We start from the raw sequence: 112,893 nt of genomic DNA on the forward strand, positions 1-112,893 counted from the left end.
GGTTTGGAGGACAAGGCACATAAAAGCAGTTTTTGCTATTTCGAGAAATACGTCTTTGAAGTTTCGAAATTACATGGATCGTTATGGCGGAAAGAAAGTTCAAACTGACTTTTTGATGCTTAGAAATTGGAATTTGGGGGCGAATTTTTCACAGAATATGCATTAGATTAGTTTTACCTGAACTCATTGATATCTCAATTTTTTCCAAAACTGCACTTGTGCGCCTTGTCCTCCAAGCCCTCGTGTGATACTACGGAAGTAAACTTGCGTAAAATTGGTTTTTGACGTTGCCAAGAGTTTAACATTGCATTGAGAGAAAACTTGAGAGGTAATTAAATAGATATCGACAAGTTTTTTTGGTGTTATGAGGAGTACACGCATAGATCAATTGCTTAAAATTTTAATTGGTTTCCCATTAAAAAAAAAAAAAGAAAAAAAAAAAAAATTAACCAAAAAACTTAAATAAGTGTGAGAGTAAAGTCTTGAATGTAACCAAGATGCGTGTGAATTCAAGAATCTACCATTCAATTATAACTTCACTGCTCGGTGTTACGGGAAAATCACTACTTTGTCTTGCTACTCAAATCCTAATCCAGGGCATGTTTCCAATTGAAGAGAGAAATACGCTGCAAGTTTCAACATTTTAACATATATTTAACATAGATATTAAGGAAACACTATAATTCAGATATTTTACAATTAAATAAAAATAAAACAAATTGTCAAGAGAGTTTCAATAAAGTCAACTACAACCAATTCTTTGAGAGCTGCCATGAAATACCATGTAAATGCCCATATGAATTACGTGTTTGGTAATCTGACAATCAAAGAAACTAGAAATTTAAGTATCAACATAATATTTACATAAACCTAGAGCATCAATCAATGAATTCTGATTTCATCTTACGTCATCCCTAATTTTGTTTTGCTCTAATTAGCATTCCACTTTCTTAGTGGGAAAAAATTAATTTGCTGCTAATAATGAGCTCTTTACGCAAAATTAAACATTTACTATTCTGCATAGATTTTTGTTTACCATGTAACATTTGCCGGTCATCAAACGCATTGTCAAAATTGAACAACAGAAAAATAAAGATAAAGTCAATGCCAATGGGTCAGTTTTACTGTAGTTGCAGAATCGTGTTTTTTTGGTTACAGCATATAGATTAAAAATGCAAAATTTACGTTTAATATTTACAGCGATATCACCTACCGAATGTACGGCGTATGACATTATCCAAAGCCTCAGTGCATACCGTGGCACTTAATTAGTTTCAACCCTGGTTTACATCGAGCTACCAGTGCACATCGTCGCTTCTCTGACGTAAGGGCGTATCTCTTTACCCATTTGAGCTCCAGAAAACATAGACTTATACGGAGAATAGGGCTCACGTGGGAATCGAGATACGCCCTTATGTCACAGGAGCGGCGGCATGAGTGCATCATCGATTGATTAAAATAAGGTGGAAGAAACAATGGTATGCACTACTGCGGTGGGTGACTGCATACACCATATTTTGTGAAGGGCGATATCTCTGATAAAATTGGAAACAGGAACGTGGCTTCTGAACAGATCTGATAATTTTATGCAAATCTTTAAGGTGATTTAATGGATGCCATATTTTGTGTCAGAACGGCATGCGTTATGTCGCATCGATTGGTTCCATTTTTTCAGCCACTCGTCATTTATCTCGAATTTTGAGATCGCAATTCTGTTGTCCGGAGACTAAAGAATTCACTGACCGATTGTGACAAACAATATCAACGTGAAAAATGGGTGGTTTTGAAGAAGAAAAATATCGCATTCAATACTGATATCGAATGCAATATTTCTCCTCTAAAAAACTACGCCTCTATTACGTCAAATTTGTTTGTCAAAATTGGTCAGCAAATTCTTTAGTAACCTGACAACAGAATTGCGACCTCAAAATTCGAGAAAAATGACAAGTAGTTGAAATTATGGAGCCAATCGATGCGATACATCACATGTCGTTCTGACCCAAAATAAAGCGTCTATCGAATCACCTTAAGCTTAAATCATCAGAACGCGAGTCTGAGATTAGTGTAACTGGCCCATTACATTGAATATATTGTTCCCATTGATTTTTTGCTCTCTAAAGAACACATAATTTTATTCGTAATTGAACTGGTAATTTTTCTTCTCTCAGTAAACTTCGATAATTAAATCCATTTTTCCTTATTAAATCCTACTATTTATGAAATCAAAACAGTCAAAAATAAAGAAAATGCAAAACAAAAAAGAACATCAATCATTCTTGTAAAAATAACCTGGATCTGCTCACATTCATACCACCGGATTCGCTTAACACGGAACATCCGAACACCTAGCCTCAAAAAACCCCTTCAATGTAATAGATAGGCATCAAGCCGCGTTCATCGCATGCACTTCAAGCGTTGTCATCGCGTGGTCCATCCTCACACCGAGAATGTCGAGTCGCTCAAGATCGAGATGCTGCGGTCACTGCCAACGTCCTTTTTGTGCAAAAGGCCTGCTGCAAGTCTTTCTGCGGGGGTCCTCGGTTTGTCCAGCATTTCCTGAGAGCGCCATCCGAGGTAAGGTTGTTTGTAGCTGAACGAGGAGCGAACGCTGCGAGGAGATGTTGTGCTAGAATTACAGCTACTATCCGGATGTTTCGTCTCGAAAATTTCAGGGAACTCTTTGTAACGCTGAACTTCCAGAGCATCCAGCAACCCGTTTGTGCTCCATCGTGCCTTCGGAGCTACTTTCTGCAATCCTCCTGTAAAACAAACAAAAAAAAAATGGTAGAGATGATTTTTTATCTTAAAATTTACAGAGAAAATTGTGGATGGGGGCTATATTTTTCTGCATAAGCCACTACCAGTTTAAGTAGAGAGGGAGGGGGAAGAAAACCCTAGCACGAGAGAGCCTCCGCAAAAATAGACCCTTTTTGGATCCTCGGCGAGTCAATAAAATATGGCTAAAATGAAACAAATGCAGCGGTAAACTTCCAGGAAATTTTTCAGCTTATAATAGCTTCCGATTTAGATGGTGAGTCAGGCAGTCACTTAAGTGTGAAAACACACAATTTTGCTGCTTTCAACTTTGGAGCTAGGGAAAGTATTTTCTGGTGAAAGCATGCATTAGAAAATGAGGAAATCATCTTTATTAAAAAAAAAAAAAAAAAAAAAAAAAAAAAAAACATCATAAATTAATCACCCCGTATTTTCAAGGAAGGTGAACATTCAAACGAACAAACTCTGGAAAATGGGCCGTTCTTCAAGTTCTTCAGTGCTGGACAATTAGGTCGTCCGTTAAATGGGCCCTATTTGTCTCTGCTCTGCAGTGGTATGGAACTCTCTGGCACACCACACCCAAAATTTAAAGGAGACTGTGTGCCTCTAACTAGCGGAAGCTGCTTCCTTCTGATAACCTTATCGTGTAGCTTCCATTGCTAAATTGGCTCATCTCTTAAATGGAGCATATTTGTCTCTGCTCTGCAGTGATGTAGAACTCTGTGGCACATCACTTTCAAAAATTCAAGATGGCTACATGTGCCTCTAACTAGCGAAAGCTGCTCCCTTCCGATAGCTTTATCGTGTAGCTCCCAGTGCTGGACAATTAGGTCGTCCGCTAGGCACTCGGGGATAGGGATCTGAAGTTGCCTGCCTGCGGAGGACGGGATTCAAGTCATACCTTACGCTGCTTAAATAGGGAAAATAACCTTTGCGAATGAATTCCTCCTGAAAATTGACAAACAGTTATTTTTAATCCTCCTTTTTTCCCTTGTCATTTTATGTTTTCTTTTTCTTCTTTTAATCACCTGTATCTGTTTACAATAAGGGCTCATTCAAATTTTCATAAATTACGATTGGACTACATTTTACAATTCGAAACTACAATTTCTAACTCAGTTTAGAAACGGCGTGATTTACTATTAGTTTCCTCATGCCTATGAGTGTTTTCACGGTTGAGCTCGAGATTGTAGCTTCTAATCGCAAAATGAAGTCCAATTGATGCTTCAAATGGCACCGACTGTTTTCAACACTATTCCACGCTTTATGCAGCGCCCATTCCCCCATTTAAGGTGTTAGGGGGGGAGTTAGGCTATTCCTGTGTAATATACATATGGAAAGCTCCATGTTTCAAAAATATTTTAAATCACGCCAGCCAAAATCTGATTTCAGATTCGAATTCCTCGTTGAAAACCACCGGAAAACCATGACTCAGACCAAAATCGCACGAGAAGGCGCATGCCCACTGGTTCCGCACTTCCGCCAGCTCGACCTGGGTGGTCACTTTGTGCACCCGAAAAAGTGAGCCAGGAAAGGCAGAAACAGATAACGGAGAAATCAAATCTCGAGAACCAAAATAAAGTCCCAAGGCACCGGCGCTTCCACAGAGTGCGGCTCGGCACAAAAGAACTGGAGATATCACAAGACAGACTGGCAATTTCCTTGCCCCGGGAGATTATTCAAATATGACTTCGAAGAATACGGTACATCAAGGAAATGGTCGGACACTTGCTAATCGGTTGAATATACCTCGATTTTCAAAATAATTGAACTTAACGTGCCTTGAATTAAAATGGCAACAGTTTATTGGTTACAAATATAAGATTAGCAGAGAGTATATGGAGTATATACAGGGTGTTCGTAAAGTCCCCTCCCCCCCCTCTAACTTTTGACCTAATTGAGGTAGAGATTTGAAACTTGGAGGGTGTTCCTAGATCAAAGGGAGCTACTTTTTGACCCCCCCCCAAAATTTTGGGGGGCCCCATTTTGGGGGGGTTACGGACCCTAACTTTTAATTTTCAAATGAGAAGACCCCCTTTGTGATACCTCGTTCGAAAGAGCATAAAAAAAGAAAATTTTTCGCGCAAACCGGAAGTCATTATCTCAAACCGTTTCAAAATGGCGGCCGGTCAAAGTTCCAAATGGCCGAAAATTGGCACCTCTGCTATTTGCACATGGATTTGCTTGAAACTCGGTATCTGGGGGTATTTTGGCACGAGAAAAACGAATTTAACGTTAGATTTTCAAAAAAAACCCTAATTTTTCAAAATGGCGACCCGTTTAGGCTCAAAAAGGCCGAAAATTTGACAAACTCGATTTTTTTGCCAATGGATTCACCTGAAATTCGGTATCTGGGGGTATTTTGACCCGAGAATAACGAATTCAACGTTAGATTTTTAAACAAACCCTAATTTTTCAAAATGGCCGCCGATTAAAGTTCAAAATGGTCAACAATTGGCAACCTCGACTTTTTGCCGATATATTCGCCTGAAACTCGGTGAAATAACGTCGAATTCGTTTGTTTCCCACCCAGATACCCTCAAACACCGAGTTTGAGGCGAATCTATCGGCAAAAAGTCGAGGTTGCCAATTGTTGACCATTTTGAACTTTAATCGGCGGCCATTTTGAAAAATTAGGGTTTTTTGAAAATCTAACGTTAAATTCGTTATTTCTCAATCGTGAATCCGGCAAAATACGGTTGCAATTTCGCCTTAGATACCGCATTGAAATAGGGTTTTTGAACACGTAATCGTTTCTGGCAAAATCCCAGTACGATGCAAATCATGCAAAGCAGAGGTGCCAATTTTCGGCCATTTGGAACTTTGACCGGCCGCCATTTTGAAACGGTTTGAGATAATGACTTCCGGTTTGCGCGAAAAATTTTCTTTTTTTATGCTCTTTCGAACGAGGTATCACAAAGGGGGTCTTCTCATTTGAAAATTAAAAGTTAGGGTCCGTAACCCCCCAAAATGGGGCCCCCCAAAATTTTGGGGGGGTCAAAAAGTAGCTCCCTTTGATCTAGGAACACCCTCCAAGTTTCAAATCTCTACCTCAATTAGGTCAAAAGTTAGAGGGGGGGGGAGGGGACTTTACGAACACCCTGTATGATACTCTCTGGTGTGTGGCTGGCGGTAGAGGGAGGGAGCGTTGGTGGATCCAGACACTTGGAACGAGGGAAGGGGGTGCAAGGAGAGTCCTGCCCCCCCCCCCCCATTCTCAAAATTACAAGGCGTATAATATGTAGTAGGAGTCAATTTCGTTATGAATAATCACCAGATATACATCCCCCCTCTTTTTTTCAGGCGAACGAGGGGGGGGGGGCGTGCTCCCCATGCCTGAAACCGCCTATGAGGGAGTGTACGTCCCCTGCGCCCCCTGGATCCACCTATGAGAGGGAAGGGGTTAGGAAAGTGACCATCTATTCTTGACCGGAATTAAGTGACGTGATATAAGCACACGTTTTTTGACAGATCATGGTAAGGTCCTCATGTTGCAAACTGTACAGAAACGGAATCTGTCACACTTAAGTTAACAGTAGAAATGTTACTTTTAAAAAACGCCTTTACGGTTAGTAAAATTGCATTGCTGCCACTGACTCCTTCCTCCGCGCGAACAAGAGCTAGATTTTGGGCACGGCCCCAGGTCTGGGGCGCTATTGTTTTCCGGCGACCAATTCATATGGACACCAGATGGATCCCCGGCATCGTGGGACCGAACCCTGGATTGCAGAGATTCTTTTAAAATCAAGGGATCCCGATTCTGAAGACTGTACTGCCGTGCTAAGGAAAAACGCCCTATGAACCTTCAGGCGTTGCGAACTTTCTTTGATAAAACCCGTATTCCCTGGTAATCTTGTGAATATTTTTCTTTAAATTTAGTAGAGAATTTTGTTTATTTGATATAGAGTTCCTAAACATTTCAAGGAAGAATATTAATAATTTTTCTCAAAAATAAACATTTCATTAAAGGAAATTTGGCAACTCTCAAATGTTCATACGGCGTTCTTCCATAGCACGGCGGTGTAGAGAGTATCCTTCTCCTACTCCAAAATCTCTGTGCTTCTAGCTTTTTATACGTTTGAATCCTGTCCGTTGCTGAATAAATTTCACGTTGTCACCTTTTCATGACTTGGAATGTATTTTGCAATGAAAGTCCTCTAAAATTTCATTATTTTACCGTATAATTCTCACAATTCTAGTTCATTTTAGGAACGACATATAGATTCCTTAAGTACAAATTTACAAACCTCCCTTATGAATATTGCGTGGGAGCTCCGAAAGGCAAATCAAGTTACTTCTCCTCCCTCCCCAAGACCGTAAAAATTAAATAAATGTCTATTGTAGAGTTGTTGAATAAATTTGCAGCGGTAACATTTTTTTTAAGGAGTACGCGCACTTGAGTGCATGTGTATGCATCGAAAAATAATTTTTTGTACCCTGGGGATACTTTACTTTTGCGACCGAGGTGACATCTTACAATCAGTCTTGTAATTAAATTACAGAACCTTAGAGTATATTTTTGGTAAGTATTTACTGAGTCAGGCAGGGTAAACTGTAAACTGCGCTAAGAAAGAACGCTGTAAGAGCCTTCAAACGCTTCCACATTTCTGTCAATAAAAGTAGAATTAACAGGAAATTTTTTAAATAAATGTTACCTTTTTCAGACAATTTCGCCTTTAGTTTAATTTGAATGTCTGAAAGTTTTATGGAAAAATTCGCATAATTGATGCTGCTGGGTGCAGGTAGGGCATTTTTTGGTTGCAGTGCCTCAAAATCTCCGCTTTTAACGTCTCATCCATTATAATTAAAGCAAACGTATGTAATTCCTTGTAACTTTTACTGAATATCCTTTATGACTTACAGTGCTAAAAACGTAAAATTTCAGAAAATTCACCAGATAATTTCCTCTCTAAAATAATAATCAGCGCTAGAGATTCTGAAACACCGCAACCAAAAAACGCCCTTTCGGCACCCATCCTTTCAATTTTCCTAAAAAATAGTGTTTTATCCAGGGAAATTTGGCAACTCTCGAATGTCCGTACGGCGTTCTTCTTAAGCATGGCAGTATAATTGATGTGCAAAATGGCAAAAATGATATTTTCGTAGATGATTTTGAAAACACTTACGACGTCTGCCGGTGGTTGACATTTTATTGTTCAGGCAGGATTGCGGCTCGTTCTGATGCTTCAAACTGACGCTGAAGGAGCGATTTCGGTTCAGGAACCATTCTGGCACGTTCAGCTGTTGGGTGGCTTTTTGCACTCGGTCTTCGTGCTCTGACAACCTTCGAGTGCATTCTTGTTTCAAGGGATGATTATCCGGGAGCTGTAACATCAAATCAAACACATCAAAGAATGATCATTGAGGAAACTCTGAACGGGTTTTGTCATATTTTTCAAAAGGAATATGTCGTCATTTCCCTCTTGAAAGAACGTAACTACATTTCAATGTTGCCGAACTCCCCTTCGCAAACTGCATTTTTACCAGGAGAAACTTCGGCATTTTTAATTGGAATCAGGTGATTCGACGGTTGCCATTTTTTTGTGTCAGAGCGACGTGCGATATATCGCACCAATTCTCTCCATAATTTCAGCTAACTTGTCATTTTTGTCGAATTTTGAGATCGCACTTCAGTTGTCATGAAACTAAAGAATTCATGTACCAAAGACAAAGAAATTCAACGTATTAAAGGCAGGGTCTTTTCAGAGGAAAAATATAGCATTTGATACTCATATCAAAACTGCACTCGAATGCGACATTTTTCCTCTGAAAAACCCCTGCCTTTAATACGTTGAATTTCTTTGTCAAATTTGGTACATGAATTTTTTTTCTCAAATGAAGACTTTAAAAACTATGGAGGGGCTTTTTAATTATATTAATTTTTGAAACCAAAATATCCTTTTTAAGATCCAGAGAGTGTAAGAAATAGAGATAGGAAACGGATTTCGTTAATTATTAAAATTTCAATTCAGCCTTTCGGAACATTTTTCTAGAATAAAAATGTTTGTACTCGTAATAGTATCGAGAATTGTGCAGTTTTTGAACTTTCATTAGTGTAAGAGAAATTTTCTCCCCAGATTTTGAGCATTTTTCTCCAATTTCAGCGGCGTTTAATGCTTTCGTTACATTTTTACATGATAAAAATGAACGTAAACGTCAGCTTTCAAATCTGCTTTGTTCCTCTCGTCACGAGATAGTGACGGTTTATTCAAATTTCAAAATTACAAATCTGAATTCATTTAAAAAGCACCGGTTGAGAATTGAGAAAATATCGCATATGTGACAAAACTTCGGAATATTACAATGCAATATTAAATGGGATGGACACATTCGTAATGACACATTGACCAAATAACCGAGGGGCTCGGAGGACAAGTGAGACAAGTGCGGTTTTTGCTTTTTCAAGTTTCAAAATTTCATGGCGGAAAGAAAGTTCAGACCCACTTTTTGATGCTTAAAAATTAAATCACAATGAATTTTCTTGAAAACATAATTTAGGACTAGTCTTAGTTGAGATAATTAATATCTCAATCTGTTCAAAAACTGCACTTACCCTACTTGTCTTCTAAGCCCCTCAATTGGACTACATTTTGCAATTTGGAACCATAAATTCTAGCATCAGTTTAAAAACAACGTATGTGCGATTAGTTTCCCTAAGCACATAAGTGTTTTTCCAGAAGAGCCAGAATTTGTAGTTCCGAATTGCAAAATGCAGTCCAATTCTAATCGTTTGATGCTTACCTTGGCTCTGATAGTATCCGCAAGGGCTGACAAAGTTTTCCGCCTCTCCTTCAATTTTCGCACGTCCATATCTGCCACGACCTGCTTTTGCACGAAAGCGTACATTTGATCCAAAATAACTTGCTCCATTGCGAGAAACACGGGCTTTTAATCGATGACACTCTTTAGAAACGAGGCACAGCACTTGATTTCACGATCGAACTTGAGAGTATTTCCGGAGGATCAACGACAACGCACCCACGACGAAATTACCTTTGAGCCTTTGAAGAACGTCGACAACTGACTCATTGACTGCCGCCGAAGGGGAAATCTGTTCGGTCACCGGATACGGAGTCAATAGGGTGGAGGGGAGGGGGATGATTCCATTCATCGGGCCATCACTATCGTCGCCGTCGCCTTGGTAGAGAGCTGGGCAGAGATCGATGTTGCCTGATTTCACTCAAAATTCGTGTTATTATAATTAGGAGTGGATGACCGATGCGGGAGGATTCAGAATGCTTTGCAGGAATTGGCAGCACTGTTGGCAGGGTTGAAATTCGGGAGATCCCGCTCAATCTCTAATGAAGATTTGCTCGCAAAATTGTTATTGCTATACTTGAGAGGGTGTAATGAGCCGAGTATGCAGTGTTTTTTTTATATTTTTTTCGTTGCGGGAATAGAGAGGCAGGTGCTTGCAACTAGATTATTATTATTATTTCTTTGTTTTTTCTTTTTTTTTTTTTTTTTTTTTACAAAGTGAGCTACTGACAATGAGTGAACCGAACACGGGGATATCTTTGGTTCATGAATTGAACAAGTATTGGAGGAGATATGACAAAATGATATAGTCTTTTAAAAAACACGCGGTTTAATGGGAAATGCCGTCAGATGACGTCACTAGGCGGTATATTTTCTCAATTTTAAATCTTTTTTTTTACTTTTCCCCGAATCAGAAGAAAATTGTAAAAAATACTGCGAAATCAGCTCTTTAATCACCCTTAGGTGAAGTAATGACAAATTTGAGTGCAAATCCTTCATTTGTAGGAAAAGAGATTTATTAAAGTGAAATAATATTCGAATTTGTGGCGTCATCAGGTGGCATTTACCATTTTAGCGGATTAATTAATTTGGTAATAACTTATCCAACAATGGTTCAATCAGTTCAGCCAGTAGTTTTCACTTAAACATGAAATTAATCAAAGTTCAAACACCCACAAACTCCTCTACCATGATATTACCGAGTTGACTCTATCTCTTAATCGCATAGAAAAAAATGACAGTATCAGAATATCACACTCGGATTCGATTCATTAAATTTACATGTACCATAACCAAAAATAATTCTTTCATTTCGTCGCATAGGCTGATCTCCGGAGAGTTAAAATAGTTGCTCGAAGCTTAAGCATATCTCTAACAAAGGCGCGACGCGACAGTGCGGCGCTGCGAGATGCCCTCTCAAAATATTTAACTTCTGCGCTATGAATTGGCTGGCTCGATACCTCAATTAAGAAAATCAAGGAAAAAACAATGATTAATGTTACCAATTATCGTGGAAATATATGTCATAGTTTTTCCTTTTTCATTTTATCGCGATGTGTAGGAGGAGCAATCATTTTAAATGTGCGCATAAATGACCGATTAATCCAGGGTAAAAGGAACCAATCGTATCAAACTTAAAATCTTTGAACAATCTGCATATTAGAGAGTAGTGGACCAGCGATCATTCGATAGCTAAATATTATCAGAAGAAGAGGAAGAAAACTCTGCTGAACAGGTATGCGAGTTTCTTATAGCTTTAGCCGTTCGATAAGTCGACCATTAGTTCGATCACGAAGGTAAAGTAACTTACAAGTAAACCTAATGTTAGGCCAATGAAAGCCGGCTGCAAATCATTAATACCAAATGGCTTAGGAGCATTCTCGTCTAAATTATCCGATACAGTTGAAAGTCCAAAAAGATTGTCTCTTGATATTATATTATTTTCAACCCATAATTGCACGTAACCGGTCTCAAATAACTGTGCGAGTTTTTCATTGAGAGAATCGAAGAAGAACAAGTTTTTTTGAACATGGAATGATAACGGGTAAGTCATCAAACACTCCTCCAAACGATGGTACTCAGTCTTCCCTCCCATGAAACTGTCCGTGACGATGTAATTTTCCTTTAACGTGAAAGGGTATGGGATATTCATTACAAACGCATCACCCTCCAAAGCTGCGATTGCGTTACTTCTTAGCGCAAAAGAGTTCGGTGGCTCGGTGCTGCTTTCGTTGTCGTATTCACCGTAACCCATAAAATTCAATCTATACCACTCGCTGTTGTTAAATTGCTCATCGATGAAGTCAATGTACGCGAAGTGACTGCCCGTTAATCTCTCAGCCAGCTCTTCGTATTGAGGTTTCTCTTTGAAAAGCTCCGAATGTGAACTGATGTCAGACGATTGAATCGACATCCCTGACTCCTTCAATTCTGCCGGTGTGTTGATGTCTGCATATCGCACATCCGCACTAAGAAATGTCACCATTTTACTCTGGAATAGCGTGCCGAGTATGAGCGAGGAAAAACTGAAAATGACAAACAAAATCTTCCCGGTGTACTTGTGGCCGAGCAGTACTCGAGCAGTGGTACCGGTCAGAAAATAAGAATACACAGTTAGCAATGCGGAGTTCTGCTCGTATAAAGTTTGTTCTCTTTCTGAGTAGATGTGGCCGAATGTGTTGAGTTCCATGCGTTGAAAAAAATACTGCACGAAAAATAGGGTTGCAACTGTACAGAAGCACAGAGACCAGCCAAAGGGAGTGAAACACTTGGCAAGTGTCAAATATTTCGGCAGCAGACCCAGCCCGAGGAGTGACCAAACAAATTGTGCATGACTCAACACTGAATGTTTGACTACTGACGGCAAATTCAGCCTCTGTCATGCTAAGAAATCCTCTGAATATCATTGTTTCTGACCCATACTTTTGGCAGTCTTCGTTCACAAAATCATCTTTCGCAGTTGCTTGTAAAAAAGTGCAGTTTGATGACTCCTCGTACTCTCCCAAAAGATTAAGGATCAAGTACCACCATATGTCCCACGTCAAAAGCTTTTCCGACCTATCTCTTTTTTCTGGCTCCACATGAATGATTATTTTTTTTTTGTGCATATTGGTGTAGGAAAAGTCGAAATAGTTCTCATTACCTTGTGTGTACATCCGAAGATCTTCGACAAACGGATCGTAGTTATAGCACGAACTGATACAGATGACCACTTTTCGGCCTCTAAAAAATCGCCAGGTAAATGAAAGAACGAAATAGAGTTCTGCTCTAAACGTAAGTGAATCCTCGTTATAATGGTAGCTTAAATAGGTTTTACTAATTCCGTGATCAGTATTATTCATCACTGGACTGTCAATAACCGGAAGTACTCGAACGTCTGACGGTACGGTTGGTTTAGAAACCATGAAGATTAAATTGTTTTTTGAGTTCCAAATATCGTGAATTTGAAGTCTCCGTGTGAAGCTGAAAACGTGATCTGACAAAGATGAGCCATCCTCAAGTTCTTCCACAGTGATGTTCACTTCAAAATCACACTTTTTTGATTGATGCATACTTTGGTCAAGAAGCAAAGGGTTTTTAACGCAGTAATTTGGTAATTTTTCTCTTGAATCTTGGTCATATCTCTGTGGTTTCCGCAGCATCTCAGATGTTAAAGTCATGTTTTGTGCAGCCGATGTTAAAATTAAATTTAGGATATCGCGCATTTTGGAAACAAAAAACATAAAATTTTTAGTTCCTAGTTTTTTGAAATTAGCATTTAAACCGCGCTGATGGTTTATCACATGGGTGGAAATAGAATCGTCGTGCAATTTTTTGAGAAGGGCGCCGATTTCAAGGTTTGGAACCAAATTAACAATGCATATTTCTCGGAGTTCTGAAGAAGCAATCGAATGTTGGCACATTTCGAAAGCCATATTGATCAAGTTTTCCCGTTCGTAATGGTATTGCACAGTGATGACTTTTTGAAGGAAGATACACGATATTATAAGTATCTTGTAAGACATGTCTTCAATAGACTGTTTGACACCGTCAAAATACATGTATTCAGTCTGTGGTAAATTATAAGGTAAATACTTGCTATGAGTCCTTTTAAAATATTGTTAAAATGCTAAAGGAGAGGTGTATTATTGTTGGGGAGGAACGAAGGTTGCTAATGACATTATATAATGAGAGTTGGAATCAACGAATTAGAAAAGTAATGTCTGTTTTGAGCCTCTAAGCCCAAAAATACTTTGGAAAATTTTTGGAAAAGCTATATTGGTTCCTTGGACACTTCATTTCACTGAGTGATTTTAACTATTGATGTCAGTCCATCCCAATTTCAATTATTATGGGAATCACGAAAAAAACCTCATGGGTGCTTAACTTCATGAGTGCAAAACTTCATACGTGCAAAACTTCAAGGGTGCAAAACTTCATGGGTCGGAAACTTTACACAGCAAAATATATGAGTAGTACCTACCGGAAATGTGCAACAGCGAAATATTCTAAGGAAAACTAAAGTTTTGTCATTCGTATTTGTCCTGCTTTTAAAAAACTAGACGAAGAGATATATTCAATGTATTCATTGTTTTAATGGTTGAGCGTTTGTAATTGAAGTTATTGATTTTATGTTCATTTGAAGGAAACTAAAAATTGACTCCTTAAATCTACAAATTGGAATTCGACTTCGCGATTTTTTCACAATTATTACACCATCGTTAAAAAGAAAATATATGCCGTGTAAGCGACAGGATGACTGCTCCAAAAAAAGAAAGACGTACGACAGATCTAACCAGGAACAATTTTATCTTTAGTTTTTCTATATTTGAAATACCTTTTGCTATTTATCTTTTATCATTCACGTGAGAAAATTTCCGTTTTCATTGGCATGACATTATGATAAACACTTTAAGTATACTTTCAGACGCACATCGAGAGATATGCGGAATTTGATATCAAAAATTTATTTTCCTCAATGAACTTGTCATGTCTATTTTCCTGATTCCCATTATATTCCTTTAGAAGGATTGAAAAAATCAATACCTACGCATACGTTTACCTCACTGATAGCTCAAAATTGTCTGAAGTACACTTTCTCCGCCCTATTTTTGGGTTTTCGTTATCAAAATTCAAACCGGCTAGGGACTTCTATAAAGACGAATTTACCTCTCAAAGAGTTTACGAGGCGAAGTTGAGAAGGGAGTAAGAATGAGATATTTTGGTGGAAAAAACAAATCGACGACAACGCTGATGGAGACCACTCTAAGAAGAAGACACTTTGAAAAAGTGTTTACTGTAAACATGGAAGGGAAGTAGGTCACCGGAACTTTTTTATCGGTCTTCTTTCGTTGGCAAACAGAAACATTTGCAAGTTTTCCTGAGAATTCGTATTTTATCAAAAGATTTTTGGCAAAGTATATGACGGCTCCTACGACGTCCTTTCTTAGCACGGCCGAGTGACACTCGGCAATCGTAGATACTTTTCTTACTCTTTTCGCACCAATTGCTACCTCCATCGAAATAGAATCGGTTTCTATTGGACGGGCGAAAGTCCAAAAACTCATGAGCCCTGGCTTTTGTTGATCACGCAGGACGCTAGGACTCATGAGATTTTGGACTTACACCTGTTTAACAGAAACCGAAGTACAAGTCGATGGTTACGGTGCGAAACCACGCATCTCCGTTTGAGACGTTGTAGATTTCCTGCTAAACTTATACTGTTTTATTGGCAAACTATTCAACTTAATGTCTTGGAAACTTTCTTGATTTTTCGTATCTATTAGCAGAATATTCCATAGAAATTTCAAGCGTTAGAGTTGACTTGTTCCTCCTCGAAATAATAAAATAGGAGCAGAGATTTTAATACACCGCAATGGAGATACGTGGTTTTGCACTTAAGCCAACGAAGTCTTACGTGAGGACGACTGGAACCAATATCGATATCATTAGTATCAGATTTATACGGGTCATTTTTAGAAAATTTCATGAGCATGCAGCTAGAGTTTTAAAGCGAAATAGTTGCCCACATATTTCAAGAGATTCTAACGATCACCGATTTCCTCCCGGTGTCAGATTTTGGGCTCCTATTCAGATCATTCCACTGTCTTGTAGAACATCTTGACAGTAATTACAGCAGTACAATTACAGCCCTAATTTCAGGTACTATAGAGGGCCAAAGTCTATTCGTCTGAATTTGGCCCCAAGCGCGAGCTGCCGCGACGCGCCCAAGCTTTGGGAATTTCCTGATGTTTCCCCGACATTCCCGTGACGCCCGACCATTTCGCATCGGGAAGTTTTAGAATCCTCACTTCTCGGTCGAAGCCGGCTTGCTGCTATAAGACAGTGTTGTAAGTGAGCCGAGCGTTGTCAAAGGCGGATCCAGCAATTTGGCAACACCGGATTTTTCCATTTAAACCTATGCTAAAAAATCGATTCATATCGGAGCATCTGGCCCCTCCAAGAATCGATACATTTTCGCAGGTTTAAACGGAGAAAAGACAATGTTGCCAATTTGGTGGATCCGCCAATGAACGTTGTCAACTTTGTGAGAATATTCGATTAATTCTAAATACGTATATATTTTGATATCGTACATCATGTTCGTCACTGAAGTTGGTTCTACGGGACTCTCTAGAACGGTTCGATAGTCGATGTTAGACCATGATGCCTTGAGTATTAAAACCAGCCGGGGTAGTCTGTAATTTGAAAACATATTCAAAGCAAAAGAAAGTATCTCCACTGTGGCGTGAACCTTGAGGCGCATAAAAATACATGCATGCTAGGACCCATGTCATATAGTTGAGATAATTTATTTTGATGTAAATAGCCCATTTCTGTTCAGCCAATGAGTAATAAATTGTTTCAATAAGCATTGAATGGAAAATATTTCAGAGCTTTGCACAGTTTTCTTAGAAGTTGCGCTCTGTCAATAGTTTATTTCATGGCAGTAACCGCACATATTTATAAAGAAAGAAAAAAAAGAGGAAGAGGGCGAGAGTTTTAAAATTGTGACAGTTATTTATTCCTTGGTGCTATTTCTCAGTAAAACCAATTTTTGAAGCATATTTTTTCGAAACTGGAGGTTCGCGAAAAAAGGGATGGCGGTGGTTGTGTCCTTAAGTATCGAGACGTCTCTGATTGAAACATTCAACGCGCACATAGTGAATCAATTTTTTACTGTATCATAATTTACCGGATTTGATTGATGAAGCGGTATGTTTTTCCTTCAACCTTGGAGATAGGCAACAAATGTTACTTCTTCAGAAACTTATGGTAGAGATGCTGCTGCTGGTATACCGGCATTTCCCTAATGGAAACGTCTAATTCTCAATGTTTGATCGTCGTCTATGAGGTGCACATTTCTTGATTTTGCATCGTATATAGACGCGAGGAAAGATTGCTATTTCATGCACAACACATAAGATAGAAGAAGAAGCTTTTATTTCAAAATTGATATTTTATGTAGAAACAAATAATTTGAAAATAGTTTTGTAAATTTAAGAACTGTTGATGTTGTCAGTAAAATCATCCTAAATGCTGAAAACATGTCTATAATGGAAACCCATGAAGAAAAAAAATGACGTAGGGTACAGAATCTACACGCTAGGTTAACGGCGGACGGTTGTTCAAAGGATCTACCGAGCTTATTTTCAGGATTTTTGCGTCTGTTGACAAGTGACAGTTTCTAGATGAGCTAGTTTCATTTAGATTTACTCGGTGCGCGCGATGCGGGCTTTAGAGGGCGCCCTCTGGGGGATACCCGCATGGCCTCCTAGAAACTCCTAGTTTGTCAGAAATCTGACAACATCTTGGTGGATCTTCCCGGCTCATCGGACGGTCCTCCAGGCGACGGGGTCAACGGTGACGAGTTCGCCGAAGATGGCGTCGATGGAGGGGTCGCGGCGACCGCGGTTGACGGCGAACTTGAGGGGCGGCGCCCGGGGCTGGGCTTCCCCGGTGTCGGGCCGTCTGCTCGGGGGCGCCGCCAAGGGCTGGACGAAGGGCCGCAGTTGACCCGACCAGGCGCGTTCCTCCACCGCCAACGCCGCCGGCACGAGCAGGACGCAGACCACGCTGACCACCAACAATGCCCAGTTGACCAAACGGAACCAGTTCAATGCGAATTGTAACGCATGCAGCGGCGTTAGAACTATGTCGTTCGGATCGGCTCCCTGAAACATCATTGACCATTATAAAGGTCATTCAGCAATCACTGAAAATGTTTTTTCTTGGGATTATATATGGACGTATTTATGCTAATAAGAACTATATGGAAGTGGAAAGATGGGGTGTGCTCGTGGAAGCAGCATGAGAAACGATGTAAAAGTGAATATAGTTCCTCTTGAGAAAATGGAACAGCGGGATTTGACATTAATTCAAAAGGAACTAAGCGCTAACCAACAATATAGAAACTATAGATTGATGGTGGCCTACGGAAAAACGTAACACACATGGAGCGGTCGTTCGATAGGCGGGCGGGGAGTGGACATGGCCGATTGCTATCTTCGTCATAACCTCAAATACATGGAATCTTACGGGAGTTTTTAGAATAAATGATTTAGCGTTGAAATATTCATCGTAAACGCACTTGATGAATGGCTAAGTTCCATATCCGGACACAGATTTTCAAATATATGTAGTTGGTTCTAAATTTGATACAAGTCCGTATTCAGCAACAGTCCCATAAGGAGCCATAGAAACCGACTATCTTCGTCCTAACCTAATTGTTGCTCCTGGTGTGTTACGAATTTCACTGTTGGCGTAGCATAGGATCCCCCTATCTATAGTTTCTAGATCGTTGGCGCTAACTCGTCAGCCGTGGGCATCTGACAAGAGCGTTGTGGACAGGGCTCATGCGTTAAAGACTGAGGACCTCAGTCTTCGTCGAGCCCGGTTCTCATACAGCTGACGTCACTGGTGCTTTTTTAAGTCCCATTCATTTTTATGCCCCGAGTACTAACGAGCACAGCACACCCCATCTTTCCACTTGCACATAGTTCCATTTCGCAAAAATATGTCCATATTATACTAGGTTGCTACTGGTCTGGAATAGAAACTGATGAAAAGACCAGAAAGCAAGGTAGTACTTTATGCTTTTTAATACGTGTTTCTTGATCAGGATTTTACGTAGAACACGGTTAGCGCAACGAAAATTGCTGAAATCAATTCCTAACTGAGATATTAACGTTTTTAATTTACATTAATGACGGGAAATTTAAGTAGCCCGGTCAAAAAAAAAAAAAAAAAAAAAAAAAACAACAACAACAACAACAATATTCTCCTTGAGTCATATCACGTACTACAACGGATGTTGCAGGCCTCTAAATTAAGCAGAGTTCCTTCTTTACGAATTCCCGCTCGTACCCTGTGTTTTTAAGATTCAAACAACTTGCAACGATTGAGCCATTTTCATGCCGCAAAAACTATTTCCTCAACATTAAGTGCGCGATTTGACGCTCGTAGAGTTTTGTTACCTCATGAGTTGAGAGATTTTGATTAACGCATCCAAAAACAGAAGATATCTCGGTAAGAAGTTGATTTCAGTAATTTTTGATGCGTAAATCGTGTTTTGTGTAAAATTTGGGCCAGGATGCATGCATCAGAATGCTTAAATTCGTGCCATTCTGACTGGTCCGTTGTGAAAACTGCGCGCTATGATAAGGGGACTTTAACGCGGAAATAGAAAAGTTAGAGAATTTTAAATCTCAAAGATCATCTCGCGTGTGCTTGGTAATTGAACAAGGGTAGGAGGAGGGATGTTTGTAGATCTTTGGAACATAGTATTGATTAATTTTATGCGGCCATGAAACAAACTAGATCGTGAACACACTTTATGTTAGGTCTTTAACGTCTGTATGCGGTTTTAGCAAAAATTGATATAAACATATATCAGAATACATAAAGTTGTATCTTGTCTAATAGTTAATTTGACAAATCGTTTCGTTTGCGAATAGCTATGAAATCACGATAAAAGTATAGGAAAGGCCAGAAATATACTTCTAACTGCACAATCTGTGTTAGAAATATGCGCATTTTTGAGCTTTACTTACTTTCATATAACAAGGGGGAGAAATGGTGCTGGGTCCACACCATTTCATACCTTATTACATACAGTTCGGGCCAATTCTTAGTGCTTTTTTTCACTTACTTTCATACACGCTACCAATACTACATTAATTTCAACGTATTTTTGACTTACGTCATCAATCCAAAGCACAGGAAAAATCCCCCGCGTTGTATTTCCCAGAGCAGAGATTTTCGTAATTGGTCCAAATGGCATGTTAAACTGTATTCGTTTAGCTCCATTCAACGGAATACCCGTAACCTGAAAAAATAAATATTGCTCTTACTAATACTGCAAATCAATTGTTGAATCGATATCGAACGACCATGATCGATAAAAAGCATTGCTAAGATAGGTATTTATCGATCAAAATCATTCGATAAATGGTTCAACAATCGACCCGCTGCTTTGACCACTGAAATCGATCATATTGAATCCAACCGCTCCTGACAGCGATTTTGCGAAAAAAGTGATGGGATCTACTTACGAAGTAACAGTTCCTCGATGACAATCACTTTTTGGAACTTTTTTTGCCAAATACAAGGACACAGCAAAGTGTTATGTAAAACATCTAAAGTTTTGATTACTATATAACAACGTGGAAAAATGTTAAAAGAGAGAACAATAATTGTAATTAGTAGCGAGGCATGAATAGTCGATTACTGATATTTCCCCACTTTAGGCCATGGTAAAGAATCGACCACCAAGGTGTTCGTATGTATTTTTATGCATACAATTAATTTCAAGTACTCTCATTAAAAAATCACAATACTCACCGGTTCAATATTGACAAATGTCTCATGAAGCTCTTTTTGAGGGCTCAACCCTTCCACGAAACTGATATATTCACAGTCACCACCGTAAAAATGAGGAAACGATATAACAGTCGGCTGGTCTGGAACCATATGCATGAATGACAAATTCAGAATTTTAGGTGCATTTAAAGAAGTAGAGTTGTAAGAGTCACTTTTCAAGCAGCGTTATCCACTTTTATTATTGGGAAATATTTGAAACTCTAATGTAAGTAAGTTCCTAACATTTAAATACGTTAAGCCTATTACAGTATCCGTCGAATATTCAAACTGATGTGGTATGGCGGTCGCCAGGTTAGGTAGGTAATTTGTCCATACCAAGATCACGCAAAAAAAGAGCTCAAATTCAGGGTTCACTAGAAAATGTATGAACATTTAAAATTTCAAATAAATCGGTTTAAACATAACAATTTGCAATGCCTCAATGAACTTAATACATTCACCACGGACGAGGCAAAGCTCTAAAAAGGCTGAGACATATCTTCAAAGCTAACGTACTGAGAAAATTGATATGATTAAGCAATCAAATCATTCTTGAATTTGCCGCCGATCAGATTTTCTTCCGATTCAAAAATAAAAATGCTCTCATCAAGAAAAGAATAGGTTTACATGAAGATAAAAGGGATTTATGTTAAGAAGCCACTTTATCTTTGATTCAAAAAGAAAACTCCAAAATTCAAGAACATTTAGCTCAAATCAGGTAACCTATTCTCAGTATAGTAACGATGACTATCTTTATGAAGATGCCACAATGTAAGATGTTGTTTTGATGGCAAAAATTTTGACCAAACACTTTAGCAATTCACTTCAAAGACACAGCATACAGCTTAATCAACTTCCGAGTAGTGGAATTTGCCTGCGACAGGAATTGAAGGCGAACGGAGTGCCCTTTCATAACATGAAGAAACGAACAGATAACAAAAAGGAATCGATATCTACCTACTTGTGCAAGGTGCTGGGTTAAATACACCTTTCTTGAAGCACCTCGGTTTCTTCGGATCTTTCCCTTGCGAACAGTAACACTTATTTTCTGCCACTGTCTTGAAATCTGCTACATTTTCTACTGGAAGAACAAATTTGTAGGCGGGGAGAGATTTAACCTCGGTGTCGCGCTCAAATTCGATGAACATAGTTCTGCCAACAAAAATGAAGAAATTAGATGAAAATTGTGCGTCACAATATAAAGTCTGATTCAATAAAAAATGGGAGCAAATGATCCGTTGTACTTTTTATTAATATTTTCCTCTTGAAGAATTACCCGCGGATCAAACGCCTCTTTTTCTTCCGAATATGGTCAGCAGAAGCAGACATGATTTTACGGGGTATACAGTAAAAGTTTGTCATGTTTGATGAATTTGTTGGGCATTTTGGAGAGAATTTTCAGGAACTCTGGTGTTGAAATTCAATGATGTGTTATCATGCTGATATTCCTGAGTATAAAAGCTCGCACTGACATTGTAATTTTTAAGTAAGAATTAGAGAACAGTAAAAGACAACCTGATTACTCAATTATGTATGCATGTATAAAATTGATTGAATGAGTTCGGTGCGTTAGTTTTAGGTGCGTTATTTATAATTTTTCATATCTAATATTTATTTTGTAAGTCTATCTTCGTGCGAGTATTTGCATTCGTGGTACGGTTAACATTAAACGGAATGAAATCATCTGTTCTCTAAAGAGGGAAATGAGCCCACTGTTTCATTGAAGAATCCAACATTCGATTGACGGTTCTTGAGTTGCACATACATTTTTTTTGTAATAAACATAGAGTCTTTGTTTACATCACGAAACTACTCTGGGAAACAAGTGGAAGAAAGTATACATTGTAAATTTTGCGTAATGCCATCCTTAATTGCAGATTCGATATTTCACAAAAAATGCCTTCCTCAGATACCTTTTGTTCCTCCGTGCCTTCTTTCTACTCGGTCGTAGCTAATGAGAAGAATTTTCTTGTGAAGGTGTTTGCTTTTTGAAAAAAAAGAGATTATTTTACGTACAAACCTGCACATATCGGGATCATAAACAAATAAGTGTTCGTCTCTGGAAACAAGGGAGTGGAAGATGTTTGTGTCAGTTCCGTGAATTTTGTTACAATTTTCACTGAGCCAAACAGAATTGCTGTCCTTGTCGTCGTATGAGAGAATTTGGCCAATGTTCTTGAAATTTTCCAAACCGCTACTCACATTGTAACGACGGGAGAGGGTTGCATTTTTCTGCAAAAACAAGACGATTATAATAAACAAGTTACCTACATAACTTCTGGCCATGCATACCAGAGCTAATTTTAAGTTTAGCTGTCAAGACTATGCCACTTTGTCATCCTCTACATAATCGTCGGCGAATTTGTTGTAGGCATGTTAACTTTTGTTAGAATTACGTCAACTCTTTCACAGTTTTTCGGACTTCGAATTCACTCGGAACACACCCAAAAATGTCTCTTCACCAAACGGGGAAATATTGAATTAGCGTCAAGCTAGTTTGCCTTCAATTTTTAATACAGGCAACCCAAGCTCCCACGAGGTCAAATAGTGATATCATAGAAAAATGGCACATTCACTCGGGAGATACACAAATTTGAGCATTTTACCTTTTATCGATTACTTTATCAAACTATGAGTAGTATTTGGAAATGCTCGCAGTCTGCAATTTTAGTAAGTACAGCTAAAATAAAAGGAAAAAAACATATTATTGATAATCTGCTCGCAGATTAAATATTTTTGTCAACATTATGCCTCTATGTAATATCTAAATAATAAATACTGTTTTTATGTTTATGAAAAAAAAAACTATGAGCTTTGCTGAAACTTTTAAAATTCAGTTCATAGGCTACTTAAGATATTCAACTTTTTTCGAACCCTGATTTCTTGTAATATTTTCAACTTTCGGAGCAACTTCCAGCTGCTTCTTTCGGGCGCTTTTTGCATGGAAATCAACTCAAAAACTGATGAGAAGTAACTTACATGATGCAAAAAAGAGAACAACATGTCGCTTGAGTTTTCTGCCTGTCTAATGGTAGCCGGTCTGATGGCTTTGAGTCCGTTGCAAATCATAACTGCAGGTCCATTCGAAAGGGAGCAGTTTATCGGGACGCCCTCGAACAAGAACTGCTTGACGGTGGATGTTCGGAATAGTACCTCGTTCTCCGGGAACATCTTCGGCGCAGCGTCGCTCAGGATAGACAGGGCCATTGGCATCTTGCTTTCCAAGTGCAGAGCTGTCCCCTTCAAAAATGCAATTAACCCTCATGATCAGAACATTCTCTCGATTACTTTTAGAGCTAAACGGGCATTCTGATTTCGAGACTAATTGCGAAACACTTGGATTGCATTTTGCAAAAAGGAACCAGGAGCATTCCACTGTTGCTAAGATTGTGCAACTTTATTTACCTTGCAAACATAAACTGATCATCCAAACAAGTTTTATCTTTACTCTAAACTATAAATTCATGAAAAAAATTACCCTTGTAAATTTGATCTTTGGCATGATTTCAGTAATGGCATATTACCAAAAATGTAAGTTGCATACAATCCTAGCAGCATTGGAATCAAAGACATAAAGACGGAGCGCTCGTATCTAAAAGCACGGGGAAAAAGTGAAGCTAGGTTCGGCGCTGCGCGCTTGTGTGAGTGTGTAAATGAGCGCGGGAATCCATGGCGGCAAACGGAAATTTGATTTGAACTTGTCCTCTTGATTTTGCACATTTCTTCTTTCGAAACGTATTTTAAATTCCTAAAACGAATATACTAAGAAAGTTCGGTCTGCGTCCTAATATATTACACCTACTTTTGCTCGGTAACAGGCAGTAATCTCAGATAAAGTTAGTTTTTCTTCTGCTCATGGTGGTTCTGCAGGTTCAAACAGGCCGTTACAGTTCTAGATCTACGTTACTTCCAAATGAAATCAGTCGGTCGACGACGGACCGAAACTAACCTAAAGTTAATAAAATATGAGTGTGTACCTGAATTTGGGCAAAAATCAACCTAAAATACTTTGTTTCCGCAATTTTATTTATTAGTTCCCGCCCTACATTTGAATTCAAACTTGTCCCGATTTCGCCGCCAATCCTCTAGCCAATAGTAGAGGTGATTGAAAAGAAGCTCTAGAAGCTTCATTTTTTGCTTTTAGTGCTCCGTCTTTATGTCTTTGATTGGAATGCTTATGGTTCCTTTTTGCAAAATGCAATCCACTTAATCTCCGATTTGCCGAATTGGCCGCAGGCAGGTCATAAAGTAGTGTAAGGTAAGATCGATTTCTTGAATAAACACTTTTTAATGGTGATTATTAAAAGAGATAAAATACTTCAAGATACTGGTTTTATGAAATCACTCATGGTGCATCTAACAGTCTCTTTAAGGTTTATTTTTTGTCAAATATATCGATTACGATGGCCAAAATGTGAAACCGCGTATTTCAATATTGTGATGTTTCAAAGTTCCTTTCCGTCCTCAATTGATTTTTTAAGAGAAACAAGCCATTTTTGAAGTTTGAAATTTATACAGAATATTCTGCTGACTGAGAAGAGAAGTCAAGAAAAAATAAAATATGACTGGAGTCTATAACGTCACAAATGGAGATACGTGGTTCCGCTTTTTGGCCACCGATATGTGCTTATGATAAGCACCTGAATGATAATTAATCACACATATGACACTGTCCATATTGTTAAACAAAGCTAAGATCTCATCAAGACTCCCATTAGTTTTGAACAAAAGTTTAAGTTTGTTAATTACTTTTTAAGTACGTCACTTGACGTTACGTTACGGACGACAATGAAACAGGTATCATATCTCATGAATTACCAATAAAGCTAAATTGATCGTTGTGATGATATCGTCCTCAGTCCTTTCCGGCCCAGATTCAGCTTGGTTGAATTTCAGTATACGCTCCATATTGTACGATATGGTATCTCCTTCCACTGTCACATTGTGTTTTTTCAGATACTGACTATATTTGAAAGAAAGATTGAAATGAGGAAAACGCAATTATGTTACCGACTTATTTACAGAGGAGATAGTTCAATTATTGAACCATTGAACAGTGTATGCACTTGTCTACTTTCGGCGAAGATGTAGTTTTGATGGCATAGTAATCTAAGAAATTTTACTTGTCTTGCAAATCATGATTTGAAATTTTCAAAGAATATTCTCAGCATAGAAACATGAGTTGAATTTAGGTTATCCGGATTTGATTTTTCCCGAAAGAAATAACATGATCACAGGATGATCTTTTTACTGTTAAATCTTGAAAACAAAGCATGAAATAAAGATGCAGAACCAACGCGAAAGGTTTCTTTTTAAGCAGTAAAGAATGTCTAAAAAGAGCCAATTCAAATTAGAACACTAATGCACGTAGATCCCCCCCCCCCTTCAGAATCCCTTTCCCCAGGTTCTCCCAGTGCGAGCGAAATACGTTGCCATTAATGAAAGTGAAACAAGCTTTGCTTTTATTCCTAAATTGGCAGACCAAAAGCGCCCCAGTTCAAATGGACCTCACACCACAAGCATTAACTCTTCCTCTCAGACCGCGACTATCATCATTTTCATTGCCCATGGGGAAATGCTGTGAATGAAGGCTGACTATCCCACGAGGAAAGCTCTATGTTGGGTCATTTCGGCTTCCGTTCTGTGTACTCGCAAACGCGCATGGCCAATGAAGGCAGCGCTCTCCGCAAGAACCGCGCATCTGAAACGGAAACCCTATGGAGATGAGAGGTTTTCGGCTAGGACGGCCGTGCACTTGTCCCGGCCTCATAGTAATTGATAGAGGCCCCCTTTCTCGGGCGGGGAGTGCATTACAGTGCAGAATCCATTCACTCGGGATCATCGTCGGCGTCGGCGTTTTAGGTTGCAGTGAACTTTAGACCACTCACTCGTAGACGTACGGCCCCATTTCGGCGAGCACCGGCTTGGCCCCCTGCTCCACCTCGCCCGGGTTCGTGACATTGAAAATGTACACCTTGAAATGGAGAGGAAATGGAATTGTGACCCACTTCTCCCATCGCGTCGTCCCCTCAGTCAGCAGCGTCGCCTGAAATTAATTTTTCGCCCGAGCTTTAGTGCTTTGAGTGCGGTAATCAAAAATCATACACTGGAAAAAAAAAAAAAAAAACACATTTGATCTGGATTCCAGTCTCTTAAAAACATCGACAAGAAAAAATACTCTTGATTCAATCAGATTTAAGCTTAAATCAAGAACAAAGCCTCTTAATTTGAGCGGATTTCCTTTTGATTTAAACTTAAATCTGATTGAATCAAGAGTCCTTTTTCTTGTCAACGTTTTCAAGAGTCTGGACTGTAGATCCAATGTGTTTTTTCCCCCAGTGATAGCTTAAAGAAAAATGCAACTAAAATAGGCCATTATCTATTTTAAGCAGATGAAAACAAAATTATTATTTATTAGCATTTTAAGTAAGTTCTGAATTGTAATTAATGTTGTTTAGCAATTTTTTATCTGAGTTGGTTTTGTTTCTAGTTCAGCTCACTATAACTGATAAAAAGAAGAAAGCACACAATTAGAAAAAAAAGAGTGAAGCGCCGTGGCGTCCCCTAGCATATTTTTAAAAAAACGTCCTTCCCTAGAATGCAGTTTTTAAGTGACAAATCTCTTTCATAACAAGCAGCATGATTGTACGTGTAAAGATAAGAAATTGGAAAACAGCATACATTTTTTGCGTTTTCTTTTTTTATTCACTCGCAAATACTTTACTTTGCACATTAAAAGCCTCTTTTGCGGTTTCGGTGCCCGTGCTCGGTTTTTGCTTAAAAGCCTTGGCACCCTCTAACATCCTCATAGAAGTGTCTGTGTTTTGGGAATTTGATACATAGTTTAAAATTTCCCCCAAAATGTTCTTTCTTGACAAACTGTAAAGGATTTAACATCAATCCGACCTTTGTTATTAGGCTCACTCAAATTGGTGTCAAGCTGACATTAAAAGTTCAGATCAGAACACCGCTTGGTTTATGGTTCACCATGCAAAAAAAATCACAATTTTTTTACGGTTCTTTGAACTTTGGATTCGGTGACCCTGTGCTTCTTAGAGCCTAACTGCTTCAATTATTTTTAAAGATACATTTTTTCATTTCACGCAGACTTTTCATCATAAAATTCAGATGAGTATTGCAGTCAAATCACGCCAACAAAGTTTCTGTGGCAGGCTTCTCGTTCACACTTTTGGCTTGTAAAATTGAAAGGGCGTTTTTTGAAGATACTATGGAAAATGTGACAAAGGCACTCTTTCCGGTGAGCTTTTGACAAACCTTCGTCCGAAATTCATGGATTTGGGCAGGAGTTCACACAGGTTAATAATGTTTTTACCATTCTTGTCCAGGAATTAATAATTCGAAAATTAGCTGTCTATAGGAACTTTTATGGTCATGTGTTTACGGGCTCACAGAATCTCTTCTGGTTATATTTTCAATCCTTTCAGTTAAACTAATGAGGGCTTAGTAAACGTAACCTTATTTTAACATTTCATGCGTGAACGGAGAATATCGCAAAAAAGTATTTTGCTAGGCAGGAGCATTATAGTAACAACACTGGTCGTCGATCGGTATGGTGCATACGAATTTCGCTTATCTGCCAATCTTAGCAAAATAATTCTTAATTAATGTTCCATACTTACTTTCAACACAATAAACTTCGTGAGAGCTGGTAGTCCGTAAAAATGAACGAATACAGCAGTAATGACACCAATGATTCCCAAAGTCATGCTGATTTTTATCACATTTTTACGATTGATCATTGTCATTTTAATAATTGAGAAGTGTCAATATATTCATAACGGACTTAGAGAGAGTACTAAATAAGAGAAAATGTCCGGACAAGAGGTGAGGGGATTCATCTCCAAGAATTTCAGTTATTAATCTTGTCACAAAACTTTTATTCTTTTAAAACCTTTCTTAAATTTTCATCCCTCAACGAACCCTGAAGTAAGTAGATTCGTCCTTATTGACCGCGAGTAGTTCAATTTTTGCATATCCAAACATTAAATCTTTAAGCGGTAAATCTTTAGCGGTAAGTAATGAATATTCATCTAACGAAATTAGGCCAAATTAAAGCCTAAATTTTCATTAGTTTTTAATAGTAAAGAGAGGTATAGGGAGACAAACTTTGATTAGGAGAAACGAAACATTCTGAGCATAAGTTTTTGGAATTCTACATATTACACATAGTATGCCCTCACCCTTACAAGTGTTTGACTTTGTCATAATTATTTGTGCCTTATCATAGATTGTGGGGGGGGGGGGTGAGGAGATCCGAAAACAATTAGATAATTTTTGGGGATACTCGTTTCACAAATTTTAGAAGGAAGCACGAGGTCTACACTTAACAAAAGCGTACAAGTTCTCAGTTTTGCTCTGAATAAAGAATGTATTTATGCAATGAATGTTAATACAGTTAATTACATGTTAATTTTGTATGAATCCTCAATTACAACTTCGCACAAAACTTTCAATCACTCCAGAAAACGAACATGCAGTAGATGAAGAGCATAGTGAACCACTGAGATAGACAAGTTTTTGTAACCGTCAGTCGTTATTTGTGCGTTATACGGTTAAATAGAGATTCGCGTGCCTGGGTGTGATCGGCATTGACAAGATAAAATTGGGGATCGGGCTTAATAAGGTTGGCAATATTCCAAGTGCTTTCTCCGTGTCTGACATGTGTTTCATTATAATGACATTCGATGAGTGATCATGTAGCACGATAGTTGGATCACAAGGCTGTATCAGGATCAAGGCAAATCCTCGGCTCAAAATTTGAACTTACAAAAATCAAAAGTATCTCGTTAAAATTTTAAAAAGTATGGCCGTTTAGTGTTATCAAAACGAAGAAAGAACTTCAGAAAAATAAACAATAAATGAACTCGTTTTTTGCAAATATCCAAAACAGTTGATAAGTGGAAATTCAGAACTCGGTAAGTTCGTACCATCATGCGTTGCTAATATTGAACACGGCGTTTTTCGCGGTAAAATAATTTACATGTTTTCGCTCTAGGAGGTTTTTTTAAAAACATTTTTACTAAGTCTATAGTCTAGTGTCTCATTTTCACCACAAGAATTGCAATATTCAGGCCACTCAATTACTTTTAAATACGAAAATTTGTTTTACAATCTCAACAACACTTGATAGTGCTTTTCAGGTTTTAATTTTTCACTCTTCGAATAATTCGTCGCTTCTTTGGCATATACGCGTGTATCTGTTACCGCGTGAGCCCCAGGAAGCATGGATTTACATGAGAAACAGGGCTCACGGGAAATTGAGATCCTTACTCCCTTGTGTGTGTCAAACGAGTGATGAATTCTGGACATTGTTAACAACCAAAACATTATATGACCCTTTAAAAGTTCATTTTGGTTAATTTTCTTCGTCATCGAGGGATAATATCAAGGTATAGTAATAATTTCAATTCTTCTGGGTTCGATTTTTTTCCCTTTTCTTTTTTGCAGGAAAATTCTACAAGGTAGTAAGACGTGGATTAAAAATATCAAGTATCCAAGTAAGTTAAACAGTAAGCATACTTTATTATTATCATTCATATTTATACACAGATATTTACAATTTTACGAATGCTAGGAAATAAATTAGATAAATAAATTATTCAATTCGCAAAAGGTTCAAACTTTCAATGCAAACAATTCAAGAATGCGATGTTTGAAAACTTAATCTAACTTAAAAAGACTGCGGAGGAATAAATTATTATCTTAATCTTAAACTAGAGGAAGTGCAGTAAATCTTCACAGAAGGTACCAATTCAAATCAAGCTACGATCTCTGAATGTGCAGAGTCATAGATTCGTTTGTGCTGAGCACTGAAGATTATACTACGACAAATTTGAGGTATAAATAATAGGATTTCTCAAGAGAAGTCGATTTCCTACTCGGAAATAGTATTAAAATCTATCGAGCAGATTAAGTACCAATTTTTGAATTTCAAATATCAAATATCAGAGATAGAGTGATGGCAAAAAATTGTTGGTGGTGTAAATCTGTAGGTGGGAAATTATTAAATACGCTAACAGTTTAAACAGATCATTGAAATTTCAATAAATAATGTTGGTATCCTTTCTCCACAATTGTTAAAAATCCCATTGTGGGGATTTCATGGGTTAAATTTAACTTCTACTTAAATAATACAAGCATTCATTGAAATAAATCAAAATAGTCAACTTTTTACAAGAATATCTTATGCAACATACACAAATTTCCTCTCAGCATAATTATTCTTTCTTGTTATAATGGCACGCCTGGTTTGTCAAGAATAAGACCGTACGGAGCTGTGGAAAAGGAGGAACGACCCCAGCGCCGAAAATTAGCTTGACGGTTTTTTTCGTGATCAGTTAGGTTTGTTTCGGTTCGGTTCGTGAAATATGAATAAGGTGGAGGTTAGATGGGTATTCTTCTTATTTACGCGTTAAATCATGTCCCAGGTTTGTGCAAAATTTAAAGTTTAAAGAAAAGATGGATGTGTAGAATGGGTCATTCAAATTCATCGTAAAACTTCTTTCCATTTTTGAATGCTACAAACTATGAAAAAAATGAAATTTGGCTCAAAAATCGCAGTTTCGTACTTTTAGAATTTTACTAAGGTTTCAGCAAAGCAGATCAGAGGCGTGAGTGATGATGTCATCATAATGTTATAGATGACGTCATCCACCATACTTTCAGAGGGCTCCTTTCGCGTGATCACTTGATGTAGAAAGTTGAAGCTACAATGATAGGTACTATTTTTTTTATCAATCTATTCTACCATCAAAAGATGATTCTGTCATGCGAGCAACTAATTCATTTATAGGTTCTGTAGGAAAAACGATGGCATCGTAGCACAATAAAACGACTGGTTTTGTAAAAAAAGGAAAAAGAAACAAAACTCCATGTCAAGAAATTAAGATTTATAAAAATCCGCTCCTATCCCCCTTCAAAATTATCCCGGAGTGGCAAATTGTTCACTACTGGGTCAATCATGATTCATCGAATTTTTGATGTGTTAGGATTCACACTCGTCTCATCTTCTTGGGCTCAAACGAATTCTTTTAACAAAAACCCACTTCGCCGTTCTCGTGATATAAAATTGCGCGAAAATCATAGACACGGATGCCGTAAATGGGAACTAGGTTAAAATAACCACAAGGAATGCACCAGCACCGCACCTATTCATCTCTCTCTACGGGATTAACTGTTCCCCATGCTGCCTCCAATCTTCAGCGTTGGCAAGGAGCAACCCGGGCACCAAGTTGCCGCGAAAAATCAGTGAGTTTCTTTGGGAAGTATGTGGATAGGGACTTAACTCGGGGCGCTATCTGGCAGGTGGCTTTGGCACTACATCGGTCGATAATCGGCACGTGAAAAATCGAACTGCGTTTTGTAGGTGCTTCTCGCCATTTCCACGCTTTTCTCGGCAAGTTTCACAGCTGTCACTCCGGATTATCGATTTTTCTGCATTGCGCATTGGTGCCTGGTTTATTGGAAACTATTGTGTTTTTGCTAGCAATTAGATAAGGACGCAGGAGGCGTTTTGAGAAACAGATATTAATCTTAAGTGGAAACTTACTCTTATTTTGAGGTCTGTGCTTTATGTGGCCGAAGCAATAGATTAAATAGGTTTTCCCTTAGGAATGAGTGTTTTTTACCAGGAGATGCTTTGAAATGTGTTGCAAGCTTTGAAAGTAAAGAATGTCATTGTGACAAATTATATACCTCTTGATATGAGAGGGCCTGATTTCACGCTCTAGGCTGATTTCACTCCTCAAATACAAGTGACGATGCTGTTTTCTTCCCCCGTGTAATTTAAGAGTTTGCGAAGTCAAATTCTACCTGTTAGTACATAACAGCTCTTCCTTAAATTAATAATACGCGCCTATGTTCAGTCACGAGAGTCAATTTTTGAGAGGAATAATTAAAACCCGCATTATTAGATGGACTGATCACCAACACGGAACAGGTTTTCTCACTGCCCAAAGTCAGAACTTTCCACGACAGTAGGAGGAAAACCAATCCATAATAAACACGGATTAATATTGATCTTCCCAAGATAGTAATTTTAATTGCACAGAAATAAAAAAAAAAATAAACTTTGATTCATTGAAATTAATATTTTAAGAGTAAATACAATTTTCTAACGCGGATTTCCGGCAATGGATTTTAAGTAAAATACCTCATTATTTCCAAAGCCGGCTCTTTTTTCATTTTTATTAAGCCCCTACACTAGCCAAAGAGATTCTCTTACAACTTTCTCAAACAACTGCAATTTTTCATCCTCTGACCTGACACTCTTAAACAAGTGTACTTTCACTAAACCTCAGGTTATTCTCTTCTTTTACGGACCAGTCGAGTAAAAGAGCCATCGACCTAACATTTATGTCCTGAACGAGAGAGGCAACACTGGCGAGAGAGGTGTTACACCTTGTTAACTCCTGGCCACACAAATGATACCCGAACGGTGGTTATGAGATGATGGCCTGGGACATGATCTTGCGTTCACTGCCGCACATTAGCGTAAACTAAATGAGGCAAAATAAGGGCGAGGAGGTCACAAATAGTAGAGCGCGAGCATTGCAGAACGTCATAATTGTTAAAAAACTTCACTTGAAAAACTTCACTTGAGCTTATAGCTGTGTGAAATGGGCCAGCATTACTGCCCAAATTTGGGCATATGATAATTTCTCGGAGAAATTAGCTTTTCCCAGCATTTCAAATCATTAGGTAATAGGTGTCAATCGTAATTTCTCTGGGTGTAAGGGTCTTCAAAAAACCTATTCCCATAATTGGTACTTTAATTTGTGGACATTTGAATAATTAACCGTAAGTAGAACATAATATTATGTTGATGAACATTTTATATATTAAGAGAATTACAATTTCAGCAATTCTGACTCTCGAGGTTCTTTCCCGAAATGCGAGACTATGCAAGGATGCTGGGATCTGTTCTAGAAAAGCTGAGGAGAAATCGGTTATTAGCATTAACGGTTGCAATTTTAACTTAAGTGAAGATTAAGAGGACTAAAAAATAAATGAAAAAATTTAGCACGGTATAAAAATCTATGCGGATTCTGGATTCAATAAAACGCAATTTTTCATCAATTATGGCTATTCTCAACGCTCCGCTGAACAAACGTAAATGACATACAATCTCAAAAAAATTGGGTAAACAACTTAATAGGATTTGGCATTTTCACCAGGAAAATTGATTTACATCAAAGGTGATTTTTCATCACTTGGCAGAATCGAAGTCTAACTTATTCGTGAATTGAATGACAAAAGTTTGCTATTCATTACATGAACAAAAGAACTTTGCCTAGCTACTACAATTAACTTCTCTCCGCACCATATCTGGCCTTTTCAAAAGTTTTACTCGTAAGTTAGTTGTAAGTTTTAGTTGTATTTTCTATATGTCAATGTAACTTTATATACTTTTCCAACTGAATAACTTTTATCAGGACTATATTCTGGGAAAAGAAAATGACGAATAAAGCAACAGTCGTGCGTCCTAGTCTTGAAACAGAAGAAAACTTTGTACTTATTCAGAAATGATTTAAGTCTTACTGAAGGGAAATAGAGTAAAGGTAGGTGCAGCAAACCTAGGCCACACGATCAAACTAAAACTATCAAACCAGCGAGGTCTCTGCGCAGTAGATTTTCGCGTGCCAATCAGAGATCAGTGCGCTATCAAATTACAGCGGCCCCCAGTTAGTTGATGGCATAAAGTTCTCATGTTGGTTTTCATAGAATCAATCAGAACCCTGATCTCAATAGATTGATGGCTTAGCTTGATCGTGTGACTTAGGCTCAAGTCTGAACTTGCATGATAAAAAACGTATGCTCAGTCGCATCCCTGGTAAAAATTGGCAGTAGGATCTGTGTTCCAAAATACTATAGACACACAGCCGGCTGTAAGATTTCCAATAGCTTCTATAACCGGCTGTACAATGTTTTAAAGCCTTTTATAGCCGATGGCGTTAAAGCTACATCCATGCGATAAACTGTATTGTCCGGAGATAGGAACTATAGCCCGGCTGTATACTTTTTTATCGCTTCGTATGGCCCAGCTGTATGATTTTCTTCGCTTTCTACAGCCAGCTGTATGATTTTCTATCGCCTTCTATAGCCGGCTACAAAGATTGCTATTTGATATTTTGAAACTCAGCTGCTTTTGCCAATTATTACCGAGGATTAGGTGTTTTCAACTTGGTCAAATTTGTCGGCGGGGGTGAAAAGGACCAGATATGGCAACTCGGTTGACTTGATTGGGTAGGTTCGGTTGTGGTTGGATGTGGATCACGATTCGATTGGTGCGTATGCGCTGAATGCCGTCTTATGCGCGTAGGATGACTCTATACTCCTGTCCCAGCCCTGGCCCGAGCTGTCTCCGCCGGCTTCCTTCCAGCCACCTCCACCGCCTCCGCCGCCGCCACCACCCTGCTCAAACAAAAAAGAAGAGTATATCAGATGAAAATTAAAAAAGGCCATGCAAAAAGACCAAATTTTTCAGGTACAACCTGTGTGTATTTGTAAGTAACCGTCCACTAGAGTCCCTTTATACCCAGAGTTACGACAACTCACTTTTGATTGGGCTGAAAGTGGCCTGAAAAAAAATCCAATTCTGATTGGTTCTCGCTCATGGAGTCACAAACGAGTGCACAAAGATGGCGGTGACTCGAATGTGAACAAAAATAATGAAAATATTACCTAATTGTGGTTTATCAAGAGTAAATTGTTATTTCCATCGGTCCAGAATGAAAATAGATTAAGAAATTATTCACAAACCAATCTCATTTTCTTTTTAATTGATCAATTTGTTGATGTTGTTTTTGTATGACAGACATCGCAGGATTCCTGATCCTTATCCCTCAATATCGTTTGTTTGGGCGGTGCACTCGTTTGTGTCTCCATGGCCAGCCGAAGCCGGCTGCCACTCAACTGATAATCGAGTTGTCTTAACTCTGGGTATAAAGGGACTCTACCGTCCACGGGGACCGTACCTTAGTTCTCGAAAAGTCAAAAGTCGTCTCATCCCGCCTGAAGAAACGTAACTCTATAGGGTTTTCATTTGATGGGGAAATTAATTCAAATAATTCGATATTTCACAAGAGTGAACTTATACAGTTTTTCCTCAAAATTCTTCCAATTTTTGTTTGAGATCAGAAGAAAAATTAGGGAAATTTTCAGTTGAAAATGCTCAAGATTCTACTGAGAAAAATGCGATTTTCGGGGGTAAATTTGGCAACATTGAAATGGTGTTACGTTCTTTTCTGAAGGGAGCAACGGAGCAAATAGAGTAATGATGGTTGGTGAAATGGGTTGACCGCCTTGCGACTCGCAAATAAAATTTTTGACTTTGTCCTTTTGGTTGTATTGACTGTTTAACGCGTTAGTCGTCGACCACCAAGTTATTATTTTTTCATTTTTTTTTTAAACGGAAAAACAGTTCAATTGCTGAGATGTGCACGGTAATTGTATCATCGTCTATCAAATAAAGGGGTATTTAAATAATTCATCTGATTGTGTAACTTTGCGTGATAATTTTCTTTGCTGTTGTAATTATTTTCCACTTTATCTCATTAATGGGGATTATGTTCAGTTATGATCAGATTTCCAGTAGTTGATCCTCAGTCCTATGGCAAATTTTAAAACTTCATTCCTGAATTGAAATTTAACCCAAAAATAAATAATTTTTTCTTAAAATGTCCAGTGAATAAACTTATTTTGCATAGATATGTCCAAATAATGCATGCCTAGCCTGCTTTATGCTGACAGTAATTCAATTTTGATTATAGTTTTAAATAACTTGCATGGAAGTAATTTTTAAAATACATCATTTGATTTTAAATTTATATGTGTTGGTTTTGGCCATTTCTGTTTGTCATCACCGAATTTATGAAGAACTGTCAACCACACAAGATGAAATTTGTATGTATCTATGTTTGTAAATGTGTAAAAGGTGCATATACAAAGGAATTTTATCTTACTGTGTTCTTATAAGAGTTTTTTTTACGAATTTACACTAAAGTCAAATATGTAACGCGATCTCTATTTTTATGAAAGTATTAAAGTACATATTCATATAAATATTTTCCAGTGCGTAAAAACAGCTCCTATTAGGCTGTCATGACATGCTGATAGTGGCATGCCCAAAGCGTGCGCAAGAAAAATTCAGAACGTGACCATGAGTTGAAATGAATGAACAGAAAAGTAAGAAAAACAATACATTGGAATACCAGATATCGTGTGTAAAAATCGTCAAACAAATAAGTATGAGACTATTATGGCACTGAAAATTTAGTTCACCCCAGTATCCCTCTTGAAGCGGGAAACTTAAAAATATGCGCCAATCCTCGATTAGATTGTGAAGTCACGTGTGAATTTCAGACTTTTCCGCTGCGCGTGTCATGATTTCGTCACCTTCCGGTCAAAGTATTACAAGCGCCATGCGAAGTTTCAAAATTTTTGCCGCCATTTCATTTTTTCAGAGAAATTTTTGGTTGAATATGTTTGAAAATTTCACTGAATTTTATCGGCAGCACAATGAAAATTCAGTGAAATTTTCGGTCAGCTTCGTGGAGGAATTTCTCTGCAAAAAAATAAAATGGCGGCGGAAATTTTCGAACGTCGCATGGCGCTTTTGTACTTCGGTCGGAAGGTGACGACTTTTTGCGTCATGTTAAATGCGAAACAACTCTTATTTTCGCCCCAACAAAAGTTTAGAATGGACCTATTTGACAACGTTGCACTACAAGCTTGTTGAAGAGTGCCACTGATCGACCTATTTGAGATGAAAATGGTCGTGGTAATGTTGCCAAATTTACTGGGTAGTTGCGCTCTTTTCTGATGGACCTGAGGTGTTTGGCTGCGATGCTCTGTTCGACATCGGCGTCGATGGTCTGATCGGAGGAGCCCAAATTAAATCAAGGAGAACAATAGCGACGGAATCACAAATCAATAGCGACGCGCAGGGGGCTGGCTTCGCCAATGAGGGGGGCTGGGAACGAAACCGGTAGTGTCTCGGTGAATAGGTTTGCCTATTCAAATTTGCGGATCGCTTTTCGGCCGGTTCCCAGTCTCCATCTCTTTGCCAAGTTTCCAGATTTTCAACTGTAAGACAATTGAGGAGTTAGGTGCAAAACAGCCAGAGTATCAAAATCGCGGCTCCAAACCGAAAAAAAGTGAAGTTGATTTAACATTCTGTATGTAGGAAAAGTGCGCAAGACAAGAACTCACAAAATGTAATACTACCCGCTACTGCAGTTAGTTTTACATCTTGACGTTGCTAAAGTATCTAACTGCCGTATCAGTTCATTCAAGTTCTAGCACACTTTTTTACATTCAAGATGTTAGAGTCAACTTCACTTTTTGCGGTGCACAAATCGGCGATTGAATATTTCATGAATATTAATGCACCAGTTTGTTGTATTATCAGGTATAGCATTGGCTGAGGTCAAAAAAAGTCAAGGAGTATCCTCAAGTTTAAGTTGTCACGATGGAAATACAGAAATATATTGTTGGAAATAAGAAATAATAGAATTGGAAAAGGTGTACTCGGGTCAATTTTGCATAGAGCGGCTGATTTGAGAGGTATGTTTTGTGTTTAAATGTTTAATACTTGCGCCGATTTCGCACAGAATTACTGTGTAGGATGCAAATAGGGGCTTCTAAAAGAAGAAAAGAAAGAATTGGATGAAAAAGTTGAAATTTTTTTTAAAAAAAAATGTTTAGAAAAAAGTTGAAAATGTGCCCACGCATTGATAACAGTGCGTATAATCAGAAAAGTTGCTCTCCACAGAAACTCTGCTCGGGCTACGTTTTTGCACCTAACTCCTCGATTTTTGGCACAAGCGGAGAGAAAAAAACTTCGGTTATGAGAACCGAGTACCTATGTAGTTCAGTGTGCGATTTTGAACCCCTTGTCGAGCGAGCTCGTCGCCTTGGTTGAAAAATCTGAACTTCAATTCGTTGGAGCGAAGGTCTAGTTCAATAAATTGAAGTTTCAGTTCGTCGAAGTGGGAACTTCGTTCACTGAATCAAGAAACTTTAGACAATATGGAACGTGCTCCATGTGGACCAAAGTTTTTTAGATCCCAGCCTTCGGTTCACCGAACTAAAGTTCAGTCTTGTCGACTGAGGCGGTTGATTTGGTGACCGATATCCATAGAAAGTAAGAACTTTCGACTACAAATTACGCGCGGCACGTACAATTTTTAGGAAACTCCTTGGAAATACGTTATTTAATTGAGAACTGCAAATAAGAGGTATGAACTGAAATGGTGCTAGCAAAGTCAAAATACTCCAACAGCGTTATCTATAGGATTCATTATTATTGCTTTCTCTTGAGTAGAATTATTCGATATGTGCTTCAATTCAGAGGTAGAACGTTGAAAAAGACCATGATTTTGAAATATTTCTCTTTTTTACACTCGTTTAGTCGCTGAGGCAGATGTTTTCAATGTGGAAAAAAGGAGCACACTGGTAAAAAAAAAAACCTCTTGGTTCAAGAGTGCAGTTTCTTGTCGCCGGATTTAAGAGTCTGGACTCTTGTTTCAATGCAAAATCCGCTTGAAACAAGAGTTCAAGACTCTTAAATCCGGCGACAAGAAACTGCACTCTTAAGTCAATGCAATGCGGCATTGGTCCAAGAGGTTTTTTTTACCAGTGCATAAAAAACCTAGAGAAGAAGCATCTTTCCTAGATTGTATTTAAAATTTCTTCACATCTTAACTCTACCATTTTGAGGTTAATTTCAGAAAACAGCTCGATAATATATACATTTATATCGAAAGATTTGATTCAAAATTTCGAACACATCCACAATACCATTTTTGTTTTGTTAATGAAATTTTCCAATGGGCAAGTGACAGCCCTTCATTTTTGTTCCATTTTTCTCGCTTTAATCAGACGGATCACCAGGCAGGAGTAGTGATTTAGTGAATTAATGCAATAATGAATGCAGCCCAACGTCTGCATGGAAAGCGCCTTCACTTTTTCGATATGCAACACGGTCATCCATTGAGCACTAATAGTTGCATCAAGGCGTTTTTATCGATCCCGGCACATGGCCGCTTTTTATTTTCCTTTCATTGCTTACTTCAGAGTTTTCGCAACAAATATTAGCCTTTTGAAGGATTATGCATATGCATTCACACGTCCGTTTTTGTAACGTATTTTATGCGATGAAAACCTTACTAAGAAGTATTACATCTCTGCTCAATCATTTCTTCCGACATAGTTTTTTTTTCAGAAGAGAGGTAACTCAAAGAGCCTTTTCTGTTGCCGTTGATGGCAGATTTTTTGCTCCTCTCAAAGTAAATTCTTTCATTTTTAAAAGAGGCTTACATTTTCCACTCCTGTGTGATTAAATGCAATCAAAAGAAACAATTTTAACATTCAGATACAGAAAGTCGAGAATCGTTAGTTTTTAAAATCACACACAAACTTCGCGTCAAAGAATTAAATACAAGAAGTTTTTGATATTTTGAGGGAGATTTACGTTAGGCTAAAACATTAAATACGATTTTATTCTGTAACTAATTAACGTACCGAGGCCACATATCTCACTGTGAGTCTTTAAAACTTGTACGCAAGTTACCCAGTGACCGATTTGACTAAAGTCAATCGATTATTTTTCCAAAAAAATTATTTTCTTACTTATCTTTGAATTTTACGAATCACGTTAATCTCGGCTTACGGATGGCGAAACTAGAAAAACATGTCTATCGATAGTTTCGCTAGTTCTTAGTTCTTATATAAATAAAGATCAAACTTTTTTAGTTCTTAAAATTCTGATTGTTACTGATTTTTCTACAACTTCAGACAATTTATTTCTAAAACTGTGTGCAAAAATATTATAGTCAGATATCTTTTAAAATTTTAAGGTACATGTAAAAATCCGTCGCAATTGGAATTCGTGTTTCCTCAGTTTTACCGTGAATTTGCCCAAACTTTGCCTAGGATTTGTTCTGAGTGAAGAAAACGACACTTTTTAAGGTAACAATGAGGATCACTTAAGTCAGCCTTCTCTGCAAAGTCACATCGTGGCAACGACGAAGCGAGAAAACGCCTTAAGTCCTCGGGTATAACTGTGTCAGTGGGCCTAATTAGAATGAGAGACTTGCGTGTTATCGGCTCTCATTGTTGGACCGAAGATACATTATTTTGATTGATTCCCATCATCTCGCATGTAGTCATCGATTTAGGCCGTTCAACCTATGCGTCTCCTCCGATTGTTTTCGAACAACGGTACAGAGTTGTTAACCACACGTCGAGCCATTTGCATACCGTCAATTTGGTGGTGACTATATTTGCGTATGCCCTCGAGATGAGATGAACATACGACAAAAATAATTTTTTTGGAATTTGTGGTCCGCCGACGATTCTAACAGAGCTCACTGACGCGTTTTCTCACCTTTTGCATCTATACAATGGAGGTCTCACCTGCTCGTAAAAGTTAGTGTATGATACACAATGCACATAGACTGACATTGGGTCATAAGTGGAACTACTAACTTTCCAGGGAGGGAGGGGGGTATAAGGGCACCTTATCAAGGGGGGTCTAGGGACACAAGAAAACATCCGACTGATAGGGATTAATGGGACTCCCCTATAGCTCAAAGGGAAATTTGCAGGTCATGCCTAGCTTAAAAAAGGGGCGGAGGGTCCGGAGAGCCTTCCCCATAAAATTTTGCAACGTTGAGTCGTCTAAGGAGCAATTTGAGCTGGTCTCATAGAAAAATCGATCAAATAATAATATTCAAGGTGAAAGATATATCACACACTCTCACCTAGCAAATTCTCTCGCATTTCTTGGGAGGGACCACGTAGAGTCTTGAAGTGGGCGAGCCTCCCTCGCCTCCCCCCCCCCTATTTCTGCCCATGCACTAACGTTATTTGATATGACATAAGGCAAGCAGTCCCCTCAATTTAAACCAGGATGTTGAGCACTGCAATCTGATTCTATAATTTATTTCAAAAGGCCTGTTCTGTTGATGGGTCACTATTCTGTCCACGTTCAAAAAACTGTGAGGAGCAATTGTAATCTTGCCGATGATTCTTTGAGAGGCTGTTAATTACGCATCTTTTTTACTTGCTTGATAAAATTAATAACTCATCAAAAGAGTTGCTTCATATACGACAAATACGACTTATGGATGCAGTTCTTAGCATAGAGTAATGCCTAAAAAGGCACATGAATGATCTGGCTGGCGGACGAAGAAAATGAGGGGTATGGAAAAAGGGGGTGAGGAAACAGCGGAGTAAGGGGTGGAGGAATAAATGAGAGGAGGGATGATGGTGCTGAGGAAAAAGAAGGAGATATGTTTACTGGAGCAAGTCCACATTGGAGTGTTGCCAACTTGAGATGACCCGTAATGGTAGTGTCGGACGGTTTACGACGACGATAGAAAAATGCTCCTTGAACGATGCCTTCTATGTAGTCACAGTATAGACCTAGGAATCTAACCGAACGTATTCTTAAAGGCTTGGAGGTAAAGAACTCCCAAATTGAAACGATTTTCCTTTGCAGAGTTCAATTATTGAAGTAAGGATCCCAAGAAAAACTACATGAACATTTATCTCGCAAATGAGAAAATGTGGTTTTTGGTATTGATCCCTTCGTCCTAAAGTTTTTGCTTCTTTTTTCTCTTTAAATCAAAGTATCCAGACATAGAACTTTGATTAAGACAAAAATGAGCTAATTCAATTTCGATTTCTTTGTATTATTTTGTAAACAAAACGATTCAAAATTGGCAAAGCTATGGCGAATTGAAAACTGTGTATCGGATCTTTTCAAAATAAGTATTTGCCCTGGAATTTTCACAGAAATTTCCGTTTCATTCAACCAAGGAAGGCCAGAAATCACCTTTGCTTCCTTTTAGTAATACAGTGTGATTTTTAGTTCTGTTGCTAGGTCAAGTCCGGTTTGACGAGTGCTTCGTAGTATGAATTGCATTCCCGCCGGAAAAATAACAAAACTTTAAATTTTGACCAGAAATCACATTTTTGGCTTCTTCGACCATCTTGTATTGCTCATTTAGAGTATTTTCGTGCAGACCTGCTCCAATAATGTACGCTGCAAACCATATGGCAAAAACTATGTTTCCCCCCTCCCCGATTGGGTCTCCCTTTACAGTGAGTTGGAATTTTTTAGCCAACGTGCGATAAAAATCAGCGTAAAGCTGAAAAACTCAATACAGAGGGAAAAAGCTCATACGAGCACAATTTTCCCTCAAAGAGATACGCTGTTTGGTGCAACGCTAGTAACGACCATTCAGGAAGGCAACTGCAGACTTCCACTAGTGTTACCGTGTTACGAGTGTTGCACCAGACAGCATATCTCTTTGCGGGACAATTGTGCTCATATGAGCTTTTTCCCACTGTATTGAGATTTTCAGCTTTATGCTGCTTTTTAACGAACGTTGGATAAAAAATTCCAACTTACTGTCTTACGACCCATGCGTCTACCGCAATCAGTTTGTGTCTTTACTTGAAAAAAAAAAAAAACACATTGAATTTAGAGTCCAGACTCTTAAAAGCATTGACAAGAAAGAGGACTCTTGATTTAATCAGATTTAAGCTTAGTAATCAAAAGGAAATCCGCTCAAATTAAGAGGCTTGGTTCTTGATTTAAGCTTAAATCTGATTGAATCAAGAGTATGTTTTCTTGTCGATGTTTTTAAGAGAGTCTGGACTCTAGATCCAATGTGGTTTTTTTCCCAGTGTTCCTTTATATGATAAGGGCCCGTCGGAGAAATATGATGCTCCCTGCCCAAGTTGTCATCCTGGTGACGCGACGGCCGGTTGTTGGGCAGCGCTGCGGGGTCATTACACGTAATGCGTACGTCGTCTCCTCAAACACCAAATGCAGGGCACACAAAGAAATATCGGGCGCTAATTGTGCGCTGAATTGTTTTCATGGCTATCAGCCGCGATATTGTGCGCGACAAACAATGCAATTTCCGCGTTTTCCGCCACCGCCCCTGTCCGCCGCCCCGCCGGCCGCGACCGAGTGTGAGCATGGAAATCCAATTATTCAAAAGAATGAGGAAGAGATGAACTCGGAGAAGGTGCCGTAGAATCCTGGATTCCAAGAACGAGTAACGTAATGTAGACTTCAATCTAACATCATCCTCTGCCGGATACGCCACGGATCCATCAAATGTTGCTGATGATTTTTTTCCGATGGACTCGGTAACTGGGGGTATTTTGGCCCAAGAAAAACGGAATCATCGGCAAAAAATTGAGACTCAATTTTTTGGCTTAACTGGCGGCCATTTTAATAAATAAGGGTTTTCTGTTTAAAAAAATCTAACGTCAAATTCGTTTCTCTCACGCCAAAATACCCCCAGATACCGAGTTTCAGGCAAATCCATGTGAAAGTAGCCGAGGAGCCAATTTCCGGCCATTTTGAACTTTGACTGGCCGCCATTGTGAAACGGTTTAAGATGATGACTTCAGGTTTACGCGAAAAATGTTCTTTTTTAAATGCTCTTTCGAACGAGGTACCACGAAGGGGGTCTTCCCATTTGAAAAAAAGTCTTTATCTCCCTCCTCCCAAGGGGCCCCTCAAAAATTTTAGGGGGGTCCAAAAATAGCTCCCTGTGACTACCTCGATTAGGTTAAAAAGTTAAAGGAGGAGGGGACTTTCCGAACACTCTGTAGATGGTTGTAATATATTTCGCTTTCCAATGTTTTCCTCCCTTATTGGCTGAAGGAGTTGGAGGGTGAAAAATGTGCTGCAATTGTGGAAGATTACTCATCCTATCAACTGCCCCGGTACTTCCGGTCCACACAACCACAAAATACACGTAAAGGTGGGTCCACGGTACGGATTAGGGGCAATGACACCACTGGCATCTTGTCAAGCTGAGTTCGCAGTTAAAAATATTTGACACGCTGCTTAATCGATCGCTGATTAATGGATTGAACCAATCAGGATTTCTGGATGGGTCTAACTCAAAACCTAGTTCAACTTGCAGAATTTTATTGGATTCGAAGGTTGTGCATGTCAGTCAAACTTGCGGTGACCGCGTAGCGAACAAAATTCTGGTCCAATTTAACATTCAGTTATATTGTCGATTCCAAATTGACTGTGCCTGTGCCAACATGCTTTGAGAACATGCTGAATCGTGACATTAGTCAGCTAAATTCAGCTAGTTTTTAGGGTTGATCATGCAATCGGTGACATGCGAGTTTTGACACAAATCATCACAAAGCAACATTTTCGTATATCTATTCAGTGATATTTCAAGTCTTACCCTAAGATCCTGTATTATAATCAAGGGTAACATTCACCCATGTTTAATTCAATGGATATGAATATAAAACTTTTTTATGAGCTTGTGGGACTTTATTGTGAGCAGTACCTATAATATTACTGTGTATCCCGTAAAGCTATACTTCAAAAATTAGTTGCAGCTTTATCCTCATTCAAATAGGTTGCATAAAAATCCAGGGGTTTTCTTCGAGGAATAACAACTTGAATATTACAAATTTCAGTCATTCTATCAAATTTCCAGAACGGGTGAGCAGTTTAGTAGATGCAATTCGGTTATGTCTCCCAGTGCAATTTGACGTGCAGAGAAAATCTGTTTGTAGTTACCTTCGATTTGACTTACACACCCCATTGATTTACAACTTTAGGGGAACCATGAGAATGTACAATGACTATTCACACGTATGTGCAACTTATTTAACAAAGGTAATCAACATTGAGAACAGTGAATCCTCATAAGCGTTTTGGTTCCTGAATCAGGTCAGTCAGTAGGGCTCTCTTGCGTCCACCACATTTTATTTCTAAAAATCACATATTCAAATTAGAATGATTCAGTGCGTGTGTAAAACGAATATTCCGGTCATAATCGTACTTGGAAGATAAAAATAATAAAATTGAATTATGTCAAAATTCAAGTAAAAAGCTTCACTTTTCATTCGACTTGATATTAAAAGGTTCAAATAAACTTAATAAGAAAATTTGTGTATGTAAGAATTGGAATACATTTCAGATTCTCTTGAAGAACAAACTACTTTTTAATGTTGATATTTTTGAAATCCATTATACACAATATATAGCCTTGTGTACTGAACAAAAAAAATCGATCAGTACCTCCCTCAATTTTCGCTAAAACGATTTATTTTTTTGTGCTCTTCTTTTTCTTCATTATATACTACATTTGGGGAGCATTGAAATAAAGTATGACGGCAAAAAAAGTTAAAATACATAATAAATCCACCTGAAAATTTTCTGAAGTTATATTAATTTATTGGCAAAGTACAATCAGCTTGTGAGAACTCATTGTCCTCACATGTGCGTTTTATTTAATTCGAAAACATGCACGAAGGATGTATTTTTCTGTATTATTTTTTAAAAGAAAAATTATTGTTGATCGCATGTTTTCGTAGGTTTTGTTCAAATTTTGGCCGGGTATGTTCACAGCAACAGGTTTCAATCAGCCCAGAAAAACCCTCATACACTGGAATGAAATGTTAGAAGTGTGAGAAATGAAGTTGAAAAAAGTAAGATCTTACCTTTAGCTTCTTGAGCAGCAGGATTTTGGAAATGGTAAGCGATACGGCTGACAGGATGAGTGCTTTAACTGCTTTGAGTCCGATCAGGCCCATCATGAGGGGTCCCATCATGGCCATCTTCATACACATCATCATGCCCATCATCATCATCATTTTCTTCATCCCTTTCATTTTACCACCTTTCTTCCCTCGTCCTGGAAAATAAAATACCATGGAGTTTAGTCATCGACACCCAGGCAAGACTAATTAGATTGAGGTCAGTGTTGTATTCCAGACGTCGAGAGCGACATGTATACATCGAGGATGGTTGGCATGCACCTCCGATATAAAATCATCCGGCATATTTTGGCAATGATTCTTGAGTGTGACCTACAGAATTCACGCCCTCTCGAATTTAGTAAGAAAAAGTGCGAGTGACTACATTTTGTAAATAAGATTTGCTGTTAGCAACATAATGTTTGTACGGGCGCCTGCCGAAAGAGTAGAATCTACATGCGGTGAGCAATTTATGAAGACGTGCATTCCCTGCGCGACAGCCTATCAAAAGCATAGAGTCTATTGCACCTATTTTGTGGTTGACACGATAATGCGTTGATTGCACCGTCTATCGGTGGTCAGTGGCAGCCAATCACGGGAAACTCAGCTGACTTGAAGTGGGCCATCATCGGCATGTTATACAAAGTGTCCTGCGGTTAAATGACCGGAGTGTAGATACAGTGGCAATTTTGCAAGCTGGTAACACTGTTTTCCCTCCATTTAAATCCATTAGAAATATCTATTTTAGATGAGGCAAACCTACTCATCAAGAATCGATTGTTTTACATACATTTAAATTTAGGAAAAACAGGGTTGCTAACTTGAAAGAATCATCCCTGGTGCAGGACCGTGTTTTATGAACCAAAAGAAGATTTTTTAAAAGTTTTTCTCCCAAAAATAATCTCAGTCAGTGCGCTATGCCTCCTGAATTTTTAAAAAAAATCAAACCATACTGACAAATCCTTTGAGGTTAGAAATTAGCTCAAATCATCGCTCCTCTGATGTGAGGGCGTATCCCAATTTTCATGTGAGCCCTGTTTTACATATAAATTCATGCTATCTAAGGCTCACGTGTAAATCGAGATACGTCCTTACGTCAGAGGAGCGACGAAAAGTACAATGGGAAAAGATGCTAAGTATCGTAAATCTTGTAAAAAATCTAGCTTTCACTTTTGCTAAATTTTCAGAAAAAGTGATTTCTACGCCAGCAAAACAGAGCATATTTTGATCCCATGCCCGATAGAGTGAAGTTGGTTGCCGCCATAGTGTTGTTTCTGCAGACTCACTGGCTCGTGATTCAGGCACTCTACAAATCTCAGGCTTGTCACGTTTATTTAAAACAATATAACGTCTGTTGCATACGAATTTATTTTTTAAATTTAATAGATTTTTAACAAGTGACAACGTTACTCAAAATACCCACGCTCGATGGAGAAAAATAGAATTCATCCTTGCTGGTCATCAACAGCGTCGCAAGATTCCTCAGCGTTCTACAAGCCAGTCATATCTACACTGGGATTTTTTCTTTCATTTTTTACAGCACATCTGCGTGCTCTTTAGAAAAATCTAAGCAAAGTTAAGGCGCAAGGAGGCATTTGTGCGATAACTCCACAAAGAAGCCCTGGAGGCACAATGATTGATCGACATTTGAACTCATTAGTGGCATAATACATTGAGCATGTTTTATTTAACATTTTTGCACTTGTAACTTTACTGACAACCTGTATTAATGCAAAACTTGAACAACATTAACCAAAATCAGCCTATCCGCATTTAGGTTGCCTATTCTTCTCTCGTGTTATACTTTTTCAGAGGAAACTAAGAAAGAAATGCCTTGGGATTATTTGAGAATTTCTTCAATATAAAAAAATATGCTCATAAAAGTTCACGTCAGAACGTCAGAAAACATTAATATGTGAAATTAAAAATAACTTTAATAAGTTTTTGGATTATTAAAAGTGCTATTTTAATAATATATTTAGTTATTTTTATCCTTGTGTTAACAACTATAATGATTTTTAGAAAGAATAAAACTATTATAATTGAATGAAAAATAATATCACTAAGAAGGAGGGACATACATATGTTTTTCTTATTAGACGAGAAGTCTTATTGTTAAAACAAGTAAACAAGACAATGTTGGGGTGTAGTTAGGTTGATTTGAGTTAAATCTATCTAATTTTACTTAGAAAGGGTCACATCTACACGACAATTGAAAGCTCCCAAGTGGCTATGGATTTAAATGAGTCATGGGTGCATTTCGCAAATGCTCTATGTTATGACTAAAGGAGTGCTTTATTACCATGCCTTCCAATTTCGTACGCATCCCTATTTAACGTATGTAAGCAGTCGTTTACTATTGCACTTACGTCTTTTCATAAAATTCTAAATCTACGTTCAGCTGATATGCATAACACCATCAAATCATTCAAAAAAACTAATTTGAAATCGAATCAGCATCACAGCAGATAACGAGATTGGAAACGGTATGATGTTCACCTGGGATAACTAAGCGATGGGGGATGGGGGGGGGGGGCGGCATAAATCTCTCGGTGTAATATCCCCTCAAATTTAAGGTCTTATCCGAAGAAAGACGTAACCGCCAGAAGGATCCTATGGTACTTACGCCATTCTTAAGACTCCGAAATGAGGGTTGGTCAAAAAACGAGGAGCAGGCGCGCGGGTCCCGATGGAGAGCGCTGCGAATTCGCGATGCTCCATTATCGCGCTTCGCCATTCATCATTTTCACGGTGCAGCCAAAAACAATGCCCCCAGTGCCCCCCCCTCCCCCCGGTTCGTGGGGCCCGCACGAAGGCAGATGTTTGAGCAACGCCGCGCTGCACCAATTCGTGTTTACACCGGGGTCTGCATATTTGCGCTCCCGCCGGCGCACGGTGGATCGAGTCAATAGGAGAGGTCGGACACATTTTGGAAACTTTAAAAGCTCATAACTCCGTCTACACAGAACTTGAGGTTCTAAAAGTGGTTTCATTAGTTATCTCGTGAACCTCTCCACTAGAATCACTCCCATTGGCGGATCCAGCAAATTGGCAACATTGTCTTTTCTCCATTTAAACCTATGCAAATGTATCGATGCTAAGAGGGGCCGTGAGCTCCCTCAAGAATCGATTATTTAGCATAGGTTTAAATGGAGGAAATCCGATGTTGTCAAATCGCTGAATCCGCCTCTGACCACTCCCTAAAATTGAAAATGTGACGGAATATATGCGTTGAAATTTGCAGTTTTAGTCAAAAATTTCATGCCCGATCTTTCTGATTGACTCGATCCACTGTGCGGCGTTGTCTGCTGTGGGAAATCGCTGACTTTTTTGCGGATGATTCTGTATGGTAGGAAAATGGCTCGGTTGTCCTCGATGAGAAGGAAAGTGACTTGAATTTGCCGTTTAAAAGACTTCCGCTTGTCTCGATAACGGAATTGCTTTACGACGGAGGAGAGGCTGCCGAAAAGAAGCTTGATTGGGTTCCGCCTGGTAGGAGACGAAGGGGGCGCCCAGTGCATGGGTGGCGACAGGGGATTCTAAATGAAATGAGGGAGTGCCAATTTCCTGACGGGTTTGGGAGGACCGAGTTTTGTGGCGGTTAGGTGTCGCAAAGCCCTAGAGAGCGCTATGAAAGCGACTCTTCTGTATCTGTATGTGTTGCTTAATGAGTCGGAAGACACACAGGAAGGTTTGGAGACTTAAACGCAGCGACAGAAAAGTAAACCGTTTCATGGAGTGGCAGATCCCTTTTCGTCCAGTCCAGTTGGCCGGAGCGATGAAGAAAAATTTACTTATTCAACATCTTCGGTGAGTCGGGAAACACACACGGAAGCTTAGAGACTTAAACACAGCAATAGAAAAGTAAACCATTTCATGAAGTTACAAATGCCTATTCGTCAAATACAGTTGGTTATGATAGCCATTATGAAAACATTTTCTCGTCTAATCAAGCAAGTTTCTGTCTGGTACACGCATCTTTCTTCTTGATACATGAATCTTTTCTATTTGATTTACTTGCCATTTTTTTCTTTGCATCGAATTCAAGAATATATCTGCGTAAACCACGTCCCTTTATTCTAATCTAGAAATCAAGGCAGCGCAGTGTATATGCCTCCTTTTACAAGCGTTACTATTGAATCATACAATCAATAATCAATAAAATGTTTTGACTTTTTCAAAAACTGTTAGTTCTTAGAATGTTTGAGAGGAGAATTGAAGGGCTTGGAGGACAATGCGCATAAGTGCAGTTTTCATTCAGTATAGTTGCATATTCTGTGAAAAATTCACTCGCAAATCCCAATTTTTAAGCATCAAAAAGTCAGTTTAAACTTCCTTTCCGCCATGAGGATCCATGTAATTTTGAAATTTCAAACAAGTATATCTCGATACAGGAAGAACTAAATTGCGCCGTGTCCTCCGAGCCCCTCAATTGTGAGAGGAATTTGATCAACATCATAAATCGGTAAAAGGGCAAGAATCTGATGGAGGTTTTGTCTTGTTTTAAAAAGACTCCTATTGAATTAGCCGAATTCAGGAAAAAGTAAACACTTTTAGTGTAACTTGGAAAATCTTAAAAGAAGGATAAAAAGGTTGCAAATTGAAAAACGGAGCCGTTTAATTTTCCGATAAAAAGTTTCCTAAAACCACTAGAATTTCAGTCAGATTATCGGTGATTAGATGAGTTAATTTACTTTCGCTAACATGCAAGTGCATGATTTTAAATTAAATCATTTGTCACTCAAGCACTCGACTCCTTTGTATATTTTCTCGTGACTACTCATACTCAAGATGACTGTTTAGTTTACGCGAAATTTTCTTAAACGTATTTCCTCCCGTTAAGATAGGTCACGTTCTGAGACATCATTTTTCTCACCTTTCACGTCGTGACAAAAACTCGTGAGATTAACTGCGAACTTGAAAATGAGGCTGAGATTTTTTTTCCCCATGACGTTTCACTTAAGCAAAACTTACTGGATTTTACTCGTGATTATTCAATTAAATAAAGGTTCTGAGGCCATAATTGATGCGGAGCTGTTCCAAGTACCTACGATAAAGAATATTAATGAAAAGAAAAATCAAAATGTCTGTCCAACTATCACTCATCTGTACCACTTTGCGACAGAGCTCCTCCCTCCGATTTCAATTAATTTTCAACGCTCCATCATTCCCTACAGAAAGCGATTGGCCTGTGCAAATATTTTGACATCAGTCCCGCGAAATCGCAAACCGCAAACAATTCGGAGAAATCACTATCAAATTAGAGTGCCGAAAAGTGACTTCAAATTAGAGTATCTGAGTATAATCAGAAGTACGAAATGAACGATAAACCAGCTTGCAACGTTTGCATTCCTGTGTTTCTTATTGATTTTGTCGGGCAATATTTTAGTTAAATAGTTTGTTTGAAAAGTAATTGTTTTACATTATGTAGAGGAGAGACCTTTCATGATAAAAAATAACCCAAAGACTACTCACACTAAAGTACCTTAAGTTCAACTCTTTTCTTTCTGACCAGTGGCGTGGCGTGCTTTGTGATGTATCGATTGATCTGTGGTTTAAACCCATGGAAAAGTAAAATTTATGGAAAAGTAAAAAAAATAGTATTTAGTTTAAATATGTCAGCGTTTTGAGCGCTGATCGACCTTAAAGTAATTCTTAAGAAAATCATTGTTGTTAAAGAAGCTGGCGAGGATGTCAGGAGCTGAGGCTGGGCGTGAATGATCGATTATCGATATTTCCCCCATTTGAAGCCAAGGTAAATAAATCGATTATTCAGGTGTTCGTTGTGAACACTCTGGATATACAGGGTGATCCAGACCACCCGTCCACCATATTTTTCTCGAAAACGGCGGAGAATTGAGCTTCGGGACCAAAACTTTCATGGGTAAATCGACCCCAAAGAATCGAATGAAAATATTTTCAACCCCCAAAATGGCCCCTTGGGGGGGTTTTGGGGGGGGGGAGCCCCCCCGTTTCTCGCAATTTTCAAATGGGAAGGGTATGTTTTGACTTTGGATTCGGAATTTACGGTAAAAAATAAGAACATTTTGTTCTTTGCACTTTTTCCCTAAACCCCCATTTTTTGGAGTTATGGGGCATTTTTGGGGCAATTTTCAATTCGACGCTGTAAGCGGCCAAATCATCCAAATTTCAAAATCTAAAAATCTCCTGAGAGGAGAGGTCAATACCTTTTTATTGATGTGCCACATGACCCCTGTTGCTCCAAAATTTTGGGGGCCACGACCCCCCAAAAATTTTGGGGCTTTGGAGGGCCATGAGTCGAAAATTTCGAAAGGCAAGGGTATGTTTTGACTTCAGATTTGGATTCTACGCGAAAAGTTACGTAGAATTGATATGGCGCATGGCCTGTTTGCTCAAATTTTTTTTTACCCCTTATTTTGTCCAAAAATACACGGCTTCTTATGGGGAAATGGGGTTCTTCAGTAATTTGGAGCAAACAGGCCATGCGCCATATCAATTCTGCGTAACTTTTCGCGTAGAATCCAAATCTGAAGTCAAAACATACCCTTGCCTTTCGAAATTTTCGACTCATGGCCCTCCAAAGCCCCAAAATTTTTGGGGGGTCGTGGCCCCCAAAATTTTGGAGCAACAGGGGTCATGTGGCACATCAATAAAAAGGTATTGACCTCTCCTCTCAGGAGATTTTTAGATTTTGAAATTTGGATGATTTGGCCGCTTACAGCGTCGAATTGAAAATTGCCCCAAAAATGCCCCATAACTCCAAAAAATGGGGGTTTAGGGAAAAAGTGCAAAGAACAAAATGTTCTTATTTTTTACCGTAGATTCCGAATCCAAAGTCAAAACATACCCTTCCCATTTGAAAATTGCGAGAAACGGGGGGGCTCCCCCCCAAAACCCCCCCAAGGGGCCATTTTGGGGGGCTGAAAATATTTTCATTCGATTCTTTGGGGTCGATTTACCCATGAAAGTTTTGGTCCCGAAGCTCAATTCTCCGCCGTTTTCGAGAAAAATATGGTGGACGGGTGGTCTGGATCACCCTGTAGATCATTTTCCATGGGTTTAAACCACAGATTAATCGATACATCGCAAAGCACGCCACGCCACTGGTCAGGAAGAAAAGAGTTGAACTTGCGATACTTTAGTGTGAGTAGTCTTTGGGTTATTTTTTATCATCAAAGGTGTCTCCTCTACATAATTTAAAACAATTACTTTACGAAGTCAAAACAACCTTAAGATATTGAGCCCATCAAATTGAACTAGCGATTTTGATCTAATTGTAAAAAAGAAGTTATTTTGGATATGAAAAGTCTGGAATAAGCTTTTATTCTTTGAGTTTATACGCATACCGCATCTGATGGCATCATAGCAAAATAAAATCAGTTTCTTATGGATTTAAGTACATGCAAGCATATACGTGTTAGGTATTAAGTAAGTATATGATGTTAAGTATATGTTTCAATTTATGGATAAGTATTTAGCTGTTTCAGATCTGCATGCCTGTGACTTCATCTCGATCTTTTCCAGCGACGCTTATTATTGCAAGAGACTTTTCTTATGTCACGCAATTGGCTGTAGGCCCCACTGGGATAGAATCCATTAATCCAACAGAAAAAAAGTAACGCACTTTAAGTTGGTAAGTTAGGAAGGTAAGTTAGCAGAAGTTAGAAGGAGAAGAAGTAAATTAGGTAACTCGTAAGTTGCATCGATGTTAAAATTCACACGATTCACTTGATACTTTGGTGGAAAATGTTTTCTTAGTGTCGTATTGTTGAAGGTCTCGCAAGGAAAGGTTTGGGTCCGCGTTCATTTGATCATTGGATCTTGACAATAAATGGAATATCGACGGTGAAACTACCAAACCACGTATCTCGTTTGCGGTGTTTAAAAATCTACGCTCACATTTTATTTTTTTGAAGTAGACCAAATCAATATCATTCCTTGAAATTTTCACGGAATTTTCTCCGCACAAAGAGAAAAAATCACAGACATTTTCAAGACTGGATGTTAAGTAGTTTTTCATTTAAAAAATAAAGTATGACAGGAAGTCTGCGACGTCGCAAACCGAGATACGTGGTTTGGTAGTTTCACCGTCGATATGCCCATTGCATAATTTTGACTCCCCCCCCCCCCAAATCAACGACAGTTGTAACCCGTACGAGTGAGCAATTTCCATGGCACAATTTTGCAACGGAGAAAAAGAGAGTATATGAAGGAGTCACCGCATCTCGAGAGATTATCCTCCTGGTTCAAGACCCATTGTAAAACAGTTGAGGAAGCCGTGACGAGTTATGACGGAAAGAAATCTCGCCTGTCAAAACACTTGAGAGAAATTAAGACGCTGGGTGGCGCGAACAGGAGCTAGATTTCTTAGAGTTGAATCCGTCACTCCGAGAAGTAATATAACATTTGTAACAGTCCTCTAAGATAGTGTGCCAAGGATTTCGTTGCCTCGAAAAAAAGAATTCACTGTAGAATCATATAAGAAAAATATGTATGAATCATTTATCGTTTCCCCAAATCAGTTACAAAACTAAATTTCCTAATTCTCAATTTTCTATCCATTTAATCAACGGAGCTCATCAATATACGCTGATTGCGATCAGTAGTAACCTTATTGTATGCGTTATGCATGTTGCTGTGAATTGAAAATGAAGGCGCGCTTTCGGATGTCTCACATATTGGTGCTGTTGCAGGATACAAAGCGTGTTTTCTACTTCAAGTCGGACGGTGCTAATTTCAAAGGTGTCCATTGCTGAGATGATCGACCGTTTCTCGCTTAACTATTTTTAATCAGAAGTTTTCAACGAATTTTTTGTTTTTTGAACAGGCAGGAACAAAAAGCTCACATTTTGCACACTGACTAAAGAGTTAACGTAATAATATTGCAGAATTAGGATCTTGTAAATTTTTAATTGGATTCTAAATTTTGGAAAGTGCCGGATGGTTCCTCTTTTTTATTTCTCTCTGTATTTCACTACAGCCCAATGAGGGTGAAAATTTGAGAACTACTAGAGAGTTCTTCCATTTTTTTAAATGAAAATGAAGACAAGTATAGCCTTTCTTTGTATAATAAAATATATTTCTTAACTAATTTGCATCAGAGGCCCTTCGGGTAGAACAAGCCTTTTATTATGCAAGATAGGGCTATCCTTGTCTTTTTTTATTATTAATTACACCTTGCTCATTGCAATAATGTTCAATTCCGTCTTTTCTCTTAATACAAATAAAACCCATTGAAGTTAATCATCTGCTTGCAATTTTAGCCTCTCATCAGTCTGCAACGACACACTTATATGGTCCACTGCGACAACATGGTGGGGAGTAACTGGGTAGATCACCTGTGAACGAATCTCTAGAGATCGCAAGCTCCTGTAATTCGTCACTTTTCTTTAGAGGTCTCCGCTCTGTCTTCTGCTCCACGACGACCCGTCGACCCCTCGCCGTCTATAATCGCGTCACGGTTGACAGTGTCGACAAACACATCGACACACAGTTGTTTTCAATCCGACTTCACCGGCTAAAATTCCATTTACTCGATGTTTATGCGCACAGTATTCGAATTGGACAGTTTCTCGTTTGAAAATATTCTCTTGTGAATAAAATACACAGCCGCGGGCTTAAACTTCCACTCTGAATTGCAAGAGTCTCCGCAAAGTGACTCAAGGGAGAAGAAAAGCAGCGGCAAAGGACAAATCATGGCCTGCATTCCGAAATCTGAGTCTCAAACGGATTACATTTTGCAACAAGGAACCACTATTTCTGGTCCATTTTAGAAACAACATATACATGCTATTGGTTTCCCTATGTAGATATGTGCTTTAATGGGAGAGCCAGAGATAGTGGCTTCTTATTGCAAAATGTAATCCAAACCAAGAGACTATCATTTTTTTAAACCCAAAATTTTGAAAACTTTAAACTAGGATCGCATGAAAAAGCATTACAGAGCAGTAATACATGTAAAAGTATTGGTCGAAGCCACAGAAAATCATTTACAACTTTCATTGATTCGATAATCGAATCAAGTGAAAAAAAAATGCCGTCAGTCTTACATGAATTACGTTCATAAGTATTTAAGAGGCAATTGGAATGTTTTGAGGTGGCAATTAAAGATTGTCTGTTTGTGTACATGGTAAACTGAAAAAAAACACACATCTCCTTCGTCGGGTTCCGAAATATTCGCGCATACAGAATGCCACTACTAATCGCACCATACGAACCAGGCAATCTGCTCTTTGATGCAGTTAAGCAAATGCTGTGCAAAGACCTCTCGCACAGTTTCGAAACTAAACGAAGATTCACATCGTATTGTGCAAAAATGAAAGCCGTCACCCAACGCATGTTTCATGAATAGATACAGAAGTAAGATGAGTCTTGCGAACAAAGGGAGAAATTTGAAAAATGGAATCTTATCGCGCAATTTTATATCCTAAGACCTCGTTTTAGGTGCCAGAGAGTATATTCTATGATCAACCTTAAAATCTCGTCAAATTGGAAAAGCAAACATTCACGGATCCACACTTTCAGTCACGTGACCAAACCCGGACTCCTACTTGAATCTCTCAGTTCGAAAAGGACCCAACTCGGGTTTTTTTCGATGCACATTTTTTTGCGGAGAAATACTCCTTTTCTAACGGCTGTAACGCAGTTTGTTTCTCCTCCCAAATACTTTCATTTTCCGAGATGGGTCGCTTTTAAACTGAGAGACTCCACCACTAGTAAAACAGAAATGTAAACAATCCAGGCGCCGTTTTTACATGACTAAAAATCTGAGGGGCATAGCCCGATCCCTCTTTTGAAGGGATGGGGAAGACAAAAATAAAGACGCAAAATTAGGCACATTTTAGTTTTTAAAAACATTTCTTCAATACTTTCATTTTCCGAGATGGGTCGTTTTTTAAACTGAGAGACTCCATCATTAGTAGAACTGAAACGTAAACAGTCCACACGCCGTTGAATGTACACGACTAAAAATCTGAAGGGTAAAGTGCGGTCCCGTTTTTGGAAAGAGGGGAAAGAAAACAAGAAAAAGACTCAAAAATAGGCATTTTAAAAACATTTCTGCGAGCAAGAGAGAGTGATTTCCGAGCAGACTGGAGCCTCTGTGCGGCAGGGAAACCGGGGCAGTTTACTTTTCAATTCCCCGGCTACAGCCTCGATAATCTCCTATTGTTGTCTATCCGACTTTTTTCCTCGCGGATCCGCATCGGGTTTTCGGTTGGTTTTCGGGAAAACGACCCCCCTTCCCCCCTTCCCGCCCCCGCCGAGGGGTGTCCACTGCGGTCGTCGTCGTGTGTGACAAATGGCGTCAATGGCACATATCTAGTCGCGGCTGCAACATTGTCACCTTTAATTCGATCCGTGGACAATTTTCTTGACCCTCTACAGCATGATTTAATTACGGATCTTGAATTCTGGGGGGGGGGGGGCGACCGGGGGGGCTGGGACGACCGGGGGGCTCAAATCTATGTTGTAGCTATAAACCCATTTAAGGGCATATCTTGACCTGCTGAATCACAATTTAACTCCGTTTTGCAATTTAGAGCTACAATTTCTGGTGGTTCATCCGTTAAAACACTTAGACTAAAAGGACATGTGTTGTATCTAAGCTGAGCAAGAAATTTTAGTTAAGAGTTATGAATTGCAATGAAAAATTATACAAAGAACTTAATTGTTTGGAAGTGGATGCGTCCTATACCTTCATATCCTTGCGTTCAAGTCTCTCAGTGATTCTATGACTTAACTCCTAAACAAGGTTTGGGACCAAGATATATGCGGTGAAAGGGGAAGTCATTTAAAAAGGGGCTCTTTCATCCTTCAAAATGATTATGCATTCCAATTAATCAAGATACACGCGGGTCCTGATTTAGAGGAAAAAATTGAAAAAAATGATTGTTCAAAAGTTACTTTTTGTCATTCCTCTCCTTTGTACTCCTCAACTTAAGCTGAAGAAGAAACATGAATGGGATCCATCATGTTGGTTGAAGTTTAACCACTACACTGCCATGCTTAGGGAAAACGCCGCATGAACATTTAAGAGTTGCCAAATTTCCTCCGATAAAATGTTCATTTTGGAGGACAGTCACGTATATTTTTCCGTGAAATTTTCAGATATGTTGGAGCAAATTGCAAGTAAAATAATCTGAAAAATTCGAAAGAAATATTCAAAAACGTTTCAGTCACTCTGGTTTTTCGTAGAAGAAATCGGCAGCGTCTAAAGGCTCATACGGTGTTTTTCCTAAGCACGGTGGTACAGGTTGGTCCAACGGCGCTCGATCTTCATCTCGTCGGTAGAGCACGGAATTCGGGTGCCGGTCATGATATCGCGCGCTGATATAAATCTGCGTTTAATGTTGCGGCTCGAGGATACGTGGTCTCTTGTCACCGTGACGGGCAGGCGGGCCCGGCGCGGCGCAGCGCGGCGGTCGCACATTTTCCGCTAGGCTAGCTATGGTCGCCTAACGCAAACACTCATTTGTAATGCCCCTAAACACATTAATTACGCCTCTTCGCGAGATGCGCTCCTGCGGTCGGCCGAATCTGGTTCCTCGCCAAAACGACCTAAAATTAAGGCCAGGCGAGTTCTCTCAAGTGGCCAAAAATACTATATTAACCGTATTTTCGTGGCACTCGAGATGCTAATCTGTGAAGTGCGTTATTGCACACGAAAAAAATGGGCCGTTCTCACGGTCGTTCGGTAATCAGTCTCTTTCTTTCGGGGCCTTTGTATGATTTACATCGCGTGTAAGGACGGTATATGGTAATGTACGAAGGGTACCAAATAATAGGTTGTTTAAGAAGGGTATGGACTGCGTCCTTTCTAGCAGAAAATGCAGCATCGTGTCTGTATCATTTAGGGGAACGCCTATGCCAGAACACTTCTTTTTCCACCCTATTAGAACGTGTTCTAGAAAGATCTTGAATGTTGTAGGTGACAGACAACATCCTTGTTTTAAACCCTCTTTAACCCTGTTTTAAACCTAGATATAAAAACTGATTATAAATTTACGTAAGAAAATACCTTTATTGTTAGTTAGTTCGTAATTCCACTACAGGAAGAAGATATGAAACTGATTTCTCATTCTCTTCCAAAAATCTTCAAAAAATGTCTCCAAAACTTTCGTTGAAACGTAAAACTAAAGTAAAAGTTCCACTATTAAAATATATGCATTGTAGACGACGAGTAAATTCTACCTCATTTAAATTTTTTATTTACGCCGGTATTGTGTAAAAGCTTAATACTCTGGATATTGGCTGCGTAACAGATCATTATACTTTCATGTCCTTGCGTTTAAGTCTCCTATTGATTCCATGACCCAACCCTGACAAGAAGTTTGTAACTGAGATTATATGCGGCGAGATGGGAAGTCATTTAAAAGGGGACTCTTTCTTATTCCTTCAAAATTAATGTATTAGACTTTGACTCTTTGCGGAAGGCCTTATCATGGGATAATTTTTTTAAATAAAACTTGTCTGAAATATATAATTTAAACATTTTGAAGGATGAGAGAGCCCCTTTTTAAATGACATTGCCTTTTATCGCATGTATCTTGATTGCAAACCTTGTGTGGGAGTTAAGTCATAGAATCACCGAGAGACTTAAACGCAAGGATTTTTTTTTTTTTTTTTTTTTTTTTTTTTTTATTTGCACATAAGAGATTTTGTACAAAATACACTTTTAGACTTCATAAAAAGTCTTTTAAAAGCTTTTCTTAACTGTCTAAATAAGATTAAACTAATTCTAAACATATTTTATAAAAAGTACTACCTTTACAATATTAAGGAGAAAGAATAAAGACAAGTTTACTTCAAAGTAAAAAGGTCTTTTTGATTTATCTGTGTGGAAAATTGGGCGACCGGACTCGGTCAAAGCCCGAAAAAGCCCCTGATCACGTCTTGAGAGCGTAGAGAGGCATGTGTGGTTTAACTATTTAGGGAAATTTTGAAAAGCCCTGGATTCCAAGCTCATAGGGCTTGCGACGTTTTAATCTTCGACCACATCGGTCCCATTCCAAGAGCTCAAGAGCTTCAGGGTTGGGGTGCCGGTGTAGTCGAAATTCATATGCAGTGTACATCTTGGTGATGTAGTCCTCCACTGAATCAATGTTGAGGTCCGTGCGAATATCTACATTCCTCTCATACCATCTTGCTTTAGCTATACTTCTTAAAATCTTCATTTGCATGATTTCTATTTTATCTAAATTTGACTTGGCTGCACAACCCCACAATTGGCAACCGTAACTCCAAACAGGCCTCAACATTGATTTTTAGAGGAGCAACTTGATATTTAGAGATAACCGTGACTTACGTCCGATGAGCCACTGCATATTGGAAAATTTCAGTCGCAATTGTGCTACCTTCTTTTTAATATGGTTGCCCCACCTGAGTCTGGAATCCAGGTGAAGTCCAAGATATTTGGCGACATTGTCGTGTGGAATTTTGGGGATGTGGGTATATGGACGATTAGTAAAAATTACTTCAACTGATTTTGAGGCATTCAAGGATATGAAGGTATAGGACGCATCCACCTCCTAACAATTAAGTTCTTTGTATAATTTTTCAGCAAATATATCAAATAATCAAATTACGATTCGTTGACTGTCCGACCAATCACCTCATTGGCAATTGATTTTAACCTTAATCTGACAGACTTGGGTGTTGCGACTCCTTTAATGAAGATTTTAGATAAGGACGCTCCATAAAAAAGAGAAGAAAAATAGAAAAGAAGGAGCAGAAGAAAAAAAAAATGAAGAGAAAGAGGAAGAAGAAGAGGATTAAAAATTGCAAGGAGAGGAGGTAGAATTGAAAGAAGGAGAGGATAAAGAATTGGAAGAAGACGAAGAAAAGAGGGAGAAAGAAGAATAAGAGGAATATGAAGGATATTACATAAAAAAGAAGGAGCAAAAAGAAAGAATCTCGTGGTGCCGCCAAAGTTAAAGGGATACTCACGAACTCTTCTTTGACTTTCTCGCCGATGCACGTTTAAATCGAAACTAAAACATAGCAAGTTACAATACAGTTTTGGGGAGTTAATACGGTTTAGGAGGTCCGGAAGAATTCCTCTCAACCATCGGTGCAAGTGCACTCTCTACGTTCTTAAATGCAAGAAAATAAAATTACTGCTCAGGCCCATTTTAAAGAGGAAATATAATGTGGCCTTTCAATTCATATACCTTGTCTAGAGACCCATTATTGCAGCCATAAGATTGGAGTCAAAAAGCGCCTTAAAAAGTTCAGTTTTTTACTTTGGACGAGCCAAACTAAAATAGTTGCATTCTTGAGTGCAAGTCAAATGCCCAAGCGACAGCATTCTGGAAAGCGGGGCAGGAAAAGAGGAAACTCTAATTTTAATCTGCGCATCGATGAGCCCGAGTGCATTTCCTGATATCCGCAACGCGGTCGGATTGGGCAGTCTGCAGTCTTCCCCGGTCTCGACGTACTCACTCACGCAAAAAACACTCTGACTTATTGCCACTTTCAAACAGCGTCAACCCGCCAGGAGACCCCAGCTCAATTGGACCAGGCCAATTGCATACAAAAGCTGCCACATTTATGGCAAAAAGTGTCATATTCTGCACAAAAATCGCAGACACGTCAGAATCTTTGCGATGGAACACGTTCTTAAAATGCATACAGTTAGTAGGTAACCAGGATTAGGTGGGTACGGCATCTCGAATGAATGCTGTTCAATTGTTCACGGTGACAGTTAAAGGTATCTCTTCACTAATTTTGAATGTGTCTAAGCTAGTGAATGTATTGAGTGCAGATATAGAGAGTGAGCGTAACAGCACAATACACCTCAAAACGTTCCAAAAGGAAAACTAAACCCTGCTAAGTAGATGATTACGGAGAAGTAGAATAAAAACCTAAAATGATTGGTCTAAACCTTTTAAATTTTTCCTTTCAAACATTAGCCAAAACCTTTAGAGAGTCGATTTCGTAAAAAAATAACAAATAAATCAATAGAGTATAAAATTGTTTATCTTGCGTACTAGAAGCTTTGTGGATGCTGAACAAAGGGAAAAGATCACATTAATCATTTGGTGGATCCACTTCCTAAAACTTTAAGTTTTGCATAAATATGAACGAAGTACTATAGCTCCCGTAGCTATAGTAGGCTATAGCCCTAATCAATCTTGTTCAATTTTTTTAGATTTTTTATTTTTTACGTAATGTTATTTAAATAGCTCGTTGTCACAGATGTGTATAGAAATGTTCGAATTTTAAGCAACAGTCAACATTAATGCACGAACGTCAAGTTTCTTCGTTTGGCTTTAATGACGATACTACCCTTAAACTTAACCGGTGCACTAAGCCATTCACATCATTAAAGAATACCCGCTGTCCTCCATCTTCCACGGAATGTGCACAGAGTGACTAGTGGACGACGTGATTTGATCAATGGTACATAAGACTTAAGAGAAACTACGACCTATTGTGCAGTGGATTGTGTTGCAGTGGATGACATCTCACACCAGTCTTTGTTGGGCAACATAAATTTAAAGAGAGAAAGAATTGTAGCGGTTACTAGACAACTGGTTCTACGTAATTTTCATGAAATGTTGTAGCCAGAGCCATATTACTGGTATTGCCTACGCGACGTAACCAAATATATATATATAATTAATATCGACGGAAATCTAGTACTGATTACTATAGATTACCGTATAGCATCAAATATAATAAGGACCGGTGACTCCTAACATTATCTTTTATCCGCTACTATATCCGTCGACAGTTAACGTGTAAACTGAGCATTTTTACAGTTTTCTTATTGTGCCCTTTTTTTATAAGTCCACTGAAAAACGGTATTGGAAGGTGAATAATTCGACTCCTCATCAATGCGTTGAATGGGCCTGTTGCAAACTTTTGCTAGAGCAAAAATAAGAGATGTTTCTTGTAGATAATGCCTCAAAAATCACGATGAGCGCATCGGCAAAGTCTGAAATGCACTCATAACTTCCCAATCTGCGTAAGAAATTTGCGTTTTTTTGAGCTTCCCGCTTCAAAAACGATACTACGGCATAGGTGAACATTTTGTTAGAGGAGTCGCTCCATCGTCGGCGATATTCATCATGGCCGACGCTTGCACGCAGTTCCGCGCGTAATTCAAGGAGAGTTCAAGGTCAATCAATTCGGGCGTGGAAAATATGAACGTTAACACACCGATTGTTATCTGGTCTAATCCAGTTCAGGTGTCATCTCGTCCCATCAAACGTGTTTTGGCGGATTGGCGTCGGCTATGATGATTATTGCCGACGATGGAACGACTCCTCTTACAAAATGTTCACCTGTGCCGTAGTATCGTTTTTGAAGCGGGAAGCTCAAAAAACCGCAAATTTCTTACGCAGATTGTGAAGTTATGAGTGCATTTCAGAGTTTGCCGATGCGCTCATCGTGATTTTTGAGGCACTATCTATAAGAAACAACTCTTAGTTTTGCTCTAGCAAAAGTTTGCAACAGGCCCATTATTTCGAATGGCGTTTGCAGAGGTCAGATTTTTCCCAGAGACAAGAGATCCTCCACTGGTATCTTGATAATGGTGAAAGCTTTTATTTTCGAGATTTCATCATTTATCCGTTGACTATTTATTGAGTGAGTGGTAAACAACGTTTTGAGGATTTCGTTCAGCAAAAACCGAAGTTTGGGAAACTTGTTTGGCTCATTACGTCGCCCCAAGCTCATTATTCACCTAGTAGGTAAGATGACTATTGCTCCCTTATAATGGACCAGTTGCGCTGGTTACAGAATCATGTTTTGATGCTTGCTCCTCGCAGATTACCTAAAAATAATAAGATCTATCCAAACAGCAACTTTCCACGCTGAATATTAACCAAGATATCGCCCTTCGAAAGTCGTTTTTTTGACGTCATCCACCGCGGTAGTACATACCATGTTATGCACAACCGCGGTGGATGGCATCGTAAACTTTTCAAAGGGCGATAACTCGGTTAATATTCAACGTCGACTGTTGCTGTTCGGAAAAATCTTATTATTTTTAGCTAATATACAAGAATCAAATATCAAAACACGATTTTGTGACCAGCGCAATTGACCCATTGTCTGTGAGGAAGTGTCGAATCGCCGAAAGTAAAAGCTTCCACCTGTCAGCAAGAGGCCAATGCAATGGAGGGTCATTTGCAGAGACAAGAGACCCTCCACCGGCCTCCTAGCGACAGGTGGAAGGTTTTACGAAAGTAAAAGCTTCCACCTGTCAGCAAGAGGCCAATGCAATGGAGGGTCTTTTCCAGAGACAAGAGACCCTCCACCGGCCTCCTAGCGACAGGTGGAAGCTTTTACTTACGGGGTTTCAACAATTCCTTACGGACAATTATTACTAGGGAGCAACAGTCAGCATCCTAATTTCGGCTGTTGACTTATCTACATGGTCGATGATGAGCTTCGGATGACGTCATGAGCCAAACAAGTTTCCCAAACGTCGGCCATTTTCGGCGTGTTTGCAAAACGAAACTGTCAACACGTTGTTGAACTTCAACCATGTAGGTAAGTCAACAGTAAAGTGCTGAAGTTCCGAAAGTAAAAGCTTCCACAACGGTCAAGATACTAGTGGAGGGTCTATTGTCTCTGGTCTTTTGTCTCTGATTTTCCCGGGTCCGGATAAAGTGTCGGAGATGAGGCAACAGGAGCTGCAAGGCAGAATCACGGCGTCTCGCTCTGCGACTCGCGAAACCAGTGGAGCAAAGCTAGCCTCACTCCAATCAATTAGCGTCTAATTACCGATCCGCGAGCTACCCCTTCTCCACTCCTAAACGGCGTCCGATTGTTTAATTACCTCGTGATTGATTACCTATCTTGCACCTGACACTGCAATAAAAGATGCACACTGCGCCGCTCACGCCGCGCCGTGGATTACGGCCGTGTTAAGGTAAAACGCCGTATGGACAACTAGGCGTTGCCAGATTTACCTCGATAAAACGCGAATTTGTAGAAAAATCGTGGATTATTTTTCTTCAATTTTTTCTTATGATCCTACCCGCAATTTTTTCTACAGTGTCGGAAATTTCCAGAGAATGATAAACTCATAACTTTCCTCAAAATTAAATATTTTATCCCCGGAAATCTGGCAACATTCGGAAGTACATACGGCGTTTTTACGTAGTACGGCAGATCAGGTCCCGAATTACAGAGCCTCCGCAGGTGCCACCAAGACTGTCCGGCAAATTTTGGAATATTCCAGCGCCGATCTCAGCCTCGGTAGCGAAATATGACACCTCTGTCTATTTCCTCGTCCTACTATTTCCGGCCTTTAGAATAGGATGCTACGTTACTACGTCAAGAGAAAGTGCCGGTATCACGTTGTTTTGATATGTGCCCGGATTTTTGAGAGAATCAGCTCATCGATGTTGACTCTCCGAACAACGCATCTTACGTTATGACGTTGCAAATCTCTTGCCTTATTGTGCGTTTTTAAAGGAGGCCTGGTGATTGTTTTAGCACAAAGTTTTGGTTCCTTTTTTTTCGCTCTTTTGAGAATATCCTCTGAGAACTTTACACCTTCATGGTTTTCACCCGAACCGTAAACGCGGACCATTTGTGCGTTGGATGACGTTACTTACCGGGTCTTTTGTAGGATTGTATTTTCACTAATAATGCTTGTGAAAACTGGGCGTTTTAGTACAAAATCTTGTTATTTTTTAACCATTGAAACACGATTCATGTGACTAATGTGTCTTACCTGTCTTGAGAAACTCGTCCTATTGAGCCACTTAAAAGTTCTCATTATTATAGGGGATCACGATGTACAGTATTGTGGCCCAAATTGTATTTGGAATTTTTACGCAATTTTTTAGTTCTGTTTAATGACTCATGATTTGTTTCATCCATGGCTTGCTGAATTTGTTTTATTCATCACAGTTTTACACGTTGGAGTCCTCTATTACCTTTTATCTTGTCAAATGTTATCATCGTCGTAAAATTTTGGTTCAAGTCTACAGAACCATAATTAGCTTCACGATGTTTCACTAACCTTTGAGCTTTGAATTAATAATAACATATTTCATCTAAAATTCATTGTAAACGTTCAAAGGACCCTCCGCAAATTTCGGCACTTTATGGAAGTAGATTGCACTGTAGCCCTATTTATCACCATTTATTTCTTCATGTATCATGCGAAGTTCTTTAGAATCAAATTCACAAAACGCTTTACTTGCAAAGTCTTCAAATTTTGATACTTTTCGTGTGCTACTTCAACAAGAAGCAAAACATTAAGTATATCCGCGGATTAAAAATAAATACATAACATCAATAATTTTTAAGGACCGTGCTGTATTAGGAATTTTTGAGTTGGGAACTCTTAGTAGGATTCCTCCCTTTAGAACAAGAATTCGCTTTCGAAATCGAATTAATTTAAGTATTCTAATCACATATTCTACTAACTTGACTACTGCTCAGAATATAAGGGGTTTTCTCATTACTTTGATGTGAAAGTTTCAAAAATTCTAATTTTACCCTCTTGATCGCGATATTCGCTAAAAATCCCGCACTTCAAAGTCTTAATTTATCCGCTAGCGTGAAGCTTTTTTCATGCAACTATCTCATTTTGAGAATCTCGTGATTTTATTGCCCATTCACGTTAAAGCTAAAAATGCACGACTTTTCTATCGGCGGCCAGTTCTTGTGAAAAATCTATTAAATTAACAACCTGAGAAGAGCGATAAAGCTGTGCACTGTTCATTCAAAATTAATTAGTTTAATTTTAAAAATCCGTAACCTTAGAGCGAAAAAGTGTGAGTATTGCAGTTTCATATTTTTTTTCGTTGAAAATCTATTATCTTGCCTTTTCTGACACTGTGATTTATTTGGCATCCTGGTTCTTCATTAAGACTGCAGTATCAGCTAGGGTCACAGAGTTTTCAACCCTTTTTCCAATCCTCATCGGAAATGCTACAAATGACAATAGCTCAATTTTTCAAACAAAACCCTAAAAAGCAGGGATCTTCAGCTTCTTCTTAGATAAGCCTTAAAGTCAGTTTTTCTTTAGTTGAAAAATGAATCAGTGAGAACGAAAACACACCAACTCGGAAAAATGAAAAGAATCAAGACATACACAAAACCGAGCAGTAAATTAAGAAATCAGTCTAAGAAAGAGATTTTTGGTGCCGAAATACAAGGACTTAAGGGCATTCTAAAGGTCCAAGTTGGAACAGATGCGCTAACTTCAATGACTTTGATAAAAATTGACCGTCTCCTATGGAAATTGAGGAATTTCGAGTTACCGAGTTGGTGTGTTTTCGAACTCACCGATTCAAATGACGTTAAGGCGGTAAAAACTATCTTCCAATCCCTCAAGATATTTAATTATCACTGTAATCTGATGGAAATCCCTTCAAAAAAATCTGAAACAAAGGAATAGAAACTCACCTTCACTGGTCGAGGCGCCGGTTCCGAAGTCGATATCCACGACGGTGTTCTCGGTGCCGGGGTCGTCGAGGAACGAAGGGACCCTGACCCTGAGCACGTGGGTCTCGAAGAATCGATCCACCTGCCCGTCGATGACGGACCTCAACGAACTCTCATCCCTGCGGGCCGTCGTCTCCTCGGAGACGGTCGCGGAAACGGGACCCGTCCTGACCACGGTCAAAAAGTCCCCGATCAAACTGACCTGCTTCTTGCGGCCTAACCTATCCAAAAACACAATGATCTTCTTCTGGAGGCACGGGAAGGACAAGTTGAGCAAACACTCCGAGTAGACGCCGTCGAGGGAGGCGGCAGGGTCGTCCCTGTCGATGGAGTTGGCGTCGACGAAAGCGAGGCCGGACCTGAGGGACCTCTCCGCGCGGGCCGTCGTCGGCTCGACCGTGCTGTTCTCCACGGAGGCGGCGAAGGTTAGCAAACAGTTCAGCGACACTAAGTACACTCGGTGGAGATATTTTGTCAACTTCATGGTCGGTTCGGGGGGTGTACGGGACGACGACGGGATCACGGCGCGTGTGTGGACGCGACCGGGAGCTGATGCATGAGTGGATTCGTCGGGAACTCGACTAACTCGCGGTCGCCGAGAGTGCCAACCCGCGGTCCATAGACTAAGATTTTATCCGGGCTCCTGCGCGGCCCCTCATTGGCTCGCTTTTGGCGGGAACGCCCGGTGGGGGGACCGAGCCGCGAGAACCCGAGATGCAGTTGCACTCGCATCTCGCCATCTCCTTCGGGCACTCTTCTCCATTGCATCCAAGTGGAGACGAGTACTTACTTTGAAAATCCCTCGCTTAGCACCTTTCTAGGTAAAAGTTATACCCGGATTCTTCCTTTCATATAAATGATAAATCGAAGGAAATTTAAGTACTTTTAAAATCCCTCGCTCACCGCTTTTCATGGGTAAAAGTTGTACCCGGATTTTAGCTTTGTTTTCATTTAGATAATAAATCGAAGGAAATTGAAATACTTTGAAAATCTCTCGGTCGTCATCTTCAATGGGTAAAAGTTAAACCTGGAATTATCTATTTTCTCGTTTATACAGTCAATCGATAGATATTGAAGTACTTTGAAAATCCTTCGGGCATCGCCTTCCATGGGTAAAAGTTACTTCCGGATTTCATCCATGTTTTCATTCAGATATAAATCGAAGGAAATTTAAGTACTTCGAAAATCCCTCGGTTGTCGCCTTTCATGTTTCGGTTGTTGCCTTGGATTCAATCAATAAAGTACTTCAACTTTGAAAATCCTTCGGGCATCGCCTTTCATGGGTAAAAGTTACTTCCGGATTTCATCCGTGTTTTCATTCAGATACTAAATCGAAGGAAATTTAAGTACAATCCCTCGCTCGTCGCCTGTATGGGCAAAAGTTATATCCGGATTTATCTTTGTTTTGATTCAGATGGTAAATCGAAGAAAATCGAAGTACTTTGAAAATCCCTCGCTTCTAAAAATTCCTCCCATTCATGGGTAAAAGTTACACCCGGATTCATCCTTGCTTTTCATTTAGATATTAAATCGAAGAAAGTTGAAGAACTTTGAAAATCTCTCGGTCATCGCTTTTCATGGGTAAAAGTTATTTCCGGATTTTATCCAGATTTTCATTTAGATAGTAAATCGAAAGATATTTCCGAGGGGATTTTGACACGGTACTTTTACTACGTGCAGAGAAGAGTAGGTATCGTTAGTCTTACAGTGCTCACAATGAATTCCAAGTCCTGTTTACTTCTCCACTCGTACTTACACTGTTCCTTTTGTGGTAAAAATTATTCCAGTCCTAGTGACAATGCTGCATTTTTACTGAAAAGTAGAGGACTAGGAATAAACTATGAGTGTTATTAGAGCAAAATTTTGTTTCTTTTTATTCACTCGACATTTACACTTGCTTCTCCTGCAGTCGTGGAATTCAATGAGCAATATGCACACTGAGATAGGAAGTCACAAACTTACCAGTCGTGCATTACGCACAATGACGAAAGAAATAGATACTTACATTACATATTGAATCAATGATTCCGAATAATATTAAAAACAATTAAACCGGAATAAGAGCTCCTTGATGCGTGACTCGTCCATAATAGAATCTCTCTGAGAGACTTTAACGCGCGGTAAGGAAAATAAGCCAGGGTAAAATATTTTGTAAACATTCCTTTAGGTTGCGTAATATTTATCGTATTACGTTAAAACCCTTAAAAATTGATTTTATGAATCTGCTTGTTGGGATGTGATCCATTTCATACCAATTTCTCATCCCATTGAATAATGAATAATCATATCACCTTTGCAACCATACCACTGTGGCAACGAACTGTCGTTTTCTCAGCATCAAGAATGAATGAACAATCACCTGGATTAATTGAAAGAAATCCTTTTTCCATATTAAAGTTTTCCTCCGTTTTCAATCAAAAAGCTTCAAAACCGAAATATACAATAATGTATCATGCGCACTTGGATAAGTACGAACATCATACAAACACATCAATTATTTATGATTATATCTCAGGGGCTAGATTTTTTATTCCTCGGATTCATCGACCCACGATCAGTGACACACAAACCGTGACCTATCATTTTATCGCTACTCCGTTATTAAGATGAGGATCTTAAAGACTGTGCACCCAAGCAAAAATCGATTGTCAATCGTAGATTGGAACCTTACCTGCAGCGATGTTTTCTACGTCGAAGGAAGTTGGACCATTATCCGGTAAAGACTGTAAGTTTGAGCTTGGATGATCGGTCTGACTTTTATTGCTCGAGGACATTTGAGTATTTACGCAAAGCTTTGTCTTGTGCGAGCGGTATAAACCGTTCCTGTCTGGAATATATTTTTCAGTTTGGTTTGATGACTCTTTGTGACGTTAGTGTGTTCATCCTGAGACTGTTGAAAACAAGGAGGATTAGCAATACTCGAAAGTCTTCAATAGTGCACATGCAATGTATAGATGCATCTTTCTATGACGTAAATGAACCATGGTGGCATTAAATGTGGACAACAATTTTACCGCAATAATTCATAGTTCCCTCACCAAAGAACGTAACTTCATTCCAATGTTGCAAAATTTCCCTACGCAAATCGCATTTTCACCAGGAGAGTTTTGGGAATGTCTAAGTGAAATTCTCACAGATTTTTCTTCTGAGCTTAGGCAAAAATCAGGAAAATTTTGAACAAAAATTGTATACAGGTAAAAAAATTGAATTGTTTTAGTCAATTTTGCAACCTTGGAATAAAGTTACGTTCCTTCGTCCCGGAAAGGACAAATTATGACACAAATTTTGGAATTTATTTTTTTTTCGATTTAAAAAAATAAACATAATTTGGGAAGTTGTGAATCAAGTTGAAACGTTTTTCCGTTCTTTAAGCGAAATTCTGTGGCATGAGAGAGCAAAGTTCATTAACTCGACCCAACGATGAAATTTGAAATCGTACAATCGATTGGACTCCAGTCTGACTCAAAATGAAGGAGTGAAAGGTAAAGCCCTCGAGTCACCATACCCTCTTGTTTTTATGTAAATCGGAACTGTTCCTGGACTCGTATCTTGAGTTCACTATACTGGGCGTTTAAGAGGAGCAAGTAAGTTGAGTCGAAAATAATACAGCGGCAAATTTTGAGGAGCACCTACTTGGGGGCTCTATTGCGGCTGCCGCAGGCCTACTCCACTGACCTCGGAGAGATCGTGTCTCTGTGGTCGAAAGTGAGCTTCAATTCAGACGTAGTACTCTTCGAGTATTTATCAAGAGGAAGGAAAAACTTTCCTTACTAGTTCAACAATGCTCTCCCTCTCTCTCTGAAAAGCAAGTACAGGTGCTTTCTATTGGTGATTTCAGTGGTGACATACAAAAATATCCTTCTAATTTCAGTGGATTCTATGTATGAACAAAATGGATATTTCATTACTAGAGAAAAGGAAGATTTGGTCAAATTTTTAGCTGATTTTGATTCCTAACTTGTAATATCGTCAATTATGTTTTCTTTCTTCATCTGAGAGTACTTGAAGAGCTGATGTCGCGGTATTTTTTATGATTTTGTCCGCTACAGGAAATAAGTATAAAAATAGATTTAAAAGTGAGAAAATCTACCGGCCAATGACGTCATCTGGCGGCATTTCCTATTTAAGGAATGTAGGTACTTTATTGGCAGATTAGATCATTTTGTAATATCTTCTCCAATAAAAATTCAATTTATGAACTAGGGGTATCCTTGTGTTCAGTTCACTTAATAGGTTCCAGTTTAACACGAAATTCATTAATATTTCAGACACCTGCAAATTTTTCCTTATTTTTGATTGAAAACTGTAACGAATGTGATCATATTTCTTTGACAGAATAATAACTTAAAAAAACGGGTAAACAAAGCTAAGAACTTAAAGAAAAATTGAAAAACCGGACTTTTACACCCACCTCACGCTCATTTTTGCCAACAAAAACAACAAAGTCAATGAAAAATTGAGCAGTGACCTGATCTCGATTCTTATCACACCATTACTCTCTGGAAAAAATGAGACAAATATTGTTTTAGACAACTAAAAGTGAGCTTATGGCGGCTCAAAAGCCTCGTTTCATTTTTTAATTTAAGACAGTTCACCCAGGTTTCACATTTTTATCCTGTCGTGTTCTAATTTTTGGGCTTTGCAATTCACGTAATTATGCTGGTAGTCTACTTTTTACCACGCTTTTTCCAGTGATACCAATGAATAAAATGAGGAAAACACAAATCACCTGTTACATTTAGGACCCGATTGATGGTAGGAATATAGAAATGCCGGATACAGAGTAGGTAACAGCAAAGTATGATAGCTGCTCATGACCTTTTCAAGTATGAAATAAAATACCGCTATTTTTAAATATCAAACAAATGACGGACAAAATGAATGGCAACGAATTTGTTATAGAAAACGGCTCAGCCGCTTTTACAAGTCCTACTTTTCACAGTTTAATAGCGGATAGGATCAGGTATGGTAGCTCCACCGCTCTTGAGCATCTAACCAGGAACATGAATTACCTGCAGTCAATCAAAATCTCTACGTAAATTAAATTAATATCGATTAGCTCTTTTCTAAGCCGGCGAGCCGGAGCTTTTCACCGGGCCTTTCATTCATAGGCACGTCAGATAAAGTGTCACAAAATCTTGGCGCGACGTATCGGTCAAGGCACCACGTTGCTAATAACCACTTAAAACTCCTCGCAAAAAACACGTTTCTGGGATGGCGAACATTTCCCGGGCGGAATGCGAGCCTCGGCGCCGGGGGCTACTTCTGGGCCGTCCCTAACCAGGCACTCGCGATAAACATGATTATTATTGCATAAGTAATGGGAGGGCCGTGATAGAGTGGGCCGAAGGAACCGTTTTAATGGCGCATGCGCAAAAGTGCCCGCTACATCAATACGTCATCCCGTCGACGGAGTGACAAGAATCGGGTGATGAGGACAGCTAATGAAGAGGTGACGGGTGCCGTTTCGACGAGAGAGTTCGACCAAGGTGACGTTACGTTGCTCAGGAATGTCAAGTGCATCGTTCGTTCTTTGTAGTTGGGAGAAAGGAGCTCACTGCAAAAATGGAAGCTTTTCTCGTTCAACGTAATGCATTATAAAGTGCCGTCAAAACCATTCCCAAAAACTCACTGGGTCTATTAATTGTGTTGGGGAATGAATATGGAACAAGATGGTGAAATAGTGCTGGGTCTACACCATTTTACGAGGAAAAGTGAGGCCGAAAAGTTCAAACATTTCAATCAGAGTCAAATATTTTGGTCTCTAATGAGCTAATTTGAGCTCTAATTTCGTAGTGTTTTTTCCCCTTAGAATGAATACGGTTTGCATGGTTTAATATTATGTACCTATTGAAAATAATGTTGGACCTGCTGAAACGCTCAGTTTTTTGACCTCTGATATTTTCGGAGATATCGCCTTTCGGTAGGACTTAAGCAGTAGTATAGCCTTGTTCTTTCCGCTTTAGTCTCGATAATACACGTGCGTGGTTTAGTGCAAGTTAAAGCATCAACGGTTGGTAAATAATCATGCATTTTTCCTCCTTTGGAAACACTTTTAATGGTGTTTCGATCTCGGTTTCTCTTTACGTGAAATCTTATTTTCTGGTAATGAATCTCAATGCTTAAAAAGGACCAAGATTGAGTATGAACATCAGTGACGAAGCGTGAATGGTCGATTTTCGATATTTCCCCATTTGAAGCTATGGTAAAGAATCGATTATTAAGGTGTTCTTTACGAACACCCTGTTTATCGATCATTTTCCATTGGTTTAATGGCAAATCGATCGATACATCGCAAAGCACGCCACGTCACTGATGAATATGTAGTAAGTGAGGAAAATTATGTTGGAGATCAAGACACCCTTAAATGTTTAAAATCCTGGTTTAAAGGTAACTACCAACCGGATATTTCTAGAAAATTTTCCGACCAGGCTCAAGATCGCAAACTTGCTGGCTGAATTTGGAGAAGTAAAACTAGAAAATTTGTCTTTCGTAACGAGAGGCAACTAAAAACTTGTCGCTTTCTATGTCGGAGTGTGAAGTGGATCCCAGACGGAACCGTCTAGAGGAGTGAAAATGGAGAGGAGGGTGAAAGATCGAAGCCACTCGACATGGAAGTGAGATGCGTTCGTCTTGATGTTTTTGAAGAGTCCTTTCATTGGAAGTGTTGCATCGTGAGCTAAGTCCCACCAATTAAACAGCGCTTTCGTAAACATATTTTGACGTGTTCGACTTTTCTGTCGGGGCTCCTTGAACGGCTCGAAAAGCACTTGTGTCCTTTTTTATAATTTACGATACTGGTGCACCTATTTCCTTAGAAAATGCGCCCAGAATTGACTATCTAGAAAATAACAGATAAACTTTTCATTCCGTTTCTTAAGCTGGGAAAAAAAGTCGCTTGGATCTAGAGCCCAGACTCTTAAAAACATTGACAAGAATAAATACTTTCGATTTAATCGGACTTTATGCTTGAATCAAAAGGAAAAGCGTCCAAATGAAGAGACTCGACTCTCCGATTCAAGGAAAAATCGGATTAAGTCAAGAGTATGTTATGTTTTCTTGTCAATGTTATTAGGAGTCTGGACTCTGGATTCAAGCGACTTTTTTTCCGGTGTATACTTAAAAAGAGCTAAGCTGATTTTTTTGTTTGTACGGGTCAATAAATTGGCCAATCAGCAAACGTCATTGGAAAATCCTGTTGATGATGTCACCATAGCTTTCCTCCTTTCCAAATTGTCGTGGTTTCGTATGATCCTTTCTTTTCAAATGACTTTTTCGGATTAACTAATCAATCTAAAAACCTAAAAAAATTCCAACTATATGCAAATGCCGCAATCACACGCTGAATTTAGCAGCTGAATGTGGAAGTCAACAGTCATCGCCCAACGGCTGAAATTTAGCAAATTCGAGTTATTTTCATCCAGATGTGTATCAAATCTACTCGAATAGTTCAGACAAATCCAACATTAGTCCGATGGTTGCTGAGAATCGTTGCTAAATTATTTTGCGCGTCACGCGCAACATTCAGGCATCGGGCTGATAGCTTCCACATTCAAGCCACACTCAGCTCCCACATTCAGCGTGTGATTGCGGCATGAACTGTAAAATACTATCTGGTAAGCAGAAGACAAAATATTCATCCTGTTGGTAAAATACACTTCTTTAAAATGACGTCATCGAGGGATTGCGTGCGGGACGTCAGGAACGGTGAACTAACGCGTGCAACAAACTGCATCCGGTAGATGTCAGCAGCCGGTGACGTGCTTCGCGACTACAAGAGCGACTCCCCTTTACGGGAGTGGCGAGGAGGGCAGAAGAGTGTTCGGGAGGGTTCTGGAACTTGAACTGCTCAAAGGCAGCCGTACTGGAATCTGGAAATGCAGCCGGACCACCGCCGCAACCTGTCTGTCCGTCTCTCGTCCGAGCGTCCTGCCGCATAACTTTTCGCAACTTTAGTCGTGATACAGTTATGTAACCTTTTGTTCCGCACCAGGGTCCGGTTTCTAGGCTCATGCCACGGTAATTGCAACTCGCATGCCGCCCGCGGAGAAAAATTGCGACGGAAGAGGTGCAGGAAACACGCACTTAAGAGGAATAGACCTTTTTGAGATGAATTGATCGAAAGTTCTCTCGCAGTGTTCCCATTTCCCGGAGCGAGTTCCGAATTCCGGAACTTTTAGGATTTTCCTGAATTTTTGCCGAAACTTTTGAAAGTCCCACTGTGTTCCGGATCTTTTGCATTTTTCGGAACTTTCTTGATTATTTTGAAAAAATCTAAAAGAAATTCCGGAACTTTTGATGGTCATGGAGCGGGAGAAATTGGAACAAAAAGTTGTGAATCTCGGAACTTTTGACGGACATGGAATGCGAGCACTGCTCTCTCGTGAATAGTAAAGTTTTTCAACGAGCTTATGCATCGGTGTTCGAAGGAAAGTTACAACCTTTTGTGGGTGATTTACGCCCTGTTTTTAGAGTCCGCGCCAACTAAGTTTACGCACGTTTAGACTGTGACAAGAGATCTTGCCTCTCGCTTTTACTTTCCATGAAAAAATGGCGCCGGACGATTTTCTGTCGCAGTCTAAAAGTGCGAAAACTTAGTTGGCATGGACTTAATGTATTTTCTGAGGATTATATTTAAATGGTTTTGAGGTGCCCTTAATTTTGCACTTAATTTCTAACTTAGCATGCTTAAGCCTGTTACCTCTAAACGCCCGTAGTTTGCTTGTTTGTTTCCTACTTATATTGCTTCTGATGGTGGCCCCTGGGTCAAAATAATTAAGGCATGGACTGAATAATAGGTAATAATAATCTTACATGCCACCAACGAAGTCTCTGCAGAGTTGTAAGTCAAATTTTGTTCTGAGCTACTATCCCCCAAACTTTCACTGAATCTAGATTCATCGGTGTTGAAAACCAGTGTTCCTCGTTATTTCATCAAAGAATAGGCCATATCCGCGTGATTTTCGAATCAGAGACCAACCCGTGCTCAACCACACTCCTAATCAGTCTCCTTCATTTGTTCTTTTCCACGACGTGTCCTTTTCAACTTATTCTGACAAAGCCTCGACCAAGCTCGGCTCAAAGAAAAAAGGCACTCGGTTTTCCTCGGTATGGAGTGTACCGGGACTGACGTTGCGCAGGACGTGGCAAAAGCCCAAAGATGAACGCCCGGTCTCGTTCCAAACCCAGACGTCAGCTTTCCCGTCAATTACGGCGACAGCTGACTAGAATAACATCAAGAGTGCATCCGCGAACGCTGTGCGCAGAAGAAAAGCAATTTCGGAGTCAGCCCGGCTTTAGAGGTACTCATGACGTGATCACACGTTTTAAACGCGTTATCTTGCAGAATTTTTAAGCCTGGGAATATCTCCGAAATTAGAGTATCTGTAATATAGGGAAAGTATGATCATGTTTGTAGTGTATTCTGATTGGCTCGTCAGTGGTGGGTCTTTCATAGGGCTCTGAAAGCCTAATGTTAACAAACTTGAGTGAGCCGAATTTTGACGGTGACAATGTAGAAATGCGTATCTCGTTTGCGGTGTTTCAAAATGTCCGCTCCTATTTTATTTTTTTAGAGGAGACCAAATTAACATTATGATTTGAAGTTTTCACAGAAACTTTTTTACGTGGAGAAAAAAAATGACAGAAGTTTTCAAGAAGTGAAGTTCAGTAGTTTTTTATGTAGAAAATAAAGTATGACGGATAACCTGTAACACGTATCTCTGCAGTTTCATCATCGATTTGCATTTCCGAGGGAGAAAAAATGAATGATGCTTACGAGGAATGTTTGATTTCCCGGAAAGTATATCCATTGAGCTTTTTTGAAATTGAACAATTCTTATCGCATCCAGATCAAAGCGGACTAACTCCAAAGTTTTTGGAAGACGGGACCGTTTCGAAAAGGCATTCGGGTGCCCCACCCTACACAGGAGCATTTGAGGCTCTAGCCAGGCAAATTTTCAAAACTGCTCCTCTATAAAATCGTATAATTTTGTGCAGTATAGACTGAAATTATTGGGGGAAATATTCAAATGCATCGTGAATAAACATTCTTAGATAGGGGGGACGTGATCAGGTCTCGTTTTTAAACTTTTCTCTCGAGTCTGAGTGATACCTAATACCTCATCGTAGCATAAAGCGGAGCATTGCGACTATTGAGAGTCCACGCCTCGCGCCATAACGCCTTCAATTTTGCAGACGCAACACGGACATCCATCAAGCACGAATAGTTGTATCTCCGCGCCGTGATCAACGCGCGTCATCTCCCTCGCTCTAAATCCATCCGCTCTAAATCCTTGTTGGTTCCGTTTGTTTTATTTTCAGTTGTGCCCCAGCCCATCGCATCGCCCATAGTTTTGGCCAACACTTGTTAGTTGGCAAGTAAGTAGGTCCTAGTAGCGAGTGGATTTTGAGCGCTGATTTCGAAAATGACCGCAGTTTTCCTCAAGCGATTTGGGTTTTCACTAAATGAGTCGGAATTTCCCCTCAAATGGAGTTTTCCCTGATAAAATAGTTTTTTTTTTTCGGAAAACTGCTGCATTTAGCTGAAAACAAAGGCCATTTCCGGATTTAGCAGCCAAAATTGCTTCTCAAAAATCTGAAAATATTTCATATCATTCCTAGTAGCAAATTTTCTCCGATAAAATGTTTAAATCCACCCTTATAACCACATAAAACTCTAGTGAGAAGGAAAAACCTCCTGCAACACTTTCTAGGCTTTTAAAACGGTCTAAAGTAATCTTAATTGTCGAAAAGATATTAAGGATCTTAAAAGAGACCTTGAAGGACTCTGCAAAATGTCCAAAAAATTGCTTAGAGGGGCTCCAAAATATTTTAAAAATGGACCTCAAAACCTTTAGGAAAATCTAATTAGTACTAATTAATCTGCAGTATTCATTGCTCAAATCGCGACTTTCTGATACTACCGCACATAGCAAAAACTTCATAATTCCATACTATATTCTCTCGATTATTCTCTAAAAAGCGTTCTTTCAGAAAAATCATCAAACGTCGAGTTCTTCAAAATTTCAGAATACTCGTGACATACCACTGAGAACGCAGGTTAAACAAATGTCACATACTGGCAATCAGATTGCAAAAAGTCGAGACAGAGCATTTATATAAGGAGGAAAAATGCATAATCTTGAATTGATGACTTATACTGCCGTGCTAAGGAAAAACGTCGTATGAATATTCAAGAGTTGCCAAATTTTCACCGATAAAATGAAAATTTGTTGATGGAAAGTTATGCATATTTTCCTAAAAATTTTGAATTTTTCCTAATTTCTTGACATATTCAGATATGTTAGATTAAAATGCAAAAAATATTGTCTAAAAAATTGGAAGAAGAATATCCACGACTTTCCCGGTGAATTCGTATTTTACTGAAGGAGATGTGGCAGCACATGAAGGTCTATACAACGATTTTTCTTTGCGGGACAGTGTAAGCCATCAATTAAAGATTTTGCATTTTTTCCCACACATGAATGTTCTGTTCCGACTTTTTGTAATCTGATCGCGTATCCCGAGAAAAAATGGATCGTTCCAGCTCATTCAGGATCATTCAATTTTCAATGATCCTGAATGAGTTTGAATGATTCTTCAATGAGCTTGAATGATCCCGAATGAGCTTGAGTGCGCTGGCTCATTGGATCGTTCAACTTGAATGTGCATCGGGTCATTCACCCAATGTGCTTGAATGCGCTGGCTCATTCGATCATTCAACATGGATGCACTAACTCGTTGGATCGTTCAACTTGTATAATCAGGATCATTCAATTTGAATGATTCAATTTATCAGCTTATTCAAACTCATTGGGCCAATGATCAGGCTTATCGTAACTGAATCATCGAGAGCATTGAAATTGAACGACCCAACATGCTGGCTCATTCAAGCTTATTAAATCAACGATCAAGATTATTGAAGTTGAATAAGCCACCAGAATGATATGGATGATATGATCAGCAGATTCGGATATTCAAGTATCGGTCTGATGAGAATCTATCATAAAGAAATTGTAAAAAGTATAGAAGCAAAAGTACGTGGGTATCCATACTCACTTTGCAGTTTTTCTTCAACAGAAAAATGAAAGGGGAAAAAAAAAAAAAAAAAAAAAAAAAAACATATGATGATAGAAAAAGTTAAAAAAACACAGGCTCACCAGAAGTTTAATCCAATTCCTTTTGAAGTAAGCTCATCCTCCGCCCTATTACAGTAATAGCGTGAATGTACCTTTAATAAAAGTAGTTTGAAGGTGAAAATTTTTGCTACAAACCATCTCCCCCACGCTGTCAAGAATTCAAACCACAAAACAGTCATGATGGGAGAGGCTCGTAGCTTTGCCGCCGAGTTGTAAAGCTGCTCTGCTCTGGCTCTGCCGTGCCAAGGAAGAACGTCGTATGAGCCTTCAGACGTTGCCAAATTTCCTCCAATAAAAACCAAATTTACTGGGAAATTGCGGATGTTACTTTCTGAAATTTTCAGATAATTTTGTACTTAATTTAATCCAAAATATCTGAACTTTTCAAGGAAAAATATACAAGAATGTTTTCAAAAATACATGTTTTATCAAGGGAAATTTGGCAACTCTCAAATATTCATACGGCGTTCTTCCTTAGCACGGCAGTGCTGCGGGGATACTTCTCATTGACTACTGAAAAAGTTAACTAAAAGGAAACATGTTAAATTAACAGCATAACCAGAAAAATGTTGAATTGAAGAATGAACCGCGCGTTTAGAATTACACGAGCAATGTCGCCGTTACTTTGATTTTAAAGAAAGAAAGCAGCAAAAATTACATTGGGATACAAGGATATGTAATTGATTTTGTCTTTGAAATAATTAAATTACCTTAGATTGTGCTTTGAATTGAAACAAGGCCGAACGTACTTACAATTTTGTGCTCGAGTGTTCGTTCTAATGAAGTGTCATCAATGGAGAAAATTTTATCGGAATAAAATTGTGTCTTCGGAACACAAAGCAGTGCATTTGATGGCTGGAACACGACTCACAAGTATAAGGTAAGTTCATACTTATAACTTGTTAAACAGTCTAGGGAAATAACAAGAGATAGAATTCAAAGCAGTATAGAAGAGAAATTACAGAGCAGAGGATTTTAATTATCGAGAAAAGAAGGGTTTCCCTCACACTAGCTTTTCCGGTAAATTCGTTAGTCTTATGACAATAAAAAAAATGAGCCTTACATGATAATATAAAAAATAGAGACAAGAAAGTGACGTAATCGTAGCAACCCTTAAGACAGGAGGATGGAAGAATATTTAAGCAATGTGGCAACGCCGTTACTTCCCCGCCTCCCGCCACTGGCCACTCTGCAGTTTGCTGCGTGAGGAAAACAAAGGAAGATGCCGTTGAGCAAGGGAAGATTTGGAAATTCCACCCCAAACCTACGCGGCCGAGGGCTCGCGGGCTCGCGTTGGTCTGATCTGATCAGTCTAGGACTACGATTAGTCTTACTGCCTGCGTATCATTAGCGTGTCGCCGCTCAGATTTTTCTTCTGTGTTGCTTTAAATTTTCTCGTTTTTTCCCTAGACCGTTTAACAAATTATCAGTATGATCTTACCTTATACCTGTGAGTTGTGCTCCAGCCATCAAATGCACTGCTTTGTGTTCTGAAGATACATTTTTACTCCAATAATATGGTCTCCATCGTTGACACTTCATTTGAACAAACACTCAAGCACAAAATTGTAAGTACCTATTGGCTTGTTTCAATTCAAAGCACAATCTAAGTAATTTAATTATTTCAAAGACAAAATCAATTACATATCCTTGTATCCCTATGTAATTTTTGCTGCTTTCTTTCTTTTAAATCAGAGTAACAGCGATGTCACTCATGCAATTCTAAACGCGCGGTTCATTCTTCAATTCAACATTTGTCTGGTTATGCTGTTAATTTAATATGTTTCTTTTTAGTTAAATTTTTCAGTTGTTGATGGAAAGTATCCCCGCGGCAGCTTTGCAACTCGGCGGCAAAGCTACGAGCCTCTCCCATCATGACTGTTTTGTGGTTTGCATTCTTGACAGCGTGGGGGAGATGGTTTGTAGCAAAAATTTTCACCTTCAAACTACTTTTATTAAAGGTACATTCACGCTATTACTGTAATAGGGCGGAGGATGAGCTTACTTCAAGAGGAATTGGACGAAACTTCTGGTGAGCCTGTGTTTTTTTAACTTTTTCTATCATCATATGTTTTTTTTTCCCCCTTCATTTTTCTGTTGAAGAAAAACTGCAAAGCAGTGAGAATGGATACCCATGTACTTTTGCTTCTATACTGTTTACAATTTTTTATAACAGATTCTCATCAGACCGAGACCTTGACTCATTGGAATTCAACGATCAGGATCATTCAAGCTGGTTTGGATTCAACGATCAGGATCATTCAAGCTCGTTGAAATGCAACGATCAGGATCATTCAAGCTGGTTGGGATTCAACGATCAGGATCATTCAAGCTCGTTGAAATTCAATGATCAGGATTATTCAAGCTCGTTGGAATCCAATGATCAGGATCATTCAAGCTCGTTGGAATCCAATGATCAGGATCATTCAAGCTCGTTGGAATCCAATGATCCGGATCATTCAAGCTCGTTGAAATCCAATGATCCGGATCATTCAAGCTCGTTGAAATCCAATGATCCGGATCATTCAAGCTCGTTAAAATCCAATGATCAGGATCATTCAAGCTCGTTGAAATCCAATGATCCGGATCATTCAAGCTCGTTGAAATCCAATGATCCGGATCATTCAAGCTCGTTGAAATCCAATGATCCGGATCATTCAAGCTCATTGAAATCCAATGATCCGGATCATTCAAGCTCATTGAAATCCAATGATCCGGATCATTCAAGCTCATTCGGGCGCATTAAAATTCAATGATCAAGTGAACGATCTGGATCATTCAAATTTGAATGAGCTGACGAAAAACTCATTCAAATTGAATGATCCGGATCGTTCATTTTTCAATGAGCTTGAATGATCCATTTTTTCTCGGGATGCGTCATTTATTTAGTCCGAGTTCGAGTTTTTCCTCAGCAGAGGCAGTACAGCGTTTTCGCTGTGGACGGCGGGATACGCGGAACTGACCCATTTTCCCGACTCTCGGTGTTTTCAGGATTCGCAGACGACCAGTGTGGAGTGCGGGGCAATTGAAAGGCACGCCGCGGAGGATATAGGGCAGCCGGTTAGTGGTAGCAGCCGAGGCTCAGACCAGTCCCTGGTGGGACTCCGGGAGTGGCGGAAGACTGGTCAGCCGAGGTAGCGGTCACTGGGGTGGCACCGCTATCGGTCAGGGCCGTCCTTCCATCATCTCCATTCTCCATCCATCCTCCGTCGACTCACTTCTACCACCATGAGCCGTCAGCGTCCCTGCTCCGGAAACATGGAACATGCTCCAAACAGTCGTGGCGGGTACAGTTATGTAACCTCTCGGCAGGTTTCAGACCGCCGGCCAGATTGTCCGTTGCGTCGGGTATCAGCATAGCCGCACGTCTCATTAATTCCTCGTTTTCTGCTGTTTCCTTCCGATTTTCTGTTTTGGTAAGCGATCCTTAGGAAATAATCACATGTATGTAAAACGCAGTTTTAATTGGTTTTTTCCATTCATCATCATAGGTGTTTCTCCTCGTATTTTCAGGAGTTTCTGCTCCATCGGGTTTTATGTCCAAATGATTGTTGCGATTACCAAATTTTGATGATTTTGATGATGTCACAGACAGATGAGATGTCAGATCCACAACCCATCAGCGAGTCACAAACCATTTCCGGAATATTTTCGAGCATGCGCTTGATTTGCCTCTTTTATGGAATTTCACTGATGTTTACGTCCTAATTTTTTTTCATGGTCTTAGAAAAATTAAGTAACGAAAAAATTAGGGAGTAAATAGACGGGGGCGATTTGTTAGCTCATCAGTGTATCAGGAAAAATTTGATTACAATGGATGAGGATCAAAATTTTCCATACACATAAAATTAAATTGATTTTTAGCAAAAGAAAAGTGTTTTCAAGGTTCTCACTGATAGTATTTTATGGCTTAGCAGCAACTTTCACGGTCCGAGCAAAGCTTCCTCGGTGATGACCAACTGGTAATATTCACAAATAGATAAATCTTTTCATAACTTCTACTTACAGAAGCTGATCCCTGTTTTTTTACATTTTTTTGAAAAATAAAATAAAAAAGGCTTCGGTCGTTACTCTTGTGACACATTAAAATACAAAAACAAATGGGTTTACAAGGCTACGGAGAAATAAAACAAACCAGGCCTTACTCTTATGTCTATATACCTTTTAGTCATGGGCGCCCATGGTTGTGGTATTCTTGTGATAATGCAAATTGTGGTGTGGGCAGACATTAAATGTAACAAGTTTAAGTTAGAGGCAGCTAAACGCGATTTTAATCAGGCACAGATAAGATCCACTAAAATACAATGATGAATCTTTCGAAATACGAGATTGCTTGTTTAGCCTGTGCGTAACCCTAAAATAAGGACTATTCTTTCGGTTATCGCAAGAAACATCTATCATGGGATGATACTCGTACTTATTACTCAATATTTCATTTGATCCATAGTTTGGAGATGAAATTTTAGGACTGAAACACACCATAAAATTTTCATCGTAGCCTATGTTTTTAAACTTGCAGATGCGGCTCGAGAATTTCCGTCGAAAAGGCTTTCCCGTTCACTGGAACGCGCAGTGACAGTGAAACTATTTTCAACTGCACCAGCTGCGACATCACCGTTTTCTTATGATGCGAATCGATTGTCGCGTCGTATCCATGGCCGATGCGTGCGTGTCTTACTCAAGTCTGCGACGGACCATCGTGGCCGTTCCGTCCCCGAGACTACCGAATCCTCCCGAACGATTGGCCCCAAATGGCATGATGTGGCGACGTCGCCACCAATCAACGTGCCTAAAGAAATTGTAAATGCTCCTTTTAATTTGATATAATGGGACCATCTCACAGCGACGGCTATCCCTTCCTACTCGATGTATGTTCGGGTGTCGGCCACGGTTGGAAAGTTGCTGCGAAAATCATGTACAGCATCTAACTCATGTCAACTGTTTGATTCTTCCCCAGATTCAAATAGATAAATTCCGTTGCCCTAAGGGGAAAAAATAGCACAATAAACTGAAAAAGTGAATGCGAAGTAAGAGCTAATGCGACTGGAATTTGTTTTTCTTAGAAAAAAGATTTGTCTCCTAACGCGTTAATTAGAGTATATTATGCCTCGTGTGGCAACATCCCTCTCGTCTCTGTGGGTAATCTGCTCTTACAGCTCGAGAAAGCCGGGAAAATTAAACATTTTCCATCGTAGCATTCCTGATCTTACGTTCATTGTTCTCGATATTGGTTATTGGTGAAGTCACCGTGCAAGATTGATGTAATATAAAAGCTGCACTTAGTACTGATTAAGATCATAGAAAGCTATAATTGTGGTTAAAGCAGGCTGTCTACATGTCTTTGAATAACTTAAATATAATACAATGCTCCAAAATCGATTTTAATCAAGAAAAATCAAAATTTAATAAATTATAATGCAACATAGAAATTACCGCGTAAACGATAAGTTTCGAGCATTGCAATGGCGGAATACTATTTTCAATATGTCATGTTGATTATTGCTTTTGGTTGAATTTCAAATTTTAAAATACAAAGAATAATAAGATTTGGAATTATTTTCGGACGCTATTTTGGGCAATATGATCAGATCTTCACTACCGTACAACCACAAGAAAATGTTTCGTTTGTCAAACGGATTTTGCTTCTTTTCAGTTTTTATTGCATAGATGCCCCTAATGACAAACCCGGAAACTTAGTGAAAGTCCTCCTTTTCTTGATGACCTACCTCACACATGATTTGTTAAAAGTTCCGAACACAGTTTGAAAAGCGCACTCAATAAAATCCTCTACAATTGTAAGACCATAATTCGACAGGTGAGTCTTTCATTGTCAATCCCGTTAGACCATAAAATGCAGCAGAGATGTTTATTTTGATCAGCAGGCCCGGTCACTGTAAAGGCATAAATTGAACAAATAAATCTATGAATGTGTGCTTTCGTGTAGAGAGATCCTCCAAAGTATCACTCGCCTACCCAGAATGTAAACATTGAGTTTATAACTGAGATGAGAAAAACGTGATGATAGATACATTCATGACAAACATTATTCTTTTTATCTTAAAAATTATATGCTTCCTTTTCTCGTTGAGGAGCTGTTGCCAGATCATATAGTGGCTAAATGCAAACTACGAAGAGATTTGTTGATGACCATCGTGAAGGTATAGTCATATTATCATTTTATCGGAAGAAGAGGACAGACCTCTATTTTTTTCGACATATGTTCATTAACAGGCACTTTTTTGTAGGTAAATAAAGGGGAAATCCATCGATCCGTGAACATTGAAAATTAGGGCTTTATATTAAATGAGATATTTTAGAAAAAATATGTAAAATAATATGGAGAGCTTCTAGCATATCCTAAGTCAAAATTTCGCAAGAATACTTTTTACAAAGTTTCAACTTTTTTTAGAAGAATGTTGATGGCCAAAAAGCAAAACCATGTATCTTCGTTTACGACGTTAGCAGACTTCCTGTTATACTTTATTGTCTCCTCGGAAAACTGGTTAACATAATTTTTAGAAAACTTCCTAGATTTTTCTTCTCCGTCAGCGGAGGAATCTGTAAAAATATCAAGCTAAAGAGTTGGCTTGTTTTTTTTCAAAATAAATAAAATAGGAGCGGACATTTTGAAATACATTCTGAATGGAGATTCGTGTTTTTACTTTTTAAATATATATCTTTTAAGCCGAGCTTATAACTATCTTTAATTTTTACCTTTTTTTAAAACATCACTCGACAGATGCTTATGCGCTGAACGCTGTTCTAATGCCGCTATGTGCTCTCATCCCTAAACATTTAGAAGCAATCAGTATAAATATGGCAACACTAGGTTAATTCATTCCAAAATTGAACAATATTTACATTCCACGGGTGGTGTACCATCCATGAATCGTGAGCAAGCGATCAAACGAACCGCCTTCGTTTACACATCACGTCCACAAGTGAGAAGCACCTGATACTGTTCCAAGCGTGGTTGCCAAATTTTGTAGCGAAACAATAATATTCCCCCCCCCCCCAGCAGGTCAAAATTATCTAGGTTATTATGTTGCTCATTGGCAACCACCATTGACGAGCTATATAGCGACATGATGCGAGGCAAAGAGTTAAAACATGTGGGCATTAATTAATTCAGATCGGATATATCGATATTATGCGATAAGTATCGATTTACTGTTTTCATCAGTTGACTCAAAAGACGTCATATTCTGGGGTTCTTCGGATCCAGTGCAGTATAATTGATACCCATATCGAAACTTAGTTATAACGTTACGTATGTAGCAGTCTGTAACACTGAGAGACTTAAACGCATGGGTAGGAAGCTGGCGGACGGTGGAGGCTGGCGTGCAGAGTTAACAGCGGACTTTAACCCAGTGAACTTGACACTGACCACACGAGACGCTCATTAGAGGTTACATCAGGCTACTTCGCGGTCTTACGCAAGGCAATTAAGGCTCGTCTGTTGTTATATGTGGGAAAAAGCGCGCCGGTTAACACTAGGTTTGTTGCGCTGGTTTTAGAATCTGCTTTTGAGGCTTGAAACTATAGAATAGAAGTTATAATGAAATTTGTCCGAATCCCATGTTTTTACGTTGGAAATCGATAAAGATAAAAATCTTCAAAAGGGAGATATCATCTTAATTCAGGGTCATTGATGTCAAGATTGAAGTATCAACAAAAAAATTAAGGAAAACGGCCTACGTAAACTTTTGAGTGAAAGTAAAAAAAAACGTCGGTTGTATTTATCACACTCTTTGCATTCAATCTTTTCAGAGTATGGTAATTAATACCAGAACTTATCTCAAGTTTCAGTTAAGTTTAAGATTAAGTTTATCTGGGTCAAAAATCAGGGAGGCTTGTTGTGATTTTCATTATACTGTAAACAAACTTACCACACTTTTCTTCTGCACTAAAAAAAAATAAATAAAGAAATAGTAATTGTCTTAAGCGCAAAATGACCCTCTCTTTAACTTTTTGTGGGAGAAAGATACGATCGATTGAATGTATCTACGATGGATAAACTATGGATGTGTTTTTAATTGCGTGTTTGTGGTTTTTTTTTTTTTGAGCTTTTCATGATATTTTCTCTTATCCTAATTCAGTACACTGGAAAAAAAAACATATTGGATCTAGAGTCCAGACTCTTAAAAACATCGACAAGAATTAATACTCTTGATTCAATTAGATTTAAATCAAGAACCAAGCCTCTTGATTTTGAGCGGATTTCCTTTTGATTTAAGCTTAAATCTGATTGAATCAAGAGTCTGGACTCTAGATCCAATGTGTTTTTTTACCAGTGTATCTGCACGGTTCGCATAAAATATTACGCTCCTGGATACCAAGTCACTGCTAAGTCAACATTTAAGATGAATTTTCGGATGGAGCCTGGGCGTGTGCGTGCGGAAGACGCAATCCCGCCTCTGAAAACGGAAGTGCTATATTCTGCGTGAGAGTATAAACAAATCAAGCCGAGATTTCATTTGAGGACGCATAATTCAATTAGGGGCAACCGAAATTGAACTGACTCATACCAACCGAGCCTGCGCATGAATCCCAAATGGCCTCCATACTACGCTCCATTGAGCCCCCCTCCAAACGGCAGACGCACGCACAGTCACAGTTTGTGATGAAAAATCCACGGTTATCAACTCGCACGGCATCCTCTCATTTTTTCGTCACAACTAATAAAAGCCTAAGTAAATACGTTCTTTCCCTGACAACGTTGGAAAACTCCTTTGTACTGATCCTTGTTGCCACAATGTTGTGCATAAATATGAATGGCTGGCTGGTTGGTCGGTTAGTAAATACATTTATTGACACAATTATTACACCATTACATTACCATTATATTTATTAAATTTATATACATAGGTCAGTAACACCTTTTTTTCTTCTTCTTTTTTTCACCACTCACTGGAAAAAAAACACATTGGATCTAGAGTCCAGACTCTTAAAAACATCGACAAGAAAAAGCACTCTTGATTCAATCAGAATCTAGCTTAAATCAAGAACCGAGCCTCTTAATTTAAGCGGATTTCGTTTTGATTCAAGCAAAAATCCGATTGAATCAAGAGTATTTTTTCTTGTCAATGTTTCCAAGAGTCTGGACTCTAGATCCAATGTGTTTTTTTCCCAGTTTTTCAAATACCACACAAGTAGTAATCCTGCGCTTTCATTTAGAGCCTCGCCCTCTCCGTCCCTTATACTACGTGTCCGAGGCAAGCGTTGCTTGAGACCATGAAACTCGGATAGCCTGGCCGGGGATCGAACCCGGAACCTCCGAATCATAGAGCCAGCGCTACAAACACAGGAGGCCGACAATAGAACCTTAGAGAAAAGAGATCATAGAAATGTACAAAAGAAAGGAAAACATAAAATAAATTTGGGGATAAAGTTGTTTAAAAAAGGGAGAGCTTTGATGAAAAAAATTTGAAAGTATGATATTGAGATCGAAAAGAGGAGGGAACATTTTGGATCTTCCATACGAGGAGTATGAAAAACATTAGTACACCAACAAAGAAAATATTTTTATGGATTCCACCAGGAAATGACTTTCAATTTCCAAAAGTGGAGATAATTTTTTGCGCGTGTTTTGCCAGATGCCTTATTCACTGGAGAGAGAATGGTCATTTTTACCAGAAGTATGGTAAACTTTGGCATTAGTCAACTTGATTTTTGACACGAAGATACAATAGGGTAAAGTTCTGGTAGCGGTATCATACTTTTAGTGAATACCAGAAGCGTTAGAGTCTTTGCGACCATCGAGTCCGTTAGTGATTACCATACTCACATCACTGTCGCTCAAACTATACGTTTGCGCATTCCTCAGTGTAGATAGACATCGATAGTAAATGACAAGACGTGTGAGGATATTTCCTATTTATGGCAAAGAATGTATCATAATGAATGAAAATGTAGGTCAGGGCAAGTTTTTCGACAGCCAGGGTCTCAACGTGAAAAAGGGAGAGTGAAAATGTCGGGTTTGGGTTAGTGGGTGGGGAAACGAGGACTGTTCCTGACAACAGTCGTAAGTGGTACGACGGTAGGCCCGAAAAGCACTTAACGGTTTAGGCGTCGGCGGCAATGCGGTCCCGAGTGAAATTAGACGCGAAACCCAGGACACAGCCGCCTCGAAACCAAACAATTAAAAATGATTAATAAATGTATTATACGGGGCCAAACTAAACGTCATGGCGGAGATACTCTGTGACGACGGTATCTTACCGGCCTATCCGTCAGTCAAACGTATTATAAGCATTCATCATGAGACCCCTTGTCAAACTGGGCACCGAAAGGAAAGTGTGCGCACACATTGAAAAATGTGCATGAATAGATACTAAATATGTTCTCCAATAATTAGCAGAAAAAAACATTCACAAGATAATGAAAGAAAAATCATGTGCTTCTGCACATGACGCCATAGTGTGTTTCTCCACACTATGGCACTTTTTAAGGGCTTTGACAGCCTTACTATCACCTGACGTAATTAATGTTATATTACGGATAGTCAAAAATATTAAATTGTGATTTGACGAAGTGAAGTGTTGATAACTCACGATTTAATATTATCGCCTAACAATTACTGAATCTCTGAATACTCTGATCTCTTGAAACTGCTGCACTGTTAGTTTAAAAGTTAAAAAAAAAAAAAAAAAAGTAAATATGAATCGGTTCATCTTGCTTACTTCTTACACGTTTGGTTGGTCTGTTGTGTGCTGTCCGTAGAATCTCCATATCTGTATTCAATTATTGAGTGTTCCGTATGCCCTGCGCAAGTATTATGTGGACAGTGTTTTGGTGCATAAACTGAAGGGAACGCTCCGAGCTCAGAGGCCGAAAGTTCCGGGTGCTGGAGCCGTAGCTTCGATTGCTCCGGGTGCTACGCACGGAACTTATGGCCTCTGAGCTGGGTGCGCGGACAGTATGTCTATATAGCCCATAATAAGGCTTCCAGGGCCGGGGGTTTTTTTTCCAGCGCGAACTCTTGAGACCCACTGGGGTAGGTTTTATGACAAGCCATTCTTTTCATCGGAAAATTCCATAAATTTTCCCGTGAACTTGGCAAGGCGGGCCAAAGTCGACTAATCGTGATTCATCGCGGATAAGCACTGGTGATCCGCGGTGGAGGGGAAGAGGGCTCAAAGTTCACGACGATGAAAAGAATCGTACACATGTAGGACATCGCTCTCAATGGCAATGGCAAAAGCAATCGGTTGCTGATGTCTTGTCAGCCCGGATCGCGGATCGTGGCTCGGAGATTGACGCGCGACGAAGACCTATTCGCAGATGGCTATCGCGGTTCCACCCATCCTGCCTCCGCCCCGACTCAAGTAAAAAGTGGCTATGCTCTTCCCTGGCGGAAATAAGGAGCATGGGGGGCTTGGCTCCTTAAACAATGTGAGAGATTTTGCCAAAGAAGTGCACGATATAATGTCTTTTATTTATCTTCGGAATGGAGAATTTGCGGGGGCCTTAAATTTGGCGAATTTCTTGTTTAAGATGAAATCACTGAAAGAAATGAGCACGAGAGTATCCCATAGAGTACATAGAGTCGTAATGTAAATGGGAGAGCTGGCGTCATGTTCTGCTCGACGAGTTCCGAGCCCGGTGTGCGCCGAGTTCGGGTCACTTTTTCGATACATGTTCGATCCAAAATGGCGGTATGGAATACGTGGTGATTCTTATCTTCTTTGTTTACATCAGATGGCCGGATACCCGTGTATCGCAAACAATCGATTATGTATCGAAAAAGTGACCCGGCGTCACACAGGAGTATCGGAATTCGGGACCTGGAAAATGCTTAAAAGTGGCACCAGTTCACCCTTTTACATTGCGACTCTAAGTCTATGGAGTATCCTTGGTTTCTATATTGAACAATTATCGGAAGAGATACGACAAAATAACTGAACCTGCCAAAATATATGTGTTTAAATGGGAAGTGTCGCTAGATGACATCACAAGGTGTTATATTTTTTCATTTTTAAATTTATTATTTTACAATATCCCATATTCGAAAAAAATTGTGAAAAATACCGCGAACTCAGCTCATTATGCACTCTCAGGGGAAGCAATACAATTTTTTCGTGCAAATTCTCCATTGTAGCCTTCTTGTCCAAAGCAGTTACAGCCTTTCTATTACACGCAGCTCAGCGGTTAGATGAAAGAATTTCCATAATTTGCATTTATTTTACGCAAAGTATGCTATGGAGAGCTCAGGAAATGAGGAACAAGTCATTTCAGTGATATGAAACACCAGATTACGTTCCTTTACTGTCTTTTAGCCAGTGTTTATTGCGGCGACGGAACGAGAACGACAAGATGCAACTATTCGTGTTCTGTGGATGTCTGTGTTGCCTAGCAAAAATTTGAAGGCGCTCCGGCTACTCTTACCAAGGCAGCAATGTGCGCGACGCGCCTTTGGGAAATATTGAAACACTCCTACAAAGGGTGTAATATCTTAGAGTATTGTGGCATGAAACTTCAATTTATCGAGGTACAATATCCCGCCCAGGACAATGGCAGGACCATATTATTATGGCTTTCCTTGTCGCCGTCAGCAGTAACAAGTTCGTCATATTGCGAAGAATGATGTTTTTTGTATTCGATAGGGGTACGGCATGTTGGGTTTCCGCAATAGTTCCATTCTTATGGACCTACACTTTTGCATTCATAGTGATGTAAGCGCATTTTTGATGCATGTGACGGGAACAACTAAACATGCTTGAAGGACGTGCTTCGTAGAAAGCTGAGGTATTAACTGCAAAAGTCTCATCAGCTCGCTCAGTGAACGTTCACACCTTGATCCTCCTTCTTGGAAGTTCCGTTTGGAGCCGGAGTTGACAATTGATCAGTTGAATTGATGGATGACCCATTACCACCTGTCAAAGCTTGTTTAGACCGGTCAGACCGTTTGACTAGCTCAGGATCTCATAGATGCGTTTACAGGGTGGCTCAAAAATCTCGACGATGGCTGTTCAATTTATTGAGTCAGCAACGAAGTTGTAAGTCCATAAACATCGAGTAAAGCTTTGAAACACACCGGTTGAATCTATGAGGATAATATACTCATCGCAGTTTCGCACATCAACAAATTGAATTTCCATCGATTGATTTATTTAATTTTTCATGATATAGCTCTTACTTATTTTCCAAGTCTAAGTAATATCTGTTAATTTAGCGATGTCTGTGGCCTTGTTATCTTGAAACGGTCATTTTACCTTTACTTCTTCGTAAAATCACGAAACTGCTCGACCAGCGAGTTAAAAGTCTTCCAATTTCGTTCGTGACGAATAGATGTATTAGATCTAATCGCGTGCCCAACACACCTGGGCAATCATCTGGCAGTGCGCAATTGATTTAAAGCAACAAGGGAACACTTGGTTAATCGCTCAGCAGTTTTAAAGTCGTCCATTCGAGATGAAAAGCGATAGTTCTTGGCGAGTAATTTAAAACTGAAAACGGCACACGGTGCTTTGTAAGAGCTTACAGCTTGAGGTAATTCTATTCTCAACATCAACATGGACTGTAGGAAACCGTAGAAACCGAGTTTCATGAGGCATGCATGCAACTGCAGCCTCTTTCCATAGCCTTAAACATGTAGGCCGAAATTTCATTCTCAACACTCAATTCAACACTCTCATTCAAACATTCTGTCAAGCTGTAAAATGTTGAAACATCGCATTGGAGATACGTGGTTTCGCACTTCGGCCATCGATATGCAGATGGACCACGAGCGCCGTCCGTCCTCTCATTTTGATGGACGTCGTGGGAGCCGACCATTGGTGGCATAATGCCGGTGCTATCCCGATTGTTTATGTGTCCAGCGCGAGTATGTCACCAGCGCCGCCGCCGCCATCATCGGTGAAAAGAAAGTTGCCAATCAGAAATCGTTCCGCTCAATATCATCCTTAATTAACCGTCGATTGTTTGCCGAGAGCAGTCGTCGAATGGGACGAAATTCGCCCTCTTCGACGCGCTGAACGGCGAATATTTCGCCCGAGTTGACGTCGCGGCCTTATGCAAAACTGCCGTGCGAACACCTTTCTCACGCAAATATGAATCGATCATGAAATTTGAAATAACTAATTCACAGCTCGGAAGCCAAGCTTATTTCTTTTTTAGGTTAGGTGTACTCCTGATGACCGAAAGGAATGCGGCGTCGTGGGTTTTCTAGGCTTGCTTCGGTTGTTGTTGTCAGTTTAGTGAGTGTGTGACCAGAGACAAAATAAATTCGACACTCGTCACTTTGGTGGTCAAAAATTAGGATCTTGATTGACGAGTAATGATAAAAAGATCCGCATATTATCATTATAAAGGAGTCTCCATACGATCCAATAGAGATCGATAAAATGAGAAACCCATGCTGATCACAGTTGCAGATTTGCTGAGTTTTTCTTCCAATGACAGTTATCTCGAGCATGAACAAGTTTCCAATTAACTAAGCTACGCTAAATGTATAGAAATTATTTTAAAAGATTTGTAAGTCTAAAAACTGTATGTTAGAATTGAACAAACCTCTTGAAAGTTTGTAATATTAGCTATTTTCAAAGTCAAGTCACAGTCGGGCAAAGTGCCGGTGGTTACTAGCTATAAGCGTAGACAGAGTAGCTGAGCTGTATCATACACATACCATAGGGCACTGGGAATAAATTCCTTTTTTTGTGAACAGTAATCAAAGCGTCAAATATGCTACAATACACGTGTATAATGTATAGCCCCTAAAAATATCCGCTGCGCCATAACTTCGTTCATTCTTGCCACTGACATCTACCATCAATAAAGAATCCATTACTTTGGGTTCTTAGGCTATAATAGTGAACCATCAAAACGCGATTTTGCTGTGCGCTCAAGTTCACCCGGTCGCCGAGGATCTACCTTCGCAGTGGCGTGATTGTTGAAATTGATAGACAAAGCTATAGACAAAGCGGACATAATGAGTACAGAGCGATCCTATTGGGTGGTTCCTATAAACTAAGGGGTAAGTGATGGACTAACCAAAGGGACTCGTGTGAGTTGCCGTTAGTTAGTCTATTACCTACCTCCTTTGTCCACTGCAACCACACTGGAAAAAAAGCACATTGGATCTAGGGTCCAGACACTTAAAAATATCGACAAGAAAAAAATACTTGATTCAATCAGATATGAGCTTAAATCAAGAACCAAGCCTCTTAATTTGAGCGGATTTCCTTTTGATTTAAGCTTAAATCTGATTGAATCAAGAGTCATTTTCCTTGTCAATGTTTCAAGAGTCTGGACTCTAGATCCAATGTGTTTTTTTCCCAGTGCAACTGCCTCCATCAATAAGATCCCTCCGTAAGCCTTTCTGTCTCTTAATTATAGCATTGTCTATCCATTTCAACAATCATCCGCAGGTGTATTTGACAATCGAAGGCTCGCAGGTTGACGTTCATTTCGGTCTTCGATCTCAGATATTCCCACATCCACGACCCCTCCCCCCCCCCCCCCCCCCAGGATGGGCACGGTCCCAGCAGACTTATTTCTTGGGAGCCGGAAGCATCATGCGAGAAATTCTTTGTGACAGACGAAAAGATACAGATAATTTCCCGACGCTGCGCCGCGCCTGGTCCGGTCCGCGATTAATCCTCGGAAAACCGTGCGGGTTGAAAGAACGTTAACGTTTATCCACGGAAACGGAAAGTGAAAAGAAGAGTAATGACCACAGCTGTTGAGGGAGGGGAGGGGGGTGTAGGAGAGAGAGGTGGGCCGATAGGGAGGGGGGAGAGGGGGGAGTCAGCGCAGCACATGAGAGTTGACGCCCGGTAATTGGACGGAAATATTTGTCGTAATGCAGGAGCCAAGAGCAGGAGCACGGGGCATTGGGAAACGGGAAATGGACGTGGCGACGCGACGTGAGCGACGGATGAGGACGCCGATAAAAATGAAAGTGGAGGAAATTGACGGACGGGCATCGTCTCAACGTCTCGGAGAGGCTTAGAAAGTTGTCGGCCTTGTCGGGGGAGGCCCCCGGATTTCCGATCGCCAATTTCCACCGGAGTGATCGCTTCATTGCTGTGATATACTCTCAAAGAATGCCTCTGTGGAATGTGAATGGATCCATGGCCCGAAAGCCAAACCGCGTATCTCCGTTTGCGATAAGGCGGTAAAACCTGAGTAGCACAGTGCAACGAAAATATTGAAATGAAATTGAAATTGTTTTACCATGAGGTTGCAATATTTTTACATCATTTGGTGAATAAATGCCGATTTTAAACAATCAACAAAATGAGATCCACGTGTCAGACACTGGGAAAAAAACACATTGGATCTAGAGTCCAGACTCTTGAAAACATTGACAAGAAAAAACACTCTTGATTCAATCGGATTTTTGCTCGAATCAAAACGAAATCCGCTTAAATTAAGAGGCTCGCTTCTTGATTTAAGCTAGATTTTGATTAAATATAGAGTACTTTTTCTTGTCGATGTTTTTAAGAGTCAGGACTCTAGATACAATGTGTTTTTTTTTTCAGTGGATAGGTAGGCATTATGCAATGCAATATAAGAGATTGGAATTCATTACAATTTTTCTGGAATGAATTTCAAAAAGTAGTGTTCCTTCGATCAGTGGCGAGGGAACATACACATCACTCTGATGAAATAGCAATAATGTTACCACTGAATTGCAATTTATTGCAATCTGTAGTACTTGGGAAGCAGTTCGGGCAACGTTTTTACGTGTTTTTTCTTGTCCGTTAGCGACGTCACAGACTTCCTGTCTGACTTAATTTCTTCTTTGAAAAACTAGTCAGCGTAATTTTTTGAAAACTGCTTTGAATTTTCTTCTCCGTGTAAGGAACATTCTATTAAAACATTCTATCTATTAATCGGCTTGTTCTCTTTTAAAAAAATAAAATTGGAGCGGAGATTCTTAAACTCCGCAAATGAGATGCGTGGTTTGAAAATTTCACCGTTGTCGTTATACAAAATGGGCCAGTTACGTTAATCGTAGAATCATGTGTGGATGCTCTAAACATTTTGATGAAAAATCTGAACAAATCAGGAAACAATCGAAAAATATTGGAGACTTAAACGCTAGTGTAGAAAAGTTAACCATCACAATTGACAACGACAATAGACAAACTGTAAAGTTCGCTTAACTTTCTTCGAGAAATTAAAATAGGAGGGGGCACTTTATAACACCGTTATATAGATACGTGGTTTTGCAATTTGACCAGCAAAATGTTAAGGATATAAGATTATCATCATAAAGAGCTTCTTGAACGTCTTTCCATGCGAAGTGATTCTGTTACACACAAGTGAAACAGCTAATTGAGTGCAGGAAACTCGCGAGAAAGTCACGTTGAGCGAAGAAGAACTCAAATTCTTACTTAACGCACAGTTTTCATAATCATTATCACGAATTTTAAAGTTTTCCAAGTCCTTTTCGTCGTCCACGACAACCAGGTTTGTCGAGAAAGACGCAAGAACATCCAACGCAAACGTAGACAAACAATCTCTTGAACCGTCGAGACTTAACTGTTGTATGATCTCAATAGTTGCAAAGCATTTCCTTCTCCTTATTCCGAGATAAAAGCATACATTTATGTTTGAGAATTCTACGTGAGATGAGTTATCAACGGTCCCGCAGATTGTTTCTGTCTGTACCTACTTTTGGGTTAGGTTTTCGTGCATCCCTTCTGGGACAAACCTACCATGCCGCTGCTTCCTGAAATTGCCCATCTACGTGACAAATTTGACATTCTTGATACTTGCTGTGCATTAAGACGGGAATTTGAGACTTTTAATGTGCTCAAGGTGATTTTTGTGGAAATTTATTCATGAAAAGTCACCCACACCCCGCATTTTATTAAGAATGTAAGAAAGCCAATCCCTGGAAACTTCCTGAGAAATGTGCTTAAATCAGTATTTATCGTTCCTCCTATATCTCGCCGTTCCAAAATCTTACGTAATATCTGCTGTGATTCGGGGGAGTTTAAAGAGTTTTCTCAGATTCATAACAGAAAACAAATATCGACGGTGAAACTACCAAACCACGTATCTCGGTTTGCGACGTCGCAGACTTCCTGTCATACTTTATTTTTTAAATGAAAAACTACTCAAAGTCTAGTCTTGAAAATTTCTGTGATTTTTCCTCTTTGTGCGGAGAAAATTCTGTGAAAATTTCAAGGAATGATATTGATTTGGTCGACTTCAAAAAAATAAAATGCGAGCGTAGATTTTTAAACACCGCAAACGAGATACGTGGTTTGGTAGTTTCACCGTCGATATGTCATACAGCGTTGAGTAAGATCCTGTAGAATAACTTTAAAAATTGATTTTTATTTAAAGGATCTGAGTGACTTGCGTATCCAAAAACCTTGAATTTCGAAATAGAGAATACTTTAATTTCGACAATTTCTAAGGTAACTGAGAGCTTACATGAACATTTTTAGATACAGTGATGCTTCCATTTCTTTACTTATAATTTTCCCAAAGGCTAAGGAATTGACATGCTTCGCGAAAGTTCTCTGAAGATTCAAATTCTATGAAATATTAGTTCTTTAAAATCTTTTTTAAGGTTTTTACTATTTTAAAGTTTGTAATGTCTTTGATGTTTTTTTTTTTTCTTTTTAATATGCTAATTTTATTGTTTCTTCATATACAGAGCCTTATAATTGATAGATACTATGGTCTCCCCAAAGGCTATAGTATTGAAATGCTCCATGATAGTTCTCTGAAGATTCATATTCCATCAAATGTTGGTTCTTTAAAATCCTTATTTCTTTCACGCCAAAAAAGGGGATTGATTAAATCATCATCAACAGGTAAAAATGAGTATGAGCAAGCAGAGGATTATACCAACACACTTTTTGCAGCTGCACGGAAAGCCTAAAAAAATCGTGACCGTCGAAAGTTACGACGCATCAACAATTTTTGCTGCAGATGACCATTCGCCACCGCCCAAGAGCCGAAACTAATCTTTTCGCGGATCTCTGTGCGGAAACTTTTGCAAGAATCGGAGTTTTCACTGGCGCGCGCAAGAAGAGTACTGCCGTGCTAAGGAAGAACACCGTATGAACATTCGAGAGTTGCCAAATTTCCTTCGATAAAACATGTATTTTTGACGAAATTTCTGTACATTTTTCTTCGAAATTTTCAGATATTTTAGAGTAAATCGCGTACAAAACTGTCTAAAATGTTGGAAATAAATATTCAAAATTTTCCCAGTAAATTCGGTTTTTATCGAATGAAACTTGGCAACGCCTGAGGGCTCATACGGCGTTCTTCCTTAGCACGGCAGAGTAAGCATCCGAGCGAACTTTCCAACCTGGATTGACATTCACAGAGATGAAAAGAGGAGTCCCGGGAGAATGGCGAAGGGAGGGGAAGGTTAGTGTCTCGAGGAAGCGAAAGTGGGGCAAACAGACCACGCATATCGCACTTAGCAAACGCGGATGGATATTTAATTAAATAATAGAATTGGTGTGAGCCAGCGTTGCTATATTTTCTGATAAATTTTCATTTTATAATCGCGTTTCCCTAATAATTTGGAAACTGTACTGCCGTGCTAAGGAAGAACACTTTGTAAACATTTGAATGTTGCCAAATTTACCTGGATAAAACCTGTATTTTTGCGGAAATTTATCACATTTTCCCTTGAAATTTTCCTATATTTTAGATCAAATTACGAACGAAATTCTTCGAAAAATTTGAAGAAAATTTGTACTAATTTTTTTTTTTTTTGAAAACTCATGCTTTATCGAAGGAGATTTGGCAACGCCTAAAGACTCATACGGCGTTTTTCCTTAAATCAGTATACAGAGGCTAATCTATAAATTACGTAACGTTTTAGAGGGTGGGCGGATCTCCATAATTTCGTGAATTTAACAAGGGTGTCAAGCTCATACATGCACCTTGGTGTCAGTACATGCATACTTGATTTGAGGGACTTGGAGTACAAGGCGCACAAGTGCAGTTTTTGCTATCGCGAGAAATACATGTTTAAAGTTTCAAAATTATATGGAGCCTCATGGCAGAAAAGAAGTTTAAACTCACTTTTTCATGCTTTAAAGTTGGATTTAAGTTGTGAAATTTTCACAGCAGAACTCGTAAACCCTTCTCTGATATTCGCGACTTCTTAGTTGACACACAGAAAACTTCTTTATTTTAATCGAGTATGCTCCTTGAAGCAGACTGGAATCACCTCGAAGTCATGGCTGGGAAATCTGAGTTGAGTTTTATCGCGTAAGGGCGCATGTGAATGTGTTAAAGTTTGTCGGAAAAATAGTTTAAGCCAAAAGATTCTCAGGTAAAATGTAGTTCCCTGGGAAACTGAGAGAAAAACACAAACACATGCAGCCTTACACGATTAAATTCCCACTCGGGATTCCCAGGCAAGACAATGAGATAATTTCAGCCAGTTTTAAGAAACATACTCCATTAAAATGAAGAAATTTTCTTTGTGACATCTACCATGCCAAGTTCATTTAAAAGTTTGCAAGCCCAATATCAGAGAGGGTCTTGAAGAGTTGTGTGGTATTAAACTACAATTTATTTTCTCACGTTACTTTTGGATTATCTGCGATACTTTCAGTCCCAATCACGGCAAATAATCGAGGTATTACTCTATGAAGGTTTTCATTAATTACGTAACGCGTCATTTCAAATTGTTTTGACACCTACCGACTCAAATCTGAGGAGCCACAGCAGGGATATTCCCAGGAACTTCCCCGCTACCATTCCCAGTGACCGTCCCGGGCAACTTCGTTCCTTAGTCTTATCGATTTAACTCGATTAGACTTTTGTTTCTTTCACCAGCGGGCTGATTGTTGAAATTGATGGACAAAGCGATAGACAAAGAAGACATGTGGAGTATGGAGCGATCCTATTGCTTGAAATGAGTGGTTCTTATAATAGAGGAAGGGAGAAAATGATGGACTAACAATCGGGTCTCCCCGTCTCCCGTGGGTTGCCGTTAGTAGTTCCTATGTCCATTGCAACCACTCGCTTACCTAAATAGGATCCCTCTATATCCTGCTTGTCTTCTTTGTCTATCGCTTCGTCTACCAATTTCAACAATCAGCCCGCAATACGGATTTCAATCGTCAATGTACCCATTTTAAATTTCAATAAATGACAGATTATAATACGGTATGCTCATTTACGCTGCATGTCAAGTAGTTGGACAAGCAAAGACTCATTGCAAATGAAAGTCATGGGACCCTTGCTGCGAAATGTAGACTTGCGCTTCTCGATAGGCTTTTCTTGACGACCTATCGATAGATCGAGATGCGAGTGTCGAGTCGCCTAATTGCGGGCGTCAGAATGTCAGACAATGACTCGGCTCGAAACTCATCTCATTGGGCTTATGGCTTACTCCCGGTAATTGGATTTACTCTCACGTCACGCACAGTGGACCAATTTTCCTTCGAACTGGACTCGTCGGAAAAATTCTACCATTCCCAGCCAGCAGGCTGATTGTAGAAATTTATAGACAAAGCTATAGAAAAAGAAGACAAAAAGGATATGGAGGGATCCTTTTGTCAGAAGCGGGTGGTTACAATGGTCAAAGGACGTAGGTAATAGACTAACCAGCAGCAACCCATGAGGGACCCAATATTTCGTCCCTCATTTTCCCTTAGTCAATAAGAGCCACCCATTCCAACCAATAGGATCGCTCCTTACTCCTTATGCATTCCTGTTCTATCGCTTTGTCTATCAAATTCAACAACTAGCCCGCAGATCCGATCTGAATATACGGTTTTTTGAAATATAGTCACGAAATCGCGTTTTGATGGTTGAAGTTCATGCAAAATTTAATCAGATCTGTCTAAATGCCCAATTTCTACGTCTAAAATCAACGGCGCGATAGTACCCTTCGAAATAATACGGTGTTTGAAGTCATCCAATGTGGTAGTTCATACCATGCCTTCTCCAACAGTGGTGTATCAATGCTGTCGTGCTAAGGAAAAACGCCGTATGAACCTTCTGGCGATGCCTTCTTTCCTTGATAAAACACGAATTTCCTTGTAAACTTATGAATATTACAAATTTAATTTTGACTCTAATTATAATTTTTGGAACTTCTTGGCTTTGTTTTCCTCGGGAAATGGTCTGAACCCAGCATCATTTCTCCACCTTGTTCTTATGAATATTTTCCTACCAATTTTCAGATAATTATGTTCGCAATTTCACCCAAAGTCCCTGAAAATTTCAAGGAAAAATATTCGTAACTTACTTCAAAAACAAACATTCAATTGAAGGAAATTCGGCAACTCTCGAATGATCATACGGTGTTTTTCCTTACCACTGCAAAATGGATCAGTCTCGTTGGTCTAAGAATCGTGTTTTCTTGAGAGGTTCTTTTCGAAAGATTCTTGAAAATGTTCTGCCGCATGATCATTAAAAATGTTGTTTACCACAGAAAATTTGTCATGTGTTTAGAAGTTTATAAAAATTGGTACTGAAACCAACACCGTCGGCGAGCATCACGCATTTTTTACCATCATGGATGTTGCATCAGGACCCTTTTTTATTCCACCAAGTTTCTCTCTCCTTTTTACTCCCTACTGAAAGGTTGCACCGTGTAAAAATCCATTCTCTAAGAACGTCGCTCCTCTGACGTAAGGGCGTATCTCTATTTGTACATGAGCCTTAGAAAGCATAGAGCTATACGGAGCACAGGGGTCACGTGGAAATCGAGATGCTCCCTTGCGTCAGAGGAACGAGACGTTCGTGACTTTGCCATCGGCAGCACTGTGCGGAGCGACGAGATGAGGCTCACTCTTTCGTGCCATCGGTGGAACTTTTATCAGGCCACACAGATGCCGCCACTCTCACCGGGGCGGTCGCGCTAATAAATTTTGCTCACAAGCGGAAAAGCTCCGACGTTTTAAACTCGCCAAATTGCCGTCACCGGCCATTACGACGGCGAAACTTTTGGACTAATTTTTGAAGCTGTTTTCAAGCAGGAGTTTACCTACAAGTTAAATCGTCCCAGACTGAATCAGAAGCAGTTTCGGGTACCTAGTTTCCCTATTTGATATCCGACGTCATTATCAATTTTTTCCGGTCTACTTCGGAAAATTTAGAGATTAGACTGAAGCAAACCGACGCTCTTCAGCTCGAACAATCAGCAAAATGCATTTTCACTTCTGGTTTTTCCTTATTTCTAAGAATTAATCTTATAAAATGCTCGAAATTAAAAGGTTTTGTGCAGCTTTGTGATCTTCGTTCACTTCTTGACACTTCGTTCGGGGAAGAGGTTCATACCTTCGATTCCCTCACCATGAAAGTAAACTATCTTTCATATTAACCTTTGCCTTGCTTATAGCTCCGGTCTAACCTAGGTGATGAAGTTGTAAATTCTATCATTTAAAAAATGTAAATGTTCATTTTTTTGTCGCATTCCTTTCGAAAGATGAACCGGGCCGATTCCCATAGTTTTTGAGGCAACTAATGGGAGATAGCCTCTGGATAGTCTCGCTCACCTTATATTAAGCCATAAGGCCCCGCGAAGCACCCGCTGGGGTTTGGCCCGCGTGGCGGCGGGGGGGGGGGGGGCAAAGCCCCCTAGTATTTTATTATTCGTCAAATGAATCACTCCAATTTTTTTTATCGTCTAACCTCTTACAAAGAACTGATTGTGAGTAAAAATAACTTTAAATGATCTGCGATGTGGCGTGGGGTACTCCGCGATGTATCGAATGATCTAACATTTAAGCTATGGAAAAGTGTCGATGGGCAGGGTGTTCGCAACAGATACCTTAATAATCGATTCGTTACCACAGCTTCAAATAGGGAGATATCGATAATCGATCATTCATGCTTCGGCAGTGATAGAGACTTCAGCGGACGATTTTACAATTGAGTAGCCGAGACATATATTTCACCCTATATTCCTTACAAACGGAAAGCTGCACGGAAGTACATCGCACAGAATGGATCACTATACAAGGTACGAATTAAGGATTCTGATTATGTTCTGACCAGAATTTCACGTAAAACACGATTCGGGCAACGAAAATTACTTAAACCAACTCCTAACGAAGATATTAACGTTTTTATTTCACATTGGTTACGAGGAATTTGAACTGCCCGCTCACAAGAGACTCAAAGCTCTACGTGAGTCAAATCGCGCACTACAACGGTTTCAGCAATCTTCTGAGTCGAGCAATGTTCATTTCCCACCATGTGTTGTTCAAACTATAAGCAATTTGCCATAGCTGAGTCAAAGCGTCAAGATTGAGGTTGCCAGATTTTTATATCGCAGAGACTGTCATGATAACGTTTCGCGCGCGATGTGAATCACGTAGAGCATTGAGTTTTCAAGAGCGGGTGGTTTGAATTCACCCATCAAGAATCATCAAATATCTTCGTAACTAGTTGATATCGGTAAATTTCGTTGTGCGCATCGTGTTTTACGTGAAATTTTGGTTAAGAAACATGTATCAGAATGCTGAAATTTGTACCTTGTCTAGTGGTCCATTCCCTAAAATACACAGGTATTGTATTACTAAACTGGGGGTGGTTATGGTGCCACTGGTACCCTATCCGTGTGGTGTGGTACGTGGCTTTTAGAGGAGACTGCGGTTGTGCTTGTATCCGGGTCAAACTTTTAGACCTCGGCAGCATCAAACAAACGATTTTATTGCTCATTAATCTGCGCAGATCGCCAATTCCTCACCGCCACGACCATTGTATTTCGCGAGTCGTTGCCCGTGACGCGTTTAACACTTTACCGCAAAACCATAGTCGCCAGATTTCATGATAGCCAGAAAGCGTTAAATCACACGTGACAACTAATCAAACTTTTCTCGTCAATTTTAAACGGACCAGTCGACAAGATGCGAATGTATAAGCATTTTGATACATGTTTCTTGACCAAAATTTCTCGTGAAACACGATTCGCGCGACGAAATTTATTGAGATCAAATCTTAACTGAGATTAACGTTGTTAGTTTACATTGACTACGGAAATTTTGAATTGCCTGCTCACAAGAGAGACAGTAGTCTACTTGAATCAAATCGCACGATTACAACCGTTTTGGCAGGCTTCTCAGTTCAGGAATGTTCCCTCCCCTCTTTTATTGTTCAAAGTGTTAACAACAGTTGAGCCGAAGCACCAAAATTGAGGTTGCCGTATTTGCATACTGTAGAGACTGATATGGTAACATTTAGTGTGCGATTTAACACAAGTAGAACTTTGTTGTCTCATGAGCGGGAGGTTTAAATGTCCGCGTAAAAACATTGAATATTAAGGGCTATTTTCAGTGATTTTTGTCGCGCGAATCGTGTTCTGCGTAAAATTTTGGCTAAAAACATGAATTAGAATACTTAAATTCGTACCTTTTCTACTAGTCCATTGTGAAAACTGTGCGATACAACAAGGAGACTTTAACGAGGAAAAAGAAAAGTTACACAATTGTTTAACTGAAAGATTATCTCGTGATTAGACAAGCCAAGCAGAGATAATTTTTGTAGATCATTAAAAACCAGTTTTGAATTATTAGATACGGGATAAATTTGCAAGTTAGATTATGAACACATTTTTCTTAGGTCCTCAACAACTTCGGGCGGCTGCGATCAAAATCAGTGCCCAACCACATCAGGCATACCTATGTATGTAATTTCCTCTCGTGTTTTATTTTTATAACGGAAACTAAGCAACATTCGACCTGAAAATGTCCAAAAACTTTCAAAGCGTCATGTTCTAAAGAGTCTCCGTCCGAATCGGCGGAAAAAGCCATCGCCCATTAGGCATAGTGAGACGAGCTAATAGAAGAGGTCAGACATGAAATTTTTGGCTAAAATTCCAAAATTTGTTGTTTAGTTCATCACAAATTCAATTTCAAAGGGTGTTTCTGAAAGAAAATTCCCAAAAAACCAACGAAACCACTCTGAAACTTTTTTGTCTCATTCTGAAAATACAAGCTTTCAAAGGTTCCAGTTTCGACATCTACTACACTGGAAAAAAAAAAAAACACACACATTGGATCTATAGTCCAGACTCTTAAAAACATCGACAAGAAAAATATTCTTGATTAAATCAGATTTAAGCTTAAATCAAGAACCAAGCCTCTCAATTTGAGCGGATTTCCTTTTGATTTAAGCTTAAATGTGCTTGAATCAAGAGTCCTTTTTTCTTGTTAATGTTTTCAGAGTCTGGACTCTAGATCCAATGGGTTTTTTTTCCCAGTGAAGCTTTCAAAGTTTCCAGTTTCGACTCCTACTATTGACTCGGTCCAGTATGTGAGGGTTGGGCCTATAAAATATTTCGTCTGCGACGGCGACCACTCCCTCGACAGACGGCCAATGGTGGTGGCGTTCGCCTCACTCGGTAAGCGCGTATCTGTTACGTAGCATGCGGCTGATCCCAGGAGAGGCAAAACTGGATCCAGAACCAGCTGGAGTCCGCAATTTCCGACCGGGGGGCAAAGATGGACAGAGCCCGGTGTGCAGCCGAGAATTAGCCCAGTTTAAGTAATACCGTTCGCCGCTAATGCAAGTGCCGTTGCCCAGGAATGCGTACACGCCGCCCCTTGCGTTGCGCCATCTCTTACGCTAAGTTCAATGTTACGGCAACCCCCCTCCACGACCACACTCGGGGCGTGTTGCACGCGTATAGTGAAAACATTGAATCATGCCCGACGACCGTTTATGCGAGCGGCGATAGACGTTAATTAAAATTAAACGACCCCTCGTTTACACTGTTTCGAGCCTTTATGCAAATGAGTTATTTATTTGCGCTTGATTTATATTCTTCTGCCGACAGAACAGAGAGCAGAAAACTTGGTGAATTCTATGCGTTCACCGCGCTCTAACGGGAAAAACAAGCGGAAACTGGAGAAAGGAGGAATGAAATGACCCATATCCGGGTCACTTGGTCCAAAGGTATATGGATAACACAAGATTTCCCAGTTCTTCTCATGCATGTAGTGTTGGACCGTATTAAGCAGGAAGGAACCGAGCCACATCAGCGAAATTTTTACAAGAGAAAGTTTGAGTGGATTCATTTGAAAATTTTAAGGGATTTGCTTCGTACTATGCAGAAAGTTCACTGAAATTCGCACAAACATCCGCACAACCGTTTTCATGTAAAAAATTAACTATGGCTGCGCTCCAGAGACCCCGAAGATAAAGCCTATTTTAACTCCATCTCAAGAGAACTAACAAATGAGCTTTGGACTATTAGAAATAATCAACTTGAAAAATTTATTAAAACATTAGATGCCTCACCTGCAACCGACTACTCCCTTTGGAGAGCGATCAGTTACATAAAACGTCCACCACTACATAATGCCCCTTTATTTAATGATAATACAAGGAAATGGGCCAAAACTGACCTCCATAAAGCAAATTTACACGCAACCCACCTCGAAAAAGTATTTAAACCCAATTCACTACCCAATGCTACGAAACGCGATATTCTCCTGCATCTAAATGAAACAGATCTGATAGAAACAGAGCACGAAATACCCCATTTCTCTTTTGGGGAAGTTACCAAATTAATAAGCAAATGCAAAACAAAAAAAGCCCCAGGAAAAGACCAACTTACTGGCCTCATCCTTAAAAAATTACCTGATAAAGCAATTCATAAATTAGTCCAAATTTTTAATGCAATAATCAATCTACAATATGTCCCTAGCAAATTTAAAGAAGCAATAATAATAGTTTTTCATAAAAAAGGCAAACCCGAAAGAAATCCCTCTTCTTATCGTCCAATATCTTTGCTCTCATCCATAGCAAAACTATGGGAAAGACTTTATCTTCCTAGACTATTAAAAGTAATCAATATTAAAAACATACTGCCAGATATTCAATTCGGTTTTAGAGCTAAACACTCTACCATTGAACAAATACATAGAGTAACCAATTTTATTGAAAAAGCCCTTGAAAAAGGAGAATATTGCGTCTCTGCATTCTTAGACGTTGCACAAGCATTTGATAAAGTCTCTCATAAACTCCTTATTAAAATGTTAGCAAATCTTCTCCCTGCTTGTCATGTTAGATTAATCCAATCGTATCTCTCTGACAGAACTTTCCGAGTTAGAGTAGGTGAGGCACTGTCGGACGAAAAAACCAATTCTGGCAGGAGTCCCGCAAGGCTCAGTTCTAGGCCCATTGCTATATTTACTGTTTACCTCAGATATTCCCGCTCCAACCAGAAAATCCCTCTTAGGAAAGTATGCTGATGATACTACGTATTTGTCTAGCAATAAAAGTCAGGAATTAGCTACACTTGAACTTGAAGATAACCTTCAAAATTTCTATAACTGGACGAGTGAAAAAGACATCAAACTTAATTGTGCAAAAACTATTTATAAGATATTCTCTAACCGTAGTATCAAGGACATTAACATTATATTCAATAAAGTCCTATTAAAACCTTCAGAAGTGGCCAAGTATTTAGGTATACACCTAGATACTAAGTTAAAGTGGAAGGAACACATAAAAATCAAAAGAGAAGAATGCTTGTTCAAACTTAAAAAATTGTATTGGTTAATAGGTAAAAAATCTAAGTTAAGTATTAGTAATAAGCTTCTATTATATAAACAAATTGTACGACCCACATGGGCATATGGAGCTCAAATCTGGGGGTGTGCAGCACGGTCCAATATAGAAATTTTACAAAGAGTCCAAAATCGTGCTCTGAGACAGATAGTCGGAGCACGATGGTATGAACGTAACTCTGATATCCATAGAGACCTGGGGATGGAGACCGTCTCGCAATTTATAACTAAAGTTGCAACCAACTATGAGAGACGGCTCCATCACCATCCTAACACCGAGGCTTTACTATTACTTGACAACTCAAATGAGTTTAGACGCCTCAAACGGGTGAAACCGTGGGAACTGGCCAGCCCCTTGGTTTGAACCATTAATTTTAGTAACCAATTATTTCTAACCATTTAGATAAGTTACAGACTACCCGGTCGTTTGTACTCACACATTTATTTTGAATTTAGAAACAAAGTGTATAATTTCATTGTGAAAGTTCGCTTAACACTAATAAAAAAAAAAAAAAAAAAAAAAAAAAAAATTAACTTTGGCAATAGCTGATGTGGCTTGGTTCTTTTCGGCTAAATGCGGTCCAATATTTCTCTATTTTTCTTGATGTAAAAGAGATAATTTGTTGAAATGGGCGGAAAAAATAAAAAAGTTAAAAAACAGCACAAAAACGCCATTTTGGTACGAGTTATTTCAATTTTAAATCTTAACCTCCGATTTGATTCATACAAAAAATTAAATTCTAAAGAATGTCTTGAACTTATCCATCAAGCTTTTCCGTAAGTAACCAGTAATTCTTCGTATTTAGGGAAGGAATTCATAGTTTATGTGTTTTTTCTGTTAATTTTCTAATAACAGAATATGTATAGGAGATGTAAGTTTTTATAGTAAGAAAAAGAGCCAATTTACACCTTCAAATTTTCGGGGAAAATTGATAGAGGGAGTAAAATTGGAATCTTTAGTTAACAAGCCAATTCAAAAGCGTCTATATTACAACGTATTACTTTTTGACGAAAATTTTATCAATATTGCATCATTAATTCAACTTAGTTATTTTCATAGTTTGAAAACTAATAATTTTCAAACAATGTTAACCAATGATAAGTGTCTTTTTCGAGGGATTATCAAGTCTGTTGTGACCGTTTCTTTGCATAACTCGTCCCAAATTTTGCTGCGAAATGATACTCCATCACAAGAGAGGAGCACTATAAAGCGTATAAAAAGTTCTCATACACCTATGAACACATATTCCTAATTTTTTTTTAGAAAGTAAGCTTACTTTTTGTGGCACTTTTTTTCAGCGGGATTCTTGAGTGGTGCACTTCATCGAAGTCGGAAAATATTCACATAAATCATTGGCATGTGCTACATGACTTTACGACTTCGATGGTTTTTATATTATACAACATATTATTAATAGAGCTACTAATGCAACTTGGTTCAAACGATTTACTGATTTACAGAAGGAGATGCGTCAAAAAATAGGTAGTCACTGCGGCACCGGTTGTTTCCTCAACGGGCAAGATTCGCCTGGTAACGTATGCATCCCGGCAAGGAGGAGTAGACTCAGTCGTCAACTGGGCGACGGAAATGACAGCATCGATCCGGACGACGAATTCCAATCAAGTGTGACGTGTGGCATACCGTAAGGATTGCAGGAGAAATAAAAAACGCACGCTTGCTGTACTGATATTCGAAGATCCGTGCTTGTTAGTTTTAACAAGAAAGATTTTTGCGATCAAATACTATGGTTTGATTTTATTTTTCGATTTATGCGTTGGAAGTAGGAAGTAGAACCTTTTCTTCCGTAAATGATGCCATGGTAAAAAATCGATTATTAAAGTGTTCGTTGCAAGCAGACTTTTCATCGATCCTTTTCCATAGATTTAAATAAAGGATCAATAGATTTATCACAAAGCACGCCACACCACTGGTTTATCATAAGACAAGATGGATCCTCAGTTGGTCCAAAAAAGGCCAGTTTTAGATGTAACTGAATGACACATACAAAAAAAAAACCGCAAAAATAGCCCGAATAATGTAACGTGAAAGAAGACACAATAAAATGGGTAAGCAAGGCTGATAAATCAACAGAATGCGTGAGATGCTTCGGGGCGGTCTTAACTCCCTCATTGATCAGGAAAGGAAAATGCAAAATATAAATCAATAAAAATAAAAAACCTCTGGACCCCCATTTGTGACAATAAGGGGAAAGTTATTACATTTGGGGGTCTGAAGGTATTTGATTTGTTAATTTTATATTTGGACCGTACTGAGCAGAAAGGTACCAAGTGACATTAGCGATTGCCAAATTTAATTTCCTACACGAAAACGGTTGTGCGGGTTTTTGTCGTGCGTGGTACGCTTAAAATTCCTTTAAGTTTTCGAAAAAATCCGTAAGAATACCCTCTTGTCAAAATTAAATTGCAAAGTCAAAGTCAGAGGCTGATGTGGCTTGGTTTTTTTCTGCTAAACACGGTCCATTTTGAATTTTTATTCGTTGAAGGGTAAAGTGGTTGAGACGACCTTAAAATGTCCCACGCATACTTCTTTTCGAGTCTCCTTTGCCTATTTTATTGTGTTTGTTTTTTCGTTACTGATTAACTTATTTCGTTGTTTATCAGACGAGGGGACTGAATCCATTCCAACATTGCAAAAATAGGCTCTAGAAAGATATGAATTAAATTCCTCCGTAACGTATTTCTCTCCAAAAGCACACGTAACCCTCTCACAAAACGGGAACTTGAGTAATAAAATTCACGAGAAAACAATAGCATTTATAATTACCATATTAGTGAAATTTAAAAAATACAAATGATGTCATCGGTATGATTTGTGTTCCATTTCATCAATGTTAAAAGTACATTTTGATACCTAGCTTGCAAGTTAATCTCCGAACTTTTTTATGCGTTAATCGCTTTCAACGATTGAAGGAGGACACTTCAGTTCATACCTCGTGTGGTGGAGTATTTACTTAAAAAATTCAATGATAAAATTATAGAATATTACGGTGCAATGGCTGCCTAAATTTTTGATAATTTTTTAATGCCATCAGACATAAAATATCAAGAAAATTTTCAGTTTGAAATGCTCAACAATTTCCACGTAAAGATAAAATTTGGGTGTAGAAACTTTGCAACGTTAAAATGTAGGTGTGTCCTTTGGTCTGTAAAATAAAAAATCAGTCTAGTGCCATTTTTGGATACCGCGACTAAAATCATGTTTGAGATATCCAGCGATTCAAAAGGTAAAAAGTTCTATCACGTATACATTTCCTAATGATAAGACTGATTCTGCCCCAAAAATTACTAGAGTCCGTTTCAGATAACTTGTTCTTTTTCGCTGTATGCGCGGAATAGGCAATCGCCTTCAGCATACAGCAAAAAATGATGAGTTATCAGAGACAGGATCTATCACTCAACCATATATCACAGGATCTATCATATTCAACCATATGTATATCATAAATGTTGTCTTTGCCATCCAAATGATCCACGAACCTTGTTTTGCCATCCAGGGCCAAACTTCTCTTTATTTTTTTAAAACATTTTATGAAGAAATCATGTAAAGTATGAAACCACAGTAGATCCGTTAGTCCATACTTCATAATTAATTGCCTATGAGAATGCATCGTGAAAATTGAAAATCGTCTCCATGTCGTTACCTACATCCTTACTCTACTCAGCTGTCACAATGGTCGTATCTCGCATTTGGTTTGAAAAAGAACCTCAGCTGATTTGGAACATGACCTCGAGATTTCCCTCAGGTCATTTTTTGCTTTGCCCTAGTATAATACTCTCAAATTTTCGAGGACCATTCGAAATATCCTAGTCATTCAAAAGTTGCCTTACTTATATATGCACGTGGTTTCCTGTGGAAAGAATCAATTATTCTTTCATTTATCTAACTTATTAATTGTTTGCTTCATGAGAGAGTTGAACTACATCAAGTAAAGAAAAATGCATCACAACATGATGAAAGCATCATGGATTTCATATAATTTTGATGGTCTTAATGTGATGCTGTTATCAATGTTCTCTTTATCACTTTCTTGTAGTTAGGTAATTGTTGATCATGCGCTGATCTTTAGAAGAGTAAGTAGGTGATAACTTGCGTAATGTATATTCCAGGGAAATATAGATCACATGTCCTCCGATTGGCATCTCGACGGTGTAAGTCGGCAATCACATAACTCGTTTGCGGTGTCTGAAAATCTCCGCCTCAATAATATTTTTTTTAAAGGAGAACAAATGGACATCATTCCTTGAAGTTTTTGCAGAATTTTCTTCACCTAGAGAAGAAAAATCACGACAGTTTTAAAGAATTGTCGTTGAGTAGTTTTCCGTTTAAAAAATGAAGTATGATAGGAAGTCTGCGACGTCGCAAACCGAGTTATGTGATTGCCGACTTACACCGTCGATCTGCCGTTGCACTATTGCGAGTTTAGAGTAGAGGCATTCGATGTGCATTATGTGACTTTTGGACGTTGCTGGTTTAGATCTCTCTATGGTGTATATAAGGGGCCTGTAGCTGCATAAAGATCCCACTTGAATCTTTATGTATTGACTTAGTAAGAGATTTGCACCGCTAGAATATTCGTGTAATGCGAAATTTATTTTACTAGCAGTAATGTGAACAACATTACCTCTGATCGGTATTTATTGGCTCAGAATGACGACCTTTGGTTTTTTTCTTTTAAAAATACGAGGATACTTTGGAATCAAAAAAATTAGAACACACACACACCATCTGTGATAATTTATTATTATTCATAAATAAATTAGTTCTTAATGATATATTTACACCAGGAATATTTTCAAATATACAAATAAATTAAAAGGAATAAATTAATAATAAATTGAAAAACCTATCAAGATTTGTGAAAGGTTAATCTCCTTCCCTTCTTAGTTGGGAGATGGAGAAGGACAAAATACGAAACACACAAACAAAATTC

At 39.1% G+C, this 112,893-nt stretch overlaps 3 protein-coding genes across 3 annotated transcripts; all 3 read right to left on the minus strand.

Annotated features, from left to right (window-relative positions):
- Window positions 1-633: 633 nt before the first annotated feature.
- LOC109039059 (uncharacterized) lies at window positions 634-9,791 on the minus strand. Its single transcript, XM_019054392.2, has 3 exons — window positions 9,517-9,791; window positions 7,902-8,100; window positions 634-2,759 (listed from the first exon to the last, which is right to left on the minus strand). The coding sequence occupies exons 1-3, from the start codon at window positions 9,643-9,645 to the stop codon at window positions 2,437-2,439; spliced, it is 651 nt and encodes a 216-aa protein (XP_018909937.2). The 5' UTR covers window positions 9,646-9,791; the 3' UTR covers window positions 634-2,436.
- Window positions 9,792-16,939: 7,148 nt separating this feature from the next.
- LOC109038948 (sensory neuron membrane protein 2) lies at window positions 16,940-28,906 on the minus strand. Its single transcript, XM_019054225.2, has 9 exons — window positions 28,014-28,906; window positions 26,262-26,419; window positions 25,192-25,336; window positions 23,353-23,613; window positions 22,394-22,605; window positions 21,335-21,525; window positions 20,356-20,474; window positions 19,715-19,840; window positions 16,940-17,687 (listed from the first exon to the last, which is right to left on the minus strand). Exons 1-9 carry the CDS (start codon window positions 28,137-28,139, stop codon window positions 17,343-17,345), a joined length of 1,683 nt encoding a protein of 560 aa, XP_018909770.2. The 5' UTR covers window positions 28,140-28,906; the 3' UTR covers window positions 16,940-17,342.
- A 986-nt stretch (window positions 28,907-29,892) lies between these two features.
- Window positions 29,893-67,900, minus strand: LOC109039066 (uncharacterized). Its single transcript, XM_019054396.2, has 3 exons — window positions 67,297-67,900; window positions 45,901-46,094; window positions 29,893-34,806 (listed from the first exon to the last, which is right to left on the minus strand). The coding sequence occupies exons 1-3, from the start codon at window positions 67,817-67,819 to the stop codon at window positions 34,666-34,668; spliced, it is 858 nt and encodes a 285-aa protein (XP_018909941.2). The 5' UTR covers window positions 67,820-67,900; the 3' UTR covers window positions 29,893-34,665.
- Between the last annotated feature and the right edge of the window lie 44,993 nt (window positions 67,901-112,893).

Source organism: Bemisia tabaci, chromosome 4 (genome assembly GCF_918797505.1).
Source record: "Bemisia tabaci chromosome 4, PGI_BMITA_v3".
Lineage (NCBI taxonomy): Eukaryota > Metazoa > Arthropoda > Insecta > Hemiptera > Aleyrodidae > Bemisia > Bemisia tabaci.

Bases quoted from the DNA above. Each gene is read 5' to 3' on its own strand.
- LOC109039059 (XM_019054392.2), bottom strand. From the start codon at position 9,645: ATGGAGCAAGTTATTTTGGATCAAATGTACGCTTTCGTGCAAAAGCAG. The intron at 8,101-9,516 runs GTAAGCATCAAA...TTGATGTTACAG, and splicing joins CGGATACTATCAGAGCCAAG to CTCCCGGATAATCATCCCTT. The intron at 2,760-7,901 runs GTAAGTGTTTTC...TTTGTTTTACAG, and splicing joins GTCAACCACCGGCAGACGTC to GAGGATTGCAGAAAGTAGCT.
- LOC109038948 (XM_019054225.2), bottom strand. From the start codon at position 28,139: ATGACAATGATCAATCGTAAAAATGTGATAAAAATCAGCATGACTTTG. The intron at 22,606-23,352 runs GTAAGTTACTTC...TTGTTTTTGCAG, and splicing joins TGTTCTCTTTTTTGCATCAT to AAAAATGCAACCCTCTCCCG. The intron at 19,841-20,355 runs GTGAGTATTGTG...TTATTTTTTCAG, and splicing joins CATTTGTCAATATTGAACCG to GTTACGGGTATTCCGTTGAA.
- LOC109039066 (XM_019054396.2), bottom strand. From the start codon at position 67,819: ATGAAGTTGACAAAATATCTCCACCGAGTGTACTTAGTGTCGCTGAAC. The intron at 46,095-67,296 runs GTGAGTTTCTAT...TTTATTTTCCAG, and splicing joins CGGCGCCTCGACCAGTGAAG to GACGAGGGAAGAAAGGTGGT. The intron at 34,807-45,900 runs GTAAGATCTTAC...TTGTTTGAGCAG, and splicing joins TGCTGCTCAAGAAGCTAAAG to GGTGGTGGCGGCGGCGGAGG.